The sequence below is a fragment of the Prionailurus viverrinus genome, chromosome A1 (assembly GCF_022837055.1).
Source record: "Prionailurus viverrinus isolate Anna chromosome A1, UM_Priviv_1.0, whole genome shotgun sequence".
Taxonomy (NCBI): domain Eukaryota; kingdom Metazoa; phylum Chordata; class Mammalia; order Carnivora; family Felidae; genus Prionailurus; species Prionailurus viverrinus.
The window spans coordinates 90,260,089-90,404,267 of record NC_062561.1 but is presented as its reverse complement, the minus strand read 5'-3'; the positions used below and the strand labels follow the sequence as shown (position 1 = coordinate 90,404,267).

General features: G+C 41.5%; 3 protein-coding genes across 7 annotated transcripts; 1 reads left to right on the top strand and 2 right to left on the bottom strand.

Moving 5' to 3' along the window:
• The first annotated feature begins 40,260 nt into the window (after positions 1-40,260).
• On the top strand, positions 40,261-114,337 carry CNOT6 (CCR4-NOT transcription complex subunit 6). 3 transcript variants are annotated; one of them, XM_047866532.1, is made up of 12 exons: positions 40,261-40,660; positions 63,256-63,369; positions 92,270-92,456; positions 94,622-94,707; positions 101,126-101,215; positions 101,311-101,379; positions 102,691-102,848; positions 103,636-103,790; positions 104,383-104,537; positions 105,462-105,692; positions 107,489-107,691; positions 110,306-114,337. In XM_047866532.1, exons 2-12 carry the CDS (start codon positions 63,258-63,260, stop codon positions 110,516-110,518), a joined length of 1,659 nt encoding a protein of 552 aa, XP_047722488.1. In that variant the 5' UTR covers positions 40,261-40,660; positions 63,256-63,257; the 3' UTR covers positions 110,519-114,337. The 3 variants fall into 3 exon arrangements, with proteins under 3 accessions (XP_047722488.1, XP_047722478.1, XP_047722497.1); XM_047866522.1 differs by having other exon boundaries at positions 40,262-40,660; positions 101,126-101,230; XM_047866541.1 differs by lacking the exons at positions 40,261-40,660; positions 63,256-63,369 and adding an exon at positions 82,316-82,412 and having other exon boundaries at positions 101,126-101,230.
• Positions 76,227-76,886, bottom strand: FIGLA (folliculogenesis specific bHLH transcription factor). Its single transcript, XM_053447888.1, is given in 4 exon segments — positions 76,227-76,391; positions 76,393-76,710; positions 76,712-76,766; positions 76,768-76,886. Coding segments are annotated over 4 exon segments (657 nt in total).
• An 11,178-nt stretch (positions 114,338-125,515) lies between the features above and the next one.
• SCGB3A1 (secretoglobin family 3A member 1) lies at positions 125,516-135,904 on the bottom strand. 3 transcript variants are annotated; one of them, XM_047870295.1, is made up of 5 exons: positions 135,093-135,111; positions 127,713-127,777; positions 126,881-126,960; positions 125,939-126,228; positions 125,516-125,614 (listed from the first exon to the last, which is right to left on the bottom strand). In XM_047870295.1, exons 3-5 carry the CDS (start codon positions 126,933-126,935, stop codon positions 125,591-125,593), a joined length of 369 nt encoding a protein of 122 aa, XP_047726251.1. In that variant the 5' UTR covers positions 126,936-126,960; positions 127,713-127,777; positions 135,093-135,111; the 3' UTR covers positions 125,516-125,590. The 3 variants fall into 3 exon arrangements, with proteins under 3 accessions (XP_047726251.1, XP_047726244.1, XP_047726259.1); XM_047870288.1 differs by lacking the exon at positions 126,881-126,960 and having other exon boundaries at positions 135,093-135,904; XM_047870303.1 differs by lacking the exons at positions 126,881-126,960; positions 127,713-127,777 and having other exon boundaries at positions 135,093-135,904.
• Between the last annotated feature and the right edge of the window lie 8,275 nt (positions 135,905-144,179).

Below are 144,179 nucleotides of genomic sequence, written 5' to 3'. Positions count from 1 at the left end.
TGAAGACTTTAAATATTAAAGAAATTTCACTCATAATTTAAGACCTTTCTACAAAACACTCTAGGCCAGAGGGTTTTGCTGGTGAATTGTCCCATTTAAGGAAGACATTGCAACCATCTCTCTCTTCCAGAGAATACAAAAAGAGGGAACACTTTCATGAGAAAAAATAACAGCAGGTGGCGCTGGAGTGGCTCAATCGGTTAAACCTACTACTCTTGATTTTGGCTCAGGTCATAATCTCAAGAGATTATGGGTCCAGCCATTGGGTTCTGTGCTAACAGTGCAGAGCCTGCTTGGGATTCTCTCTCTCCCTCTCTCTCTGCCACTCCCACAAATGCACGCATGCTCTCTCGCTCTCTCTCTCGAAATAAATAAACTTAAAAAAAAAAGATGGGGCACCTGGGTGGCTCAGTTGGTTAAGCATCCGACTTCTGCTCAGGTCATGATCTAGCTGTTCGTGAGTTCAAGCCCGGTGTCAGGTTCTGTGCTGACAGCTCAGAGCCTGAAGCCTGCTTCGAATTCTGTCTCCCTGTCTCTCTGCCCCTCCCCCACTCATGCTCCGACTCTCTCCCTCTCTCTCAAAAATAAGTAAATATTAAAATTTTTTCTTTTAAAAAAGAGAGAAAGAAAGAAAGAAAGAAAGAAAAGAAAGAAAGAAAAAGGTAACAGCAGGCCTGGACCCTTTCTTCACAGAAGTAAGCCTAACTGGAAAAACGTCCTGGAGTTTCCTTCCTTAGAGCAGTGTTTCCTTGGAAGATGTGGAGTCAAGACACAAGTGAAATGCCATTCATGAACAATTTTTGATGAACCCTGTTTACAGTGAACTCCGCCCCCCCCCCCCCCCCCCAGTCTGTGTGACTGTGCCTGGACCCAGAGAGCTGTGAATTGGCATGGGGGTGGGGGCAGGACCACAAGTGCCTGGAGGAAAACCAAGGTGGTGGCTTCTCTGTGTTGAAGCGTGGTGGATTTGCATCCCATCAAGTTAGCTGAGCTAGAATTGTTTCCCAGAATTCCCATCCCCGTGAAGTTCCAGGTCCGCGTGGGCTACAAAGACATTTCACCAGAGATCATGGAAGTGGAAGTGAAACAGCAACCATATTCTTTTTTATTTTTTAAGTTTTTAAGGTTTATTCATTTTTCAGAAACAGGGAGAGACAGAGCATGGGAGGGGCAGGGGAGAGCAGAGAGAGGAGATACAGAATCTGAAGCAGATTTCAGGTTCTGAGCTGTCAGCACAGAGCCCGATGAAGGGCTTGAACTCACAGACTATGAGACCATGACCTAAGCTGAAGTCAGATGCTTAACCAACTGAGCCATCCAGGCGTCCCAGCAACCATATTCTTTGATGCAATGCCCTGTTGTGGCCCTCACAGCATGCTTATCTGCTGGCTCACTTGGTTGGTATAGGCAGCTGTTCTGAGCACACAGCTCTTCTAGCTCCTGCCAGAATCTCCTTTGGCTTCTCAGGCTCTGGGCCAGGTACATGTATAGCTCCATGATGAAGGGTGCCAGGAGGTCACTTTCCTCATCTAAGCTGGAGGCTTCAAGACAGAGATAGATCGACATGGGTTCCAGTCCATTCTCACAGGCTCTGATCCATGCTTACAGGTCTTAGCTTGTCCTTATTTCCCCCTCTTCACATTCAAATCTCTTCTGATTGCCTGGTCTGCTGACTTCAGGTTCTAGCACCAGACACAGAAGCAAGAGTTGACCCATTGTTCAACCAGCTCCCATGCTGCGTGAGGTCCAACTCCTCTAACAAATCCCTATAATCACCTGCACGTTCTGCTTCTCTGATCAGATCCTGACAAATACACAGTCACCTTGATGTAGTCTGTGGCAATCATAAATACTTCCATGTGAGTGTGGGGTGGACAAGAAGCTGCATACACAATGGGCGCCTGAGTGGCTCAGCTGACTAAGCGTCCAACTTCGGCTCAGGTCATGTTCTCATTGTTCATGAGTTCAAGCCCTGCGTCGGGCTCTGTGCTGACAGCTCAGAGCCTGGAGCCTGCTTCAGATTCTGTGTATCCCTCTCTCTCTGCCCCTCTCCCGCTCATGCTCTGTCTCTCAAAAACAAATTAAAAAATGTTAAAAAGAAGAAGAAGCTGCATGCATGAATAGTTGCCGAGTCCTTCCCCCCAGTGCATCCTACCAGGAGGTACATGCTGTTGATGTGTCTCATCACTGCTAACATCAGCCTTGGTCACTTGCTTAAGGTAGTGAATGCCATTTTCCTCCACAATAAAGTTACTATTTTCACCTTTGTAATTAATAGGCATCCTGTTTGGGGAGACTTCTAGATTACTAATGTTTAGCTGCCGGCATGGTTCCTTGCTGGCAACAATTTTTACAGCGGTGCTTGCCAAGTAGTGATTTTCTATTTCCATCATTACTTCTACATTGATGAATTAGAATGCTGCTATAAGAAAGGGCTTCCCCTTCTCCCTTATTTAATTATATATTTAAATACTTGTTTATATCAGATTGATGGATATTGATTTTATCATGTGGGTTATAACCCATTATTTATTTTGTTCCTCAAATGTTCCCACATTTGGCCATTGGGACCCCTTCAAGCTGACTCCTCTGTCAAAAGACCATCTTCTGATTTGTGTATTTCCTCTATTGTTTATATATTTGCTGTTTTATTTGCTTCTAGGCAAGTGATGAGTTCCTTTTCCTTCTAATTTATTGCTCTTTTTCCCTAAATTTGCAGGCAGAAACTGAACAAAGTTGACTTTAAATTTTCACTCTTGTACAATATAAACATCTAAAGTATTGGGGAGCATATGTGGAATTTGAGAAACTTAACAGAAGACCATTGGGAAGGGAAGGGGGAAAATAGTTTCAAACATAGAGGGAAGCACACCATAAGAGACTCTTAAATACAGAGAACAAACTGAGGGTTGATGGGGGGGGGGGTGGGAGAGAGGGGGAAATAGGTGATGGGCATTGAGGAGGGCACTTGTTGGGATGAGCACTGGGTGTTGTGTGTAAGTGATGAATCATGGGAATCTACTCCCAAAGCCAAGAGCACACTATACACTGTATGTTAGCTAACTTGACAATAAATTATATTAAAAAAAAAAAAAGAACTGGATCTTGAAAAAAAATAAAGCACTGGGGACCAAGCATTCTTGTCCCCTCAAAGGTCCTTCTGGCTGGACTAAGAAACAAATTGTTACGAGATAGACTAACAGGAGAAAAACAAATTTAATAAGCATATGAATGGGGAATCCATATAGACATGGAAATTCCAAAACAGTCAGTCAAAATGAGGTGTATATATATATCATTCTGAACTAAGAAGAGAGTAGGGGTCTGGGACTTCAGAAGAAAGGAATACACTTCACAGGATGATAAGATCAGGGGTTTGATAATTAGATGTTTGCCCTGCCATACAGATGGGTCATTCAGATAAAACTTCTCTCTGTTAATAACCTTTATTCTGAGAAAGACCTCCAATTTAGATTCTTCTGTGTGATTAAGGAAGGATAAAAGTTTCTCTTAAGCCTGAAGGATCTCACGTGCCTTTAGTTCAAAATAATACACACGCCAAAGTGGCACATTTGGGAGGAAGGGGATCTGTCCTGAATCCCTATGAAAGCTATAAATGTCCCTCTAAGCTCTACATTAGCTGCATTTCACAAATATTGCTATTTTGGTTTTTATTTTTTCCCTAGCTTTCAGTTTAAATACGTTCTAATTTTCCACAGCATTCTCTCTTTGACCCATTCATTATTTTAAAGTGTTCTGATCAATTTAACATATTTAGGAATTATCCAGATTGTTTTTTGTCTTTGATTTCTAATTTAGTTCCACTGTGGTCAGAGAACATGTGCTGTACAATTTCAATCATTTTGCATTTAGTACGATTTGTTTTCTTGACCAAAAAGTGGTCTAGTTTGATGAATGTTACATGTACACTTGAAAAAAGTTTATATTCCAAGGTTGTTGAGTGTACTGTTTTACATATATCAGATTAAATTGGATGATAGTAATGTTAAAACTATTCATTTCTTACTGATTTTTTTTTTTTTTTGGTCTACTTTGGCTTATATCAATTACTGAGGGACAGTGTAAAAATTCCTACCTATAATTGATGATTTGTCTAATTCTCCATTAGATTAGTCAGTTTTTGCTTCCTGAATGTTAAAAGTTCTCCTGTTGAGTGTACACACTTATAAGTATTATATCTTCCTGATGAACTGAACCTTTTATCATCATGAAATGTCTCTATCTATGGTAATAGCCCTTATCCTGAAATTTACTTTGTCTAGACACTCCAGCTTCTTCCTAGTTTCTTTATTTTTTTATGACAACTGACAGTTTCAAGAAAATAAGGAAAACCATGAAATGTGGGGTTTACAACATATATTAACATAATAACAATAGTATAAAGTATATAAGAGAGTAAAAGGGACTATACTATTTTAAGTTTCTTAAATTATATATAAAAAGTATAATAATAGATCAAGGTGGCTTGTAAAAAATTGAAGTTGAATATTGTAATCCTCAGAAAGCAACAAAAAGTTTAAAATAAAGACACACAGCTAAAAATCCAATAGAAGAGATAAAATGGAAATTTAAATTGGCCTCTAGGAAGATAGGAAAGGAAGAAAAAAGAAACAAAGACTACATGGGACAAATGGAAAGCAAACAGAAAGATGCTTGACAATAAACTCATTATATCAATGATTAACAGAATGTAAATGAACTAAACACTTCAATGAAAGGCAGGGCTCAGGGGCGCCTGGGTGGCGCAGTCGGTTAAGCATCCGACTTCAGCCAGGTCACGATCTCGCGGTCCGTGAGTTCGAGCCCAGCGTCGGGCTCTGGGCTGATGGCTCAGAGCCTGGAGCCTGTTTCCGATTCTGTGTCTCCCTCTCTCTCTGCCCCTCCCCTGTTCATGCTCTGACTCTCTCTGTCCCAAAAATAAATAAACGTTGAAAAAGAAAAAAAAAAAATTAAAAAAAAAAAAAGGCAGGGCTGGTCAAACTGAATAATGCAAGATCCAACTATGTGTTTTAAATATATGGTCGTTGAATATACAGAAGGAAAAAATGTGAGTTTTTTTAAAAAACTGGTTTTTAAAAAACATGAAAGATTAAATGTATGATACCATTTACATTTGGAATATTAAAAAGCCCAAACTTACAGACACCAAGAACAGATTGGTAGTTGCCAGAACTGGAGGGTAGAGGGTAGGCAAAATGGGTGAAAATGGTCAAAAGATATGAACTTCCAGTTATAAGACAAATAAGTCCTGAGGATGTGATGTACAGCCTGGTGACTAACGTTAACAATACTATATTGTGTATTTGAAAGTTACTAAGAGAGTAAATCTTAAAAGTTCTCATAATGAGGAAAAAGTTGTAACTATGTAGGGTGATGGATATTAACTAAACTTCTGTGGTGACCATCAGATAGCACACCTGAAGCTAATATAATGTTATATGTATATTATAGCTCAATAAAACTGGGAAAAATTAGAAAAAAATTTGGCCATTATTCCTTCAAATACTTTTTCTGCCCAAATATCACTCTTTGAAAACTCTAATTACATATATCTTAAGAGTGCTTGATATTACCCCCTCCCCCCAGGTCACCAGAGCTCTATTCTTTTTGTTTTTCTCTGTGTACTTTAGTTGGGGTAGTTTTTATTGACCTACCTTCAAATTTACTAATCCTTTTTTCTGTAGTGTTCATTTTACTATTAAGCCCATTCTGTGAATTTTTAACTTCAAGTATTGCATTTTTTTAGTTCTAGAGTTTTAATTTTTCCCTTTTTTCATGTTTTCATTTCTGTGCTGGGCCCCCATCTTTTCCTTGAATTTCTTGTGATAGCTGATTTGAAACTCAGTCTACTAATTCCAGAATCTTTGTCACCTTTGAGTTGGTTTCTATTGACTTTTCCCCATCTTTTATGGGCTTCTTATGCTTAGTAAATTTTGATAGTATGTTGGACATCGTTATGCTACATTATTGTAGGACTAGATTATGTAGTTTTCCTTTAAAGAGCATTGTGTTTTATTTACCTTTGTGGTTTTCCATCTGATTGCCTGACATTCAGCAAATTCTTTTTCTTTTGGCTGTTTGAAATTTCAATTCTTTCCAATACTGTATGATCTTAGGAATCTCAATTCAGCTCAGTTTCCTAATCATTGTTCTCAGAGTGGCCTCACAAAGACTTACCCTCAGGATGCCAGCTCATTGTTTGGCTGAGGACTCAAAGGGACCACCATACAGATTTCTATGTGTCTTCTCTTCCCAGGTCCCTCCTCTCTGTTATTCTACCTCACAGATTCCAGCTACTGTAGCAGCTCTAAACTCAAATCCTCATTTCATCCACCTAATAAAACCAATGCCCCTATTTCAGCAACAATCTGTGGTGCTATCAGGAGGAAAGCTGGGATGGGTGTGGGACTTCCCATGCTTCCCTTTTTTTGAAGGTCACTTCATATTTCTTCCACAGTGTGATAGTTTTCCAGGAGAGGAAGATAAATGTAATACTTGTTTGTTGTGGCTGAAACTGAAAATCCTCCATTCTACTTTCCCCCATTTTAGATGTGAGTGGATAGTCAAGGATTACCATACATGTGAGTAAATTTTCCTATATCAAGTCAGGATACCAACACTAATAAGCAAACAAACAAATAACTTGAAGGAGGCAGAAACCACGCATGGAAAGAAAAACTTAAAAATATGATCCCACTCGGAATTCAAGCTGTGTTACAAAGCTGTAATAATCAAGACGGTATGGTACTGGCACAAGAAAAGACACTCAGATCAATGGAACAGAATAGAGAACCCAGAAATGGACCCACAAATGTATGGCCAACTAATCTTTGACAAAGTAGGAAAGAATATCCAATGGAATAAAGACAGTGTTTTCAGCAAGTGGTGCTGAGAAAACCGGACAGCGACATGCAGAAGAATGAACCTGGGCCACTTTCTTATACCATACACAAAAATAAAATGGATGAAAGACCTAAATGTAAAACAGGAAGCCATCAAAATCCTCAAGGAGAAAGCAGGCAAAACCTCTTTGACCTAGCCTGCAGCAACTTCTTACTCAATACATCTCCAGAGGCAAGGGAAACCAAAGCAAAAATTAACTATTGGGACCTCATCAAAATAAAAAGCTTTTGCTCAGCAAAGGAAACAATCAGCAAAACTAAAAGGCAACCAACAGAATGGGAGAATATATTTGCAAATGACATATCAGATAAAGGGTAAAGAACTTATCAAACTCAACACCCAAAAAACAAATAATCCAGTGAAGAAATGGGCAAAAGACATGAATAGACACTTCTCCAAGGAAGATATCCAGATGGCCAACTGACACATGAAAAAATGCTCAACATCACTCATCATCAGGGAAACACAAATCAAAACCACAATGAGATACCACCTCACACCTGTCAGAATGGCTCACATGACAACTCAGGCAACCACAGATGTTGGTGAGGATGCAGAGAGACAGGATTTCTTTTGCACTGTTGGTGGGAATGCAAGCTGGTGCAGCCACTCTGGAAAACAGTATGGAGGTGCCTCAAAAAACTAAAAATAGAACTACCCTATGACCCAGCAATTGCACTACTAGGTATTTATCCAAGGGATACAGGTATGCTGTTTCAAATGGGCACATGCACCCCAATGTTTCTAGCAGCACTATCCACAATAGCCAATGTATGGAAAGAGCCCAAATGTCCATCAATGGATGGATGGATAAAGAAGATGTGGTATATATACACAATGGAGTATTACTCGGCATCAAAAAGAATCAAATCTTGCCATTTGCAACTATGTGGATGGAACGAACTAGCAGGTATTATGCAAGCAAAATTAGTCAGACAGAGAAAGATAAATATCATATGACTTCATGCATATGAGTACTTTAAGATATAAAACAGATGAACATAAGGGAAGGGAAGCAAAAATAATATAAAAACAGGGAAGGGGACAAAACATAAGATACTCTTAAATATGGAGAACAGAGGGTTACTGGAAGGTTGTGGGAGGCAGGATGGGCTAAATGGGTATGGGGCATTAAGGAATCTACTCTGGAAATCATTGTTGCATTATATGCTAACGAACTTGGATATAAATTTTAAAAAATAAATTAAAAAAAACAATATTAAAAACTATGATCCCAGAAATATAAAGTTCAGAAGACAGATGGAAAATATAAGGAAAAAATTTTAGATACATAATCCAGCCCAAGAAGTCTAATGTTTGGATAACAGGAATTTCAGAAAGAAGAAACAGGAAACAGAGAGACCAAAGGAATAATTCAAGAAATTATTGACACAAGTCTCCCAAAAAAGAGCACACCTTCCTCAACAAGTTCTCTGCACAATTTATGAAAATACACCAAACCAAAATACATCACAATAGAATTCTAGCATACTGAATAAAAAGCACATATTTTATAAGATCCTAGACAAGAAGAAAAACAAAAAACCAGATTTCATTTTAAAAAAAGACAATCAATTAGAATGGCTTCAGATGTCTCGATAACTACTCTGGGAAAGCAGCACACACCATCACAATAATGGGAGAAAATATACCCCTGGTTAGATATCTATATCCAACAAGGCTGTCAGTTATGTATAAGAGTAAATTAAAGACATTTTCAGGCATGCAGGTCCTCAAAAGCATTACCTCCCATGCTTTTGGTTTCTAGAAGCTGTTAGAGAATGTGCTTATAACACAAGGAAAAAGAACAACACAGGATCTAAGACAGGAGATTCCAGGCCCTGTCCAGACTGAAGAGGACCAGGAGGCCCCGGGAAAGAGTTCCTCAAGAGGTTCAAGGTGCAAAGACATCTAATATGATTTTACACAGTCAAAAGGAGATTTGCCTAAGTAGAAAAAAAGTTTAGGGATGAAATTCGTGATGAGTACATAGAGAAATAGATGGCAGTCATTACCTCTAGTGCAAACAAAAGGCTGTTCTAGGAAAGGAGAAGTAATTATGGCACCACATGTTCAGCTGTGAATAGCATTTACATAAACATAATGATACAGTGCCTGAATAGCAATCTAGCTAAAATGACAATAAAACTGCACATATTGGGAGATGAGGGATTTAAAGTCGGGATGGGCGCGAGAAGGAAGGGACGTGAGCGAAATTTTCATCTTACACTGTAGAAATGCAATAAATAAAGCTTAAAATGAAACAATCCAGAAGTAGCAATATAAGCATGCTATTTAGAGGTATGAAAGTTAATGCCTAAAGAACCAACTAGAAAACCTGACCAGGACATGAAGGGGCTGCTGTTCTTGATATAATTTTTGCACAATTTCTTATGTCTTTACTTTGCGTGCATGCATAACTTCAATGACCAATAATAAATTTAAAACAAATAACAGTGTGATAAGCCATTCTAGACAGAAATTTATTTATTTGTTTGTTTGTTTATAATTAAGTAGGTTCCACATCCAACGTGGGCTTGAACTCACAACTCTGAGATCAAGCATGTCACATGCTCTACTGACTGAGCCAGCCAGGTGCCCCTCTTTATTTTTATTTAAATTTTATTTAGTTGGGGGTGCCTGGGTGGCTCAGTTGGTTAAGTGTCGGACTTCAGCTGAAGTCATGGTCTTGAGCCATGACCATGGGTTTGAGCCCCACGTGGGGCTCTGTGTTGACAGCTCAGAGCCTGGAACCTGCTTCGGATTCTGTCCCTCCCTCTCTCTCTCTGCCCCTCCCCTGCTCATGCTCTGTCTCTCTCACTCTCAAAAATGAACAAATGTTAAAAAATTTTTTTAATTTTATTTAGTTAATATACAGCGCAATATTGGTTTCAGGAGTAGAATTCAGTGACTCATCAGTTACATACAACACCCAGTGCTCATCACAAGTGCCCTCCTTAATACCCATCGCCCATCTTGCCCATCCCCCACTCACCTCCCTGAGTTTGCTATCATTAAGAGTCTCTTGTGATTTGCTTCCTTTTCTTCTCTCCCCCCCTTCCCCTGTGTTGATTTATTTTTATTTTTAAAGATTATTTGCAAAGAGCAGATTCCCAGAAGTATTAGGGCAATGGTGTACTAGTTTTGAAGTTCTTGCCACATTTTGCCAGATTCTTCTCTTTCAAAAGGCTGGACCAGCTCCATTCCAAGAGACATCTCCGCTGGTTTGGACTTGCTTGGCGCTTCCTGAATGTTGCACTGGGCTCTGGGTGACACCAAGTATTGGAGCATCTCTGCCCCAAATACCTGCCATTCGACAACTGAGCTGTGGGTGACAGGACTGCTGGGGAAGGAGAGGCTGTTGAGGTGGGTTTCTTAGAGAAGGTGACACTGAAACTGGATCTAAAAGAATAAAGAAGAGTTTCACATGTGAGAAAGTCAGGGAAGGACGGGAAGAGAAAGATGTTTCATGGTTTGCTTTTTTTTTTTTTTTTACACGATGGTCAGTCAGAGGTGACCCCAGAGGAGTCCCAAAAGAGGCTCAGGAAAATAAAGTTGATTATTCTCACTGGTTCTAGAGACAGGAGGCAGGGTACACTGTGCAGAACCACATGGGAAAGAGACCAGCGTGCTCAGGAGGCAGAAGACAAGAGTGAGGTGGGAAATCTTGGCCAGAGTCTTTCTTGGGGTTTCCTTGGGAAAGACAAGGCAGAGCAAGGTGGACAGTTTAGGATGGGCTGGTTTGGCTTTAAGCTACAGGGATGGTCCCCAGTAGTGGGTCACCAGGCCTGGGATGATTAAGGCAGAGGAACACTGTCTCCTGGGCTTTAGGGACCAGGTAGAGAAGCTCTGGCTCTGGAACAGTTGGTTTGGAGTTTGCATATCAAGGCATGCTCTCTGGGTTGGGCCCTTTGCCATTTCAGAGAATTGGCCTGCCCCAGGAGGAATAGTCTCCCTGGCCAGAAAGGTTTTTTGTTGTTGTTTTGTTTTTTAAAGATGCCAAAGCCTTGTAATAAACAGAAAATAAAAAATATAGGGGCGTCTGGGTGGCTCAGTTGGTTAAGCGTCTGACTTTAACTCAGGTCATGATTTCATGATTCATGGGTTCGAGCCCCGCATCGGGCTCTGTGTGTCACAGCTCATATATATCATATGTCTCATATATATCATATATGATATATATATCATATATATCATATGTATATAACAACACAGAAGCCAGATCAAATTAGGAAGGGCAGAGGAAAGGGGTCTTTAGGAAAATTGGAATCATGACAGGAATCAGCCATCCCCTTTCCCCCTTTCCTCCATCAGTTTCTGAGCATGTGTTGGCTTTGTTCATGCAGACAGCTTCTCCCCTGGGTGGAGACATGGCAGCCTCTGTTCTAGGACTGGAGGGAAAGCCATGTCTCTCTGCTCCACATGAAAGGAGCTCCCATTGACCTGGCTTAGGTGGAAAGTCCTGTCCCCCTCTCCCACCCCCAGCATGTACACAGGGATGGGTACCATGACTGAACCAGCAGGTGTCAAGGGCCTAATTCTGTGGCTGATGGTGGTGGTACGGGGCTTGCAGGTGACCCAAAGGCATAGTTAAGAACGGACCCAAAAAAAAAAAAAAAAATTAAAAAAAAAAAAATAAAATGGAAGAAGGGGCGCCTGGGTGGCGCAGTTGGTTGAGCGGCCGACTTCAGCCAGGTCACGATCTCGCGGTCCGTGAGTTCGAGCCCCGCATCGGGCTCTGGGCTGATGGCTCAGAGCCTGGAGCCTGTTTCCGATTCTGTGTCTCCCTCTCTCTCTGCCCCTCGCCCATTCATGCTCTGTCTCTCTCTGTCCCAAAAATAAATAAACATTGAAAAAAAAAAAAATTTAAAAAAAAAAAAAAAAGAACGGACCCACTTCTAGGCCTTGCTCTTGGCCTCCTTCTGCCTGGAAGGCTCTTCCCCAGATAGAATGGCTCCCTCTCTTGCTTTCCCTCTGTCTCTGCTCAAATGTCCCCTTCTCGATGGAAACTTTTCCTGTCTTCTCTCTTGCAACTGCTGCTCATGGTCCTGGCCTTTTGTTTCTCCACCATCTGGCTCCTGTGTCTGTCCCCATGTGCTTGTTTTTGTCCTGTCTCTCCCTTCCCACCCTAGAATATAAGCTCCCTGGAGCAGTGTCTTTGTCTGGGTCCTTCACTGCTATATATCTAGTGCCAAGAACAATGCCTGGTGTGTGGCAGCTGGTCAGCAGATCTGCCGATCATGTGCCAGAACGAAGCAGTGCGTATAGCAGAATTTCCTTAAAAGAAAGAGGAATAGCACAAACACGGTGTTGTGAAAGAATGGAGGTGCTCTGAGTGGTGTCTCTTGTGGCTGAGGTCCAGAAACACCACATCCCTGAGCTGGTAGAGTCTCCTCTGGCTTCATGGCCTGTGCACTATTGGGAAGTCTCCTTCCACTTACTGTCTCCCCTGCCCAGGACAGAAGCTAGCATGGGGAATGGGGAAGAGAGTGAGCAATAAAGGGAAGGGTGATGATGGTGCCCATGGAAACAATGGATACCCACTTGGTTGGCCCCTTGCAGGAGTCAGAGGTAAAGCCACATAAACTCCTGGACACCTGTCCTGTCTGAGACATTGCTCTCTCATGTACAGGAAGCTGATTTGTGACCAGTTGTGGATGAGGTCACGGTGAGGAGGGTGATATTGTGTTAGGACTCAAGAGTGCTGCTGACAAACCCCTGAGCACTTGGGAGCAGACTCCAGCCTGGAAAAGGGAGGGCAAGTAGAAATGGAAGTTAATGAGGGATAGCCCTCCAGGTCCTCTGCCCTGCTTGGTCCTGGTCGTGAGGTGGGCTTTCATCCCTGTTGCTCCAATGAAGACGCAGAGGAGCTCAGTCCTAAACACCCACTCCCAAGAGGCTAGCTCCAGGGGGCCACAGATCTGCCCCCTTTGTTTGCAGAGGTGTGTCCCACACATGTGGCATGGGGTGGACCCTTCACTGATATTCATGGGGCCATGGGGAGCATCTGGGCTTTGTAAGCAACCAAACTGAAGAGACAGTTGAGTATCCTTTGGGGTAGCACCCAGGCCAAAACGTGGCCAATGTGTTCTCTTTTCAGAAGACCACTTCCCAGCAACAGGGCTGCCCAGGATGGGAGAAGCCACCCTGACAGTGGTCAGACCCTGTCTCTGGGGGTATAGTGGAGATCTTTCCACCTCAATTGGCTTGTCTCTGATGAGGTCTGAGGGCTCTGTGCTTGGGGACACTTCTGTAAAAATGTGGACATTGATGCTCACCTGACACTGGGGAGGGTCTGTTAGACTTACCCTGTCCCCCAAAGCTCACAGGACCCCCCGTGTTCCTGGTTGGCAGAGGTGAGGGAGAAATCTCTAAACACAAGCAGCCCCCAAGACAATGGTCCTCAGGGGAGCCCTATGTTCATCAGTAGGGGTAGTCCTCTGACTTCACTAGCACCTCAGCCCCTGGGAGCTTGTGAAAGATCTGGATTCCTGGGCCTGGGAGTCTGCATCCCTAACAACCACTCCATGGCACTGGGAGAGTGAGGGTCACGTTCTTCAAGGCTCTACATCAAGTACTTTCAGCCACACACCAGGAAACTACTCAGCCTGGAATTGCTGCTGCCTGGTTTGCCACGCTGCAGGGTCTCTCAGGCAGCCTGTGGGGTGGAGGCCTTGGTCACCCCCAACTGGAGGGTGGGTGTGTCCCTGGGAGCTACCTCCTCCCAGAAGCCCATTCTATTTTTTTTAATTAAAAATTTTTTTTCAACGTTTATTTATTTTGGGGACAGAGAGAGACAGAGCATGAACGGGGGAGGGGCAGAGAGAGAGGGAGACACAGAATTGGAAACAGGCTCCAGGCTCTGAGCCATCAGCCCAGAGCCCGACGCGGGGCTCGAACTCACGGACCGCGAGATCGTGACCTGGCTGAAGTCGGACGCTTAACCGACTGCGCCACCCAGGCGCCCCTATTTTTTTAATTAAAAACAATTTTTTAACGTTTATTTATTTTTGAGAGAGAGAGACAGAGGGCAAGCGGGGAAGGGCAGAGAGAGAGGGAGACACAGAATCCAAAGCAGGCTCCAGGCTCTGAGCTGTCAACACAGAGCCCCATGTGGGGCTCAAACCCACGAACCTCAAGACCATGACCTGAGCCGAAGTTGGACATTTAACAACCTGAGCCACCCAGGTGCCCCTCAGGAACCCATTCTTTAATGCCCATTGTGCTGAGCAACCCTCCAGCTCCAGGACCAGGGGTCTCCACACAGAGGGGAGGGTGGTAGGCTGAGTAATAGCCCCCAAAGATACCCATATCCTCATCCCTAGAACCTATTAACATTTCCTTATGTGGAAAGAGTCTTGGCAGCTGTGATTCAATTAAGGGTCTTAAAATGGAGACATTATCTTGGATCATCTGGGCAGGCCCTAAATGCAACCACAAGTGACCTCATAAAGGGGAAGGGCAGAGGGAGATTAGACATAGAAGAGGAAAAGGTGATGTGACCACTGACCAGGGATCAGAGTGATGCAGTCACAAGCTAAGGGATGCCTGTAGCCACCAGAAGCTGGGACAGGCTAGGAACAGATTCTCCCTTGGCACACCCAGAGGGACCCAGGCCTGCTGACCCCTTGACTTCAACCCAGTGAAACTGATTTCAGACTTCTGGCCACCAAAACCATGAGAGACTAAACTGGCATTGTTTTAAGTCACCAGTTTGTGATAATTTGTCACAGCAGCGATGGGGCATCTCTTCCAGGAAGCTGTGACCTGGTGTCCTGGCTGTTCTGCTGGCTGGTGGAGAGGACCAGGAGGGGCCTAGGGAGGAGTCCTCTGGGGGTTGAACCCAAAGCCAGCAGCCCCTGAAGACCTCTGCTCCCCCTCAGGCTGTTGTTTTCGGTTATCTGACAAGCCAGGGGCCTCCTAGACCCGCCCCAGATCAGACGTCAGCATGTTGGCACAGCTGGTTACCAAGGCCATCTGCAGCCCAGTTCCTCATGTCCCTGGGCCAGGTGGGTGAGGCCCCCGGGCAACCTGGTCTGGCCTGAAGGATTGCCAGCTGGAGAGGGCGTGGGAGTCACAGCTTGTGCTCAGCTCCTCCCCAGATCCTGAGTGGGCCACGACCCCCAGCTCTGGAGCCCAGGGTCCCTCTGCTGTTCCCCTGGCTCCAGGCCCATCTGACCATTTCACATATCAGGGCCCACACATCTGCCTTTAGACTGGGCCTGCTTGAGATTAGAGACTGTCCCTTCTGCAGCAGAACGGTAGAAATTGGTGCTCATTGTGGGACTGCTGGCCCCTGCAGGGGCCTGGGCTAAGCAGGCCTTGCTGCCTGGGGACACAGGAGTGCTGGGCACCTGACATGAGGGCCAGACCCACCTCCTCTTCCCATTCTAGACCTGAAATGCAGGGTTAGGTCTGATCCGACTCCTGCATCCACTACCTTCCAGGGTTGGGGTGAGTTGGAGTCTTCGCTGAATGAGCAGTCCTGTAGACCCTGAGAAAGCTGATTTATTCAGGAAAGCATCGGGGCCATGTTCCCAGTCTCATTCTGCACCTTGCTGCCTCCCTCCTGCAGGCCCCTCTCCTGCCCACTCCTAGTGGCAGATCTGAGCATTGGCAGGAGAGGGAGACCCTGGTACCTAACTCTGTGAAGACTCCCTAGACTTCTCCAGCATCCTGCTTAGGACTTCTGGTTCCATCAGAAAATTCCTTCATTTCTTGGCTCAAGTCCCTGACTCTCCCTCCCCCTCTCCCTTGCGCATGTGCGCGCACACACGCACTTCAAGGCCACCTTTCTGTCCACTCAGCCTCCACCTAGAACTTCCCTTGTGAATTCCCATAACTATAGGACATCTAAGCTCTGGCTTCAGCCTACTGGGCTCTGAGCCTTGCTGGACTTTTCTGGGCAGGGGCACAGACTTGACCCAAGATAAAAGACATTGCCTGGTTAGTGGTTGATACCCTATCCCCAGGCTTGTGCCTCTGCTCCCCATCCCACCCTCTCCCAGCTCTGCCCTGGCTTCACACTCAAGCAGTCCCCAGTGCTTCATGTGCCCTCCTTAACAAATCCACAGGAAAAAGTCCCTACAAAAGTCCCTGAGTGGTGGGACTTTTCATCTGGGGTTGAATTTCTGCCCACCTCAGAAGCAATAACTTTGGCAGGGAATGGAATTCTCTGAGTCAGCCTTTGGGCCTGGGCCCTGTGCCCGCGGGTGCTGGAAAAGGCGATCTCAATAGAACCACATGTCCCGAGAGTAGGACAGGGGAGATCCCTAAGGGAAACATACCATAAGAGGGAGTGGATGCTGGGTGGGCAGAGAGAGCAAATTCTTCACCAAAAGATGCCCACGTTGGCTACAACCTCCTTTGGCACTGCCCACCCCCCCCACCCCCCACCGCATTCCCACTGCCAACAGATTGCCCAGATCTGTTTATGGGGCTGCACCTGGCCACCGGGTGGGCCATTTGGGTTACAGGGCCTCTCCAGCACCTGCCTCAGCCCCAGCCCAATGTCTTTGTTCCTTTGTAGGGATCAGACTGAGCCAACCAAGTCCTGCCACAGGACCTTCCTCACCTTCCCCAGCTGAAAGAGGCAATGGGGGGCAGCAGGACAGGGAGACATGCCTGTTACTCGAGACTGGAGAATTCGGTCTCAATCTCTCTGATCTCAAAACGAGGGGCCCTAATTCCTGTTTACTCGCCTGCACTAGGGTTAGGACAGCTATGAAAGGATGCTTTGCGGGCTAAATGCACTGTTGAAATGTGAGTTGGCCAACGGGTCTCCCAGACGGTTCCCCTAAAGTGACATGGAGTTTGGAGAAGGTGCCTGGGCTAGGGTGTGATCCCTAGATCTGCAGCTCCAGGCCCGATTGGTCCCTGCAAACCAAACTCCCACCGGTTCATTTTCAGTGCGATATACGCTGGTCCATGAGAGGCCGCCGGCAGAGGGCGCTTTGGAGCCTCTCTGTCCTGCCTCTTGCCCCTTGGCTTTGTGGCTGATCAACCTCTCTCTCAGGCTTCAAACTTCTATATTTTAGGCTTAATCCACTCCCAGGGGAGCAGGACTGGAGGGTCGAGAGTTCCCAAATGATTCCCTCAGCCCCGCGTAGGCCAACGTGGCTGCTCACTAGTGTCCCTGATCCTTTCCTGAGAGCAGGAGACCCTGGAGAGGTGTAGTGGGTGGGGAAGGGGCTCATGGCAGCCGCCAAGCACTGAGTACTTGGTAAGGTGTAAAGGCGAGACTCCACACCCCACAAAGCACCGAATCACTGAAAGAAATTCTGTGTAAGGCCCCATGTTATCCATTGCAGGTGCTGCTTTCAGTGGAGCACCATCCTCAGGAGGAGAGAGCCCTGGGGGTTGGGGTCATCAGGGACACTTTCCAGAGGACAGAACTGGGCCTGGGGGTGAGACAGTGGGGAGCAGCTGAGGGTGCTTGTGGGCAAGGCCAGGGTGGTGTAGGGAAGGCAGGGTGCACCGCGTGGGCTAGAGCCAATGATGATCTTGGAATTCCCCAGGGCTTTCCAGGGTGGAGTGGGTTGTCCCTCCTATCTTGCTCCTTCAGCACCAGCCACAGCTGGGAAGCTCTGGGCGGTGCCCACAGCCAACTGGCACATTCTGTCTTTCCTGGAGATTGGATGTGGCCTGAGACGAGTAAGAGAGGTGTCCTGGGGCCCCACACTCAAGATAAGAATGGACACAGCTAAGGGGAAAGGGTGACGAAGGTGGCCACACCCCACCAGCTGTTGTGCAAGAAGAAAGGTGTGTCTCTGGTGAAATTTCAGGGCCAGTGGAAACCATTTTCTGGTCACAGGTCAGCCCCAGCAGGTCTCCTCCCTACTGGCCTAGAAGATTTGAAGTGGGGAAGGTGGAGGAAGCATTTTGCACTGATTGCCTGAGAGGAGACGCCCTCACCCCAGTTTACAGACAAGAAAACTGGAGGATCCCTGGCAGGCGGGAGCTAGCTGGGAGTAGCCTAGGGTGGGTGGAGGAAGGGCCAGATGGGCCCCAGATGGGAAAGGGCAAACCTTGGGGGTAAGTGTAATTACTGATCTAGAAAATGGGAGGTCTGACAAAGTCTGACAGCAGTCAAGGCAGAGAAGCCGATGTGGGCTCAGATAGAGGCGCAGCAGGTCAGGAAGGGCAGAGTCTGGCTGTAGACTGGACCAGAGGGGAGGGTTGGTCAGGGGGCAAGGCCTCAGGGCCAGAGCAGGTGGTTTAGGAGTACTGCCTGGATCCTGCTCAGAGGCCTCTGGGGATTTCTGGGCCCGGCCCCATCACCCTTGCTTAGTGTTCACGTCCCAGACCCGCCTCCAGGCATTCTCTATGACTCCCATTTGGACCTGTCAGTCTCTCCCCTCTCCATAAGTACATTCCAGTTTCATCTCACAGTTGACTCTGCCTATGAGTCTCTACTTACAAACTACAGCTTACCCAAACCCAGAGCTTTGCCCCTCTTCCAGCTTTATCTCAGGAAGGCCATCTAGGAAGTGTCTCCTGAATTTCTCTGGATTTCCTGGAACTCAATACCAGCAGTAACACAAGTTCATGGTAGGCACCCACTGCCCTCACTATGTGGAACTGATAGTTGTGGGGGGAAAGACAGACAATAATCAGGGGGAAGGAGCAGACACACCATGGTGACTTTGAGATCTGGGATGAAGGAAAGGCTCTATGCATTAAATACAGAGCTAAGAGGCAAGGCATCTCTGAGCTGGGGACTCAGGAAGGAGCCTGTTGTGATCTGCAGTCCTCCCCCAGTAGACCTGGGATGTGAAGGAAGGCGTGAGTCTGTCAGAGGACACAGTGGGGAGGGCCCAGACAGAGTGTGACAGGTTACTGGGCCCTGCATCTCATACACTGAGAGCCTGGTGGCAGGTTTGGCTTTGTTCCTGGAGCCTCAGGATGCCACCAGTAGGTTCCTAGCAGAGGTGTGTGCTAACTGATTTGCTTTTGAGAAACTTGCTCTGGCTGTTATGGGCAGAGTGGATTGGAGAGGTCACCACGGCAGCCCAGGATACCACTTTGGGGTCATGGAAGTCATCTAGTTTACATATGTTCTTGGATCAGGGCAAGGAATGCTGGGAATAAAATGTGGATGGATTTGGGGAGCAGAATTCACAGGTCTTGGGGGGTGAGGATGGGGAATGTCCAGGTACAGCCTGCATCCACTGAGGGGAAGCTGAGACAGCAGCCTCAGGGAGCAGGGGGAAGAAGGTCCCGAGTTCTGTGGAAAAGATGGGGCAAAACAGGCGTGAGATGCCAGTCAAGGTATGGGTGGAGATGGCAAGTAGATAAGTTGTTACGAGGGCTTGGCTACTCAGAGGAGGGGCTCTGGACAGATGGCAGGAGCCCGAGAGTCCCTGTGGCACCAAGGACGCTGGTCTGAACCACAGGCAAGTCCTGGCTCTCATCAGAGTCAGAAGGGCTGAGTTCAAGTCCACTCCATCACATATTGGCTGGGCCACCCAGACACCCTCACTGCCACCCACCCTCCCTGAGGGATTTCATCTGTACTTGGGACTTGAGTCATCACAGGGGTGCTCCTGGCTCCTACACCTGCACCTCCCACCCCCAGGCTCAGGCACATGCCCAGCTCCTCGCAGATAGTGCACCTGGATGTCCTTAGGAAACCCCAAATCCCAGGGGCCCAAATGAAACACAGTCTCTCCCACCACCTGCCCCGCTCCTGTTCCTCCTGTGTCCTCTATCAGGGGTGTTGTCAAAACAGCCAGAAACCTAGTCAGCACTCTGGACCAGGGCTAGTACCTTCGGACTTTAAGGTACATACAAATCATCTGGAGGTCTTGTTAAAATGTGGTTTTGACTCAGCAGGGTTGGGAAGCCTGCGATTTTGCATTTCTGACAAGCCCCCAGGTGCTGGGGAAGAACGCAGTTGGAAGAGTGCAGCTTTTCTAGGCTTTTCTCTCCTCTCTTACTTCCCCCTCTGTATCCTGCATACTTCCTGAATCTGTCCCCAGTGTTCTCCTCCTACCAGGTCCCATCATCTCTAACCTAGATTGTTACAGCCACCTCCTCAACCAATGTTCCCTTGGTTCCTGTTGTTGATGGGCGTTCCCCGGAGAAACCAAATGTTCCATGATCAGTATGACTTATCCAGTCGTCTTGGCCAAAGTCGACAACAGGGGGAGGGTGGGTCCAGGCCTCCACCCACTGGCCAAGGGCAGGCTGCAGGGTCCAAGGCTCTCCTCACCATGGATCCTGTGCGTGGGGCCGGGGGATGCCCACAGAGCAGATTCTGGATGGACTGCCAAGATCCAAGCTGAGAAATGGACCCTAAAAGGGTCATCCCATCAGTCCCAGAGAGCATGTCCAAAGGTCCTGGGCCAAAGTAAGGGAGAGCCAAGGGTGAGGCTCCACTCCAGGGGGAGGGAGGGAGGGAGGCCTGGTCCCCCTTACCCAGTGCTCTAAATCAGTGGTCTTAGAGTTTCACAGTGTGGACTAAAATCCTAGCTTCCACCTCAGAGATTCAGATTCTGCTGGCCTGGGGAAGCCATTATTTTAAAATTAAAAACAACAAACAAAACCAGCTCAGGAGCTGCAGAGGCCCACCCAAGTTTTAATGCTGCTGTTCTGGGTCACTGATGCCAATTGCCCCACCTGGTGGCCTTCGGGTGAGTTACATGGTGTTCCTAAAGGAGGGCTCCCAATGTGTTCCCTCCTTAGCCCTAGGATCATCGGCTTGCTACACACAATATCTCTTTTGATATCTCCAACAACCCTTTGTGCGAGGGATCCAAATCCCCATGTCACTGATGGTGAAACAGAGACTCAGAGAGTGGAGGTGATGGCTCCCAAATCACACACCTGGAGGGTAGAGGAATCAGGGTTAGATTCCAGGTCTGTCTGAACCCCAGCGCTGTCATCCGTGCCAATGGCTTATAAATCTGCCTGGTAGGCAAAATCACCCAGCGAGCATTTTCTTTTCTTTTTTTTAAAATTTTTTTTTTTAACATTTATTTATTTTTGAGACAGAGAGAGACAGAGCATGAACGGGGGAGGGTCAGAGAGGGAGACACAGAATCTGAAACAGGCTCCAGGCTCTGAGCAGTCAGCACAGAGCCCGACAGGGGGCTCAAACTCACATACCCATTTCTAATTAGCGTTTTCCTTTCTGACCCCTTGCCCACTCCCAGAGTGGGCACATACCGAGAGATCGTGACCTGAGCTGAAGTCGGACACTTAACCGACTGAGCCCCCCAGGCGCCCCCCAGGGAGCATTTTCAAACCAGAGGTGAGGAATCAGCCATGTGCACGTGGTTACTCTCCCTTCTGTGACACACACAGAATGTCAAAGGCAAGACGACCATGGCCACCCAGGGTAGAGGCTGGCCTTGGAGCTAGAGTGGGCTCTGGAGACCCCTCCCTGCTAAACCAGGGCTTACCCCATCAGTTTCTGGATCATTAGGGGTGCCTGGGGGGTCTCAGGGAAGAGGTGAGGCCTGTGGGGAACACTTGGAGGCTCAAGGCACCAACCAGAGTTGGGGGGGTCAAATCAGCATTTTAACAACTGGTACACACACACACACACACGCACACACACACACAGGCATACACATACACACACACACATACACAAATGTACAAGCATGCGGAGAAGAGCAGTAATACCATTTCAAAAGCTGGAAGGCAGGCACTTGAGTGGTAACTGACCCAGCAGAGTGCATTGGCTGGGTATCTACTGTTTTCCCAAGACACTATTAACATGAGAGTAAAGGAATAAAGGCCCTATGAGCCCCCAATACAAAGAAAAGGGGGGGGGTTGTCAACAGCTAAAGATTTCTGCAGAATAGGGAGTAGGTGAATTGAGCTGCAGCAGCATTCTCTGAGGACCCCAAGGCCACCCAGCAGAGAGGGGGTTCGGGTGCTTAGGCCAGGTGCAGATGCTTTCTGCAACCCTGTGCTCCGGGGACAGAGCCAACGCCGTAGTGATGGCTGTCAGCCAGCAAGCTCTGCCCCCAATATCCTGGTTGTTTCTTCCCCTGTATGTGAATGGAAGAACGAGAGCTACTGGACACATGAGGAAAGCCAGCTTCCCGAAAGGGAGAGATGGAGAAACAGAGGCCTGCATGGACTCCCAGAGATGCAAGGATGATTCTGGAAGTGGGCAAGGGGTCAGAAAGGAAAACGCTAATTAGAATCCCCAGAGAGGGGACACCTGGGTGGCTCAGTCGGTTAAGTGTCTGATGTTGGCTCAGGTCATGATCTCACAGCTTGTAAGTTTGAGGCCCACCTGGGGCGGGGGGGGGGGGGGGGGGGCGGGGGGAGGCTGCTTTGTATCCTCTGTCTCCCACTGTGCCCCTCCCCTGCTGGCTCTCTCTCTCTCTGTCTCTCTCTGAATACTTAAAGAAAAAAAAATTAGAAGAATCCTCAGAGAGGTTACAGACAATAATGTATATTCTATTTTCCCCCCTGAAAGATTTCTGTGACTCGCTTTTTCCTCCTAGTGTTATTTTTGAGATTCATTCATCATATGTAAATAAACCAAGTAGTTAATTTTTTCAAAGTGCCTTTGTATGCCTATTCCACAATTTATTGAATGACATTTAGGTTGATTCTGTTTTGCCTTGTTTTGGTTTTTCAGTTACAAATGATGCTTAATTGCTCTGAAATTTTGGAGAGTTACTTTGAACCTCTCTAGGCTTCTGTTTACAGGCACTTTCTCAGTTTACAGATACTTCTCTGTAAAAAAAATTTTAATATTCATTTATTTTTGTGAGAAAGAGAGAGAGAGAGAGAGCATGAGCAGGGTTGGGGCAGAAAAAGAGGGAGACACAGAATCTGAAGCAGGTCCCAGGCTGTCAGCACAGAGCCCAACGCAGGGCTCAAACTCATGAACCGTGAGATCATGATCTGAGCTGAAGTTGGACGCTTAACTGACTGAGCCACCCAAGGCACCCTGATACTGCTCTGTAAAGAGAGGAACTGTAGAACTTACCACATAGGTTTGTAATGAGGATTAATTGCATTCATAAATGTAAACCAGCAGTGGGTCTCAATCAAGGGTAATTTTGCAATTTTGTACCCAGGGAACATTTGACAATGTCTGGAGACATTTTTGGTCTTCCTTGGGGAAGGAGACCACAGCTATTACTCGCAACTGGTGGGCAGAGCACAGGGATCTGCTAAACATATCCTACACTGCACAGGATAGCTTGCCACACAAAGAAATCACCCAGCTCAAAGTGTTAGTAGTGCCAAAGTTGAAAACCCCTGAAATAGTGCATGGCACAAAATAAGCAGTCAGTAAATATTAGTTATTTTCTTAAGAGTTGCAATGAAAATTCTTTTTCTAGGGGGCACTGGGTGGATCAGTCAGTTAAGTGTCCTACTTCGGTTCAGGTCCTGATCTCACAGTTCGTGAGTTCGAGCCCCAAACTGAGCTCTGTGCTGACAGCTCAGAGCCTACTTTGGATCCTGTCTCCCTCCCTCTTTCTGCTCCCTCCCCTGCTCAAGCGTCCACTTTCTCTCTCTCAAAAATAAACATTTTTTTAAAGTAAAAATTAAAAGTAAAATTGTATTTCAGAGTGGTGTCTGGGTGGCTCAGTCGGTTAAGCATCCGACTTCGGTTCAGGTCATGATCTCACAGGTCGTGAGTTCGAGCCCTGGGTCAGGCTCTGTGCTGACAGGCTGCAGCCTGCTTTGGATTCTGTGTCTCCATCTCTCTGCCCCTCCCCCACTTGTGCTCTGTCTCTGTCTCTGTCTCTCTCTCTCTCAAAAATAAATAAAACATTAAAAAACAGCAGAAAATTCTTTTTATCTTCCATATATAAGCATAGAATCTCTCACAGAAATGTTCAGGGCCTTCAAATACTTGTGGAACATTTACCAAACTTGTTTTATTCAGCCACAAAGAACACCTCAGTAAATTTTAAAATGTAGAAATTATACAGAGCATTTTCTTACCGTGAAGAAATAATTGAAAAATTAAAATTTTTTAACATTTATTTATTTTTGAGAGAAAGAGACAGAGTGTGAGCCAGAAAGTGGCAGAGAGAGAATCCGAAGCAAGCACAGAATCCAAAGCAGGCTCCAGGATCTGAGCTGTCAGCACAGAGCCCGATGCGGGGCTCGAACCCATGAGCCATGAGATCATGACCTGAGCTGATGTTGGGTGCTCAACCTACTGAACCACCCAGGTGCCCCTAACTGAGAAATTAACTACAAAAGGAGAGCTTCTTCCTGCTTCATCCCATCCTCCCACACCTACCAGAATTCCAGAGCCATCTAGAATTTTTTAAATTTCATAAGTAACTATTTTTAAGGAAGAAACATAGAATAAAATATTAATTTATAAAGTGATATCAATGATAATATCATATATTAAAAGCCATTGCATGTAGCCAAAGGAAAATTTACAGAAAAAAAAGCAGAGTGTTAGGAAACTTTATCAAATAAAAAAAAAGAAAAGAAAAACATGAAATAAGCAGTCATTTCTAGAAAGAAAATGAATAATAAATACCAACAGAGTAGGAGGAGGAAATTAGTGAATTTAAAGAAATTAATGAAATAAGAAACAAAAGTAGCCCTGATAAATATTTTCTAAATACCAATAAAATAGACAAAACTCTGACAAGTATGCCTTCAAGAGGGGGAAAAAGCTAGAAACAAGGGACCCCTGGGTGGCTCAGTCGAGTAAGCATAGGACCCTTGGTTTTGGCTCAGGTCATGATCTTGCTGTTTGTGGGTTTGAGCCCCACATTGGGCTCTGTACTGACAGTGTGGAGCCTGCTTGGGATTCTCTCTCTCTCTCCCTCTCTCTCTCTCTGCTCCTCCCTCTCTCTATCCTTGCATGCACTCTCTGTTTCTCAAAATAAATAAACAAACTTAAAAAAGACCTAGAAACAGAAATAGGTAAATTTAGGAATGACGAAAAAGATAAGACCATATGTATGTAGAAGATAAAACATTGTAAGAAAGACAGCTGTGCAGACAGCTCAGAGCCTAGAGCCTGCTTTGGATTCTGTGTCTCCCTCTGTCTCTACCCCTCCCCCACTCATGCTTTGTCTCTCTGTGTCCCAAAGATAAATAAACATCAAAAACAAAAACAAAAACCTCAGAATCTAGCCCTGGCACCACAATCCCGGCCAGTGGATCCATGGGCAGGAGCAGAGCTACAAAGTCCCCAGCCACCCCAGTCTCACTCTACAACCAGGGCACTGGGACGGTGCTCTATACCTGCAGCGGCAATGGCAGTGGTAAAGCCTTGGGGTGTTTTGGACCCCACTCCACAACCAGGGATTTGTGAGTCCCCTGAAATGGGACAGCAAAGCAGCTATGTCTCCCTGCCCTCTACCCAGTGGCATTAGGAGACCCAGGTCCAGTGGCTTCGGTTCACCCCCATCCCCTGCAAACAAGTCACCCAGGAACAGCAGTCAAACCCAGGAAGTGCCTCCTGACCCCAAAAGGGTAGCTGGCACTGAGCAGGGGCCCAGAAGCACCAGAAGAACAAAGCCAACGAGAACATGGGAAGGGTTCAGAAAACTAAAGCTGTCACCAGAACTAAAGACGTAAGTAGACACAACTTACATACTAAACTTTGTGACTTCCTGCGACATCGAAGATTCAAGGGGGATTAAGAGTCCTCTCACACACTAACCAAAATATGAAAGGCACTATAGAAAATCATTTGTCATTCCCAGAGGAAGGAAAATCACAATCCAATTGAGAGAAGACAATAGACCAAGGCCAACACTGAAATAAATCAGTTTCTGGGAATACCTGATAAAGATTTTAAAGTAGCCAGCATAAAAAACGATTCAACAATCAACTACAAGTCCTCCTGAAACAAATAAAAACTTGAAAGTCTCAGCAAAGAAAAAGAGGTTATCAAATAAAAAAGAAGAAGAAGAAGAAAAAGAAGAAGAAGAAGAAGAAGAAGAAGAAGAAGAATCAAATGAAAATTATGGAACTAAAAAATACTATACCCCAAATGAAAACTCACTGGATATACTTAGTAGAAGAGTGGAAATGAAAGAAGATAAAAGCAGTGAACTTGAACACTAACAGAGCTTACTCAATCTGAGCAACAAAGAAAAAAATAAACTGAAGAAATAATGAGCATAGCCTCAAGGACCTGTGAGTATGATAAAGGATTCATGTCGTAAAGCTCCCAGAAGATAAGAAGAGTGTGGAACTGAAAAGGTGTTCGTAGAAATAATGGCTGAAATTTTCCCAAATTTGAAGAAAGACATAAACCTACAGATTCAAGAACTGAAGAGAACCCCAAATATGAAAACCCAAAGAACTCCACACCAAGACACATCATAATTAAACTTTTGAAAACCAAAAACAGAGAAGAAAAATCTTAAAAACAGCTGAAGAGAAACAATGCACTACCCCACAAAGGAACAGTGATTCAATCGACAGTGGATTTCTCATCTGAAATTATGGGGGGCCAGAAGGAAGTGGCTCATTTTTCAAGTGCTGAAAGAAAATATCAACTCTGAAGGCTAAATCTAGTAAAAATTGTCCCTCAGAAATTTAGGGTGTATAAAGACATTCTCTGATGAGGTAACAACTAAGAGAATTTGCTAGCAGACCTACCCTTGTCCCTCAGAAATTTAGGGTGTATAAAGACATTCTCTGATGAGGTAACAACTAAGAGAATTCGCTAGCAGACCTACCCTTAAAGAATGGCTATGGTGCCTGGCTGGCTCAGTATTCAGAGCGTGTGATTCTTGATCTAAGGGTTGTGAGTTCAAGCCCCACGTTGGGTGTAGAGATTACTTAAAAAAAATGAAATCTTTAGGGGTGCCTGGGTGGCTCAGTCGGTTAAGCATCTGACTTTGGCTCAGGTCATGATCTCATGGTTCCTGAGTTTGAGACCTGCATAGGGCTCTCTGCTGTCAGCACAGAGCATGCTTCAGATCCTCTCCCCCTGCTCCCCCCACCCACCCTTTCCCTGCACACGTGTTCGTGCACATGCTCTCTCTCTCAAAAATAATAAATAAATAAAATATGAAAAAAGAAAAAAGAATGGCTAAAGGACACTCCCCAGAAATGAAAAAAAAAAATGACAGAGGAAACCAGAGCCCTCAGAAAAGAGTGAAAAACAATGGAATTGCTAAACAGAATAGATTATCCTTCACCTCATCAGTTTCCTTAACCATAGTTTATGACTGAAGCAACAGTTATAGTACAATCTGCTGTAGTGCTCAATGTATGTAGAGAAAATACTTAAGAAAATTATATTTTAGGGACGCTTGAGTGACACAGTTGGTTAAGTGTCTGACTCTTGGTTTCAGCTCAGGTCATAATCTCATGGTTCATGAGTTTGAGCCCCACGTTGGGCTCTGTGTTGACAGCATGGAGCCTGCTTGGGATTGTCTCTCTCTCTCTCTCTCTCTCTCTCTCTCTCTCCCCCCCACTTGCTCTGCCTGTCTCTCTCTGTCCCATGAACCATGAGATCGTGACCTGAGCCGAAACCACGAGTCGGATGCTTAACCGACTGAGCCACCCAGGTGCCCCCAAAATACATAAAATTAAAAAAAAGAAAAGGAAATTATATTTTATAAATTGGAAAGATAAATGAACCTAAGTGGAGGTAATTGTTCTATACTTTACACAAAATGGTAAAATGTTGATACCATCAGGCTATGATTAGCTTACATATGTGGACATATATGATAACACCTGGAGCAAATGACTAAAAAAATTATGCAGTGATACACTTAAAAGCTTTATCAATAAATCAAAGTGAAATTCTAAAAAAATGTTCAGGGCATTGAAACACAAAGCAAGGGGAAAAAACAGAGGAAGAAGGAGAAAGACAGAGAACGGACAGAAAAATAAAATGGCAGACTTAGCCCTAATGTATCAATAATTGCTTTCAATGTAAATAGTTGAAACACACCAATTAAAAGATTTGGAAGGGTGGCTTAAAAAATGATAACCCAACTATATATTGGGTATAAGAAATTCACCTCAAACATAATGACATAGATAGGTACAAAATAAAAGAATGGAAAAATAGTATCTCCAGGCCAAGATAGTTTCACTGGAGTATTTTACTGAACATTTAAACAATTAACACCAATTTTACACAGTCTATTTCAGAAAATAGGAGAGGAGGGACACTCATGAACTCATTTTTTGAGCTGGTATTATTCTGATACAAAAACCAGACAAACATAACACAAAAAAGAAAACTGCAGACCAATATCCCACATGAGTGTAGATGCAATCAGCCTCAAGAACATTTTAGTGAATTAAATCCAAGAACACGTGAAAAGGCTAATACGCCACAACCACGTGGGACTTATTTCAGGTATGTGAGGTTGCTTCAATATTTGAAAATCGTGAAGGAAAGATTGTATCAATTTACACTGGAAAAGCATTTTCTTGAACTCAACCACCAAACCATTCATGATAAAAAGTCTTAGTACACCGAATAAAGAAGGATTTCCTTAACTCCATTAAGAGCATCTACAAAGCCTATTATTGCCAACTTTCCCTACAGGATGGAGAATAAGGCAAGGATGTCTGCTCTTACCAGTCTCATTCAGCATAGTATTAGAAGTTCTAACCACTGTGACAAAGCAAGAAAAAACAAAACAAAAAGCACACAGATTGGAAAGGAAGAAATAAAAATGCCTCTACCTGCAGTAACATGATTGTCTACATAGAAAATGCCAAAGAATATACAAAAAAATCACCTGGAACTAATTTGTGAGTTCAGTGATGGTAGAATACAAAATTGCCATGCAAAACTCAATCATACTTCTATATACTGACAATAAATAAGTATAGATCAAAATTAAAAATACCATTTAAGATTGCTTCAAGGCAACGAAATACTTAGGTATAAATTTAACAAAACATGCACAAAATATTATCTGTAGGATGAAATTTACAAAATGATGATGAAAGAAATCAGTGAAGACCTAAATAATTAGAAAGACATACCATGTTCAGAAACATAGTAAAGATGCCAATTTTCCCAAATTCGTCTCAAAATTTCAGCAAGGTTTATTTTATAGATATAGAAATGCTTATTAAAAATATTTATTATTTAGGGGCACTTGGGTGGTTCAGTTGATTAAGTGACTCTTGGTAGCAGCTTAGGACACAATCTCAGGGGGTGATATTGATCCCCACATCAGCAATGAGCCCCTGCTTGTCATTCTCTGCTTTTCTCTCTGCCCCTTCCCCACACTCACTCTCTCTCTCTCATAACAAATAAACATTAAAACAAATACTTACAATTTATATGAAAAGGGGTCTACAATGGCCAAAACAATTTTTATTTTTATTTTTTTATTTAAATTTTTTTTAAGGTTTATTTATTTTTGAGAGAGAGAGACAGAGTATGAGCAGGAGAGGGGCAGAGACAGAGGGAGACACAGAATCTGAAGCAGGCCCCAGGCTCTGAGCTGTCAGCACAGAGCCTGATGCGGGGGCTCGACCTCATGAACCACAAGACCATGACCTGAGCCAAAGTAAGAGGCTTAACCAACTGAGCCACTGAGGTGCCCCATAGCCAAAACAATTTTTAAAAAGAAAAATAAAGTGAGAGTAGTCATTCTTCCAGATGTTAAGGCTTTCCTATCAGCTACAGTAATCAAAGCACTGTATGCAACAGATAGAGAATAAAAAAAAAGTAGACCCACACAAATAGTCTCAATTAATTTTTTTTTTTATTTTTTTATTTTTGGGACAGAGAGAGACAGAGCATGAACGGGGGAGGGGCAGAGAGAGAGGGAGACACAGAATCAGAAACAGGCTCCAGGCTCCGAGCCATCAGCCCAGAGCCTGACGCGCGGCTCGAACTCACGGACCGCGAGATCGTGACCTGGCTGAAGTCGGACGCTTAACCGACTGCGCCACCCAGGCGCCCCAGTCTCAATTAATTTTTGACAAAGGAACAAAAGCAATTCAACAAGAGAGGGCAGCCTCTTCAGTAAATAGTGGTGGAGCAGTTGGGCATCCATAACTAAAACAAACAAATAAAATCCTTGAACGAAGCCATCCGTTTTATACAAATTTTAACTCAAAATGGATCATGGACTTAAATGTAAGATGTAAAGCTATAAATCTTCCAGAAAAAAAAAATGAGAGAAGATATTCTGGATTCTGTATTTTGGCAAAATATAGTGGCAAAGAGTTCTTAAATTTGACACCAAGAGTGTGATCCGTAAAAGGAATAATTGATTAATTGGACCTCATCAAATATTAAAGCTTTTGCTCAGCAGTAGACCCTGTTGAGAGTATGAAAACACACTGGGGCACCTGGGTGGCTCATTAGTTTGAGTGTCTGACTTCGGGTCGGGTCATGATCTCACAGTTCCTGAGTCTGAGCCCTACGTCAGGCTTGCTGCTGTCAGTGCAGAGCCCGCTTTGGATCCTCTGTCTCCCTCTCTCTCTGCTCCTCTCACGTTCATGCTCTTTCTCTCAAAAATAAATAGAACATTTTTTAAAAAAGAGTATGAAAACACAAATTACAGACTAGAAGAAAATATTTGCAAATCACATATATGACAAGGTACTTGTACTTAGAATATATAATGAACTCTCAAAACCTGACATTAAAAAGACAAACAGTCCAATTAGAAAGTGGGCAAAAGACACACAGAGGCGTTTTATCAAAGAAGACATGTAGATGGCAAATAAGCAGACAGCAAATGGAAAAATGTTCAACATCATTAACTATTAGTAAAAGGCCAAATAAAATCACAATGACACATACCTATCAGAATGATCAAAATAAAAAATAGTGATAACACAAATGCTAGTGAAGATGGGGAGAAACTGGATCACTCATATGTTACTGGTGAGAATGTAAAATAATACAGTATAATATAATTTTTAAAAATTCTATCTTGGGGCACCTGGGTAGCTCAGTTGGTTAAGTGTCTGGCTCTTGATTTTGGCTTGGGTCATGATTTCAAGGTTGGTGAGATCGGGCCCTGAGTAGGACCCTGAGTTGGACTCCAGTTTCGGAGCTTAGGGTTCCATCTCACAAATCATGAGATTATGACCTGAGCCAAAATCAAGAGTCATTCGTTTACCTGACTGAGCCACCCAGGTGCCCCACCCCCACCAGTTCCTTTTAAAACAAAAAATGTAGTTATCATATGAACCAGCAATTACACTCTTGAGCCTTTATCACAGAATAGTGAAAACTAATTTCACACAGAAACTTGTACATGAATGTTCTAGTAACCATATGCATAATAGCCCCAAACTAGATATGATCTTAATGTCTTTCAACTGATGAATGGTTAAAGAGTGGTATGTCCATACCATGGAATACTACTCAGTGATAAAAATGACGGAACTATTGACACATGCAACAACTCAAATGAATGGCAAGGAAGCTATGCTAAGCCATCTCAAAGGGATACAAACTGCATAATTCCATCTATACAACATTTGTGAAAAAACATAATTAGAGAGATGAGGTTAGTGGGTGCCTCAGGCTAGGGATGGGTTGGGGAGGGGAGGATGTGGCTGAAAAAGGGCAGCATAAGAGAGTCTTGAGGTGATGGTACAGTTAAGCATCTTGATTGTGGTGGTTCCATGAAGCTACACGTGTGACAAAATTGCACAGCTACACACACATGCATGCACATGTAAGTGCATGTAAACTGATGAAATCTGAATAAACTCAACGGTTTGTGCCTGATGTCAACCTTCTGGGTTTGATATTGCACTGTTAATATCAGGGGAGGTTGGGTGAAAGTTGCATGGACCTCTCTGTGCATTTTCTTGCAATTTCATGTACATCTATAATTATCTCAAAATGAAAAAAAAATTTTAAGGAGGAAAGGAACTCCTATGAAGGAAAATAAACAATGAAAAACTTCAAAAATCCTCAAGTCTCAGAAATTGGCATCAGCTATATCTTCAACTGAAAATTATGGTTTTTTGGTTTTGCTTTGTTTTTGTTTTTGTTTTTTAATTGTAAAGGAGGCTAAAACCAAGAACAGGAGAAAGCACTCAGAAGAAATTAGACCCAGGTCCCCTCCCCTACTCTGCTCAGCCAGATGTCTGCCCCTCCCCCACCCTGTTTTTTTGGTTTTTGGTTTTTGTTCTCTCAAGAGAGTAAAGCAGAGGGTTTCTCTATATTTATTCATATTACTCAGCTGTAAGGATGCTGGCAAGTGAAAGGAGGTTGGAAAATTTAATCTTTATTCCGGAAGAAGAGTTACCCTATGGTCCCAGTACAACATACCTCTTAGGCCTCTTTAAAAAGCTTTAAAAAAAGGAAAGCAAGATGATGGTGGATATACAGCAGTCACTGGTTCTTGTCCATCTGGTTTTCTAGGAACACTGCAGTCTCCCTTCTCCAGAGTAGAGTAAGTTATTGGCCAGCCCAACTGGTAGTCCTTTGTCTGCTGCCCTCTACAGCTTTGTCCCCACCTACTGGAAGGTATATTTTCTTTTGTGATCACATTAGATTTGGAAAGTAGAGCACCTACTCCCAGCTGGTGCAGGCTTGAGAAATTGGGTGCTGCTTTCAGGGTTAAATAATTATGGAGTTATGGGCCATACTGGTGGTTCCTTTGGCAATACATTTCCCTCCAAAACCTACTAGGTTTCCAGTCTCTTCTCATTTTATTCATTCCATATAAAAGTACTCATAACCAAAGATCTTGCCTGGACATGGTTTTAAAATCTTGAGACTTGAGTCATTTCCTTATTTGCTTCTGTGGTCTGCTCATTACCAAATCCCACAACCTAATGAAATTGAGGCCATTGTTTAAATAATCAACTTAGTTTGGAAGGGCAACACTCAGCCAGCAAGCTGTTGGTTTCTGCATGACAGGGCATCAATCTTATCTCCTGCCAAATACATACCTTGATTCTGGAAGAATTCAGCCTAGAGCTGGGATGGTGTCGCTCCTCCGCAAAATGCTCAGAAACTAGGCTTCTTCCAGCTTCTATTCTTACTCTGACACTGTGGGCCTCTTTCTCATGGTCAAAGACAGCAGCTTCCAAGTTCCAGGAAGCAGGACAGAAGAAGGGCTAAGGGAAGGAGGCAGTGATAGATGGGGCCTTCCTTGGGGACAGGAAGAGGAGGTACCCTTTGTTGGAAGAAGTGTGCATGTGGATATCTCATATATAGAGGGGTGACTGTGCCTGAGATGGTCGTCTGCTTAACCAAATTCATGCTGTTCCTTCCATTTTATAGACTGGTTGCTGTGAAGCACAACAAGAATGAAGTAAGTTCTTTCGAAGCTTGTGAAATCTTTCCCGTCTTTTTTGCATTTGGTGGTGATATGATACTAGCTCTCAGCAGTGGAGTGTGGGAAGTTCTATGGGTAACTTCAAGCTGAGCTAGTGAAGAAACACACAAGCACAAGCTTTCTCTCCACCTCTTCCCTGTTGACCAGGTAGACCAAAGCCTAGGGCTGGGGTTCTTGGCATTTTTTTTTCTTTTTTAATTTAAATTTTAGTTAGTAAACATACAGTGCAATATTGGTTTCAGGAATAGAATTCAATGATTCATCACTTACATACAACACCCAGTGCTCATCACAAGTGCCATCTTAGTACCCATCACCCATGTAGTCCATCACCCACCCACATCCTTCACTCAACCCTCAGTTTGTTCTCTATCGTTAAGAGTCTCTTGTGGTTTGTTTCCTGCTTTCCTCTCCCCCCCACCCGCCGTCATATGTTCATCTGTTTTGTTTCCTAAATTCCACATATGAGTGAAATCATATGTTATTTGTCTTTCTCTGACTTATTTCATTTCTTGGCCTTTTTTACATCATGAACCTTCTTGGTAATCTGATAAACTCTACAGACCCCTGGTGCACCTGGGTGGCTCAATTGGTTAAGTGTCCAACTTTGGCTCAGGCCATGACCTCATGGTTCATGGGTTCAGTCTATGAGCTCAAGGTCTGCATCAGGCTCTGTGCTGACAGCTTGGAGCCTGGAACCTGCTTTAGATTCTGTGTTTTCCTCTCTCTCTGCCCCTCCCCCACCCAAAAAGTAAATAAACATTAAAAAAAAAAAGTCTATAGACCCCTGTGCAAAATAATGTTTTTTAAAAAGCATAAAATAGAGGTGCCTGGGTGGCTTAGTCAGTTAAGCATCTGACTCTTGATTTCAGCTCAGGTCATGATCTCATGGTTGTCAGATGGAGCCCCACATTAGACTCCATGCTGGGTGTGAAGCCTGCTTAAGATTCTCTCTCTCCCTTTCCCTCTGCCCACCCCCCAAATAAATAAAAAGCATAAAATACACTACATAGCATTACAAAGGAAATCAGTTATATTGAAATACAGTTATCAAAATATTCTAAGTGTTATGACATATTTATGCATTTAAATAGAGTATCAAATAGCAAGATCTACTTGTGGGTCTCATAGCTACCACATTCTCAAAGTATGAATGAGTGAAAATGATATTTCAAGATATCCCCAACGTTTTCTGTTAGGATGATGAAAATGTTTTCGATTGAGGGAGAGGGGATTGCTCAACATTGTGAATATACTAAATACCATTGAATTGTACACTTTATTTATTTATTTAAAAAATTTTTTAACATTTATTTACTTATGAGAGACAGAGAGAGACAGAGCATGAGCAGAGGAGGGGCATAGAGAGGGAGACACAGAATCCAAAGCAGGCTCCAGGCTCTGAGCTGTCAGCACAGAGCCCAATGAGGGGCCCGAACTCATGAACCATGAGATCATGACCTGAGCTGAAGTCGGACACTTAACTGACTGAGCCAACCAGGCACCCTTTGAATTGTACACTTTAAAATGGTTAATTTTAAGTTATGTGAATTTCACCCTAATAAAAAAGGAAAAAAAGATTAATTGGGAGTGGGGGAGATCTCCCCAATGACTATGACAGAATAATGAACTGTCAGGCTGGGGTTTCCACTGGGGATAGTCACAGGTTCTACTCATAATACTGGGATTGTTACCTAGATTCAAAATGGCAGCAAATGTGAAAATCTTCCAATCTGGGTTCATAGCATCCCACCTTGAGCTCTATGCACAGATCCCTTGGGAGTACTTGCCCCACATCTTTACCTCCCCTCCCTACACCCCCCTCCCCCATAAGAACTCTTGTCCTAGGGGATGACAGAGCCATAAGAGGAAGGGGCCCACGTCCCTGAATCACTGCATGGAAGAAAGTCATCTGCTGTAAGGGTTGTTACATGAGCAAGATATTTTGTATCTGTTTGTTAAAGCAGCCAGCATTACCCTGAGGCAGTAAATTACTATTTCTGCCTAAATTATGAGTCAGGTCTCTATCCTAGAAACTGAATAAATCCTAATAAATTCAGAAAGTGACCCACAGATCAAATTATACATAAAGACCCTTGAGACTCTGTCACCTCAGCCCCTCTGGATGAATCCCCATGGCCCCAACTATCTCTGGAGGGACCTGCATTTAGACTCCTGCTAATCACCCCATGTATCCCATAATAAGTAGCAAAGTAACAAAATATTTTTCAGCCGAGGTAGTATCGGTGATTAATCTCCCCTTAGGCTTTAAATCAAACACCTCTAATGGCTGCCCTACATTTGGATTTTCAGTCTTGGGAGTAAGTACTTCATCCAGTAAGCGTATTTGAAGGTGTTTGTGTATGCTTGTTTGTTTACTTTGTTATTTAAGGCCAAAGCATCATAATCAATTCAAATGTTTAGGGAGTGTGGCTGGGATTAGACAGAGAGGAGATATCCACTTTCTTCTTCATGCCTTTCTGCTGTTTGATTTCAACCATTTTTTAAACTATGACCACAAATTACTTTTACAAGGAAAAGGGTGGGTTGATCTTAGAAAAAAAAAAAAAATCACATGCACTTAAAACCAGAAATGGATTTGCAGCTTTTCCCTGTTCCCATTATATCTCTAAGGTGAGCCTTCAGGGAGAGCATCTGAGTTCTGAAATGGGAGAACCCCCTCTGCCTCCCACGTTCTGAGGCATCAAGGAACCTTCTAACTCTGTGCACTGGGAGTGAAATCAGGACTAGATGGATTCCTGGAGAAGCAGCTGACAGGGTGTATGAGTGTGCGCAGCTCAAGGCTTGATAGAGAGACCTTGGACCTCTGCTTCTTTCTGCCTTTCTACATCTAGTCCTCTTTCCTCCAGCAAAAAAAATCCTCAGTTTTGAGTGAGGTTGAAGACAATCCAGGTCCAAGAGTGGGTGTGTGGCTTCTTCTTGACCAGGGTAGGACATTGCCCTGAATGTGGCATTTGGTTCAGGGATGGAAATGAGAGTCAGGCCCAGGATGCCTGTTCATCTGTTGAGGAAAGCTCTCCCCACTGGCTTTGAACTTGGTAGGAGCTGGCACCCATGGCCTCTGATGATGAAATCAACATGGAGGTGAGCAGAGCTGAGAATGGAATTAGCCCCCAGATCAAGCCACACCTGAAGCTGGTGTATTATTTCCTCACCCTTTAAAGCTATTTGGGCCAGCTAATTCCTTTCTTATCTTAAACCGTTTAAGTTAGATTTTTCAATCTCAGGCTAAAACAATGGACAAAGGACACTATAGGGAGATATGACTGGGATCTGAAACTTCATGTATTGTATTATGTCCTATGTGAAGAAAACTGTGGTCTGGAGGCTTCGAGCCCAGAGAAGATGAGCAGGGTGTATCCATGTTTTTGGCACTGAGTGGGGATGAGGGATCTTGGTCATCAGTTCTGGTCCCTAGCTAGCAAGTCTCCACCCTGAGAGAAGGCATCAGACTATTGAAGCTGAGTGGCCAGGGTCCATATTTCAGGCTCATGCAGCAACCTGTCATATGACTTTGTGTTTATAGGCTGAAGGTGCATGGATTTTCCACTGCAAGCACTCTGGTCACACAGTGGTTGGGGCTTATCTTGCAAATAAACCTGGGAACCTGCTTCATTTGGAAGTCTCCTGTGGATTTTAGTTATTGGAGTCAGTCTGATCAACACTGCTCATTTCTGGGGACCCTGACAACTCCAGCTGCTGGACCCATCAAGTTATGGTCCACATCCAAAATTGACCCTGAGTTTGAATTCCAATGCTCCAGGCATGTGTGAGAAATAGACACCACACCAACATTGGTGATCATGGCCAGCACTCAGTTGTTCGTCTTCCTTATTCATCCACCCACCCATTATCCAATACATTTAGTGAGCATCACATTATAAGTATTTTGTTTGCAAGTGACAGAAGCCCAACTCTTTGAGCAGAAAATGCATTGATTGGACATGTACCTGAGATAGGTCACAGGCTAAAAGGAGAAACTACTGAAACTGGGACCTTGGCGCCCAGCACCAAGATTCTATGTCACCAAGACAATCTCTGTTCATCACTGTGTCATCTCTCCATATGGTGGGGAAGATGCACTGACTGACACCAATTCATACTGTCTTAGCTTAGCATCCCAATGGAGCCAGAATTCTGTTCCTGTGTCCACAAATCAATCCCAGATTGGTCCTGCGTTGGTCACATGCCTGGACCCGAGGGGCAAGGTTCTCCTAATAGAGGAAGAAAGTGGGAAAGCCTGCAGGTTGGAAAGACTCAAAAGCAACCCCAGTTGGTGGCATGGAGGCAGCATGAGTTAGACTCACCTGAGCAGCTCAGAGCCTGGCAGGGGAGATAACAGCATTATCTGTTAAGTGCCCTTATAGAGGCAAAGATGGAGGGGGGTCTGAGGAGAATGACTAGCTCTACCAAGAAGGCCTTCGCAGAGGGATGAGATAGAATCTGCTCCCATTCTCTGGCTGTCCCCAACTCTCCCTCTCAATACACTCTCAATACATCTAGTTCACATGGGGCTGACCAGGGTTAGAGATGGGGCTTAGGCTAGGTCAGTGAGAGCCTGCCCTGGGATTTTTGCTGGAATGATTAGGAAAGAGGTACTCTGTCCAAGTGGAGAAACTGGTAGAATCTGGTAGAAGCAGATGCTAGTGGCCATCTTCCCTACCTGGTCACAAATCCTGTGTGAGGACCCTGGTGTGGAGGTGCAGAGTGGAGGTGGGGGAGTGAGATCAATTCTTGGTGACATCTTATGATGCCCGATCTTTTCAGTTACATGACACCTGAATCCATAAATGACCTCTTTCTGCATAAAGAAAGTCTTTATGCAGAAGTCTTTCTACTTGGGTTGGGGTTTTACAACTTGCAGCAGGAGGTCCTGCCTAATACATGGGTCTCTTTGATCTGGAACTGGAAAGGTGAGGCATTTGGTGGGTTTCTCTTCAGAAAGAACAGGACGTGGGCACCTAGGTGGCTCAGTGAGATAAGCATCCAACTCTTGGTTTTGGCTCAGGTCATGATCTCATGGTTGGTGGGTTCAAGCCCCATATCGGGCTCTGCTCTGACATTGTGTTGCCTGCTTGGGATTCTTTCTCTCCCTCTCTCTGCCCCTCCCCTCTCAAAATAAATAAATAAACTTAAAAAAAAACCCCAGGAGGTTCTCAGGCAGGGGACCACCACTGGTACTCTCTCTGTGGTAGTCTCCTGAGATGGCATCAAATAAGCCCATCTTCCCTGTATGTACATGCAGCTCCTGCCTTGCTTACGTCTTCCCTTCTTGAATCTGGACTGGGCATGTGACTGCTTTAACCAATAGAATAGAGAGAGTGATATTCCTTAGAAGGCCTGCCAGCTTCCCCTTCCTCCCTCGTGGAGCCCTGGGTTGCCAAGTAGGACATCCAGGATAACCTGCTAGAGGGAGAGGCCACAGAAAAGCAGAAGGATGAGACATTACACAGAGATAAGAGGTCTCACTGGGGGTGGGGGGGGAGTGCTCTAAGGGGGCAGACAGCCAATCCCTAGCCACCATCCCAGGTGCAGGCATGAGAGACCCCCAGTGAGACCAGTAGAGCTGTCTAGCCAGGCACCGGAATCATGAGATTTCATAAATTAGTTGTTTCATGCACTAAGGTTTTTGTTATGAACTCCCCTCCTCCATCCCCACTGTGCCAATTGTAAAAAGTAGCTCCCTCTGGAAAGATCAATTACAAAAATGGCACCTCACTGTCCAGGCTAGAGCACAGGTTTCCAGGGCACAGCACTCAAGGTGGGGGCAGAGACCCAGATAGATGTCAGCTCCTCAGCCAGGCTGCACAATTCCAGTACTCTGTGGTCTGGGGCTGGGAGACGTGGAGGGATGGGCAAGTGTAGGTCTGCACTTGTTTTATCAATCCCTTACCCCTGCTGGGCTTTGCTGTTGCCCTGCCTTGCCTGTCCAGTGTCCTCTGGCACTTGAAGATGGGGCTGTCACTTGAATTCTTGGAAGAAGACAGGTAAGGACAATCCCACGGCGGTGCTGGAGAGGCAAGTATGGAACTCAAACAGCTTTTGCCCTTCCATCTTTTCCTGGCTCTTCCAGTTCTCCTCTGCCCCAGCAGCAAGCTGCCACCCATTTCCCATGTCCTGTAGCCCAAGACAGCCTTCAGTGTGGGGATGTCTCACTTTGTTGCTATTGTTAATTCCTGGAATCAATTTCACACGTTTCTTGGGGGTTGATTTTTCAAGAAGGAGCCAGTGGCCCATCTTAGTTTGCCATGTAGGTCTCTCACATCACGCCCCTGAGCATGCCTCTCTAATGGATTTGTTTGTTGGGTGTCTCTCTTTTCCCTAGACTTTGAGCTTACTCAGGGCAGGGTGGGGTGTTTCATCTCTACATCCTGGCTCCAACACAGGGGCTCCAACCGCCAGTTAACCGACGTGCACTGATGCAAGCATCATCAGTTAGCCCAGTCCTTTTCCTGCTCATCTTCAATCATCACCTGAACAGAATATCTTGATTTTTGAAGGCAGCCTCGGACAGTTACTCCGGCTGGGATCCTACCACCAGAACTGTTCCTTAACTTGCTGGACTGAACGACCATTAATGGGCCGAAACGGGCCGTTAATTTTTTTTTCTGCATATGTGAGGCAAGAGGAATCGTGAGACTGTTCACGATTTAATGTCTCGTCTTTAATCAGATCAAGGCACTGGCTAAAGTCAAAAGTCTGAGAGCCGGTCCATGTCTTCACGTGATTGACAGGAGAACGAAGGGGAAAGAGATCGAGGAAAACGAGGGAAGAGAGGAGACAAAAGTGAACAGCCTGAGACACACACAAAAAAAGGGGGCGTGGGGAGGGGAGATGGAAAAACGGAGGACCGTTAAGGAGAGGAGAGAGTAGGGACCGAGCAGGAAAGGAGCGGAACAGAGCGGGAAGAGGAGCGGGAGGGCTGGCCTAGGAGCGCGCCGGACAGGCGCACCGCTGTCCAGCGCGGGGGGTGAGAAGGCGGGGCTTGGGAAGCTACGAGAGGGGAGCGACCCACCCCGTCGGACACCGAATGGTCGCGCCCGGCGGCGGCGGCCAATGGGCGGCCGGGATGTTGGAGCGGCGGCGGCGGTCGGGGTGCTCGCTGGCTGGGGGACGGCGGCCGCCGCCATGATGCTTGTTTGCTTTCAATGAAAACGAGGGGGGCGCGAAGGAGGAGGCGGCGGCGTCGGTGGCGGCGGCGTCGGCGGCGCGGAGGCGAAGGCGGCAGTGGGCGCAGCGAGGAGGGCGAGGCCGGGGGCCGAGAGGGCGGGAGGGCATAGTGGCGGCCCGTCGGGGCGCCTGAGGCGGGCGGCTGACGCGGTGGCGCTCGGAGGGGGAACAAAGAGCGGCGGCTGAGGCGGCGGAGGAGCGGCGGCGGCGGCGGCGGCGGCGGCGCTGCAGCAGCGGGCGGGACTGGTATGGTGGTTCCACAGGTCAGACCCCGCTGCACTCACAGGGAGGAGGAGGCGGCGGCAGCGGCGGAGGAAGGCGGCGCACCCCGAGAGGTGAGGGAGACGGACCCGAGGCCCGGCCGGGCTCTGCTGCCCGCACTGGCCGCGCACGGCCCCCGCTCGGTCGTGCCCCCGAGACCGAAGCGCGCGGGGTCTTAGCGCGGGCAACTTGAGTTTTGTGGGTAGCGAGCCCGTAGCTTGGCCGAGCTGGCGGCTGTTTAGGGGGGAAAGCCTTTCTCCGATCGGGCTGGGTCCCAGGCCGCGCCCCCGCGCCCAGCCCGGGGGCGGGGGGCGTTGATTGACGGCGGGGACTGGGGGGCTCAGGGCGCGGGGGAGCGGCGCCCGGGCCCTGGGACCCCGACTCTGGTCATCCCGAGGAGGCGGGTGGGTGTTGGGGACTCTTGGCCAGGATGGGTGGCAACTTTGGCGGAGTGGCTGTGTGGGATTGTGCGCCGTGGAGTGTGGAACTTCGCAGTTACCGCAACGCGGGAAACCAACTGTTGACCCTCTACCCCAAAAGTATTTAAAATTCAGTTTAACGCAGATTTGGGGGGAGGGGGTAGGTGTGACAACGACCTGGTTGAAGAGGCACTTAGCACCAGATTTGAAGATTTATAGTATTGCTCAGAGCTCGGAGATAGCCCTAATTAATTACTTGAAGCCGTTTTCTCCAGTAACCCCGAACCTCATCCTCCTTTTTATGTTTAAGCACCAGTCGTTATTGTCTTTGTAAACTTTTTGACTCTTTTTCCTTTCTCATCTTCTCCGGAGAGTCTGCTAACACCTGTAACCTTTTCTTTAACTGTTACTGCAGATGACAACATTGTGAATAGTCATCTTGCTTGATCTTCTTGGAATTACTGTGTTAAGCTGACGTTGTTTAAATAATCTGCTTGAATTTGAGTTCCTGCACTTACCATTTTCTAGGTGGATTGTATTGATAGTGCGGAATTTCTTGCATTCTTGTGTCTGGAAATTTAATTTTGGAGAGGAAAAGAGGGAATATGAACAAGTGGCAAATAAAATGGCATCTAATAGCACTTTGTGTTTTTCACAATCACTGGGGTTTACCGTTTCAAAACAGTGTTGTTGGCTCTAAGAGTTGATATGGTCATTGATCAAGAGGTTTTGAAGACTTTTGTAATTGCTGTCAGAGCAGTTATGACAGTCTTCAGAATGGGATGACTTTTAGAGTTAAAATTGCTTAATATTTTTAGACCAGTGATCTGGCCCAGTCACCTTGCTTTAAACAAAATATTTGTAAAGCTACATGTGGAAACTGAGACCTAAAGAGGTTAAAGTGATTTGCCCAAGGTACTTTTAAAGGGAAAGGACCAGGTTTTGTGTGAGTGTGAAAGCACATCAAAGAGTGATGTAATTGGTGGGGAGGGCAGAAGGTGTTTTAATGGGTAGAAGTTATTTGGGATAGATGTGTCTGTTCAGTTCTCAGGTGAACAAGATACTTAATGAAGTAGTGAAAACAAGGATGGGCTAGAAGACAGACATTTTCAGGAAGATTCACTCTCTGAAAGTTGATTTTTGCATAGTTTCAGAAGTGTCTTGATCAGTGGGATGTAGATGAAGAAGCCCTTTTGAATGCCTGTTTTGGTTGTAGGTGTATTCAGGTTTCTTAAACCTTGGTAAATCAAAACTACAATTATTGGAAAATTTCAGACTATTTTCTCTTGACTAGAAATGAAGTTGGTTATAGAACTTGGTCCTGACTGCAAATAAAGGTATTGTAGGAATTTGCCTACTGTACTGGTTTATAAATATGAATTTTGGTCCATGCTTAGGCATGCCACTGTACTTGTGTTAACCTTCTTATATTCTTTGAAGCATAAACCTTTTTTTTTTTTTTTTTAAGTTTATTTATTTATTTATTTTGAGAAAGAATCCCAAGCACCGCTCCGCACTGCCAGTGCAGGACCTGATATGGGGCTCGAACTCACTAACCGTGAGATCATGACCTGAGCTGAAACCAAGAGTTGGATGCTTAACCAGCTGAACCACGCAGGTGCCCTGCAGCATAAACCTTTTTCATATCGTAGTGCACTGGAAAGGGATAATATATGTAAGGCATACTGGAATAAATGGTCAACATTACAGCCATAGCCTTTGGTCCATGAGGGGTGAGGGACCACTAACTTTCCTATATGCTTGCTCATTGGGAAGCTATGCTTTTAAAATGCTTATCATTTTGGAAAAGTCCAAATAGGTTCAGTAAGGATATATATTTTAATGCAGAAAAGACTTAGATTTGTGGGCCTGCAGCACTTATTTGCGTTTTTCTTGTTGTGAATGGAATTCAGTGCTATGTAGAAAAAGGTTCCGATTTCAGTTTTCAAATCCTCAGCTTCCACTTTTGGCTTATTTTTTTTTTTTGCTTTCACCTTGCCTGCTACTCACTTTCCAAAGGTAGCCAGTTTACAACAAGTGTGATTAAGGAAACACCATGTGAAATTAAGATATACTTGATAAATTAAACTGTAAACTTCCTGTACACAGAGCCTGGCGTGTTAAAGTACAATGGAATGCACCATATTTTGGTTTTTGAACAAGTAATGAAAAGGAGTAGGTTGTTTGTATCCAGAATGAGGACCCATGTGTAGGCTGCCTTAACCTTACCCTTCTCTGGCCTTACCTCTCCGTCATCAGTTTATATTTTCTGGATAACTTCAGTTGGATGTCAAGGAATAAAACATGCTGGACACGGTATTGGACCCTGAGAGTTCAAAAATGAATACTACCTAGTTTTTGTCATGGAGTCTCTAGTTATCATAGGCGCATGAAGTGCTATGAGAGAATAGAAGAAAGAATAAATTCGCAGAAGGCGTGGGGCCAGTTTACAGAAAATAACAGCAGAATAGGTGTTTGTCAGACTGGGGAGAGGGGTCATTTCAAACAGAAGGGAACGGTGGGTGCACTCAGGTGCCAAAAGTTGGGCTAAGACCCAATGGTGAGGTGTTAATGGAACAGGAAGAGTGGCCTGCAAAGGTGTGTCCAGCCTAGATTTTGAAGGACCATGCTTGCTCAACTAAAAATGAGGTTTATATCTTTATCCTGTAGCAAAGGAAGGAACCAAAATATTTTTAGTATGGGAGCAAGGTGATTTATAGACCACTTTGGCATCAGTGTGGAGGATTGAGTGGAGGCCCTATATATTAAAAAAGTCACATTTTAGGTACTGTGGAATTAATGACTCTGAATCTTTTTAACTTGGATATAGTGTCTGTTGTGTTCTGTAGTTCCTTTTATAGTGGACTTGAGGGTTTGCCCAATTGCTTTACAATGCTGGGTAATTTAAAATCAAAATGTCAGGATGTTTTGGAAGAAGTTAAAAGCAGTCAAAACAATGAAACCCATAAAATGGTACACTTGAAAATTCAGGCACTGAGAACTTGTTTTTTGAGTTCTGCTTAGGCAGACTGTAGAGCTTAAGCTGGAAAAAACAACTCTCTGCTCACCAGAAGTGGGAGGCACCAACTTTTAAAGATTGCAACTCTCCTAATAGTCTATTGGGACATAGGCCATATGTATGTGAAACTTGTAGGAGGGCAGAGTTTTCTCTCCAGTAATTTACTGCAATTGGAGCATTGAAATTAAAGTCTCTGAGCTCATGATACAGCTAGCTGTTAATTTACGTAGCCTATTCTGCTGTGTAGCAACATACAGGTTCCCAAAAGCTACCATGGTATGCAAGATTGTGCAGTAAAAACTACAGGCCTTGTGGGGGAAAATGAGATTGGAGTCCAACACTCAAAAACGTAGTGACTTATTTTGAAAAAGGAACCTGATGAAAATGGTAGCAAAGTTTTACACATGTGAAATGGCTAAGGAGTATCTAAATATTCCAGTAAATGTGGCACTTTACATTGAGAAAGACCTCATTTGCTTGTGGAAATGGGCATCAAAATGTTTGCTGTTTGTTACTTTGAAGTGGTAGCAGACAGGTTATCTGAAATCAAATGGAATGTTTAGTAACACCAGATGTGGGTGGGTGGGTGTGTCTTGTATCACACACATGGAGAACTGTCTGGAGGGTGGGTGTTTAAGATGTGTGTGTTTTGTGTATTTCTGCTCAGCTCAGTTTGGCTGGGTGCAGTTTTCTACCTTCCTTTAGTGCGGTAGATGCAGATGAGAAATGGCATGCAAATGAGAATTTTGCGTTACGCTTAAATTCCCTAATATATCAATCACACTGGAACAAACTCACATTTCAGAACAAGCAATAAAGCAGAACTAATTATACTTGAATACAGCATTTTAAAATAGTACTGAAACGCGGTTCAAAAAATACCCAAACACCCATATGTTAGGCACCATGTATAGACTTGCTATCCTTATGGGACTTATGGTCTTTTGTCCCAAGTGGGGTTTATAGTGGGGTGTAAAGACAAATGGACCAATAAAACTCTCACAGGTTATACAGTAATAAGGAGTATACAAAGCAAGTGCTAAGAAAGGAACAACTAATTCTGCTTGGGAAACTTGGTAGAGTCATCTCCGAGGTCTTTGAGCTGAGTTTTGAAGGGTGAATAGGCACTTGTCAGGCTGAGTAGGACTTTTCATGGAGAAGGAATGATATTTGCAAAGTCAAGTTACATACGACTTTGGCTGTGAAACATAGGACGCAAGGATGGGAGGGATAGGAGGAGTGACCAGAAACAGTTTGTGAATAGTCTAAGGCTTTTTCTTAAAGTGTTGGGACTTCTGTCTGTATATCCTGGGGATCCACTGAGAGGTTGAGTGGATAGTAGTGGGGCAATTGTGTGTGACACACTTTTTTCAGGAGACAGTAAAAATACGGACAGTGGATGAAAGGGGTCAGAGTTCATTTAAGTCCTTGTGAGAGGCTAAGGATATCAGCATAGGAGCTGGGCAAGAATAGGATAAATTTGAAAGATACCAGAATTAGAGACAGACAAGCAAGGAGTTATAAAAATAGGGAATTGAGTACCACTCAGAAGGTTTTTAGCTTGGGTAACTTGGTATGATTTAACTTGGGGGAAGTAGAGGAAGAAGAGCAGATTTGGGCAAAGGAAGTGGAATAGGTTGCTTTTGCATCTGACTTTCATATGCCCATTGGGTATTTAGGTGCACTATGTCTTAATTAAGGTATCTGGACCAGAGAATGGTTGGGAATTTTAAAGACTGGGTTAGTATATAGTTAGTATTGGAAGTTAGGAGATCACTCAGGAAGAGTGTATGAACAAATGCTTTTTACCTTTTTTTAGGGAGGTAGAGTCCCATTTGAGAATCGGTTGAGAATTATGGCTCCTGCTGAAGAGAATAAAAATATGCATATGCTTAAGTGTGAAACTTACTTAATGAAGCACAGGATAATATAGGACAGGAAGAAGAGGTGACCAAGGGAACCCTTAGGAACAGCCAAAATTACATTTTGGACACAACGGCAATAAAATGGTTAAAGAGGTAGGAGAATAAGAGAGTACAATTACAGATGCCAAGAAAGGTAGGAGTGCCGAGCAAGAGGGAGTTTTCAGTGATGAGTGATGGCCAGGTTTAGGGTAGGATGAGCTCTGAGAATAGTTTAATAGGATTTGGCGGTTAGGTGAATATAAGCAGAGCAAATTTTTCTGGGACCAGGGAGGTGGAAGTCAGACTGTAGGTTAGGCTGGGGACAAATGGGAGGTTAAGATGGAAAAATGTTATAGACTGCTGTTTGGAAAAGTTTAGAGTGGGAAAGAAGGAAAGGGGGTAATATAAAGAAGAGGACAGGGTTGACTGAAGGTAAACACCTATATTTGTTGCCTACCTTATGTTTTCCTTAAGCCCAAAACTTAGGAAATTTCTATATATATTTATATTTCAGACTTTTCCCTGATATATTAGCTGAAATGATGAACTTTTAATTGGATCACATAAAGCTTTTTCTTTGTGGAATTTTATGTGATTTAAAAAGCAAAGGAAAAATTTCCTCATTGGAGGTGGACCTGATGTGAAATCATAATATTAGAACTTTCAGTCTTCAGTTACTGAAAGCCTAAAATTTACTCTTCATATTCCCTTGCTAAATTTGTATTTGTCCTGTGCTCAGCAGTCTGCAGTTGAGTTAAATGTTTGATGTACTTTTAAATGTAGAATAGTAGCAAAGAAGGCATAGTCATTTTCTTTCAAAGTTATTTGCTACACATATATACCTTACAAAGTAAGCATATGGAGATCTAACAAAACAAAAATTAGACAGTGATCTTTGTATCTAAAAGGAGTATTACAGGTGATTCTCTGGATACATCTAGCTGTCCCATATAGATTTTTTTTTTAACAGGCAGATTTTGAGTGGGGGTGGTGTGGCAAGATAGATGAAAAAGGATATTAGAGGAGTCCTTGCTAATTAAGACCAAACAGAAACGAAGATTTATTCAAGTTAAGTCAAAAATATTTCTTGCATTCAGCTTTTTGGGGGGCAATTTTTTTTTCTTCCGTAAGATTGTGTATGGTTGTATGCAAACACCACAGCATCATAAAGCAGTATCTGATGAAGCTAACTGCCATGTTTTGTGGACTGAAAGCTTCTTTTGTATATTTTCATCTAAAATTGTTGAAAATGAAAACTGTACTTTATTTGGGACATCTAAAGAATTATCATTTGGTTTCTAATTTTAGGGAGACTAGAGATATTCAGACTTAGGGATTTGCAGTCAAAGAAAGAAGGAGCTTTGTTGAATGCTAATGATGTGGTATGCATTGTGCTTTACATGTGTTATTTTATTTAATCCTCATACCAAAATTGTGAGGTAGATATCATTTTATAAATGAGGAAGCTTTAGCCTTAAAGATGAATGTGAACATATCTTTCTTGATATCGGTCTGTTTGACTCTAGTTTGTGTGTTTTTGTTTTTGTTTTTGTTTTTTTTTGTTTGTTTGTTGTTTTTTTTTTTTTTTATTTTGGGACAGAGAGAGACAGAGCATGAACGGGGGAGGGGCAGAGAGAGAGGGAGACACAGAATCGGAAACAGGCTCCAGGCTCTGAGCCATCAGCCCAGAGCCCGACGCGGGGCTCGAACCCACGGACCGCGAGATCGTGACCTGGCTGAAGTCGGACGCCCAAACGACTGCGCCACCCAGGCGCCCCTTGTTTTTGTTTTTGAGAGTGCAAGTGAACAGGGGAGGGGCAGAGGGAGAGAAAGAGAGAGAATATCTTTTTTTTTTAATTTTCTTTTTAACATTTATTTTTGAGACAGAGAGAGACAGAGCATGAACGGGGGAGGGTCAGAGAGAGATGGAGACACAGAATCTGAGGCAGGCTCCAGCTTCTGAGCTGTCAGCACACAGCCTGATGCGGGGCTTGAACTCATGGACCGCGAGATCATGACCTGAGTCAAAGTTGGACGCCTAACTGACTGAACCACCCAGGCGCCCCCAAGAGAGAGAATATCTTAAGCAGGCCTGATGTGGGGCTGTGTCTCAGGACCATGACATTGGTCTCAACCTGAGTTGAGATCAAGAGTCAGATGCTCAACTGGCTGAGCCACCCAGGCGCCCCTCTAGTTTGTATTAATTTCACTGTACATCCCCCACTTCCGTCCTAACACACTCTCATGGTGCTGTGGCTTAGAATGGACCTTTGATATACATTTGATGATATAGGGAGACCCAATTGCTGCCCCAAATTTATAACCATTTACATTGGTGGCTGATCGTGTTGATAGAATGAAACTACCTGGCAGATTCTTTTTTTTTTTTTTTTTTTAAATTTTTTTTTTTTTCAACGTTTATTTATTTTTGGGACAGAGAGAGACAGAGCATGAACAGGGGAGGGGCAGAGAGAGAGGGAGACACAGAATCAGAAACAGGCTCCAGGCTCTGAGCCATCAGCCCAGAGCCCGACGCGGGGCTCGAACTCACGAACCGCAAGATCGTGACCTGGCTGAAGTCGGACGCTTAACCGACTGCGCCACCCAGGCGCCCCCGATTCTTAATTAATATTTGTGATCCTCTTAGGTTATGGATCAAAAACTTCATGAGAGTCCACATAAGAATACTATTCATGCTGGCCAAAAATCCAGTTTTAAAGCATTTCATTGTTTTAGGAAAAGGCAGTCACTTATGTGGTCAGAAAGCAGTGCATAATGGAACTCCATTTCAACAGAGTTGCTTAAGATTTCTTTCCAAATCTTCTGAAACATCACTAGGTAGCTTCAGAGCAATATTGTAGTGTTATTATTGATGATTTGTAAGGTCAGCATTTCATGAATAATTTTCTTGTAGGGGAAAAAAGGACTAGTGGGTTAAAACATGGCCAGGATATTAAAACCTCCTAAGTGATTGGATATATGAATTAGAATAAATGTTGAATGCCTCAAAGGCCAAAATCACCACTAGTTGGTGGTAGCTAGACTATCATGAGTTATTGTAAGAGAGCAGCAAATAGATTATGGAAAATCTGACAAAAGATAAGAAGGAAATGAAGAGATTTCTGTTGGCATCCATCATTTGGTGCTGAAGCTGTAAATGAGATGGTTGTTTACAGCTTATCTCATGCTAAGGAGCAGATTTAGGATTGGTGGCCCCCCTTACCTTGCTGTTTTGATGTTGGTGAGGTTTTGACTTACTTACCCTGCTTATTAGTGGGCACTTACTTAGCTTTTGCTGATTAGATGGCAAATCTTACTTGTCTTAGTATGTTGTACTTTAACTTCAAATATAGAAAATAAAAATCTAACCTAACCTGTATTTGCTGTATTTTCATAGTTGTGTTTTGAGTTAATTTATTGGATTGACTGAAATTGCTAGTATTTCAACCATTTTTAAAAATATATTTACTTATTTTTTTTAAGTAAGAGAGCGCAAGTGGGATAGGGGCAGAGAGGGGGGGACAGAGGATCTGATGTGGGCTCTGCGCCAACAGCAACAAGCCTGATCTGGGGCTCAAACTCATAAACAACTCACAAACCACAAGATCATGACCTGAGCTGAATTCGGATGCCCAACCAACTGAGCTGTGCCCCCTGAACCATTTTTGACCTTTCAAATTGGTAGTTTCCTATGGTTGTTGCACAGGAAACTTCTCTCTCTGCTTCTCTGACTATATTTTATACTCACTCGTGTGTGATTGGGCCCATGCACACAGTTAGAATTGCGTTGTGACAGGAGTCTGGTAACAGGCTGTTGCAGGCTGTCTGTTACGGGCTGGGCACTGCGGATGCAGATGGGTATGCCGATCTTTTCCTGTTAGAGCTTGGTGTTGACTGCTACATCTGCTGTTCAGCTCTATGTTTTGGAGGAATATTTTACCATAATTTAAAAATCGCTCCATTTTCACCAAGGTCTTTTACTGATTGGAAATTTTAAACCAATTTGGACTGGAACTTATTTTTGTACTACTTGAAAAAGGATTTAAGGAAATTGTGAGATTTTAGGAGGAGGGGGAGGTGGCTACAGAAACCTTAAGTTCTTAAAAAATATTACTAAGATGTTATTTGTCTTTTTCGTTCTTAATCTCTTAATGAGTGTACAGTGGAGTTTTCCAGAAGCTAAAAAAAATGATGTGTGGGATCTGATCAGATTGACTTCGGAGCAGATATGCGAATCCAGCTGTCTTCTAGTATGTCAGACATTAAAGAGACTTGCAAAAATGCAAGACAGTGTCATTCTTCTCACAAAATTTTACTTTGTTTTCAAAAATAGTTCCTTTTCATAAAAATGTTTTAACATGGGATGGTTGTATATTTAACAAGTTAATACATATTAAAATTTTCTTAGTTCTAATTTCTAGGATGACAAATGTTGATAGGTATAACCTACATAAATGAAAGCTCTTTGGGGGTATTTGTGAGTTTTTAAAAGTATGTAAGCATTCTGAGGTGATAGTGTTTGAGATCTGCTGTCTTAGAGTATTAGGCAGAGGTTGGGAGTAGAGAAGGCAGGTGGGGAGTAGCTTGGAAAGATGATACATCTGTGAAGGAAACTGGAGGGCTGATGGTCTCAACCACACAATATTTGAGGAATGAACATGAGATCTTGGCTTTATCAGTGACAGAATTCTAGAGTTGTGTGAAGAGCTAGATTGTCCTAGGTTCAATCCCTCCCCCTGCCCCCCAGCTCTACTACTTAACAAGCATGTATGACCTTGGCAAATGATTTAAACCCTTGTGTCTTCATCTAAAATACAATGTGGTATTATCTAACTCATGGGCTGCTTTGAGAATTGAATTGAGAGTAATAAAAGTAAATGACTGCATAGTGGTTAGATAGAGCACAGACTTGTGGATCAGACTTGGGTTAAAATCATAGTTGTGCCACTGGTATCTCTGTGACCTCGGGCAAGTTACTCATTCTCTGGACGTTCCCTTCTGTTTGTAAGGAGAATAGTAGTATTTGTTTGTAAGGAGAATAGTAGTATTTACTTACAGGAGTCCTGAAGGGTTAAATGAGACCATGTATGTGAAGGGCCTGATAGGCCTGTCACGAGGTGAGTGCTCAGATAACATTGGCTGTTACTGCCAAGTGCAGAGTGTGGCAGATGGGCAGTGCAACACAGTTTTGCCGTTACCCCATCTGTTTGAGGTTTGCTCTTAATCTGCTAGGGTATGTCACTAAGATTATGTTTATACAATTTAATCTTTAAGTTTGTCCCCTTGATTCTTGTCCTAGAACCAGTACTCTCGGTTTTTGGTCCTTTCTGTCTGGTTTTTCTAGATTTTGCTTTCAAGGTTAGAAGTATAGATGTTAGTTTTTCTTATTGCTGGTAAAATGGGCCCTGCTTCTGTTAGCACACTTGTCTCTTACAAATGTTTGCTCTCTTTTTTTTTTTTTTAAACTATCACAGCTTCTCTCCTTGAATTCTTATAATTATTCACCAAGCACTTACTATTTGCCAGGCTCTGAAGAGAAAAAATATTAAACATAGAAGTGCAAGGAGCTATATTAGAGTAGGTGAGTGAGACATAAAAGAAAAAGTCAGGTGTGGTTAAAGATACTCTTATAGAAAAACTCTTCAAGGTTCGGAAAAGCTCAAAGCAGGGAATGATAAGCTCTGTGTTTGGGAGGGATAGGGAAGGAAGGACCTGTTTGAAGTCGGATATCTGATTTGGCATTTGAAGATGACCAGAGTTCCTTAAGGTATCTGGAGGAGAGGGAGAGATGGCATTTCAGGCAGGAGCGATAGCATATGGTAAAGCACAGAGGTTTGTGAGAGGTAAGTGGGAATTGGATATGACTGGAGAGGCACACAGGGGCCTGTTTTGTAGATGAGCCTGGGTTTCCTCTGTTTAATTCAACTCATATTTGAGCCTCCTTTGTGTCAGGTGCACTGTCAGTCCGTGGGTGCAAAGATGGAGATGTGGTTTTAGGACCATGACTTAAGTACTTGTGTTTTTAGGAGGTCACTTTGGATAGTGTCTAAGGCTGCATTCAAGTTGGGGTGCAGCAGAAGAACGTGGGTCTGAGACTGTTGCATTAGCTCGTATCTCAGGGAAGAGCCTGGGAGGTTGAGACAGATTGGGTGAGACGAAGATTTAGGAGGTCAAGTGGACTAGAACTAGGGAACTGGATATGAAGGCTGGGATTGGATAGGAAGGAGTTAAGGATAATACTCCTATTTCTGGCTTGGAAAGCTAGTGTGGGGATCATAGAGGAAGGGCAGGTTGGAAGACCAAGATGACAATTTCACTTTTTAGTAAGACCTTTTTGGTGCCTTGTTTTTTTCTATTATCTCTCCTATGCAATTCAGAAACCTGTTTTGAGAGATAATCATGAAATGTAAGATACCTGCTGTATCTTTGGCTGTTTATAACAGTAGCCTTGAACTCAACAGATCTCACAGTTTGGATTTAAGTTTTGCGTTTTAGATAAGAGTAGTCTTCTTGCAAAGGTTTTTTTATGCTTGGCTTGCCACAGGGCACTAGTGATAGACAGGGTGATAGTTTTGCCACTAAGGACAGCTCCTGAATGAGGCTTATCATCTGTGTAAACTTTTAATTGGCCCATCAATCGTGCTGGAAATCTGGATAGAAAAAGAAGACAAATGTGATGACATTGAGAGTCAGGATGATTGGGGTTTAAAGTGAGATGGAGCTGTGCCTTGACTGACTTGAAGTTCTAAAAAAAGACTTAAGAATGTAGTCCGCGGGAAGTAGCTGATTTCAGTTACAGAGAGTCACATGTTTCTCATGTGTAGAATTCAACTAATACACCTGGAAGAAACAGAAGGTAAGGTACAGGGTGTGCTAGGCGTGCCATAATTACTATCGATTTAAAATTCCAGAGTGTTTTCATTTTTTTAAAAAAGCATCGAATTATTGTGTTTATGTGACATTTTACATGTCTTATTACATGTCTTGGTAGGAACGGAAAACAGGTTAAATTAGTATTTATTGTTATGCAGATTTTTAATGTACCTGTGAATAAATTGGATTGTATTCAAAGAGGGAGTAATTTTTTTCTTTTTCTTTCCTTTCTTTCTTTTTCTTTTTTTTTTTTTTTTTTTGGTGGCATTCTTACAGTGGCTTGGTGTTTTTGTAATGGTAATAGAAGATAGTGGAGCATATTTGAAGGATGGCAGTTACATCCAAAAAAAAAGTATTGGATAAAATCTGGAAAGGGAATATTTTGAATTCTAAACTAAGAAGTTTGAATTTGTTTTCTAAGGAGTAGAAAGTTTAGGTGGGGGGCAGTGATGGGAGAGAGGATGCCATAGAATCCCAGTTTTAAAGCTGATATAGGACCAGAAATCATTCCAGAAGACTTCCCAGTTTTTTACAAAGAATGGTTCTTTTTGCTGAATTCTGCAGTGTAATTAGGACTCAGCTTTAGAAGTTGAGAGTGTTATGTAGGTTAATAATAATTAATAATTTGAGAGTGTTATGTAGGTTAGTTGTAATCTATAAGGCATAAATACCAATTATGAGAGTTTATTATAATAGTTGAAAAAAGGCAAAGTCCTAAATTAGAGTGATGACTTGTAAAAATAAGAAAGGGTTGTAGTGTGATTATATGATTGTGAAATTGTTGCTCCCCAAGCAGATAAAGTGCCATGACCATGTATTTATTTATTGTTTATTCCTGGCACCTGACAGAGTACTTGACACAGAGAAGGTGATTAGTAAGCATTTGGTGAATGAGTGATTCTGTAAAGAAAGCTCCCTAAGGAAGCATGGTTCAGATGTACTGAGTTGCTTTGGGATTTTTCTTCTGTGAAAACCTGATTCTGGGTCATGAATGAAAGAATGTTTAGACCAGTTCATTAGTGGAATGTTCTAGTAGTGCTTCCACCAGACTCCGGGAGATGCAAACTGTTTGGGTGTTCGGTGTGACAGATGGTGGAGAAAGTGTTTGGTGCGCAGAGGAGGGAGTAGTGAACATGTGCTTTTATTGGAAGGGCTTACAGAGGCTCCAACATGTGACTTGGGTTTGCTTGGAGGGCGAGTAGAAGTCTAGCGTGAAGGTTGTCTTTGGTGAAGGGGTTAGCACATACTAAAATACTACCCCTTAGAAGTAGGTTTGCTGTAATCAATTTAGGACTTTATAGGGTGGCATGAGTGTAAGTGGATGAAGAGGAATGAGAAAATAGTTGGCTAAGTCTAGATAATAAAGGAATTTGAAATTTGAAATTTAGGTAGGTAGATCGGTGGAAAAGGCCATCTTTGGTTTTTAAGCAGGGGAGCAACATGAGCAGGCATCTATCTGGAAGGTAGATGTGGATAGAGGAGATTGTTAGTACTTGAAGGTGAGAAATGAGGAGGGTGTAAATTAGCTTCAGTAACAGTGAAAATGGAGAAGACAGGTTTAGAAATTATAAAGAGTTAAAAATCAGTCTGATTTAGTGAAAGATTGAATTAGAAGAAATAAATTGGCACCAAGGTTAGTGTCACTAGTTTTTCAAATACAGTTGTCTCTTAACACGGGTTTGAACTGCACAGGTCCATTTATGTGTCAATTTTTTATAGTACAGTTCTGTAACTACTTTCTCTGCCATATGATTTTCTTTTCTCTAGCTTTATTGTAAGAATACAGTGTATAATATATAACATACAAAATATGTATTAATCAGACGTTCATGTTATCAGTAAGGCTTGAGGTCGGCAGTGGGCTATTAGTAAAGATTTTGGGGAGTCGGAAGTTACACATGGGTTTTCAGCTGTGTTGTTCAGGTGTCAACTGTACACCCTAACTTGTAGCTCTGACAGGGGCATGATAAGTCAATCAAAAGGGTCTTTCTGCGCATGAGTTTCTTTCTGCTTCCCTGCCTCCCTTTCCTCTGCCCCAGTCCTTTTCTCCTTCATGTTTGAGAAAGAATACACAAAGAATGGATATGAAAATGTAAAAAGGAAAAAAGAGATGTTAAATTTAGCATTTTTTGTCAGTTGAGGATGGCTGTAATTCAACTTCATTTTCCTTGAAAAAGATCTGGCCAATATAATTAAAATAAATTCTTCAACTTCAAAGTGCCTCTTAACATTTTTGTACGTGGCCAAAATAACATGATTTCATAATTATTCATTAATATTAAAGTTTTTTCATGTTTATTTATTTAGCGAGAGAGAGCATGAGCAGAGGAGGGGCAGAGAGAGAGAGAGAGGGAGGGAGGGAGAGAGAATCAATCCCAAGAATCTGTCAGCACAGAGCCAGACACGGGACTCCATCTCACAAACTGCAAGATCATGACCTGAGCTGAAATCAAGAGCTCAACCAACTGAGCCACCCAGGCGTCCCTTATTCATTCATATTTTAAATATGAACTAGGTATTAAATGTTTCCCCAGCTGCCCACAAAATGTCCTTTATTGCTGATTTGTGGGTCTTATATAGGGACCATTTATTACCTCTGATTATGTATCCCTTAATTCTCTTCAAATCTAAAATAGTTCTGGCACCAGCTTGTTGAAGCAGACCAGTTATCCTGCAGAAGCTCCTGCATTCTCACTTTGTCTGATTGCTTCTTTGGTGTTATCTGGCCAGTTCCTCTAGTTCTTCATCAAGGTGAACATTGTTGATGTGCACTTGGGGTTCTGTCATATCAAGAGACTCAGTCAGTGTCTGGTTCTCCCCCCGCCCCCCCCCCCCCCCCCCGTTAGTGTCGTGAAGATTGAAGAAGGTAACCTTTTATTCCTCCCTTGAACATTTTCTACCTTGTGATCCAAAAACAATTTGGATGATGGTGTTACCTTAGCATTACACCAGTGCCAGTGATTCATCTAATGGTTTTAACACAACTTAGAATCCTTGCCTAAAAAAGGAGTTATAAAATGATATTGCCTTTTTTTTATTATTCGTTCATTTGTTAGCTGTCATTCTTTTGTAAAGTGGGGCTGTTCTTCAACTGGAACTGTTTGGTTAACTCAAATGCGGTACTTGCTGAAAAGTTAAACACCTAAATCTTTCTCTTTGGTGACCAATTTTCTTAGTTTGAAAGCTGCCTGCAATGGTGTCTGTCTAACTTGCACCTTTGGCACTCCCTTTCCTCCTCCTCCCCCTTGCTTTCTTCTTGCCTTGATTACTGCAGTAGTTTCCTCTGCTGCTAATCCACCTTTTACAGCACTGCCAGCTGTTTTCTGTAGCACAGGTACTTATATTATCTACACATCTTTGTTGATTCAGTGTATTTCATTCCTTTATACTTATGATTCTTTTTGCTCAAGTTGTCCACAGTTTTGGCCAATGAGGACCCCTTCTAACTGGCTCCTGTGTCCTGTTGACTTAGGTTTTTGGCACTAAAGGATGTCTCAGGCTTTATACATTTTATACATTTCCTGCCCCAGACTTGTAATCATCCATTTTACAAAGAACTTTGCTTTCTTGGTATTAGAGATCAAAACTGAGGATTAGAGGTGCTGTTATTCCAGACATAGCATAGCTTCTGAAGCACTCCAGTGCATTGTTAGAAACAAATTTAAAATCATTAGTTTATACTGGTATTCTCAAGTCAGTTTTGGTGTTGGTGTTTTCACTTGATTTATAAATGCTTTCTTACCCTGAAAATCTTGGTTCTTAACATCATTGACATAAGTCATTCTTTGCTTAATCCTAAAATACAAAGTAAATAATTCAATGTAATGCCAATACTTACCATCATTCTTCCCACAGCTGCATGATTTCCCCTAGTGTGGCTGTAGAGTGACTCATTTAATTGAACATTCTTGTTAATGGCCACTTAAGTTGTGTGCACTTTTTGTCATAATGCTATAATGAGTAATTTAGAAAAGTACATGGGTTGTATGTTTTGTTAGTAATTGCTTGAAAATGTCCTTTTGTTTGTCTTCACACCTGACCAAGTCTTTGAGTACAGAAGGTTTTTTAGTTAAGGTAAAATTTATATAAAGTAAAATGTATAGGCCTTAAATGTACAGTTTGAATTTTGATACATAATATATACCAATATAAACCACACCTCATTTAAGATATTGGGTATTTTCATCATTTCCCATTAGGGCAGCCATTGTTACCACTGCAAATTCATGTAAATGGAATCTCTTTTGGGTCTTTTTCATTCAGTGTAATGTTTGAGATTCATCTGTATAATTGTGTTATGTATCAATAGTTTATTCCTTTTTTATTGCTGAGTAGTATTTATCCTTTGATTATCCTTTCATTGTTGAGGACATTTCAGTTTTCAGGTTTTGGCACTTATGAATAAAAGTATTATGCAAGTTTATATAAATGTATTTTTTTGGAAATGCAGTTTTTTTTCTCTTTGGTAAATACCAAAGCGTAGGTTTATTGAGTTATGGCATTACTCAATTACTCTCTTAGATATTATGTTAATCATCTCTTTTCTTTTGTTTTTCCATAAAAACGTGTATTTAATTTTCACCTGTCTTTGCCTCTTGTTTTAGTAGGAATTATGTTTATGTAGTCTGTGACTTTCCTTTTTTGCCTTGATTTTGTTCTAGAGATTCTAATATTCAAATATTTTTTCCTCTACACTCTTAGATCTACACTCTTTTTATCTCACTTTTTGTTGTTGCACAGTTGACTTCTTTATTTGTAGTTTTTGTTTATGTAGTTTTTTAAGCACAAGAAACAATTTTTTTGTGGAATATTTTTCGATTTCTGTAGTATTTCTTTTTTCTTTTGTATGATTTTGTATAATCATTGTGCTACGTGTATTATGCTTAATTTGTGTTTGACATTGACCACTCTGTTGACTTGCATTTTATACAGATACGGTGTGGGTGGGTACTTAAGCACTTCTGTTGGCTTCCACTAGGACTGATTGTGAAGGTTAAGTACAGATGAGGGAGAGGCAGGCTGTGGCACACCTATTGGCTGTGGGTAGTTATGGTTAGTGGATTTCAGGCCCCAGTTGGTGGGGTTTTTTTTGTTGTTGTTGTTTTTAAAATTTTTTTTTTGCAACGTTTATTTATTTTTGGGACAGAGAGAGACAGAGCATGAACAGGGGAGGGGCAGAGAGAGAGGGAGACACAGAATCGGAAACAGGCTCCAGGCTCTGAGCCATCAGCCCAGAGCCCGACGCGGGGCTCGAACCCACGGACCGCGAGATCGTGACCTGGCTGAAGTCGGACGCTTAACCGACTGCGCCACCCAGGCGCCCCGTTGGTGGTTTTTTATAATTACATTTTCCTTCCATGGGAACATTCAGATACCTGATTGTCCCTGGTTTTGATTGGTAGAAGTTTGGTTCCTAACAGGAAAAAGACCAGAGGTTCCTACCCCTTTCTTTATGTTCCTGTTTCTAGCAGCTGTTTCTTTCCACTCCTAGCCAGAGGATGGTTAAAATAGATTTAATATAAGGCCTTTGATTAGGGAACTATGAATCTTTTTAGGGCTATGGGGGTGGGGTATAACTTTTTGCAAGTTATCTTTGTATCTTCATTCTAGTCTGTTTCCTATTTAGGTGTTCTTCTTTTATTTTAGATTCTGATAAATCCCTCGTAACCCCTCCCTGTGATTCCTGCCCCAGGCCCCTCACTGCAACATATTCATACACACACACACACACACACAGACCATTTCTGGAAATGTTAGGTAAAGAATCTGTAGGTTCCTAATTTTTTTTCCTCATTTAGATAGCTGTTTTTCTAAGTTTATGGTATGCAGTTAGGCCACTCTTAGTTTAAACACTCCAGGATAACCTTATTAGTTGTGTTATGGTTTGTAACTCTGCTTTGCAACGCTAACTTTCCCACTGTGATTATAGTTCTGTATTTTGAGGCCATTTCTTAAAATGTTTAATTATGAAAGCCTGTCTTTCTATGTTGGTAAATTATGTCCTGTGTTTCTTTAAGGCAAATAATTATTCTAAGATAATGAAAAACTGTTTCTCAGATCCAGAGTGGGCGTGGGTTTTATGTTGCCAGGGTCAGTAGTGATGTCTGGTATTGGGTTGGAGGGATAGGGGATTGACTAGTCAGGTGCTGCATAGCTGCTTACCCTGGCCTAGCTGTTTCTAATTCTTTTGTAATCCTTGACAGTTTTTAAGTCTGTTTTGGAAACCTTTTAGTCTTTTTAGATAAAAATAAGGTATGCCACTGCAGATTATTTAGAGGAGAGATCTGCTTGTTGATTTCAAAGTCTTGGGAAAGATCCTAAATTGTGTGCATTCTTATATCCTTTTCCCTACCAATGCTATGCTTTGCCAGAGTCAAAAAAAAAAAAAATGGGGAGGTGTTCAGTGGGCAGATGTGCTTGTCTTGCTGCTTCTGGAGTTTGTCCAATTTGCTTTTTTTTTTTTTTTTAAATTTGACTATAGTTGACACCTGATATTAGTTTCAGGTGTACAGTATAGTGGTTGGCCAACTTCTCTGCTGTCATACACCTCCCCCCACTCCCACTTCCGAATCCTCAGTCTCAGGGATTTGGAAATAAAGATGATCTCCTCACTGCTTTCACATTTAATGAGCTGTCTCTTAAATTTTAAGACAACCCATCCCACATTATGAAAAATCAAGAAAGGGAGTGGTTGGCTACCTATGCAGAAATTATGACCCTCTAATGGAATGACCCCAAGTGCAGGGCCTAGTTTTCAGATTTCTTATTAGTTCAGTGGCACTTCTGTCCATTCTCCGAAGTGGAATCAAACTCTGGACCTTGATTCAAACTAAGCTCACATGTAGTTGGCAAATCAGACTTCTGAACTTTCACTAAGGAGTCAAATGATTAATAATAGGACCAAGATACTAAACTCAGCTGGAGAGAGCCAATTTCTTACCATTGTTAAATTCTATTTGGAAAAGCCAATGAAGATCAGATGGTTGGTTTCCAAATTTTTTTAAATGTCTTATTTATTTTTGAGAGAGAGAGAGAGAGCATGAGCATGGGAAGGGCGGAGAGAGACACACATGCAGACACAGAGAGAGGGAGACACAGAATCTGAAGCAGGCTCCATCCAGGCTCTGAGCTGTCACACAGAGCCCAGTGTGGGGCTTGAACTCATGAACCTCGAGATCATGACCTGAGCTGAAGTTGGATGCTCAGTCAACTGAGCCACCCAGGTGCCCCCAGATGGTTGTTTTCTAAGTAAAGTCTGATCAAAATCATGGCATTTGGGTGATCTTAAGCACTGTTAACCATCAAGCTTTGGTAGCCTTACACAACGTTTTATATTTTCTAGGTTATTACTAGGATATTCATATCATTCAGAAAAGGCACTTGCTTTGCCAGATTGTCTTCTAGAATAGGAACAGTTTTCTGACTGTATAGCTCTCTGTTAGGTATTTTGTAACAGTCTAAAAACTTCAGACCTTGTATTTCTCTTTTCCAGAAGTTAACATGTAAGACAACAGTTTCATCAATAATATTTAAGAAAACAAAAAATAGATGTGCTGTTTCTTGTGCAGATGATTAGTCTCATCATTTATATTTTTTAAAGCAGCTTTTTAAGGATTATTTACTTCTATGTTTTGACTGCCCAAAGCTCATTTCTGTTTCAAAAATAGCTCTACTTCCCATCAGTTAGGAAGGCAGCGTAGTATAATGAAAGTTGTTTTGACTTTTTTCCAGTCTTTTTTTATTGTGGCAAATGTACATAAAATTTATCATCTTAAAACCATTTTTAAATGTAGCATTCAGTAGTATTAAATACATTCACAATGTTGTACAACAGTTACCCCCCATCCATCTCCGTAATTCTCGTAAACTGAAACTCTGCACCCATTCAGTAACTTCCCTTCCCCAGCCCCTGGCAGCTGCCATTCTACTTTCTGTCTCTGTGGGTTTGACTACTTTAGTACCTCATGTAAATGAAATAATGTTTGTCTTTTTGTGATTGTCTTATTTCACTTAGAAAGTAGCTTTAACTTTTTAATCAGATGCAATCAAAGCCTGACTCTGCTACTTCCCAGCCTTATAATGCTGGTTAAATTTCTTAAACGTTTTTGGGCTTCAGGTTTCTGCTGGTAAAATGGAGTTAATTCTGACTGTAGGAAGAACTAGCAAAAGACTAAATTTAGTAAGATGAGAGGAAAACCAAGAGAAAAGATATCCTGGAAGCCAACTGAGTGAGTCTGTCTAAGAGGGAGTGATCATCTACATCAAATACTGATCATAGGACAAGCAAAAGTAGGTCTAAGAAACGAGCATTGATTATAACAATGTTGGGCCACTGGTTTTCTTCCTGGCAGTTTTTGGTGGAATGTTAAAAGCACATACTGATTTGAATGATTTTAACTGGGAAAAAGGGAGGAGGAGACAGCATATGTAACTTCCAAGGATAATTTTTGTGTGTGTGTGTGTGTGTGTGTGTGTATGTGTGTGTGTGTGAAGAGAATGAGAAAAAAAGTGTAACTGGAGGGGGAAATGGGGTCAGGACTTTTAAATAAAGGAGATAATACCATATATATGTATACTGAAGATAAAGATCTAGTATAGAGGGAGAAAGTGATGTAGGAGAGAATTGCCAAGTAATGTCCTTGAACAGGCAAGATGATGGGGATGAGATTGAGTGTTCAGAGGGGCAATTTGTCCTACTAAATGAGAGTGTAGATGGGTGGGGGTGGGAGTTCATAGAAAGGCCTCGTTTGGTTGTTTTCTGTTTCAATGAGAAAATGGAAGTAAGAAAGGGAGGATGGAGGGTAAATGTTAGAAGTTTGAAGAGAAAGTCATGTAGAAGGGACTAGGAGAATTTAAAGTATAATTTCTTGGCGGCATAAATAGTCCATTTGAGGTAAGTGGTTGCTGAGTGATTTCCTTTAAGTTCACATGGTGTAGTAGGTTTTTCTCTGGCTGTATTTAGCTGGGTATGTATCCATAGTAGGTGGAGAGTTGGCTTAAGTGGCTTTGGGCTCATCCAAACAAATAAGGTGAAGTAAGACTCAGGCACGGAGTTTGGGGGATATGCAAGGGTGTGAGACTTCGTTTCACGTAAATATGTCAGAATGTATGGATAACAGATAAGGATTAAGGAAATAACCACAAATGAAATGAAGAGTAATCTTTCAGTATCAACTTACATTTAGTTTTTCAAATTCTCAAAAATTTTTATGCTTGGTTTGTTCAAATTGGACCCAAACAAGGTGTGGGTATTGCATTTCATTGCTGTGCCCTGTAAGTTGTATAATCCGTGTCATTTTGGTCTCCTCTTTTTCATGTCCTTTATTTTTGAAGAAATTGGATCTTTCTCATGTAGAATTTTCCATATTCTGTATCTGGTTGGCTGTATTTTTGTGGAGTTGTTTACAATTTTTTAAAAAATTTTAATTGTGGTTAAATATAACAATTTGCTGCCTTCACCATTTTTAAGTATACAGTTCAGAAGTGTTCAGTGTGTTCACGTTGTTATGTCTTGTGTTATTTTTTTTAATGTTTAGTTATTTTTGAGAGAGTGCATGCGCACAAGTGGGGAAGGGGAAGAGAGAGAGGGAGACCCAGAATCTGAAGCAGGCTCCAGGCTCTGAGCTGTCAGTGCAGAGCCCAACGTGGGGCTCGAACTCATGAACCACCAGATCATGACCTGAGCCACCCAGGCACCCCGAATGTATTATTTTTAACATATTCCTCTATCCTCTTCATTTTGTGTCAACTGGTTACCAGGAGTAGGAGGGCTTGATTTGATTCACGTTCAATTTTTTTATTTTTACTATGTTTAGATGAGGGGGCAAAATATGTCGTGTTGGCACATGAGTTTAGTCATCCTAATGATGAAATGGACCATTGTGTTGACATCTCATAGCCTGAATATCCATTTGTAATTTTTCCATTGTATTCTTTTTTCACCTAATGCTTTCATTAATCATTGGTGGTCATTGCCTCCGTCCTTTTTTTTTTTTTTTTTTTCATTTTGGGTTGTGAAATAGTGATTTTTCTAACTATTTAACTTTCTGCATTTATTAGATGGAATTCTATTAAGATTATTCCCTTATTTAGTTTTGGCCAGAAATGCAGGATAAATGCTTAATTCTTTCCCTTCTGCCACTTTTTAGGTGACTGAATTTAAAAAAAAAATTTTTTTTTTTTAATAATTATTCTTTTGATGTTCATGTTGTCTTACTTGTGGCCAATGGAAGCTTCTCCAAGCTGTCTGCTGTCACAGCATCTTTGTTAGCACCCAGCCTTGTTTTATATTTTTCTGATCCTGGACCTGCAATTCTCCATTTCTCCAAGAAGCTTCTTTTTAGTGGGAAGTGGTATTTAGAGATGATAATACGGGTACTTACTTTGAAAAGGATGTTGGTTATTTCCAGTTATTTGGTTCTTCAGAATACTGATTGCTTTTTTCAATTCAACAGGCATGCCCAAAGAAAAATACGAGCCTCCTGACCCTAGGAGGATGTACACAATTATGTCCTCTGAAGAAGCAGCAAATGGAAAGAAATCACATTGGGCAGAGCTTGAAATAAGTGGTAAGACATGCACGCATAAATTTAATGGTGTGGAAATCAAGATGGTAGAAATTAAGCTTTCTAATGCCAGTGCACTAAAGAGGCAGTGTTGTATTTTACCAGTGCTAATTATCTTAGAAGTGGGAAGGTTCAGTGGAAAGAATATGGTTTTGGTCAAAGTTCAAAACCCATTCATTGCTTATTTCAGTGTCAGTGTCCTTTTATAAAAATGGGAATGACAAGGATGAAATAAAAATGACACATGTGAACTGCCTAGTGCATAAAGGTTTGTTCTGATACTTAATTCTCTGATAAAGTAGGATTGAGCTTTTGTATTATCAAATTACAGATTTCCAGTGGGATGGGAAATGCCTGTTCTGGAATAGGTTATGTGATAGATTTGTTTCTCCTTATTTTTTTCGTTTGCTTTTCAGTCTGAGTCTCTAAGGATAGCCTTATTCAGAAACACAAAATCTTTAAAGAATTCAAAGCAGATCTCAAAGTTCCCTTCTACCTTAATGCAGTTTAGACCTAGTCAAAGAAATAGGAGAGCCCCTAGAACCAGAGCCGCAGAGATATCCCCATCATCCCTGCCGGGGGGCCTGCAGCCTCTTTTTTAATACTTCAGAGGTGGTGAAGGGATACACCTGGTTAATACCAGGTGCCTTATTCTTAAGGCAACCAGTGCTAAAGAGGTTTTGTGTTAATATTGGCCTAATATGCCTCCTCATACTTTTCTTCTATTCTGTCTTGAGTTTTGCAAGTTTTCTCCTCTTTTTCCTGACTGTCCTTTATTTTTTTTTTTTAATTTAATGCAGCAAACATACTGAACACATGCTATGTGTATAACATCTTGCCAGGTGCTGTACTAGGTATATGGAAGATACATAGGATGGAAAAAAACACAGTCCCTGCATTCTGAAGCTTATGGCATATTAGGGAGTGAGAAGAACAGAGTGCACCAATATAAGTAACTAATAGACAAAATATAATTGCCAAGACTAGGCAGGAAAATATTTACAGGAAGCAAAAAGAAAGTAATGATAGTAGTATTCTTTCCTTGTCAGCTCAAAATCTCTATGAACCTATTCAGTAAACCTAAACACTCTCCCTGGGTACCCACGCGAGTCTCTCTTGGTTTCCCTCTCTCTTTAGAGTGCTGGTGGTAAGTAAGGGGTGTTCAGTTTCATAGAGTAGGTGTGGTAGAGAGTAAAATTTCTCCCTCTTCTGTCAGATATGGCTTTCTGGATCAGGTAAGCCCAAAGGGAAACATGCTGTCTGATTTACCAGTTACCTTTAAAGCTCAGGCAGTCACCCTTTCTTGCTTTTCCTTTTTAATTTCCTCATGATTGGTATTTAACTGTATTTTTCTCTTTTTTTCAGCCTGTGTTAGTGGCTTTTGAATTATAGGTCCTTTGCATGTAGGGAAGTTTCCATTTTCTTACAATACCAGGGTAAACTAAAAAGTACTCACTTTGGTCAGTGAGATTATATCTCTGAGGTTAAGAGGATTCTCTTCCACTCTTTCCTCCTACTACCTCACTCTTCCCCCCCTTTTACCTTACGTTGAGAACTACTTGACAATTTTGAATCATTGTTTTCTGCTTACTCTGAGCTTTGGTAAGAAATCTGTATACAAGATAGGAAGGAAGAAAGGATTCCTGTGAAGTAACTTTCTTAACAAATAGTCGTATCTTTACCAAGTAACACGGAGGATAAACTGTTGGTTGAAATTGGTCTATGGAACAGGACCTTGTAATAAAGCCGCTATCAGAAAGGTCACTTTTTGTCTTAGCAGTCTTGAGTACATAAGCTCCTACATGTAGAAATTGTCAAGGCCTGAATTCAGTTCATGCAAAGACAGTTCATGTATATGCTTTAGCACCAGTTCCTTAAGATTCTGTGATGCAGAGTTCTAGGGACCTGAGGTCATTGAATCCTGGACCCACAGTTATCTCATATGCTCCTCTGGTTCCAGCGGGATGGGTGGTGAGTTCCTTTTGCCATTTGGTATTAACCAGATAAGCCAAACAGCTATTCATCATTTACTTCTTAAAGAAAACCTTTTTTATTGTAAAATGAAACACAGATAAAGAAAACCACACAGACAAATCTATTAATGAATTATTATAAGGTCAATAGCCTTGTAACCGCTATCCAGGTCAAGAATTAGAACTTTTTCACCTACCCCAGAGCCCCTTCCTTTGCCACAGCCAATTATAACCACCTCTGTGCTCTCAAAAGTAACCATTACTTTCTTTTAATCACTTCCTTTGTTTCCTTATAGTTTTAATAGTAAATTATGTATATCTAAGCAAAATAGTGATACTCTAATTCTGTCATCTTTTTTCATTAAGTGAGCTACATCTACAAACACATGCTTTCCCACACTTACTGATTAATTAGAAAAGAAAGCTTGTTTCCTTTTATTTACCAGTTTTCAGTATAAACTATCATTCTTTGATGGTGACTAATTAGGTTTTTTTAAAGTGTCATTATTAACTACGATATCTAAACATTTTAGTTTCAAACATATGTTGTGGATTGTGATTATTACTTTTATTTTGATGCTTAAATTGCCCTGTTGTCGGCCAGTGGGAGAGCTTCTTAAAGGATTTATGAGTTTTTGTCAACCCTGTCTTTGGTAGTTTCCTTGCTATCTGATATAATAAGATTTTCTTGACTCATCTTGTGTATTTACTGCCTCAAACCTGGAATTTATAATTTTTTCCAAGAAATCTTTTTTTTTTTTTTTAAGTTGGAAATGATATTTCAAGACCAAAATATCTGTTGCTACAGATGCTTGTTACTATTGGGTTGGTCACTGTTTCTAGGTCTTTTCACTGGACAGAGCTGTGAAATAAGACTATATGCATCATAGCTTTTCATCATATATGTATAGTCGTACACGTTTATGATTGAAAGATATATACTTATATGATATATACATACTTATTATAAAAATTTTTAAAAATATATGTGTACATTTACAATTAAAATATAAAAATATATTGAGACTTTTGATTCAGAATCAGAATAACAGGGATTTTAGTTAACCTTTTCTGTAATTACATGTGTATCTCCTTTAATACTGGGTGTCCTAGTTCTCAGGGACATGGAATGTTGGAATTTGAATATCCCGTAATTACTTATTTGGTTTATCCCATATTACATTGCAGTCTCAGAATAACAGTACTAAAAATACTACTACTAATATGAGTACTGAAAGCGGGTAAAACTGCTCGGAATATTATCCCCATTTCCCTCCTCACTCCCATTAAGTAGTTGTTTTCTGTCTATACTGTTAGAGTATGTAGTCATTATATACTATCAGCCTTCCCATTTAACCTGCATAATTCCCCATTTAGACTTTGTTTTGTAGGTAAGTATATATTCAGTGCCTCCCACCAGTTCGTTTATTCCTAATCATTTCGGTTTTCTGGAAGCTTGTTCTCTAGATGTTTCCTTTTAGAAAGGGCTCATGGGAGTAGTATTTTCTGTATTTCTTGCATGTTGATAACAGTTTGTGTCCTTTATATTTGAAAGTCAGTTTGGCTGAATGTAAAATTGGTGGCTCACATTTTTTCTTTAAATATTTTAAAATTTTATGGCCTTGATGCCAGTATAATTTTCTTTCTTTTATTAGTTAGTTGCTCTTTTTGCCTAGATACCCAAAGGATTTTTTTTTCTTTTTTCACCTGTAATTTTACTGGAATATATCTTGGTGTTGGTTGTTCTATCTTAATATTCTCAAGTACAGTATATAAAGAAAAAAAATTTCAAACTATACATTATTTTTAAAGAAAACTATTTCAGTATAGTTTGGATAATATTTTTTTATTATTCCAATTCCTTTGTGTTTTTTCAGAGATTTATTCTCTGAATTTGCATATTGGTCTCTTGAATCATTTTTAAAACTTAAAAAAAAATGGGGCGCCTGGGTGGCGCAGTCGGTTGGGCGTCCGGCTTCAGCCAGGTCACGATCTCGTGGTCCGGGAGTTCGAGCCCCGCGTCGGGCTCTGGGCTGATGGCTCGGAGCCTGGAGCCTGTTCCCGATTCTGTGTCTCCCTCTCTCTCTGCCCCTCCCCCGTTCATGCTCTGTCTCTCTCTGTCCCAAAAATAAATAAACGTTGAAAAAAAAAAAATTTTTTTTAAAAACTTAAAAAAAATTAAGGTATAATTTACAGTAAAATAAAAATACTGTAAAATTCACTTTACTGTTGTACAGCTTTTAAAATAAATACACAGTTGTATAACCATGACCACAGTTACAATATGAGCTTTATCATCCCCAAAAAACTTCCCCTTTTTTAAGCAGACCTCCTGACTTCCAGCCCCTGGCAGCCACTGATCTAGATTTTTGTTTTTTTAATGACTTTAATTTTTAGAGCAGTTTTAGGTTCACAGCAAATTTGACAAAGTATAGTGCATGACTCCCTCCACCTCCTGACTATCAACATCCTCTACCAGAATGATGCATTTATTACAGTTGATGAACTTGCAGTGACATGTGATCACCCAAAAGTCCATACTTTACATTAGGGTTCACTCTTGGTGTTGTACATTTTACGGGTCTAGACAAATATATAATGGAGTGTATCCACCATTATGAGTCATAGAGAATATTTTTACTGCTCTAAAAGACTTTGGTGCACTGCCAATTCATCCTCCTTTCCCTCTCCTTGAACCCTGGCAACCTGTGATCTTTTTACTGCCTCCATAGTTTTGCCTTTTCCAGAATGTCACATAGTTGGAATCATATAGTATGTATGTAGCCTTAAAGATTGGCTTCTTTCACTTAATAATATGCATTTAAGTTCCTCCATGTCTTTTCATGGCTTGATAGTTCATTTCTTTTTAGTGCTAAATAATATTCCATTGTCTGGGTTTACTACAGTTTATTTATCCGTTCATCTACAGAAGGACATCTTTGTTGTTCCAAGTTTTGGCAGTTATGAATAAAGCTGCTATAAACATCCATGTGCAGGTTTTTGTGTGGATGTAAGTTTTCAACTCCTTTGGGTAAATGCCAGGGAGTACAATTGCTGGATCATATGGTAAGAATATGTTTAGTTTTGTAAGAAAGTGCTAAACTCTTCCAAAATGTCTATATCATTTCGCATTCCCACTAGCAATGAATGAGACTTCCTATTGCTCCACATCCTTTCCAGCATTTGATGTTGCCAGTGTTCTGGATGTTGACCATTCTAAATGGTATGTGTAGTGGTATCTCATTGTTACTATTTTTAATTTTCATTTCCCTGATGACATATGATTAAGAGCATAACTTTTCTTATGCTTATATGCTAAAAAAAATCTTTTAATGTTTATTTTTGAGAGAGAGAGTGAGCACTAGTCGGAGAGAGGCCGAGAGAGAGGGAGACAGAGGATCCGAAGTGGGGTCTCCACTCTCAGAACAGAGCCCAATGTGGGGCTTGAATTAATGAACCATGAGATCATGACCTGAGGCAAAGTTGGATGTTTAACTTAACTGAGCCACCTAGGTGCCCTCTTTTGCCCGTTTTTTTTTTTTTTAATTTTTTTTTTCAATGTTTATTTATTTTTGGGACAGAGAGAGACAGAGCATGAACGGGGGAGGGGTAGAGAGAGAGGGAGACACAGAATCGGAAACAGGCTCCAGGCTCTGAGCCATCAGCCCAGAGCCTGACGCGGGGCTCGAACTCACGGACTGCGAGATCGTGACCTGGCTGAAGTCGGACGCTTAACCGACTGCGCCACCCACGCGCCCCTGCCCAGTTTTAAATTGGGTTGTTTCCTTATTGTTGAGTTTTAAGAGTTCTTTGTGTATTTGATTGACAGTCCTTTACCAAATAGGTCTTTGCAAATGCCTTCTCCCGGTCTATGACCTGTTTTTTCATTCTCTTGACAGTGGCTTTCACAGAACAGAAGTTATTAATTCTAATGAAGTCCAGCTTATTATTTCTTTCATGGATTGTGCTTTTGGTGTTATAGCTAAAAAGTCATTGCAAACCCAAATCACAATAGATTTTCTTCTGTACTATCTTCCAGGATTTTTATGGTTTTGTGTTTTACATTTAAGTCTGTGATCCATTTTGAATTCATTTTTATAAAGAGTGTGACGTATCTACTTTTTTTTTTTTTTTTGCTTGTGGATATCCAGTTACTCCTGCGCATCTGTTGGAAAAACTTTTCTCCATTGTATTGTCTTTGTTCTTTTGTCAGAGATCAGTTGACTGTATGAATGTATTGGGGTTCTGTTGATCTGTCTATTCTTTTGCCGGTACCACACTGTCTTGATGATTGTAGCTTTAGAGTAAGTCTTGAAGGCAGCTAGCATCAATCCTCCAGCTTCTTCTCCTTCAATTTTGTGTTGATTATTTTGTGATCTTTTGCCTCTGCATGTAAGGCTTTAAAATTAGTTTGTCAACATCTACAAAATAACTTGCTGTACTTTCAGTTGAGATTGCATTGAATCTATAGGTCAAGTTGAGAAGAGCTGACATCTTGATAATATTTGGTCTTCCTATTGCTGAACATGGAATATCTACCATTTATTTAATTCTTTGATTTCTTGCATCAAAGTTTTAGTTTTCCTCATACAGGTCATGTGTATATTTTATTAGATCTGTACATAAGTACAGTAAAACCTTTGTGAGTAACTTGTTCTGTGAGTGTTCTGCAAGATGAACAAACATTTCTAATAAATTTTAACTTGATAAATGAGCAGTGGCTTGCAATATGAGTCCTTCGTGATGCTGAATCTCACATGATCACAACTGAGACAAGGGTTCTTGAAATTCACTGATATACGAATGCTTTGGATTATAAGCATGTTTCTGGAACAAATTATGCTCACAAATCAAGATTTTACTGTATTTCATTTTTGGGGTGCTAATGGTATTGCTGTTTTTAATGTCAAATTCCAATTGTTCATTGCTGGTGTATAACAAAACAATTGATTCTGAACCCTTAGTTCTTCATTTATTTGTGATTTTTAAAAATTTCCTCTTTTTGTAAAAGCATACTCTTTTTGTGGTTATTCATCATTAAGTTCTTGATAGTTTAGTTTTCCTTTACTGAGTTTTTCTAATTCTTATTTATGTTTTTTTTTTTTTATCATTTCTTAATGTCAAATTTTTAGCTCCGTTTGAAATTATAAGTAGTTTTTTGAGCATGTTTGTGGTATGCTTTCCTTGTCCATAGGGAGTTTAGTTATTCTGGTAACTTTTAAAAAAACTTAATAGCTTCTATGAGATTTGACCATATAACTTTTCTGTTCATTTTTATTTAAACTTCATTTTTCTGAACTTTTAGAAGGTGTAATTCAGGATTGTTTTTCTAACTTTAGAGCTTCCTCTTCTGGTTTTTGCAGAGTGAAACTTCCTGATTCTGTTCCCTGCTCTCATTTTTAGAGAGTGTCCGTGTCCCCCCTGCCCCCCCCCCCCAGTGGGGGGCCTTGGCTGGCCAGTTTTTGGAATTCCTGGGGTCCAGACTGCTTTTTTGACTTATTGTGGACACTTTGCTCTCATAATTGAGTTGCACTAAACTCCTCCCAGCTGTGATGATGTTCTCAGCTAGATGCTTCCAGTGGATACTAGCTGGTTTCTCTCTTTTCAGTTCTTTTAGTTGGGCTTAAATCTGTTGTCATGTGATTTATTTTCCATTTTCATAATCTTTTTTTGTTGCCTTTTTCATTTTGAATTAACTCAGTATTTTTTGTAAAATTGCATTTTATCTCCTTGTTGACTAGTAAGCTATAATTCTTTGTTTAATAATGTCTAATTCTTTAGGGTTAATAATATAAAGTATATCAAGTTATATTCTATTACTTCATATTTAGTATGAGAGTTTTAACAGTCTACTTGTTTCTTTTCTCCTGGTGTTTGTGCTGTTGCTGTCATATATTTTCCTTATATGTGTTATAAATCTCACAATATATTGTTATTTTTGCTTTAAACACTGAAGTATTAGGAAAAGTTGTTTTTATTTACCCATGTACTTACTATTTCCAGTGTTCTTGATTCTTTGTGTATAGGCAAGTTTTTTTCTGTTCTCATTTTCTGTCTGATTGAAGGACTTCCCCTTAGTATTTCCTGTGGTGAAGGTATGCTTGCTGGTTTGTTCAGGTTTCATGTTTGAAAAGTCTTTTTATTTTGCCTTCTTTTTTGTAAGATAATTTTTCTGGGTATAGAATTCTGGGTTAACAGTTTTCATCTTGAAGTACTTCAAAGATCCTGTTCCATCTTTGTGCTTGCATTGTTTTTGATGAGCAGTCTGCTGTTGTTCTTACCCTTGCCTCTTTTATGTATGTCCCTTTTCTGTGGCTGCTTTAAGATTTTTTCTTTATTACTGGTTTTAAGCAATGTGATTATGATGTATTTTGGTGTCTTTTTTTTTTTCTTGTGCTTAGGTTTTGTTGAACCTCTTGGATCTGTAGGTTAATAGTTTTCAGAAAATTTGAAAGAGTTTAGGCTACTCTTTAAGTAATTTTTTATATTCTTCCCTCCACTCCCCACCTTTTTTGGAATACAGTTACAGTTAAACCTTGGTTTGTGAGTATAATTCGTTCCAGAAACATTCATGTAATCCAAAGAAAGCACTTGTCTATCAAAGCAAATTTCCACATAAGAAATAATGGAAACTCAGATGATTTGTTCCACAACCAAAAATATGCATATAAAAATGATTACAATACTGTAATATAATACAAAATAATAAAGAAAATACAAAATTATAAAGAAAAATAAACAAATTAACCTGCACTTACCTTTGAAAACCTTCATGACTGATGTGAGGTAGATGAGAGAGGAGGGTTATTGTGTAGGACGACTTCCAGTATCCCTAACGGAATCACTGTTACTCATTGGCTCAATGGAATCTTTTTCTTTTGGTGCAGCTTTAACAAGGAACCTATCCAATGACACTTGGCTTTTGTCATTGAGGATTTCTCAGAAATGGAATATTGTATTATTGTGAAACAGATTCATCACTTGCACTGCCACAGCCTTATTCAGGTGGTGCTTTTTTACAAAATTTTGGACTGTTTCCCACATTTTACACATCTCCCTAATCTCATTTGAAGTGAGGGATTCCTCCGCCTTTTCTCCTCCTTCTCTACAGATGAGATGTACATGTAGACTTCTTACAAAATCTTTCAATTTCGGCCACCCTCATACCTCATTCATGCTTCTGGATGATTTGCTTTTTTTTGTTTTAAATGTTTATTTCTGAGACAGAGACAGAGCATGAGTGGGGGAGGGGCAGAGAGAGAGGGAGACACAGAATCAGAAGCAGGCTCCAGGCTCTGAGCTGTCAGCACAGAACCTGATGTGGGGCTCGAACTCACAAACCGTGAGATCATGACCTGAGCTGAAGTTGGTCGCTCAACCAGCTGAGCCACCCAAGGCGTCCCTCCATGATGTTCTTCTTAACTTCCACTGAATCATTTCCTTCTTACAGCCTTTCTTTTCAACCTTTTTCTGCATGGGAGCCATTGTATGTGCTCTCATGGATGTTTACTACAGTGCAGTATTAATAAACTCTTGTTATATACTGTAGTTAATGTAACTGGCAGTAAGACAGAGGAAAGGGTCCCTGCAGGCAGCCTGACCTAGAATGAAGCAAAGAATTCCTAAGCTTACTCTTTTGTGGAAAAGGACTGTCCATAGGTGCTTTGAAGTGACAAAAAATACACTAGTGCCCTTCCAACATTCTAAAAGAAATCACTGATTTCTGCAAGCACCACAACCATGGGAGAGGATCACCCACAATCCTGCAATGAGAGAGAGAAAGAACCATTGGCTCAGTTGTGATCATGTGACGTTCAGCATCATATACTACTCTTATTGCAAGACATGGCTCGTTTTTCAAGTTAAAATGTGCTAGAAATGTTTGCTCATCGGTGCACCTGGGTGGCTCAGTCAGTTAAGTACCTGACTTCGGCTAGGTCATGAACTTGTGGTTCATGAGTTTGGGCCCCATGTCAGGCTCTGTGCTGATAGCTCAGATCCTGGAGCCCGCTTTGGATTCTGTCTCTCCCTCTTTCTCTCTCCCCTCTCCCACTCATGCTCTGTCTCTCTTCTCTCTCAAAAAATGAATAAACATTAAAAAAAATTTTTTTTAAAAGAAATGTTTACTTGTGGAACACTAAGAGAAGAAGTTACTCAGAATCCAAGGTTTTACTGTACTTGTATCTTGAAGTTGCCTTATAGCTCACTAATCCTGTTTATTAGTTTGTTCCTTTTTTTTCTTTTAGACAGTTTTTATTGCTGTCTTTGATTTCATTAATTTTTACAATATCTAATTTGCTGTTAATCTCATCCAGTAATAGTGTATTTTTCATAACTAGAAGTTAAAAGTGTGTTTTTTTTTTTTAATCTTCCATGCCTTTACTTAACATTTTGCCTCTACTTTTTTGAGGGTATGTAACACAGTTAAAATAACTTTTAATGTCCTTATTTGCTAATTCTGTCTTTTTAGATAGATTGGATTGGTTATGATTCCTTTTCACTTTCCCTCTACCCATTGCTCTTTTTCTTTCTCTCCTTTTGCATGTCTGGTAATTTTGTATTAGTCACATTGCATTGTGCATTTTACTTTTTTGGGTGCTTGATGGTTTTGTACTCCTATAAATACTCCTGAGCTTTGTTCTGGGATGCAGTTGAATTATTTGGAAACAGTTTGATTTTTCTCAAGATCTGCTTTAAGTACTACCTTTCTAAATTGTCTGAATTATGAAATTTTCCATCTGATGGGAACACAAACTATTCCTGGTCCTGTGTGATCTATCTAAGGTTTGTTTCCTCTGCCCTTTTCTGTTTGTCCTCCCCCATCTCTGGTCTCAGATTCTGTTCATATGCATTTGCCGATCATTACTCAGCTGAAGACTCAGGAGGATCTTCAGATCTTTAGAGCTTTCTATCTGTGTAGCTCTCTCTGGCACTTTGCCCTGTGAACTGTAGCCACCTTGATGTCCCTGGACTGACAGCTTCATCTCAATTCACATAGACCACCAGACTCCACTTGGGTTCCATCTCCCCACACCACTCTAAGGAAGCCGTCCAGGCACAACTGTCACAAAGGCTCACCTTGTCTATGTCCCATCTGTCAATGATTATTGTCCCATGCTACTTGATGTCTGATGTCTGAAACTCAATTTTTCATATATTTGTTTGGTTTTTAGTTGTTTTATTTAGGAGGGTAAATGTAGGTATGTGTCACTCTTTCTTGCCTAAAATGCAAGTCCATCATAGGTTTTTTTTTTTTTTTTCAATGTTTGTTTATTTTTGAGACAGTGCAAGTGGGACAGAGGCTCCAAAGTGGGCTCTGTGCTGACAGCAGGGAGTCTGATGTAGGGCTCAGAGCCATGAACTGCAAGGTTATGACCTGAGCTGAAGTTGATTGCTCAACCAGCCAAGCCCCCCGGTGCCCCCATCATAGTTTTTTTTTTTTTAAGATTGTGTCTGATAACTCCAATATCCAAATCTCCTGGGAGTTCTGTTTTGCTTTTTTTATTTTTCTTTTGGTTTTCAATACTTTGGTAATTTTCTTTTTTCTTTCTTTCTTCCTTTCCTTTCCTTTCCTTTCCTTTCCTTTCCTTTCCTTTCCTTCTCTCTCTCTTTCAGAAAGAGGGAGAGAGTGTGCCTATGCACATGAGCGGGGAAGGGGCAGAGAGCGAATCTTAAGGAGGCTCCACGTGAATCCTGCTGCAGAGCTTGATCTCATAGCTGTGAGATCATGACCTGAGCCAAAATGAAGAGTCAGACACTTACTTGAGCCACCCAGTCACCCCACTTTGGTGATTTTCATTGAGTTCTGGAAATTGTATGAAATGGTAGAATAATTTGATAGTCTGGATGGTGTTCTTTTTCCTTACGGGTGGATTTACTTTTGTCCTTGGGCAGGTAGTCACGGTAGGAGCAGCTGACCATAATCTAATCAAGGATTTATCTCCTTTTGTGTGGTGTTCATTGGGTTGGCTTATTGCAGGTCATACTTACTACATTTATAGATCTTCTTTTTTTTTTTTAAGTTTATTTATTTATTTTTGAGAGGAAGTATGAGCATGAGCAGGGGAGGGGCAGAAAGAGATAGCAGGAGAGAGAGAGTCCCAAGCAGGCTCTGCGCTGTCAGCATGGGAGCCCTATGCGGGGCTTGAACTCACAAATTGTGAGATCATGACCTGAGCTTAACCAACTGAGCCATCCAGGCACCCCCCTTCCCTCCCCCGCCCCCCACCACCACCATTTATAGATCCTAACTAGAATCTTGATGATTTAGCAGGGTCTTCTGTGATGGTTCCCGAATTCCTGTGTTGTTTCCCCAGCGGTGGAAGAGGGATTAAAGCTTTGCTTAGCACCTCAGCCTCTCTGCTTTCGCCTCATCTACTTGCCTTAGCTGCTTGTGATTCTGCATATTTTGCCAAAGGTAATGTGGGACCTCTCCTACCTGGTACTTCTCTTCTGAGCTCTTTGTCTCTCATCTCTTTGCTGCCTTGGTAGTTCTCTGGTGCTTTCAAATTCATTTTTGTGTTTTGTACCCAGTTTTCATCTAGTTTTTCTTTCCTTCAGTAGGGTGGTTGGTCAACAGCAAATTATTTTGTTGTTACAGGAAGCTGAAATTCAGATATATACAAATTTTTAAATTCTACGTAAAGAATCTGCAGATAACAAACAACTTTCATGTTCCTCTTGTTCTTCCATTGTGTTGTGGCAGCACTGTGACTGCCTGCTTTTGAGGTACATCTGTAGCCCAGAACAGGTACTTGTTCCAGGCCCTTGAGGCGGCAGTGCAGGTAGGGAGAGATATACTGACCAGAGTCACACTAAGGAACCTTCCAGGATATAGGAACTTAGGTCTGGACTCCTTGGGAGTCTTTTTTTTTTTTTTTTTTTTTTTTAAACTTTCAAGACTGCATGTGTCTCTAGGAGGTAGGCCTGGTCTGGCCTTTTCACTTCGCATACTTGGGGAAGCCTGTGACTCAGGACATCCACTTCTAAGAATCTGTCCAGACTCCCGGTTGGGGTGATCTCTCCAGTCCTAGACATCATGCTCTGGCGACTAAGTGTATGCTGACTCACCACTGCTACCATCTGCCCCGGGCCTTTCCTCCTCATTCTTCAAGCCCACAATACAGCTGGCATATTGGGTGTTGTTTCTCGATAGATTTCTAGCCAAGGATATATGTGGTTCAGAAGTATTGTTGCTATAGTTCTGGTGATCTGGATTTTCTTCTGAGTCTTTGGCTCTTTTGAAAATATCACTGGGAACTTACATGTATTCAGTTGCACCTTTAAGGATATCAGCTTTGCTGTGCTTCCTGCTCTGGGGAAGAAATAGCACAAGTGCCTTCAGTTTGGCAAAACCAAAGTTCAGATTTTTTTATCCACTCATACTCTTTGGTGTTGGCCACGTGCTCCTGCTCCAGCACCAGTTGGAGGTAACCACTTGAACTGGCAGATGGTGGCCAGCTAGGGCAGCGGCTCAGACTGCTCCCACAGCATGTCCTCCAGCACCTTTGCCTGCTGGGCACCCAGGAGAGTGGGTGCAGGGGCCATGGAGGGCGGGGGGTCCTCCTTGGTAGTTCTTAAATGATCTATAAATCAGGTGCCTTTAGCTGTAGGGTCACACATTAGCCTTTTCTAGTTTGTGACATTTTCTGACATTTTGAAGGCTTCCGTTGAGTTTGAGTCTAGTTTGAGTAAGCTTTCTTCATGTTTTTCCATGAAGAGTGGTAGACCATGTTGCTCAAATTCTGGATCAGGTTCTTCTGATTTTCTTTTTTACAAATTTTTTAAAATTAACATCCAAGTTAGCGTATAGTGCAACAGTGATTTCCAGAGTAGATTCCTTAATGCCCCATACCCATTTAGCCCACATCCCCCCTCCCACAAACCCTCTAGTAACCGTCTGTTCTCCATATTTAAGAGTCTTTTATGTTTTCTCCCCCTCCCTGTTTTTATATTACTTTTGCTTCCCTTCCCTTGTGTTCATCTGTTTTGTATCTTAAACTCCTCATGAGTGAAGTCCTATGATATTTGTCTTTCTCTGACTAATTTCATTTAGCATAGTACCCTATAGTTCCATCCACGTAGTTGCAAATACTGCTGTACTGTATTTGCAAATATATATATAAATATAGCAAGATTTCATTCTTTTTGATTGCTGAGTAATACTCCATTTGTGTGTGTGTGTGTGTGTGTGTGTGTGTGTGTGTGTGTGTGTACACATACATACCTACACACACAGACACATACATCTTCTTTATCCATTCATCCATCGATGAACATTTGGGCTCTTTCCATACTTTGGCTATTGTTGATCATGCTGCTAGAAACATTGGGGTGCATATGTCCCTTTGAAACAGCACACCTGTATCCCTTGGATAAATACCTAGTAGTGCAATTGCTGGATTGTAGGGTAGTTCTATTTTTAATTTTTTGAGGAACCTTCATATTGTTTTCCAGAGTGGCTGCACCAGTTTGCATTCCCACCAGCAGTACAAAAGAGATCCTCTTTCTCCACATCCTCGCTAACATCTGTTGTTGCCTGAGTTGTTAATGTGAGCCATTCTGACAGGTGTGAGGTGGGATCTCACTGTGGTTTTGATTTGTATTTCCCTAATGATGAGTGATGTTGAACATTTTTTCATGTGTCAGTTGGCCATCTGGATGTCTTCTTTGGAGAAGTGTCTCTTCATGTCTTTTGCCAATTTCTTCACTGGATTATTTGTTTTTTGGGTGTTGAGTGTGATAAGTTCTTTATAGATTTTGGATACTAACCCTTTATCTGATATGTCATTTGCAAATATCTTCTCCCATTCTGTCGGTTGCCTTTCCATTTTGCTGATTGTTTCCTTTGCTGTGCAGAAGCCTTTTATTTTGATGTGGTCCCAATAGTTCATTTTTGCTTCTGTTTCCCTTGCCTCCGGAGACGTGTTGAGTAAGAAATTGCTGCAGCAAAGATCAAAGAGACTTTTGCCTGCTTTCTCCTCGAGGATTTTGATGGCTTCCTGTCTTACATTGAGGTCTTTCATCCATTTTGAGTTTATTTTTGTGTATGGGGAAGAAAGTGGTCCAGGTTCATTTTTCTCCATGTCACTGGCCAGCTTTCCCACCACCACTTACTGAAGAGACTGTCTATCCATTGGATATTCTTTCCTGCTTTGTCAAAGATTAGTTGGCCATATGTTTGTGAGTCTATTTTTGGGTTCTGTATTCTGTTCCATTGGTCTGAGTGCCTGTTTTTGTGCCAGTATGATTTTTTTTTTAATGTTTATTTTTGAGAGAGAGAGAGAGAGAGAGAGAGAGAGAGAGAGAAAGCATGCATGAGTGAGGGTGGGGGGCAGAGAGAGAGGGAACAGAGGATCCAAAGCAGGCTCTGCACTGACAGCAGAGAGAGCCTGGCATGGGGCTCGAACTCATGAACTGTTAGATCATGACCTGAGCTGAAGTTGGACGCTTTATTGACAAAGCCACCTAGGCGTCCCAAGTTCTTCTGAATTTTTTAAAGATAGTACTACATTTAGCTCTTTTTGGTAATTGTGGTAAGTGTAACTCCAGAGTCAAGTAGCTTTCAGAATGTTAACAGCTTGTGCAGCTGTCCACCCTCTCGGTGACCCTGATGTCTACTCTAGGGAAGTCTAGAGTGGGGACAGGTAAACAAGAGAGGGGGGGAAACTCAAGTGGAGGCAGGACATGCACAATACTAGTTTTGAGGCCATCACTAACTTACTGGAAATCACTTACATGTTATTCATTTACTCTGAGACTTCTGATGTGGAAGGTGATGAGACATAAGGTTTCAGGAATCTTACAGGCTATAGAAGACTCCCACAAGAAGATAATTATAAAACCATGATAAATACAGGACAGAAAGCTTGACCTATTATATTATCTTTTCTTTAAGACGGTCTTAGCCAGCTTGGCAGGATCAGGGAAAACATCCTAGAATAGCTGACTACTGAGTTAATGATATTAGCCAGGAGAAAGTGGAGTTAAGGACATCACAGGAAAAGGGGACATGGAGAATATAAAGTATACGGTGGAAGTCTCCCTTTCATCCCCCTTTTCCCGTTATACCTCCCAGCATGCACACACGTATGCATTCATACACAGGGTTATTAGTTTCTTTTATACACCTCTGGAGTCCTTCCATACATATGTAAATACAAATATAGTTTCTTATTCCACACCGTATTTAAAAAACATTTTTTTTAATGTGTATTCATTAAATATCTCTCAGAGAGAGATAGAACATGAGCAGGGGAGGGGCATAGAGAGAGGGAGACACAGAATCTGAAGCAGGCTCCAGGCTCTGAGCTGTCAGCACAGAGCCCAACGCAGAGTTCGAACCTACAAACTGTTTAACTGACTGAGCCACCCAGGCGCCCCTCTAGAACCTACAAACTGTAAGATCATGACCTGAACTGAAGTCAGGACACTTAACCAACCGAGCCACCCAGGTGCCCCTACACCTTATTTTTAATTCAAAAGATAGTATATTATGTACAAATTTCTGCACTTTGCTTTTTTTCCCATGTAACATTGTACTGTGGAGAGATTCTAAATAATAGATAGTTCTCTTATCACTGTAATTTTTCCTCCCTCCTTCCCTCTCCCTCCTTCCCTCCTTCCCTCTCCCTCCTTCCCTCTCCCTCCTTCCCTCTCCCTCCTTCCCTCTCCCTTCCCATTTTCGAGAGAGAGAAAGAAAGAATCTCAAATAGGTTCCATGTGTGTAGCCCGATGAAGGGCTCAAGGCACCCCTGTAACTTATTTAAGTAGTACTATATTGATGTTCAGTGTATGACAAACCACTGCTACAGTGAATAACCTTGTAGATTGTTTTGCATCCTTTCTAATGTATATGTAGGTCAAAAGGGTGTATGTGTTTATAATTTTGACAGATGATAGTTGGCAACTTTTTTCAATAATGAAATTCAGAATCAACTTATCTGGTCCTGGCATTTTTATCATGATCATGTTGTTTTATAAATTAGGGTGATTTGTAGGATACTTTTTTTTTTTTTTTAATGTTTGCTTATTTTTGAGAGAGAAAGAGAGCACAAGCAGGGAGGGGCAGAAAGAGAGGGAGACACAGAATCCGAAGCAGGCTCCAGGCTCTGAGCTATCAGTGCAGTGCCCAATGTAGGTCTCAAACTCACAAACTGTAATATGACCTGAAGTCAGATGCTTAATCAACTTAGCCACCCAGGCTTCCCTATAGGATGTCTTTCCATTTGTTTTTTTGTAGAAGTCCTATATACTTCTTGGTAGATTTATTCATAGGTATTTTACCTTCTGGTTCTTCTTATGAATAGAATCTTCTGTTACTTTTTCATCTAATTATTGTATACATGCAAATTGTTTTGCATATGTTATTTTGTGCTTTGTTCTCTGTTATGCTATAAACTTTTTTATGTAACTGTTTTATTGAGATATAATTCACATATCCTATAATTCATTAAAGTGCACAGTCAGTGGGTTTTCGTTTATTCACAGGTGTGCAACCATTATCACATTCACTTTTAAAACATTTTTAGCACCCCAAAAGAAACCTTATACTCATTAGCAGTCACTTCCCATTTCCTTCTGGTCCCCTAGCCCTAGGTAGCCAGTAGTTTATTTTCTACATCTATAGATTTGCCTGTTCCAAACATTTTCTTGTGGTCTTTGTGACTGCCTTCTTAATACTTAGGATAATGTTTTCAAGATTCATCCATGTTGTAGCATGTGTTAGTACTTCATTCCTTTTAGTGGCTGAATAATGTTCCATGTGTGGATATCACACATGGAATTCTATTGTATTTATTTATCTGTGTAAAAACACACTCCTGTGTGTCTTGTCTACTCAGTACTCTACTACAATACTACTTTACTTCAACACTGGATGTGCCGGTTTTCTACACTTAAAGCAATTCTGTGACACCACCTCAGCTGGGTGTCCTATAATTGAACTCAATTCTGACACTAGTGTCGGGTACCACAAGTTAAGGGTTCAGTCCCATGGAACTGCTCCCCTCAACTTCAGACACTGGTCACAAGTCCAGGTTATCTTGTGCTTTCAGTTGAGGAGCTACAAATCCAGAGGTTCCCAGGATCATCCTCTCCTTGGGTTTAATTAATTTGCTATTATCAGCTCACAGAACCAGGAGAAGAGTTTACTTACTAGATTACTGGCTTATTATAAAACCTCAGGAACAGCCAATGGAAGAGATCCCATAGAGCAAGGTGTAGGGAACAGGTAAGAAACTTCCATGCTCTTTCCAGACCCCTCACCTTCCCCATACCTCCCTGTGTTCCCTACTCTTGAAAGCTCAGAACTCCATAGTTAACAGATTCCCTCAGAGGCTTCATTAGGCACGGTTGATTAAATCTGGTGATTGATACAACTTCTCCCCCCTCTCTTCTCCCTGGTGGTTGGGGGTGGGGGCTGGTGGGGACTGAAAATTTCAATTCTCTAATCCTGCTTGGTGTCCCTGGCAACAAGTCCCCATTTATGGGGGCATTAAAAAAGTCACCTCATTTAAGGTTAAACTCTGGTGTCCTTGAAAGGAGCACCTGTAATAAAAGACACCTTTACTGTTTTAATCACTTCAGAAATTCCAAGGATTTTAGGAGCTCCATTCTGGAAACAGAGATGAAGATCAAATGTATATTTTTTGTTATAAATCAAAGCATCACAGATTGTTTCTACTTTTTGGCTCTAAGAATAATACTGCTGTGAACATTTGTGTACAAGTTTCTTTGTAGGCATTTTCATTTCTGTCAGGTAGGTACTTAGGAGTGGAATTACTAGATCATATGGTAAATGTTTAACTTTTTGAGTAACTGCCAGACTGTTCTGAAAGTTTCTGCATCATTCTACATTCTAAACCACCTTGTACAAGGGTTACAATTTCTCCACTCCTTGGCAACAATTGTTACATATGTCTTTGGGATTTAGCCATCGTAGTGGGCATGAAAGAAGCATTGTGGCTTTGATTAGGGTTTCCTTGATGGTTCATGAAATCGAGCATCTTTGCCTGTATTTATTGACCATTTACTTATCTTCCTTGGAGATGATACAAGCTTTTGATAGAAAAAGTATGTAATGAGTGGATGGGGGAAATGTACAATGATGGTCTATTTCACTTTCATCGTAGGCAATCAAGTTTAAAAGCAAAACATGCAGTTAAAACTAAGATTTGTAACCTTTAATGTTTTTAGAATCTCTGTTAATCTTAGATCAGTTTTAGAAAATCTTTTATAGCAAACAAAAGTTCTATGGTTCCATCATTTTTTAATTTTTTTCTTTTTTTTTTTTTTAATCACATTAAGGAATCATGTATAGTTTAATTTTGTTTCCTGTTTTTTTTTTTTTTTAATATTAACACGAATGTGATATAATGGTAGTTACACCAGGTGATGGGATTTGGTATTTTTAAACAGTGTTGAATTATATAATAAGCATGTTCATTTAAAAATAAATTTATTAGGGGCGCCTGGGTGGCTCGGTTGAGCGACCAACTTCGGCTCAGGTCATGATCTCACGGTTTGTGAGTTTGAGCCCTGCATCGGGCTCTGTGCTGACAGCTCAGAACCTGGAGCTTGCTTCTGATTCTGTATCTCCCTCTCTCTCTGCCCCTCCCCCACTCATGCTCTGTCTCTCTCTGTCTCAGGAATAAATAAACGTTAAAAAAATTTTTTTAAATAATAATAAAAATAAATTTATTAACAGGGCACCTAGCTGCCTCAGTCATTTGACTCTTGATCTTGAAGTTGTGAGTTCAAGCCCCATGTTGGGTGTGGAGATTACTTAAAAATAAAATCTTTAAAAAATGAAGTTAGAAAAGTGCAAAAGGTGTAACCGGTTCGGATGTTACTGACTGAGCTTCGCAACAAACATTTCCTTTTATTAAGGTCAGTTAACCAGATGGTGGAGCTCCTTAGTGGTAGAGCACAGACTATTGTGAGTCCCCTTACCTGAGTTCAGCCCTTTCTTCATCTGCATCACACCACCTCCACTGTCATTCTGTTTTGAGCCTGATATTCTCACCTTTCTTCTTTTGCCTTTTTTCTAATACTCGCCTCAGTCTTTGCATTCTCAGGTTCTAGGCTTTTTACCTCCAGGCCTAATCTTCTTTTACTTAAACTAGATCTCTTTAATTTGAACAAGCGACATTCTTTCCTTGCATTTAAGACCTGAATTCTTTCCCAGCAAAGTTTGATGAGGGTACCTTTGCAGATGTGTTTTCCTTCACGGATTGAAACTTCCATTTGTTAACTCACATGCCCTGTTAAGGCCGTTTCCTTCCCCATCAACTTTGCTATTTTTAAATTAAGCACTATCAATGGATTTAATCTGCCAAATGTTCTCCTTAGTGCCCTTCATGTAATTTAATCGGGTCTCTCTTCTTCTTCTTAATCCAATTTGCCATTCTCACAGCACAGTCCTCTTCCTTTTGTGAAGTTTACCTTACCGTGACCCCGAAATCCTGGTCTTTAACTTCATCAGGAGTTGTGAGTGGGGAAAATTTCAAATGGCCACCATTTCCAGTTACAGTGGATTCTTGTTATTCACAGTAGTTATGTTCTATATATGGTCACCTTGAGCACGGAATTAGCAAGTACTGAAGCATTGCTCCGAAAGGAGATACATGGTTAGGTTCCTGTGAACCACTAGTCACAACACTTTTCATCAACTAGTCAATACATAAGCTTGTTTTATGTGTGTTTATGTTTAAAGACACCTTATTTAATGTATATTGTCAACTCATTAACCTTGAACTCTTGGACACTAACGAATGCCTGAGGGAAACTTAGCTCAAACACTAGACACCTCACAGCCTTGCAGCTGGCATTTCAGCCCCATGCTTTGGGGCCATTTAAAACCTCAAATTCACCCACAAAAAGCACAAATACGCAAAAAACAAATGTGCAAAAACAAATATAGCACTAAATTATGAAGAAGACACTTGTTCACATTGTGAAAAGTGGAGCAAGAAGCCAGAGTGTTACCTTGTTGGACCTCATCTGGGAACTGTTCTGGGTGACTACAGTTTTTTGCTTCTCTGTGCATGTTTGTGAATGAGTGTAACAGAAATACAAGAATTGCATTTGGAGTTACAAGTAAACTGGAGGGGATAGGGGAATTCACAGATACAGAATCTGGGAATAATGGAGATAAATATAATTCCCTTTTCTTCTAAAATGTCAGTTTTAAAGATTCAAGTCAAGATGTTTTCTTCCTTGCTTTCTCTAAATCTGCAAATGTAGAGGTAGCAATTTTGATTTCTTCATAGGGATGTTAATTATACCTGGTCCCTAGAGTTTGCTAATCGCCCCTCTGATTTGAGGGAACACTAGTTAGATTCCCCCTGTCTCTTAGTATGTAACAAATAAAGGATTCTGGATATGTTAGAATGAAATTACTTCTCAAAACACAGCTCTTAATTTAGGTCAGGATAATCTCAGCATTTCTCAAGTCACAAAGCTGCTTAAAATTGAATGCACATTTTTGGATGCAGAGGAATATGTACAATTTTATGGAGAAGTAAATAGATATCCTCAGAATTTCAAAAGGTGACTCTCTTTTATTCTCAAAAATTAGGAACCTTAATTTCTTAGGTTACATAGTTCTACCAGTAGAGTTTTAATCTAATTGAGGAATTGTGATGGGGCAAAGGATATTCACATTTAAAATTTTTAGTAGCTATTTCAGGATTGATTTCAAAATATAGTTGTGTTTTTCCCCATAATTAATGAAGGTGTCTCAACCCTCTTAGCCTTGTGAATATTGGATACTAATCTTATTTTGTTATTTGCATAAGTAGAAGTGAATACTTTGTTTAAATTTGCATATGTTTTATTATTGAAATAAACATTTTTTTTATAACTAACCCTTTTTTCTTGAGGACTTTATATTTACTGTTCTGTCCCCACACCAACTTACTAGTCACTGAAAGTTGACCGAATAAATGAATGTCATCTCTCTCTCTCTCTCTTTGTTTTTTTTTTTTTTTAAGAGAGAGAGCGGGCACTCATGCAGGGAGTGGCTGAGGGAGAGGGATAGAATCTGAAGCAGACTCCATGTCCAGCGTGGAGCCCTATGCAGATCTGTGCACGGAGCCTTATGTGGGGCTCAGTCTCACAACCACGAGATCATGACCTGGGCCGAAATCAAGAGTTAGATGCTTACCTGACTGAGCCACCTGGGTGTCCCTGAATATTATCTCTTTGGCTGCTGTACTTGTTGGCATCTCCACATTAGAGAGGTTTTAAATTTTAATGTACTCAAACCTGACAGTTTTTGGAATCTTGGGTTTGAGTTATTTTTAGAAATAATCTCTTCCATTACTTTTCTGGTTTTTTGGCATTTAGAAATTTATTTGTGTTACTTATCTGTGTATGGTAGAGATCTGATTCCTCCTTTCCCTCTCCCTTAAATCTTGTATGATTGATTTATTTAATACATGACTCCTTATACTTGATTAAAATTTTTTTTTAATGTTCATTTTTGAGAGAGAGACAGGAGTGGGGGCGGAGAGACAGGAATAGAGAGAGAATCCCAAGCAGGCCCTGCACTGTCAGTGCAGAGTCCAGTGCAGAGTCTGAACCCACAAACCATGAGATCATGACCTGAGCCAAAATGAAGAGTTGGATGCTTAACCAACTGAGCCACCCAGCCCCTCATCCTTTCTTCTTGGTTTTCTTTCTGCCTATTTTCTTGAGAATTAATTTTGTATCCTTCCTATTAAGTTGAGGTATAAAAATGTATTTCTCAAACCCTTCTACCTTTTTTTGTTGAGTGTTATCTTGAGGCTGAAACATATGTTAAGACATGTACCCAATAAGTAGTTTGTGATATTTTAAGTGCTTTATTTATTTATATTAACTATTAGCTGTGTGCTTTAGTTTTATGAACTGAAAAGTAAATAAATTTGTTTTACAAATAGGAAATGATGTGGTTTCTACTGTAATTATTACACAGTAAGGAAAAATACTTTCTTAGACCAAGATAGATTTTATTGCATAGCTGTATTGATTTAAGTTGACATGTAATAATCAGCATGTATGCAAAGTGAATAATGTGATATATTTGGACATCTATACATCCTTGAAACCATCACCACATTCAAGGGACATATCTATCATTCCCCTAAATTTGCAATTCCTTTCTCTACCTCCTTCATTTCTCTGTCCCTTCCCCCAATCCCAGGTAATCGCTGTTCTGTTTTCTTTAACCATAGGATTGGTTTACATTTTGTAGAATTTTTATTTAAAAGAGGTAATACAGTATGTACTTTTTGTTGTTGTTTAGTTTTGCTACTTATTTTGATATTCATCCATGCAGTTGGTTTTTAATAGTTCATACTTTTTATTACGGAGTAGTATCCTATTATTTGTATATGCCAGCATTTATTTATCCATTTCTTTGTTGATGAAAATATTTGATAATTTCTACAAATAAAGCTTTAGGTACACTTCTTTATAGAGGATATAACTTTCATTTTTCTTGGGCAAATACCTAAGAATGAAATTGATCATAAGGTAGGTAAGGTTTAACTTTTTAAAAACCTCAAACTATTTTGCAAAGAGGTTGTCTCATTTTACATTCTTACTAGATATCTTTGATCCATATCCTCACCAACACTTGTCAAGTCTTTTTAATTTTAGCCACTCTTTTGGGTTTGTAGTGGTATCTCATTGCAGTTTTAATTTTCATTTCCCTAATGATGCTGATGTTGAGCATTTTTTCATATGATTATTTACCAGCTGTATGTCTTCTTTGGTGAAGTGTCTATTTAGATGTTTTTCCTGTTTTGAAAATTGGATTGTTATTACTGAGTTTTGAGAGTTCTATATATAATTTCTAAAATCAGGTAGTTTTAGTCTTCCAGCTTCTTTTTCAAAGTTGTTTTGAATTTTATAAGGCCTTTGAATTTCCATGCAAATTTTAGAATCCATTTGCCATTTTCAGACATGCTGGCATTTTGATTGTGATTGTGTTGACTCTAAACCAATTTGGGGGAGATCTAATATCTTAACAACATTAAATCTTCTGATCTATGAACACTGTATATCTCTCTGCTTCTTTAGGACTTCTTTACTTGCTTTCAGGGTGTTTTGTAGTTTTTAATATATTGGTCCTACACATATTTTTGTCATATTTTCCTCTACTTTGTAATTTGGTACTAATGTAAATGTTATTGTAAATATGCTTCTGATTATGCATTGCTGTATATAAAGATAGAGTAGATATTTTGTATATTGATACTTTATCCTACAACCTTGCTAAACTCATTTATTGGTGGTATTTTTGTAGATTCTTAGGATTTTACATGATGATTGTGCCATTTGCAGATAACCATGACTTTACTTCTTTCGACTTTTTTTCTTATTGCACAGGCTAAAACTTCCAGCATAATTTTGATAGGGAGTGGTGATAGTGGACGTATCTTGCTTTGTTTCTGATCTCGGGAGGAAAGTGCTCATTCCCTTACCACTAACGTTCTTATACATACCCTTCTTCAAGATTTAGGAAGTTCTGTTCTTAGCTTACAAGCAAGCTTTTTTTTTAAAATCAGGATTTGATTTGATTAAATGCTGATTTTTAAATGTTGATTTTGTCATATGCTTTTTTACATCTGTGTATATGATTTTCTTTTCTAAAAAAGTTTTTTGAAAAATTATTTTGAATGTTTAACAAACCTTGAATTTCCTAGCGCAAGTCTTACTTGGTCATTATCTTTTTAATCTATTGTTGAATTTGATTTGTTAAAATTTTGTTAAAATTTGCATTTTTGTTCATGAAGGATTTGATTTGTAGTTTTTTTGGTACTAGTTTTATCTGGTTTTGGTATCAGAGTGATGTTGGCCACATAGAATGAGTTCGAAAGGATCTTCTTGCTTTCACATTTCTGGATCAGTTTGTGTAGAATTGTTATAGTTATTCCTTAAATATTTGGTTGTATTCACCAATGAGCCTTTCTGGTTCAAGAATTTTCTTTGTGGGAAGGTTTTTATCAAATATGTTCAGGAGTACCTGGGTGACTCAGTTAAGCGTCCTCCTTGGTTTCAGCTCAGGTCATGATCTCAAGGCTCATGAGTACAAGCCCTGCATCAGGTTCTACGCTGACAGTGTGGAGCCTTTTTGGGATATTCTGTCTCTCTCTCTCTCTCTCTCTCTCTCTCTCTCCCTCTCCCTCTCCCTCTCCCTCTCCCTCTCCCCCCCCCCCCCCCCCCGTCTCCCCCCTCTCTTTCTGCCCCTACCCTGCTTGTGCTCGTTCTCTCTTAAAATACACTTAATTAAAAAAAAAAAAACACTCATAATGTTGTGCAGCCGTCTCTACCATCCATCTCTGTAGCTCTTTTCATCTTCTAACTTGTCTTCTTTTTTGAAAGGTATTTTTACTGGGTTACTAGGTTCATAGTATTTTTTTTCTTTCAGTATATTAAAGATTTTGCTCTGCTTGTCATCTCTCTCGTACTGTTCACAAGTAAAAGTCTGCAGACATTTTATCTTTGTTTCTCTGTGTAATTATTTTTCCTTTTGCAGCTTTTAAGATTTTCTGTTTATTATTTGTTTTAAGCCATTTGATTAATGTGCCTTCCTGTAGTTTTCTTTTCTATTCTTCGTGGAGTTTTCATATACTTGGGGGTTCATTGAGCTTTTTGTGTCTAGGTTTATAGTTTTCATGAAAAATAGAAAATTTTTTGCATCTCTTCATTGTCTTCTTTTTTTTCTTTTTGGTGATAGCCCAAGATATAATTCACATAATTCATCCACTTAAATGCACATTCAGTGGTTTTGTATATTCACAGAGTTTTGCACCCATTACCACAATTAGTTTTGACAACATTTTCATTGCCTCCAAAAGAAACCCGATACATATTAGCTTTCATTTCACCTCAGCTAGCCAGACCTTGAAAGCGTTAATCTTTTTTCTGTCTGAATGGATTTGTTACTCTCCTGGACATTTCAAATAAATGGAATTATGTAATGTGTGGTCACTAGCTTTTTCCATTCAGCGAATTATTTTTAAGGTTCAATCGTGCTTTAACACGTATTAATATTTCATATGTTTGAATATACCACATTTTATTTATCTGTTGACAGACATTTGGATTGTTTCTGTTTCTTGACTCTTAAGAATAATTCTGCAGTGAGCATTTAAGTTTTTGTGTGGACATGTGTTTTTCTTTCTTTTGGGCATATTCATCGGAATGAATTGCTGGCTCATGTGGTAACTTGTATAACCTTTTTGAGGAACTGCCATACTATTTTCCAAAGTGGCTTCATTAGTTTACATTTCCACCAGCAGTATGTGAAGGTTCTAGTTTCTCTACTCCTTGCCAATACTCTTTTTTATTATAGTCATCTTAGTGGGTATGAAGTAGCGTATCATTGTTGTTTTTGATTTGCCTTTCTCTGATGGCTGGTGATAATGAGCATCTTTTCAAGTGCTTGTTGGCCACTTGTGTATCTTCTTTGGAGAAGTGCCTGTTCTTTGCCCACTTATAAATTGAATTATTTGTCTTTTCTTACTGAGTTGTATCAGTTCTTTATATATTCTAGATATAAATATCTTATTAAATTTATGACTTTCAGATAGTTTCTCCTGTGTGAACACACTTTTCACTTTGTTGATGGTGATCTTTGAGGCACAAAAGGTTTTAATTTTGAAGTACAGTTTAACATATTTTTTGTTGCTTATGCTGTTAGTGTCCTATCTAACAAACCATTGCATAATCTCAGGTCTTGAAGGTAAATGCCTCTGTTTTCTTCCAAAAGTTTTTGAGTCAGTTTTTGTATATGGTGTAAGGTAAAGGTTTAACTCTTAAAAGTTAAAACATGTGGATATCTGGTTATCTTTTGGGTTTATTTCCTAAGATATTTTTTTCTGTCCCCAACTCCCCTATTTTGGGGACTCCAATTACATATATATTAGGTTGTTTAAAGTTGTCCAAGAGTTCATGGACGTTGTGTTTTTTTTAATGTTTATTCATTTTGAGGGGTGGGGAGCACGAGTGGGGGCGGGACAGAGAGAGAATCCAAAGTAGGCTAGCACAGAACCTGAGGTGAGGCTTGGTCTCACAAACTGTGAGATCATGACCTGAGCCAAAATCGGGAGTTGGATGCTTAACCAACTGCGCCACACAGGTGCCCATGCATGTGTTTTTTTCTAGTATTTTTCTCTCTTTTCATTTTGAGTAGTTTTGTTGCTGTATTGTGAATTTTGCCCTGTTGGGCAATGCATATTTTTGTATTCCTATAACCAGTATTGAACTTTATTTTGGGATACAGTTAGGTTACTCAGAAACAGTTTAGTTCTTTTGAGGCTTGCTCTTAAACTTTCTTAGGTGAGACCAGAGCAATCTTTAGGGCTGATTTTTTTTTTTTTAATGTTTTTATTTATTTTTGAGAGAGAGAGAGACAGAGCATGAGCGGGTGAGGGGCAGAGAGAGAGGGAGACACAGAATCCGAAGCAGGCTCCGGGCCCTGAGCTGTCAGCACAGAGCCTGATGCGGGGCTCGAACTCATGGACCGTGAGATCATGACCTGAGCCAAAGTTGGACGTCTAACCAACTGAGCCACCCAGGTGCCCCTGATTTTATACCACTAATAAGTCCAGCACCTTGTGAGTTATAATACATTTCCTTCTGGTAGTTGGCAGCACTAGCTAGCTTCAGTTCTGTGTAAATGTAGGGATTGTTTTTACTTCTTTTGGGTGTTTTTCCTTCTGGCTCAGGCAATTTCTCACATGTTTATACTGATCAATACTTAGCTGAAAACTTGAGGGGGAACTTTTTCCCATCTCCAGACTTCTTTGTTTATCTCTTCCTCTCTGGTACTGTCTCTGCCTTTGTAAATTCTGGTCATCTTGGCTTCCCTGCTCCAGAACTTAGGGGAGATCACTGTGCTGCCCTTGGGATCTCCTACCTGTGCAGTCCAGGAAGCTGAGACAGTTGTAAGGCCTGCCTTGTTTGTGATCATTTGGGGATCACTCTTCTGCACTGGTTGAAGTCTAATCGCTGAAATTTGTTGATTCATATATATTGTCTGGTGTGGTAGTTGTTCAGGTAGGATAGTAAATTTGGCCTCTCTTACTCCACCTTGATTAGAAATCTTAAGATTGCTTTTTCAGCCAATAGAAAACCAGTTCTCAAAGACTAGTGTATTCCCATTACATCTGTTTGTTTCATTCTGTCTCAGACTAGATCTTAGACCATTAAAGAGATTGGAGGAAAGTTCTTAGATGGATTGTAGAAATGATTGTCATCTTACCAAGAAGTACCAAAGTACTGATTTAATGTTACATTGAAAGAGATTACTTTCTTAGTTACTGAACCCGGGGTCTACTACTGTTTGATTATGACTTCACATCTTTGATGTTTCTGGGCAAGTATTTTTGCTTGTAAATTATTCAGTACAGCTTTTGTTTAGTTATATGATTCTTGATGCAGTTATCACTTGAGTACACTGGTCTTAAAACTTTGTTAAGCTGAGAATATATGGTTTACCTTTTTTTTGCAGGCAGAATTCTTGTTTTCTAGAGTATAGATAGGAACAGCCTCCGAGAGAGGATTTGATTTTTTTTGCGTATCCAAATTGATTGTGGTGACATACTAGATTTATCATTACTATAAATCATTCATATCTTTCTTTCGTGTCATAGCTGAGGCAACCTTAAAGGATAAAGTCTTAGCTGTTGTGCTCTTAAAAAACAATGATGCATTTTAAACACTGAGATTTTTTTAGTTTGCTAAGTAGAGCTTATAACCTAATCATAGCAGTACGTTGTCCTAGAATAGGTAAGCTTTCTCCTGTTAAACCCTTCCTCACAATGTTTTGAAAGATAGATTATTATTCATTGAAACATCTAAATGTTATTTGATCCAGGGACCAAATTGTAGACAACACCATATAATCCTTTCCCCATTTTTTCCTTCTCTTACAGGAAAAGTAAGAAGCTTAAGCTCATCTTTGTGGTCACTAACTCACTTGACAGCTTTGCATCTGAGTGACAATTCCCTGTCCCGCATTCCTTCAGACATTGCCAAGCTTCACAATCTGGTGTATCTGGACCTGTCCTCTAATAAAATCCGGAGTTTACCGGCAGAACTCGGAAACATGGTATCACTCAGGTGTGCAGATTCGACTTCTTTTCTGACTTTAACCCCCTACAAACAAAATGAACACTTATTTTGCTAGGAAACTGCACTACCAATTAAATGGTATTTGAACAAGAGCAAACATAATTGTATCCCTTGTAAAGTTTTCTGGAAAAATTGAATGTCAATAAATAATAAATTAGGTAGATACATTGCCTAAAATTTGTTTTATTGCTATGTTATGTGTAATATACTTTATTCCTAAACCAAATTTTTGGATAAAGTGGGGGTAAATAAATAAAAGGCAGTTATGTTAATCCTACATATGGACTCTCCTGTTACAAACGATTGTGGTGCTTTCCTCTCTAAATTCTGGGGTACCATATTATGCTTAACACAGGGTCCAGGATACCACTGCCAAGGAATGACACCTTTTTGGCCATCCCAGGGCTTGTACGCATGATAGTAATAAAGCCTGGACTCAAAAAAAAAAGCTAGAATTAGTCACTGCATTTGGAAGACCACAGTGCAGAGTAGAGGAGTAGATAGGATATGGAGTCACACAGTTCAGTTTGGAATCCTGTGACTTTGCTATTTACAAGTTGTGTGATTTGGGGCAATCTCCTTAACTTTGCTGAGTGTTTTGTCCTCTGTAAAGTTACTGTAAAGCCTACCTAGCCAGGGCTGAGATTAGAGATACCTGAGATAATGAGTAAGAAACTACTAGCACCCTGCTGGACACATATTGTATTTAATAAATGGTAATTGCTATTTCTTTTATTATCCCTGTTTTTTTGTATGGTAGCTGGGATCCACCCAAGTTGAAAGTAAAGCTAATTTCTAGTTATTATGTTAATCCCAGTGGAAAAATCTTGCTCCATATCGTATTACTTGCCTTTTCTTTTATTCCCCTGGCTGTTTTGCTGCTTCCTACCATTTGCTGCATAGTAAAAAGGAATAAGGACCTCGTGAGAGTTTCTTTACCTTTGTTATTCCCACTCCAGCTTTTTGACATTGTTTTGGGCTTAATTACTGAGTATATACCATGACCATTTTTAATCTCCTTAAAAGACCTCCTTTCCCATGTGATATATGTGGAAATAAATGGGAACAAATTATTTAGACTTGTTTAGTTTATGGCCTCACCAGCCTCTGGTTCACTAAGTAGTAACCGAGGTTCATTTAAATTCTAAGAACCAGGGATTATACTGGTTCTTTTTTTTTTTAGAAGTAGTTCTCACCTTTAAAAATTGATAAATAAAACTTACCGCAGAAAATTGTAAGTATCTCGGTGTTGGGTCTTTGTTTCTTTTCACTACTGAAGATTCTTTTGATAGTTCCTAAAAAAATATTAATTGTTAATAAAGCTTCCATTATGTCTAATGTGAAACTTTAAAATTTGGAGAAATATTAATGGTAAACTTAATTTTGCAGCTGTCATAAGCTATTTTCAGTTGGTGCTACATGATCATTTTAAATCTCATTTAACAATTCACTTGTTAGGCTGTTTTATCATTTCCACTTTCTTAAAGTTGTGTAGTAGACTCCATATGGCTGGATCAGTGCTGCTCTTGGGCAGTCTGTGGACTGTGCCCATTTGTAAACTGTGTCATCAGCCTGCAGTGAAATAGACAACGTGTGAGAGCAGTTTTGTATCTATTGAATGTAATGCACTTTAAAAATATGACTTGTGCTTTGTTGGTCTTTTTTTTTTTTTTCTCCTCTCTTTTCTTGAATTAGAAATTTAAAAAAAAATTTTTTTAATTATTTAAAAATTAAAAATATTTTTAAAATTTTTCAGTATTTATTTTTAAGAGAGACAGTGTGAGCGGGGGAGAGGCAGAGAGAGAGACACACACAGAATCCAAAGCAGGCTCCAGGCTCTAAGCTGTCAGCAGAGAGCCTGACACAGGGCTCAAACTCATGAACTGTGAGATCATGACCTGAGCTAAAGTTGGATACTAACCCAGGTGCCCTGGTTTTCTGTTATTTTTAAAATGTTTGGTCTGTGGCAATCGGGGGTTTTTTTGTCGTGTTTTGTTTCTTTGCTACATCATTGTTTGAGAAGCACTGTATTAGACATTGGAATATAATATAAAATTTTTCATTCTGAGAAGAATATTAGAAATTATAGTGCTGATTTTAGCCATGGGTTAAAAGGTAATATATGTTCTGATGTGGAATTTTTACATCCACAGGGAACTCCATTTAAATAACAACCTGTTACGAGTTCTACCTTTTGAGCTGGGAAAACTGTTTCAGTTGCAGACTTTAGGCCTGAAAGGTATGATTTCTATATTTGTGCTTCTTGTGGTTTGTATGTTATGTCTTTGAGTCTAAAGAAGCTGTAAGAGGGGGATCTTGTTGCCAGGGATTTGCAGGCTCACTCTTCCCCAAACTTCATCAGTTTTTTAGGTACATCCCAGTGGTTTTCTCTCTTGTCCACCTGGAGACTGTCTGCTAATCTTTGTATTCCTTTTTACTCCTAGCCCGGCTTTTCTTTCTTCTATCCTTTGTTTCAGTCAGTTCAGTGTTCTGATGATACATTCCTCAGATCATACTTTATGTCATCATACTATAAATGGCTTTCTTTAAAAATTTTTTTTTATGTTTATTTATGTTTGACAGAGAGAGTGCAAGTGGGGGAGGGGAAGAGAGAGAGGGAGACACAGAATCTGAAGCAGGCTCCAGGCTCTGAGCTGTCAGCACAGAGCCAAACATGGGGCTCGAACTCATGAACTGTGAGATCATGACCTGAGCCGAAGTCAGATGCTCAACCAACTAAGCCACCCAGCCACCCTTTGGCTGAGACTCCTTAAAAGCCCTTTAAAGTTTTGTTTTAACTTTGAAAACAAAAATATAAAATGTAGCAACATCAGAATGAACAATTAATATTGTGTCACTTTTGTGTCTGTTTTCTAATACAAAGAAATAGAACATTACAGAATGTAAAAACCCTCTTTGTTCTTCTTTAGGTCCCTTTCTCATCCCAGAAGCAGCTACTGTTTTATGTCCTCTTAGTTTCAGGTTTTGTAATCTTAACAGTATTTATTTTACAAAAGTGTGTTCATTTCTCTAAGGATTCACAAACTTTATTTGACATTAGGGTCATTGGTCACACATGTCCACATTGTGTTAATGTGTATGAAAGCCTTGGAAGCGTTGGGGAGTGATAGGGCAGTCTTTGTGGCACCTTAGTTTTTGAGGATCCCTTGCTCTTTCATTTCAGAAAGATCCTCTAAAATGTTTGACCTCTAGGTTTTAGGTTTCTTTCTTCGAAATAGAGTTTCACCGATTTTTTGGACAAATCCATTACTTTTCTGAGCTTGCCCCACTCACTTGTTAACTTCTGACAACCGCTGATTTGTTCTCCATTTCTAAAACTTTGTTATTTCAGGAATATTGTGTTAGTAGAATCATGCTGTATGTAACTTGAGAATAGTTTTTTCCACTCAGGTTAATTCTTTGATGATTCTCACAGGCTGTTGCATGTTTGCTTCTTTACATTGATGAGCAGTGTTCCATGGTATGGATCAATCATGGTCTGTTTAACCAGTCACCTGTTGAAGGACATCTGGCTGGTTTCCAGTATTTGGCTATTGTGGATGAAGCAGCTATGAACAATTCTGTGTACAGATTATTATGGCACATAAGTCCTCATGTCTCTAGGATAGATACCCAGGAATGCAATTGCTTGGTCATATTTTAGTGTTGTTTAGTTTTTTAGGAATCTGCCAGACTTTTCCAGACTGGCTGTACTATTTAACATTTTCACCAGTAATGAATAAGTGATCCAGTTACTCTGAATCTTCCCCAGCTTTGGTGTTGTCACTATTGTTATTTTAGTTTTTCTGATAGATGTGCAGTGACATCTCATTGTGGTTTTAATTTGCATTTTCCTGTTAGGTAAAGATATTGCACATTTTTGCATGTCCCTACTTGTCATCTGTATGTCATCATCTGTGGAATATTCTTCATGCCTTTGCCCATGTCCTAATTGAATTGTTTTTTTACTGTTGAATTTTCAGAGTCCGTTATATTTTCTGGATACTAGGCCTTTGTCAAATATGTGATTTGCAGACATTTTTTCCCCAGTGTGTAGTCTTTTCACCCACTTAACACACCCAGTTCCAGCGCTGTGGGGCTTTCCCCCACACCAACAAGCAATTCTAGGATACCAGCTGGATGTCCTGTAATTCAACTAAATTCTGACACTACCTACCCAAAGATAGCCTCAGATTCCATGGATAAAAGGTTCAGTCCCACAGGACTGCTACTTGCCCATGCCTCCCTAACTTCAGATTCCAGTCACAAGGCCAGGTTGTCACCTGTGCTCCTGATCAAGGTTCCCGCGGCCCCCTTCTTGGGTTTGATCAGTTTGTGAGAGTGGCTCACAGTAATAAGGAAACCCGTTTACTCACAGATTCCCAATTTATTATAAAAGGATATAACTCTGGAGCAGCCAGATGGAAAAGATGAGTAGGGCAAGGTATGGGGAAAGGGCACAGAGCTTCCATGCCCTCTCCCTCTCTCCGAGAGCACCACTCTTCCCGAGTCTCTATTTGTTCACCAACCCAGAGGCTCCTTGAACCCCATGCTTTTGGGTTTCTGTGGAGGCTTCATAACATAGGCATGACTGATTAAATCATTGGCCTTGATGATTGAGCTGACTTCCAGCCCCTCCTCCTGGGGGACTGGAACTGGAAGTTCTAACCTTCCAGTCACATGGTTGGTTCCTGTCAGCCAGCCCCCATCCTCCTTTGGAGGCTGAAAGTTACTTTATTGACACAAGAGGCACCTCTACAACTTCACTTTGGAAGAAATCCTTGAATCACTTTCAGGATCTTAGGAGCTTTAGGAACAGTGGATGAAGATCAGATATGTATTTCTTATTATAAATCATGATGTTACACAGGGTCTTTTCTGTAACAAAAGGTTTTGGTTTTGATGAAGTTGTTTATCATATTTTCCTTTTATGGATCCTGTGTTTTGTGCTGAACGTTTCATGGCTTTATGTTTTACATTTAAGTCTGTGATCTGAGTTAAAATAGAGCTAAAAGAAGTAAAGGAGTAGTTCAAGTTTCATTCCTTTGTCTGTGAATGTCCAGTTGCCCTAGCACCATCTGTTGAAAAGTCTACCCGCCATTGAATTTCCTTTACACCTTTCTCTCGAATCAGTTGGACATATCTGTGTGGATCTATTTCTGGATTCTCTCGTCTTTTCCATTGATGTATTTGTCTGCCCCTTTGCCAATAGTTACTTGAAAGTTGAAATAAGGTAATTAAGTCTTGAAATAGGATAGACTGATTCCCCTACAATAGTCTTTTTCAAAATGTTTTTAGCTATTTTAGTTCCTTTGCCTTTCTATATATATTTAGAATAGTCCTGTCTATAGTTAAAAGAAATATTGCTGGGATTTTGATCAGAATAGTGTTAAACCTGTATATCAAATTAAGGGAGAATTAACATCTTTAATATGTTGAGTGTTCTGATCCGTGAATATGCCATGTCTCCTTATATTTAGAATTTTGATTTTTTTTTCATCAGTATTGTGTAGTTTTTGGTATATAAACCACATAAATGTTTTGTTAGATTTATTTCTAAGTCTTTTTGTTTGGGTTTCTTTTTTTTTTCAAGTGGTTGTAAATTATAATGTATTAAATTTTGCCTTCCATGTGTATGTTCCTGGACATAATACAATGGATTTTTTTTTTTTTTTTTAATTTCACCCATCCTCCCAACCCCCACCCCCTTCCCTCTGGCAACCACTAGTTTGTTTTCTGTACTTAAGAGTCTGGTTTTGTTTGTTTGTTCATTTGTTTTGCTTTTTAGATTCCACATATAAGTGGGATCATGTATTTGTCTTCCTCTGTCTGACTTATTTCACTTAGTATAATAACATTCCATTGTACGTACATACCACATCTTCTTTATCCATTCATCTATGGATGGATAATTGGGTTGCTTCCATATCTTCTTGGCCATAGTGAATAATGCTGCGTGGAATATTACTTAGCCATAAAAAGAGAGAAAGCGCAAGATCTTGCCATTTGTGACAACGTGGATGGATGTACAGGATATTTTATACTCAGTAAAATAAGTCAGACATGGTTCATATATCTTTTTGAATTGGATGGATTTTTATATTTTTATATTAGAGTCTTAGGAGTTGCTTTTTTTGGTATACTTAATGGTAAAATTTTGGGGAATTTTCTATGTAGAAAATTATGTCATCTGGAAATAGGGATAATTTTATTTCTTCCTTCCCAATATGTCTGCTTTTTCTTTCCTTTTCTTGACTTATCGTACTGACTAGAACTTCCAGCATCATGTTGAATAAGAGTTGTGAGAACAGACATCCCTCTTTTTCCTGATATATGGAAGTATTCTGTGTGCACTATTATGTATAACATTAGCAGTAGGTATTTTGTAGATTGTCTTTATCAATTTGAGGAAGTTTCCCTCTGCCCTTTTGCTGAGAGTTATTAATCATGAATAGGTGTTTAATTTTGTCAAATGCTTGTTTTGTATCAGTTGATGTGATTTCTTTGTTAGCCTTGTAATTGATTTTTAAATATTTTTTTTTTTAAATTTTTTTAACGTTTATTTATTTTTGAGACAGAGAGAGACAAAGCATGAACGGGGGAGGGTCAGAGAGAGGGACACACAGAATTTGAAACAGGCTCCAGGCTCTGAGCCGTCAGCCCAGAGCCCGACGCGGGGCTCGAACTCACGGACCGCGAGATCGTGACCTGGGCCGAAGTCGGCCGCTTAACCGACTGAGCCACCCAGGTGTCCCTGATTTTTAAATATTGAACCAGCCTTGCATTCCTGGAACAAATCCCACTTGGTCATGGTTATAAATCTTTTTATATATTGCTTACTTCTGTATGCTAATATTTTCTTAAGGATTTTTGACTCGATATTCATAAAGGTATTTGTCTTTAATTTTCATTTATGCTCAATTTGTCTGGTTTTGGTATCTAGGTAATGCTAGCTTTATGAAATGAATTTGAAAGTGTTCCCTCATCTTTTGTTTTCTGGAAGAGAGTCTATAGAATTAGAGTTAATTCTTAAAGTGTTTAGTAGAATTTTCCAGTGAAACATTTCGGGCCTGGAGATTTCTGGTAGTTTTTAAATTTTGAATTCATTTCCTTTAATAGGTATAGGGCTCTTTAAGTTTTGTACTGGGTGAGTGAGTACAGTTTGTGTATTTCAAGGAAATGGCCGCATTCATATATGTTGTTAAATTTATGTATCTAGAATTGTTCATGGTATTCCCTTATCCTTTTGATTTCTGTAGGGTTTATATTTTTTATATTGGTAATTTTTGTCTTCAGTTTCTTTGTGAGTCTTGGTAGAAGTTTGCCAATTTTATTGATCTTTTCAAAGAAACCGCTTTTTAAAAAAGTCCTCTTTTTCTGTTTTCAATTCATTGATTCCTATTTTTTAGTGTTTTTAATCCTTTTTGCTTTCAGTTTATTTTGCTCTTTCTAGGTTCTTCAGATGGGACTTAAATGTTTATTTTGAGAGAGGGAGCACTCAAGTGGGGTAGGGGCAGAGAGAAGAAGAGAGAGAATCCAAGCAGACTTAAGGCGGTCAGCGCAGAGTCTGATGTGGGGCTCAATCTCATGAACCATGAGATCATGACCTGCGCCGAAATAAAGAGTTGGATGCACAACTGACTAAGCCGCCCAGGCTCCCCTGAGACTTTTCCTTTTCTAATGTATACATTAGGTGCTATAAATGTCCCTCTTGGCTCTGCTTTAGCTGTGTCCAGCCACAAATTTTGTGTCCCTTGGACACTGGACAAGAATATGAATTGGGTAGAATCTTCTATAAATCTCAACTGGATCCTCTATATTAACACTAGGGTCTGTTAGATTGATGGTATTTAGAGGATTTTTTTGTCTAGTTCTTTTTGTTGTTTGTTTTTGTCTAGTTCTGTCAATTGTGAGATGAGTTCTGAAGTATCAGCATAATTGTAGATTTTTCTATTGTCCTTTCAGTTCTATCAGTTTTTGCTTAAAATATTTTTTAGTTCTTTCATTTTGTGGATGCATGTTTAGAATTGCTATGTCTTCTCCTTTATCATTACATAATGTCACTTTCTCTAGTAAATTTATTTTCTCTGAAATCAACTTTATCTGGTATTAGTCACCCTTGCTTTCCTTTTGTTAAGGTTTACATGACGTATATTTTCCCATCCTTTTCTTTTCAGCCTGCTTGTATTGTTATTGCTTTATTTAGTAGAGTTTTTAAAAATCTAAATGAAGACTACATCTGTCATGAGGATATCTTCGTGTTAGCTTTGTTGCATCTTAACTTTTGATTCTCTGATCCATTATAGTGGCTGTCCTCTTTCCCTTGTCCTCTTTCCCATTCTTCCCCGTCCAGTTTCACTTGCTTTTGATTGTCATAAAAGTGTTGATGACACAGGGCCAGATACAGAGCACTATTAGATATCTTCTAGATTGACATTAGTCCACAATAATTGTTTTCTGGATACTTCTGCAGAACGTGGTTTCAATCATTTTTATTCTTCATGTCAGAAACTGAAAAAATATTTCCTCTAGTTTGGTATCTTACTAATAACTACATATATTTTGATAGGTCTGATAATTTTGGTATGTTTTTTCACTTTTGCAATATTTTATTACCTTTCTTGGTTTCATTTTACCTTTTTAAAAAATATTTCCAGGAAATCCACTTACCCAGGATATATTGAACCTCTATCTGGAACCAGATGGAACAAGAAGGCTGCTGAACTATTTGCTTGATAATTTGGCAGGTACTGCAAAAAGAAGTAAGTGGTCATTTGCTTAAATGATTTTTTTAAGAAGATGTGTAAGAATATTACTTAATTTTGTGTTTATATTCAACTAGTTTCAACAGAACAGCCACCTCCAAGATCTTGGATTATGTTACAAGAACCGGACAGAACAAGGCCAACTGGTTGGTAGCCTTATATTTTTTTAACTTATTTTTACTTGATATTACATATCTAACAGTGTTGTTGGCATTCTTTAGATTATGGGCTGTGTTACATTTGTATGCTTGAGATTGATTTGGCTTGGGAGATCATAATAAAGACTTAATTATTGCTTACCTGACCTTTGTAATATGCTGTAGGTCTGCTGTAGAGCAATGCTTCTCAACCTCAGGCATTTTTATCCCTTGGGGGACAGTTAGCAATGTCTGGAGACATTTTTTGATTGTCACAAATAGGGGAAGTGCTACTGACGTCTCATGGTTAGAGATCAGAGATGCTGCTGAGCATGCTACAGTGCACAGCACAGCCCCCCACAGCAAAGAATTTACCCACCCGTAACGTTAGTGATGCCATTGTTAAGAAATTATGTTGAAAAGATGCCTTTGCACACTATTTTTTTTTAATTTTTTTAAATGTTTATTCATTTTTTGAGAGAGAGAGGAATGGGGGGAGGGGCAGAGAGAGAGGGAGACACAGAATCCAAAGCAGGCTCCAGGCTCTAAGCTGTCAGCACAGAGCCAAACATGGGGCTCGAACTCACGAACCGTGAGATCATGACCTGAGCTGTAGTCAGACAGCCACCCAGGCGCCCCAGCTTGCACACTATTTTTTAATTGGGCTGTAAAGAATTGATCAGACTCATTTGTTATAATAAATATACCAAAATCTTTATATTGGAAGTTTTCAAACCCTATTATGTTCCAAATGTATTTGATACTACAGAATTGTAAGACAGCTAAAGCACTTACTTGAGAGAGAAATTGAACTAATGACCCCTAATTTCCTTTTAACTTAAATTGTATGAAAATAGTTTGGGAATTACATGATGTGTATAATAGGATTTAGTCTATGATACCTTTTCCTTTTGTGTGAATTAATAATAGTTGTTCTTTAAAAGAAAATAAGCCATGCCTATTAAGAGGATTGTCAGTTTTCCACGTTGTACATTAGCAGTTAGCAAAGTGGTAGGGGGAGTATAGAAATGAGGAGCCCTGGTCTTACAGACCAAGGGACTCAAGATCTTAGTCTTTTAGCTTTGAGCCTTCTGTGGTATCTCTGTAGCATTAGATAACACATTGTGTTATAATTTGTTCACCTATCTGACCTTCCTTCCTTATCCAACTTATATCCGCTATGTCTGGCAGATAGTAGCTTTTCAATGAATATATATTGAATGAATAAAGTCAGCCTTAGCATTTAAGTGAAAACTATTGATATTAATTATGTTTTTTTTCTGCCACGTGTGTGAATAAGTAAAGTTATCTTTCCTACAGCCTTGTTTTCTGTCATGTGCTATAATGTTCTTTGTGATAAATATGCGACCCGGCAGTTATACGGCTACTGTCCATCTTGGGCACTAAATTGGGACTACAGGAAAAAGGCCATTATTCAAGAAATTTTGAACTGCAATGCTGATATCATAAGTCTTCAGGTAAGTCATCGGAACAGTGTTTAAATTGCACAGATGCCCCAGTGTTGATAAGCAAGGAGCAAAATGGGAATGCATTACCCTGACACATTTAAAGTTCCAGCTTTAGCACTTCTTAAAGTATTGGCTTTTTCTGTTTTTAGTGAATCCTGGAACATTCACTACCTGCTTCATTTAGCTGCGCTGTGCTGCCACATTAAGCAAATAGGTTATTTTGGGTTTTAGGCATTTGCTTTGACAGTTAAAATATTCATCTTTCCCTCTCAAATGCCCTTGCACACTATTTTTTAATTGGGTGGCAAATATTATTGAAACTGTGGCATTGTCAAGGTATGGTTTTGCTTTACCATCAGCAGTAATAGAGGAATTAGGACATGGTGGAAAGAGCGTTGAACCTGATGCACAGTAACTTTGTGGTCTCAGTCCTCTTCTGATAATTCATATGACCTTGGGCAAGTCACTTTCTCCCTGTGGTCTGAAAGTATGATCTGTGATGTTCCTTCTACCTCTGTTGATTCTTGTTCCCCATCTATTATAAAACATAAGAAAATATACACACATGGAGGTGTATGTCTTTCCATTATTTACTCCTAAGCAATAGGATACCAGCAGGTATCTATAAAATGACAAGTAGGGTTTCAGATAAAATATGTTGGAAAGATGTTATGTTCCTCATTGTGCATAGCAGTCCTTTGAAATTATTTGAGCCCCTCAAACTGTACACATAAAGTTAATGCGTAGGACTGATTTTTTGTCTTATGAAATAACTTTGCCATTTACAATTTTTCAGGAGGTTGAAACAGAACAGTATTACAGTTTTTTTCTGGTAGAACTGAAAGAACGTGGCTATAATGGATTCTTTAGTCCTAAATCTAGAGCTAGGACAATGTCAGAACAAGAAAGAAAACATGTCGATGGCTGTGCAATATTCTTCAAGACGGAAAAGTAAGTTCTCTTACATTTAAAAAAGAAAATTTTCTCAGTATTTGCAGGGAGTCAAGGGTGTGGAAATTAGTCGACAAATAAGAGAATGAAGCATTGTTGTTATCGCTCAGTAAAACAGTACTCTTCAATAGTTTTGTTTTAAATCATCAGAAATAATCTTGTTTTGGAGACTTGTTGAAAGTGCTGCTGTTTCTTCAGGTGTTTACTAGGGTTTAACTCCAATTGTTAATTGAAACTTCTTGTAATTAACATTCCCTCTAGGATGGTAGAGGGATTCTTAAACCCAGATTTTGGAAAAGATTTATTTAAAAATTACAAGATGGACTATTCCAACATGAAACTTACACAGAAGATGACTACCTTATCTTACATTGTAAAAGTATTTCAAGATGTTATTTGTATCAGTAACAGACGAAGAATAACTTGAAACAGATGTGGGAAGCTTGGTGTTAAGTGTGGACGATTTTCCATAATGTGATTTACTTGCCATTGTATTTGTTCAGGAAGTTCGGGAAAACTGCATTTCCCACAAAGCTAATACTTTGGTATTCCCAATTCTATGTTTGTGTGTGTGTTTTTGTTTGTGTTTTAGATTTACTTTGGTTCAGAAACACACTGTTGAATTTAATCAGCTAGCAATGGCAAATTCAGAAGGGTCTGAAGCCATGCTGAACAGAGTCATGACAAAAGATAACATTGGAGTTGCAGTACTGCTAGAACTTCGAAAGGAATTGATTGAAATGTCATGTGAGTGACCTTTTCACTTCCTGTAAAATTGACCTCCAAAATCTGATAGAAAGCAGAAAATTTGTTACATATTAATAGTCTTGTCTAACACCTGAAGAAACTCAGTGAGAATTTAAGTCCTTTCTAAAATATCCTATCCCTTTCTCTCTACCACAAAGCTTAAGATTGAGAAAGCAGTGCCCAGAAAAGTATTCCAAATTTTGAAAGGCATAAAACCAGAGGAGAAAATGGGTGTTTTTGCTCCCCACTATTTTTCACACAAAAACAATGTTGAAGTAAATATTAGTTAAAATAACTGCTCAGAGAGAAGAACTCCATACAGTCCCGTAATTTCTTAACAGCAAGGATACTCTGTAAGCTAACTTCTCTTCCTGACCTACTTGTAATCATTACTTTAAATGTCTTGCGTTTTGGATAAATGGACCACTTATTTCAAATTAAAAGTATATTTAGAGTGACCATCGTGCTGAGAACTGGAAGTTCTGTCACTTGAGGAACAGTTGGAACTAGAGATACTTAACCTGAAGAGTCAAAAATGAAGATGGAACTTGGTGACTGTATTAAACATATCTAGGAAAAAAGGCTGTAGATTTGATTTTGTGAGACTCACTTTAGGACATCTTGATGAAGCTAGAAGTTTCAAGGAGATAGCTGTTTTGGCGGAGATATAGAATGGGCTTTGTTCAAGTAGTGAATGCCCTCTACTCAAGAGTATTTACCCAGAGGCTATTCACCCAGAGGCATAGATGACTGCTTCTCAGGTTTGTGGTCCTGTTGATTGATTTAGTTGTCGGGAGATTGTTAGGTAAATTTTAGGGTCCTTTTTTGTTTGGAAACTGTAGAATCCTTTAAGAATCCTGTAAGAATATATGGGCTGATGGGCGGGTTTTGTCTATCTGTTTCTTTTCTTTTTATCTAATATAGCTGGAAAGCCCCATCTTGGAACAGAAAAACAACTTATTCTTGTGGCTAATGCTCATATGCATTGGGACCCTGAATACTCTGATGTGAAGTTGGTTCAAACTATGATGTTCCTCTCAGAAGTGAAGAACATTATTGATAAAGCCTCACGAAACCTCCAGTCCAGTGTATTGGGAGAATTTGGAACTATTCCACTGGTGTTATGTGCAGATCTTAATTCTTTGCCAGATTCTGGTAAGAAAAGTTCTTTTATATAGAATGCTTTTTTGACTTAAAATGTTTTTGTAAGGTATCATTTCTGATAATCCCAAATTTAGTCAAAATGAATATTCAGTTTGTAACGTCAACTATGAATCAGGTTTAACATATTTTGTGTGCAAATAGGGAGACTATTTTAAAAATGAGATGAAAACCTAAGAAGGAAGGACATTAATCATCTTCGATAAACACGTGGTTGATAACTTGAAAGTATGTGTGATTAGATTTCCATATCCCCAGGTGACATATAATCCAGACTCTGAGAAGGTTATTAAGACCACTTCTTTGGGATTCCAGCATGTAGTAATACAAACCAGTTTAAATTGGATATTTACAGGATTTCCGTTTTGGTGGGCTTGATTAGAAAAAATAATCCTTATGGGTGCTGGGTGGCTCAGCTGGTTAAGTGTCTGACTTTGACTCAGGTCCATGATCTCGCGGTTTGTGGGTTCAAGCCCCGTGTTGGTCTCTGTGCTGACAGCTCAGAGCTTGGAGCTTGCTTCGGATTCTGTGTCTCTTTCTCTCTCTGCCCTTCCCCCACTTGTGCTTTGTCTCTCTCTGTCTCTTAATAATAAATAAATGTTAAAAAAATTTTTTTTAATATAAAAAAAATAATAATAAACCTTAGGTGGAAATTGAGATCCTTTATTTACACAGATCGGGCAAGTGATTTGAACAACAACAACAAAAAAAAAACAAAACAAAAAACAGGGACTTGATTTTTATTACAAAGCAGAAGAATACAAAAAGGCTTATTTCTGAATACTTTTCCATTAGATAGTACAGTGAACAAGCCGTAGTTCTTATAATATCAAACTAAGTACTTATTCCTTTTTATATTTCAGCTCCTCCTTGATTATAGTCTCTCATTCACACAAAATACTTTCCCTGGCACTTGTGTATGTGTGTAAGCATGCATGCACACACATACGTCCACTTGGGTTGGTTCAGTTCACTAGTACATCACTGCCATCACGATACATGGGAGCTGTAACTATGTTAAAATTCATTTTCAGGGCAAGTAAAGGTAGCTGAGGTTCATAATTCTTTAGTCCATCTCATCAAGCTATCTGGGCATTACAGCTGCTAAAGCAGTTGACAACTATTCTCTAGTAGTTGCTGTATGTGTGTTCTGCATTCTGTTTAGCTACAAAGTATCTGAGGGGCAAAGGGAGACTCTAGTCAAATAATACATAGTAAGTCTCATTTCAGTGTTAAAAATAGTGGCAGATGCATGGGGAAGTGTCCAGCCTTGTTAACTAATGAAATGCAAAGTAAAAACTATTTGTAGAGCCCATCTAACCGGTGGCATTCTCTTATGTAGTGGGCAGTATGTATAATGGCACATTAATCCTAATCTTGGGATTTTATACCAAGTAAATAATTCAGCATAAGCAGAAACCTACATACTAAGATGTTGATTATGGTATTAATTCTTTTTAAAAAGTAGAAACAACCTGAAGTTTTTTAAGAAATAAGGAACTGGTTTAACAAATATGAAACACCAGGGCAGTTGTATTAAGCAGCCATTAAAAAAATGGTGATCGAAAAGACACGAGTTCATGTGCCACAGCAAAGTATAAAATATGCAGTATACTACGATCAAAACCATGTAAAAATGGATTTAGATAGGTTCTAGGAGACGTAAAACAACCAACCAAACATTTTAGAAAGGAGGAACGTGCTGTTTAAAGTATTTACTGTTACATTATAGTTTTGTACACTGCATATTCTACTTGACAGTGAGCAAAGGACCTGTATCTTCATTATAGGTGTTGTGGAATACTTGAGTACCGGTGGAGTAGAAACAAATCATAAAGATTTTAAGGAACTGAGATATAATGAGAGTCTTACAAACTTCAGCTGTAATGGGAAAAACGGGACAACCAATGGAAGGATCACTCATGGTTTCAAGTTGAAGAGTGCCTACGAGAGCGGTCTGATGCCTTACACAAATTACACGTTCGATTTCAAGGTGACTTTTGAGATTGAGAAACTTTTCAAACCTCCAGTTTTTTTGGAGAGTCTTGTAACTTTATTATGTCTTTAAAATGTGGATGTGTAGGGGTGCCTGGGTGGTTCAGTCGGTTGAGTGTCCGACTCTTGATTTTGACTCAGGTCATGATCCCAAGGTCGTGGGATCTAGCCCCACGTTGGTCTCCTTGCTGAGTGTGGAGCCTGCTTGGGATTCTGTCTCCCTTTCCTCTGTGCTACCGCCCTCCCCGCAACCACTCATGTGCACACATGCGTGCGCTTTCTCTTTGAACACAAGTGTGGGTGTGTGTTCAGACTGGAAGCAAGCCATCTTGAATCACTTCACAGCAGTGTTCTCTTATCACTCTTCTGTGGAATTTGATGTGATCTGTGTCCCATTCCTACTTGAGAGGTACTTGATAGAATCATTTCCAGGGTGAGAAGTCATATGAAATAATGATAGTAAATCCTGAGTTAACTGTTACTGTTTTGGGGCAGATACATTTCTTATATGCTCAGCTGTTCGGAAAGTGCTGTGTAGTATCTAATTTGGTGTCAGCTGGAGTGGCATATTTCATCTCTCATATTATAATTTAAGTGAAACTGTACTCCTCAAGTGCCAAAATGTGTTTTATATTAGCCATTTTAAAATACATCTTCTATTTATTTCATACACAGTTAACGGCTTACAATATGGAGCCTTGCCTTAGAGCTTCTCCTCATTTTTAATATCAGTGATTGTTGGGGCGCCTGGATGGCTCAGTTGGTTAAGTGTCCGACTTCGGCTCAGGTCATGATCTCGCGGTCTGTGAGTTCGAGCCCCACGTTGGGCTCTGTGCTGACCGCTCAAAGCCTGGAGCCTGTTTCAGATTCTGTGTCTTCCTCTCTCTCTGATCCTCCCCCGTTCATGCTCTCTCTCTGTCTCAAAAATAAATAAATGTTAAAAAAAATTTTTAAAAAATGATAATATTGGTGATTGTTTAGGACTTGCATTCATCTGTCCTTTTTAACCATCTTTTGAATTTCTGCTCTCCTAAATCTTAGTTTTCCATTTCTAACCTCCTGGAAAAATAATCATTCAGATTAGATTATGTGTTAGAGTGAAAATACTAGCGTTAGCTGGTTCTTAATTTTAGAGGGGGAACGCTGTTTAGACTTAGAGTTTGAAATCTTTTTAATTTGACTTTGGAGGAGCCACAGTACTGTAGATAATGATTTAACCCTGGGAACAAATGAGTGTGTCCGGTTGAAGAGAGGCTAGAGGAGACTCTGGGGAAAATGAACATGTGAACAACAGAAGAGTAATCAGAGAGAGGAAGAAAACCAGGGCAGTGTAGGAGCCTACCTGACAAGGAAAGAAGGCCTTTCTAGGGAAAGAGGAGTGTGCTTTGTGCTTCAGAAAGATGTTGGTGAAAGATGCTTCACTGGAGAGCTAGGCACAGAGACTGGAATGTGGTGAGTTGAAGAATGAGGTGATTGATAGTGAAAACCAATTTTTTAGATTTTTGTTTTAAAGAGGAGGTGAGGAGGGCACCTTCGTGGCTCAGTCAGTTAAGCATCAATTTAGACTCAGGTCATGATCTCACGGTTCATGAGTTCAAGCCCCATGTCGGGCTCTATGCTGACAGCTCAGAGCCTGGAGCCTGCTTTGGATTCTGTGTCTCCCCCCCCACCCACCCACCCACCCACTCATGCTCTGTCTCTCTCAAAAATGAATAAACATTTTTAAAAGATGTAAAGAGGAGGCGAGGCTGATAACCAAAAGGTGGGAGAGATAGGGATTTTTTCTCTCTTGTTCCTGTTGCTGATACAGAGATAGGAAGACACCTGAATGTGCTTAAATAGTTTTGGCTGAAACCATGTTGAGGAGAGGCTCAAGTTACAGGGAGGAGAGGGCAAATAGACGCCAGGTGCTGTGCTGGGTGCTGCTGAGGATGTGAAAGGCAGAGATGGCCCTGCCCTCATGGAGTTGCCAGTCTGATGGGAGAGGCAGGTCTCAACCAAGCAGATGAGTGTGTAGTTACACCTGGGGTACGCCTTAGCAAGAGAATAAACTTGGAGGTGGTAGCAGGTATTAAGTGGGTGAGGGCAGGATTCAGGAAGGTCTTTGGAAGGTGAACTCAACATGCGAAGGCTGAGAAGAAATGAACCAACTGACGTGTAGAAAGAAGAAAGTGTTCCAGGCAGAAGGAACAGTATATGTGGAGGCCCTGGGGCAAGAAAGAGCTTGGCATCTTCAAGGAATGTCTTCCCCACCCCCACCCGGAAAAAAGAAGGCTAGTGTGGTGATAGGGTAGTGAGCCTAGGAAAATATTACAAATCAAGTTAGGGCAGAGAAGCAGAGGCCATACCACGAAGGATCCTGTAGGTCTCATTAAAGATTCTAAAAAGTCCAGAAAGGAGGAAGAATGCATGATTATTATTCCTACCTAAACTGTCTTCATTCTGCTAGATTGGACATTTGGGGGACAATTTGGTTTATGTCTTCCTACCTCTCACACGCCAGCCACTTTCTTTGTTTACCAAACATGACTGTAAGGGTATGTCTTGAAAGCTCTCAGTGTTTCAGTATTCTCTTATATGAGGCTGTGTCTTTTTTTCCTTCTGTTTTTCAGGGTATAATTGACTACATCTTCTATTCTAAACCTCAACTGAACACTTTAGGCATCCTGGGACCTCTGGACCACCACTGGCTAGTTGAGAATAACATCAGCGGCTGCCCACATCCACTCATCCCCTCCGACCACTTCTCACTTTTTGCACAACTGGAGCTCTTACTGCCTTTCCTGCCCCAAGTCAACGGCATTCACCTCCCTGGCAGGAGGTAGTCAAGTACCTTCAGAGGACAACCTCAATTTCACTTGTAAACTCATAAAATCTGAATGTGGGGGAGTGAGGTATGGCCACCAGGGTTTTGTTTTGTTGTTTTCTTTTCCTTGAGGATTTGAATTTTCGATCTTGATTATTTGATAAGGATATCGTATGAAAGCCAGGTGCTAGCAACAGACAAATTCTGAGCCCAATATGCTTTATATACTGTTAGACAGGGATCGGTGTGTTTACACCTATCTTTAATTTGTTACAAGTAATTTTCCTGTTTCTTCTATCCAATGTAATATTTTCATGCCTTGAAATAGGAAAATGTTTGAACAGCATATTCTCTTTGCACAGAAATCTGTAGCACTACTTTTTTGAGGCCAGTAATAACATCCAGAGACCATTCTTCCATACTCTACTCCCTCCCTTTTCAGACTTGTTTGTAAAATAGAGACTTTGAATTTAGCCTTTATGATTGTATATGATCCACAGAAGACCTGATTTATGAAATTTTGTACTAAAAATTCAGATTTGGAAATGATTGTATTGTAAACTAAGGCTAAGTTTTTTTACTGTTTCATGTGTTATAAAGGCCAGCTTGTAAAAGAAGTTGCAACAGACTTTCTCTGCTGATGATTTGCACTGTTAGGGTTTTGTTAGCCCTTTTGTACTACTTTATTTTTAAACTGAGAACATTGCTCTTTAAATCTAAATCTGCTTAAAGCTTTGGACATTTTCTCAGACCAGAGGCAACTTATTCATGAATTCCTGGGTTTTTACAAAAACTATCTACCAGGACAGATAAGCTGAGCAGTGAATGATCTGTAGGCATTTATGGACTGAATGTAATGGTTGATATATGTACATTCTGATATTTTTTAATCTTTAACTTTTTTAAGTTAAAAAATTCCAGCTGCTTGGATACAGCTTCTTAACTCCTTTTTGAGACACTTCCTGTCCTATCTCCACTGTGCCTGCCTAAATTTGTTCTCACCAAGCACTGCCTGTGCATGCAGAGAAAATCTGTGCATCCTCTTTTATATTTTTTAAATACTGTTTTAACATTTGTGGGAATTTTATGAAAATGCTTTTGTATGAGCTGTGGCTTTTTTTCCATTGTGAAGCATTGAATATCCCATTTTGGAACATGTTCATAGGGTGGGTCCCTGGGTCTTTGCTCACCAGACCCAAGCACTGCTTCTTGGTGTCTGTCATTGCACAGTGCTGTTCGTCACCCAGAATACTACTATCATGTGAATTCTTTTTGTTTTCCATGTGTTTTTTTTTAATCATTCCTTTTTAAAAAAAAAAAAAAGAAAATAATTTTCCATTTATGAAACAGTATAAATGAGATGTATTTTCAAAACAGGTCCCTACGACAATTCTTCAGATCATTTATAAAGTGACTGAGTCATTTTAGTAGGTCAACCGAGATAAAGGTTCTGTTGTACCCTGTATTTTGCCCATAGTGCCAGTAGTAGATTAGAGATTAAAGCCAGCTTAACTTTGCAAAGGTAACTTGTATGTATTCTGTTCTCATTCATTCATTCTCTCAAAAGTCAAATGAATTCAGAGGGAACGTGGTCTAACTGCTTTTGTTTCAACTGCAGGCAGGGGAGCAAAAGGACACCATGTGAGCATTAAGAAAAAACGTTGAGATGTTCTTAATTTTTATACAGAGAATGAGTCATTTTGGATAATGACTTAAAATTTTATGAAAAATATTCAGCACTTAAATGTGCTTATTCTGTTTTTAAGAGAAAATAAAATTACATGCTGTTTAAATAAATGATTTTTTTTTCTTTTTTAAAGAATTTTCCAAAAGGTGTTGATCTTGAATCTTTGTCTGGGACCTGGTTTTTCCTTTGAGGGTTTTAAAGATTTTGTTGTGATGACTTTTTATTTTTTGCTTTTTGTTTTAAGTTGTGCTGACACCAAACACATCCAGTTTATAATCAGTACATTGGAAAGCTGGTATTACTGATGTAGAACCAATGCATAACTTTTTATGGGGTTTTTGTTTTGTTTTGTTTTATTTTTTTGTAAAGTGTGAATAAAAGGTGTGTTTACTCATTTTTCCTAAACACTGTGTTGGTAACGTGCATCATGACAATTTCCAGCGAGGGCGAGCTGGAGCTGGTTGGACTGATGAGGCAAGGGAACTGCTTTTCCTATGATCTGCATTACGTGAGAACAGGTCCAGAGAGCTTTATGGACAGGGGAGGGGAGAAGCACTTACTCATTTGTATTTGTTAACAGAGGATGTATTCTTTTTGTAGATGCTGGAACTAGAGTGCACTTGTTAGATGCTAAAGGTTTGAGCTTTACACAAAATGTTTTCATCTGTATTTGTTATTGTCTACAATATATTCGAATTTGGGGGCAGCATAGTAAGATATGAGGGCCTGTTGTGTCTCAACTATTTGTTCTTGCCTCTTCTGGGCACACTGCATTCTGTGGGCCAGTTTGAACAGCTTCTCCATCTAGTGATAAATTGAACTAAGGGTGTAGATTTACAAGTGTCACCTTCAAAAGAGAAAGAAATATTTTGGGTCCGTAGGGACTGAACAGTCACACCAAAATAGACTGATAACTTTTGTTAAGCAAAGTTTTGTGTTTTAAATCTTTTCTGTGTCCTGAGTAATTTCCAATAATCCATACTCCTTAAAATGCAATAAAAATTAGTATGTTTTCACAGTATAGACTTTTTTCAAAATTCTGTAACACATATATTTAACGTGGTGTTGCCATAATGTAATTTCAGTGTTCTTGCTGGATAAATCCATTTTATGAATGTTTTACAGAGAATTTTGGGATATGTTTTCTGTTTTTACTGATCAGAAATTTGGAGGCACTCAATTCCTTGTTGTAAATCTCTTGAAGTACATTTTACCGTATTACTGGTAATTATTTATGCTTTGAGAATTTAAATAATGTTCATCAAAATTAACTTATGGCATAATTTAAACTAAAGTTGTAGAAATTGTTGATTGAAACTTCAGTAGTTCTAGAAGACAGGCAAGGAACATCTCCAAGAAATGTGTTTTCATTCTTGATTTGGTGACAGCCAGGAAAACTTATTTTGAGTTAGCACTTTGAAACCTAAGGACATTATTAAATTGGGTGGAATGCACTTCTAAATGTTGAAATTAAAATTTCAAAGCTTTTCTAAGATTCAAGCTTTCAGTGACAAATTCCAGTTGTAGTATTCCATTTTTTACTATTTCAATTCATGGAATTCGTTTCCATAGTGACTTCTAAGGTCTTGGGGTCATGTCATCTGTAAGACAAAAGCCAACCTAGGCAAAGCAATTACAGCAGTTTGTTCTTTTAATGAACTTATCAGAGTATTCCATACAAATGCTGCAGATAATTCAAACAACACCTTTAGCAAGTGTCTCTCCCCTACTCAGAAACAGTATTTTAAGATGTTCACTTGGCTCTTCTTTTGGGTTACATAAAGTTTAATAACCGGTATGTTGAAGTAGCGTCTAAAATAGAAGATCTAGTCTTTATTCACAGTACATTATCTTGTGTAATATGCACTGGGCTAATTTGTGTTTACCGTTCATGTAACAGAACCCAGCACATTATCTGCACTAAGCTTGAAGAATGTCACATTTGCCTAGGCAGCTCTTTGATAAGGGTCATGGGAAACTGAATATGTACCTATGGACTGGTGGTAACAAGGGCTTTTACTGTTCTTTTCAGTGGAACCTTCTTGGTCAAATTGTAACTAGCTAGTATTATATTTATATACAGGGTCTCTTTTCTTTACTGATGTATTTTCCTACTCATAGCCAACCAATAAATTCAATATCTGTTTCAAATATCTTAAAAGTGTAATTTGTATAGCTGTAGTACTGAGGTTTGAGAAGAATAAGTGTTAGCAGACCATATGATTAAAATTCTGAGTCGTCTGGGACAGGGTTGTAAGTCATCCTCTGAAAGGGTGAGTGAATGGGCCGTGATATGGGAGACCATGTACTGACTGTGTTTTCTGTATAACACTCCTATCTTTGCCAAAGTTCAGTTTGATATTTGGGCAACTGATGGTCCATTTGCATTTAGGAATTTTGTTGTTGTTGTTACCAATATACCTCGTTCAATATAAGAATTAGGCTCATGTGTCTTCCGTCTTTTTTGGAAGGAGTTTGACGTATTTTAAATAAATGCTTTTAAACACGGTAACAAACATTGTGTTGGTGGGGTTATACTAATTCATTAGATGTTTTGCTTTTCATGTGCGTTATTTTATTGTATATATAAGCTTTAAAGATGGGATTTCCCAACTCTTCAGAAAAAGCCCATTTGCTTTTTGGAAACTACTTCGAACACTTGTGAGTTTTTATGTATGCTAGGAAAAGTCCTTTAAAATCAGATGACAATGAGCATTTGCCAAGACTGTCCGGTTTTTAAAGTAGGCATTTTCTACTTAATCCTTAATATGTAATTTTGTCTCTATAACAGAAAAGTCTTGTTCCTCGTAACTGTCAAGAAGTAAGTGTAAAAAAGTAAATGAAGTATTATGCCCGTGTTACTTTATAAATTCTAGTTTATGTTGTTATGCCCAGAATTCGTGATCCCCAAAGACCACTAGGGAGCCGAGTCCGATGCAAAAGCAAAGAGCCTTTATTCGAGCTAGCTCCAGCTCAATCCCCTACCTGCACCGACGCAGCGGTGAGATACCAGGGAAAGAGAGCGAGTTTCAAAAGCACAAAGGTTTTATAGGGGTCTAGGGGCAGCCGATTGGCTGGGGAAGTGGCGTGTTTTGATCAGGAAGCTTGAATGGGTGAGCGGGAGGTCACTCAAAGGGAGGAGGCGTGGTCTAGGTGAAGGACACAGAACAAGATGGAGTCGGTTGGCGTAGGCCCGCCCTTTCAATGTTCTTTAGAGGAACCAACTACCTAAGGGAACATGAAGTGAAATATATTTAGAATAAAGCTTTTTGGGTTCTAGGTAACATGTATATATGGAGAATTCCCAATTTGGGGTGTTATTTAGGTATTCACATTTTAATTGATTTTAGAATAAGCTTTCACGGGCACCTGGGTGGCTCAGTTGGTTATGTGTCCCTCTCTAGGTTTCGGTGAGTTCCAGCTGCACGTGGGGGCTATAGACTGACAGTGCAGAACTACTTGGGGAATTCTCTCTCCCTCTCTCTCTGCCCCTCCCCCCATATCTCTCAAAATATAAATAAACATAAAAAAATAAGCTTTCACAAGTACTGTAAAGACAACTTTAGTAAACATTATGTGTTAGAAGAATCATACAGAAGATAGTTTTTACTAGAATTTTACGAGAGGTTGAGAAACATTTCTCTAAGTTAATTTCTTCCAAATAAAAAACATAAAATGTTCAAAGTGGATTGCTCTCCAAATGACTCTAACTGACCAGTCTGTAGGAACTGGGAAAACTAGTGGATTACAAGGTGGATTGTGAACCAGTTTTCTGTGGTTTCTTTAGCAACATTAACATTTTTAATCAAGTAAGTAAGGAGATGTCAGTTTTTAAAAAAGCTGTTCAAATTCAAAAGCTGTTCAATTATATTGGGCCTGTCATAAGAAATTTTGCTCACTACACTAGTGTGACTCTGCAGAGGCGGGCAGGCTCAAAAGTTCTCAGGCCATCCTAGCACTCACTTTGAGTAAGCTGCAGGCCCCAAGGAGCCCATCAGCACAGCCGTGTCTTAGTTAATGTCGTATCCACCAGTCCTTCAGCCCTGTGAGTTCCGTGTCTACCCTGCATGGCAAACCCACTTGTAGTATCTATTTTGCAATTTTACGTAATTCTTGAAAACCTGGTCTGTTAAAGACTGAAAAGGAATGATGGCATGACCAAAGCTTTCCTTTTAATACTCCTGCTGATGCAGGTGGCTGGTTCTCAGGGCAGTGACATAGGTGTGAGGGGTATATGCTCAACACTGTGAGCTTTGTGAGTTAGCAGAACCTTCTCTCCTCGTTGATACGATGCTTGTTAGTGGTAACTTTGAACAGGCCTGATAGTGGGAGCCCTATGTCCATTTTGGTGAATCAGAGTTGTTCTTAATGTACTTTTCTTGGTCACCATACTCATCAATACTCATTTGAAATTTCTTCTTGTCAGACATTATGCTAAGATCGGAAATACAGATTTATCATCCCTGGTCTCTGACTTCAAGTTGCTCTTTGGTCATTATAATCCAATGTAACATGTGCTAAAGGTACACCAGGCATGGAGGGAGCAAATCTCTGTGTACATGAGCCTATGAAGTTTTCTAGAGGGGACCTTAGAGCTAGTTTTGAAGGATTAAGAACTTATTTCCCAGGTGAATAATAGCTACAATAAAACCCTTTGTGAAAGGTGCATAGTTATGAATAGAATGGATTTAGAACATGTGGGTCTTTCAGTGGGAAGTGCACTAGTGAGTGGCTGGGACACAGTAGATGCCTTTGGAACCTTGAGCCATAGGTGGTGAACTTAACTCTGTAGGTGGTGATAAAGAGCCACAGAAGGATTTTTAAGACCTTTGTTAATGTTTATTTTTGAGAGAGAGAGAGAGAGAGCAGAGGAGGGGCCGAGAGAGAGACACAGAACCTGAAGCAGGCGCAGGGCTCAAACTCACAAACCTTGGGATCATGACCCGAGCCGAAGTTGGACACTTAACTGACTGAGCCATCCAGGTGCCTCTAGAAGGGTTTTAAATAGGAGCAGCATTACCAGGCTTATGTTTTAGAAAGGCTGCTGTAGTAGTGCTATGGAGGGTGGATTAAAACAGTAAAACTAGGGGCGCCTGGGTGGCTCAGTCGGTTAAGCGTCCGACTTCAGCTCAGGTCATGATCTCACAGTTCGTGAATTCGAGCGCCGCTTTGGGCTCTGTGCTGACAGCCTGGAGCCTGCTTCAAATTCTATGTCTCCCTCCCTCTCTGCTCCTCCCCTGTTCATCCTCTGTTTCTCCTTCAAAAATAAATAAAAACATTAAAAATTTTTTAAAAAAACAGTAAAACTAGTTAACTGGCTTCTGTGGTCTGTAAGCTGAGGATGGCTTGCGGGGCAGTAAGAGAAGAGAAGAAAGAAAGGAGAATTTGAATTGTTCAGGAAATAGAATTAGGAAGAACCGTGATTTATCCCTCCTCATTTGTGGGTGAAAAGCAAGTTTTGTTCAGTCACTCCTTACTTTCATTAGACAAACCCTGACTCCATGTAAGAGACGTGTTTGCCTCAAAAGCAACCTGTTTTTTTTCCTCTACTGACCTCACCGAAACATTTACACAAAGAATTTTGTTTCTCAAGCTACGCTTTACTACATTTCGCATTATTTTTCATGCAGATTTTAGTCTGCAAAATAGATCCAGTGTGTCTCTCTGCTGAACAATTAAGTAATTAGTAGGCATTAAAAGATACTTTAAGGACCACCTGGGTGGCTCAGTCCATTGAGTGTCCTACTTCAGCTCGGGCCATGATCTCACGGTTCATGGGTTCATGGGTTCACGGGTCCTGCGTCGGTTGGGCTGACTGCTGACAGCTCAGAGCCTGGATCCTGCTTCAGATTCTGTGTCTCCTTCTCTCTCTGCCCTCCCCTGCTCGTGCTGTCTCTCTCTCTCTATTTCTCTCTCTCTCTAAAATAAACATTAAAATTTTTTTTAAGATACTTTAATACAGCAACACATAACAAATGGAAGGAATCCAAAAATTCCAAACCCAAGTAAGTATCCCCTCACACCGAGGATTAGACCTGTGTTCAGTCTGGTAGCCTCTGGCCACATGTGCCTTTTGAGTACTTGAAACATGGCTCATGTGACTGGAACTAAAATGTTTTTCTGTTAAATGAAACCCTATTGTGATAGGACCAAATTTCCCTGTATCTGATACATTGTGTAAGATATGAAACCACTGTATTGTGTTAGACATAAACACTTCACCAGTTGATGTCAAAGAACTGTTTCTGCCCTATTTTACTAACCAAAGTAACACTAAGATGTGTTTGAGTTCTTTATGCTGGCAACAGGAGTTACTGTGCCTGTGTAAATCATTAGTAATTGAGATCCCTTTGTTCATTTTAATATAAATTATTTTTCTGGTTTAAAAACTATGGTCAAATTACTAAATTTAAAGTCAGTAGTGATATAGATAGAAGTGAGCGAGTCCCAATAAAGACTAGACTAAAGTGTGTCATTGAATTTCATGATGAATGACAATTGCAATTTACTGCACCAGAGGAAAAGGAAAAACCTCTGTTAAAGAGAGAGGTAATAAAGTGAACATTAAGATACATTTTCTTCAAATACTTACTGAATTCAGTGTTCTGTTAACAGTCAAAAAAGAATAATAGATGAAATTAATCACCTGAAATGAAAGTCCCACAGAAAGGTGTTTTTCGTTTTTTTCTAACTATAATAGGATATGCGCTTGTAGATTTGGCCAGCTATAAAAGGGCTTGTATTCTTCCACAGGAAAAGAATTTTTTAATGGAGATATGGTATAAAAATATATTTGTTTGGAAATTTTGTTAGAAAATGAAGACAATATTTTACAAAAATGAAATACATTCAGTTATGCCAACAGTTACCTATAGAATACAAGATCTTCCTAATACTATTAAAGATAATTGGTTCAATATTTGAAAAGTTGAAAGTACTTACTAGCTTTAGAGGAGTTTTGTGATATAAAAGGCACTAACCAGTTAATACTTACTGTATGCTATTTCTTAACGGACTTCCAAATTTACCAAGAAATGGGAATTCTCGGCCTAAAATCAAACTTACAGCCTAGATATTTTTGCATCTTTTACATCTGCCAAAAATTTTCTTCTAGATACGAAGAAAAATTGTTTCTGTCACTACAGATGGTACTCTAGCTATGTTAGGTTAAAAATCAGGGTTTATCGGAATTTTTTTTTATGAGCCTTGATTTCCTTTATTGTGTTTCACCTTATGCTTATTGAAATTTCCGAAACAGACTGAAAAGTGTCATAGCTGATAAGTGTATATAATTTCAAATCAAAGAACCATCACCAGTTAAGACTATTCAGAGAGATAGAAGACAATTTAATGATCTTCTTTTACTAATAGTAGCTCATTGGTTGAATTATGAAGAAATTTTAACAATGGCTTACAGTTCTTTTAATACCAATTTAAGGTTATCTTGCAATGAAAGTAATGCTTGCCAAATATTCAGTAATCAAAAGCAAACCATATCAGTATGATACACATTTTTCTCACCAGTATCAAGCTGCATATGAGTGAACAAAAATTGAAACTCCAAGGAAAGAGTATTTGTGACCTTCACAGACGGATACAAAAAATTTATGTTGTATCATGATACAAGCCAAGAATGCTGATTATTGTACATTTTCTAACAAATTTTAATCGTAATCACATTTTGTAAGTTGGCCACTAAAACTACAAGAAAAATTTGGAACAATTTGTTGGTATCTTGGTAAGTTTAGGGTTGCTTTTCAAGAACAACTAGGCAGAAGATCAACAAGGAAATAGCATACATGAACAACACTATAAAACAAGTAGACCTAACAGACATGTATAGGACACTCTACCTAACTGTATCAGAATGCGCATTCTCCTCAAGTCCACACATGGAACATTCTCCAGTAGACCATAGGTGATGCCATAAGACAAGTCAATAAGCTTAATTGAAATTGTACAAAGTATGTCCCCTGATCATAATGAAGTGAAACTAGAAAGTTGGGAAAGTTGAAAATATGTGGAAGTTTAAAGTACACTCCTAAATACCAATGGGCCAAAGGAAAAAATCAGAAGAAAGGTCATAATAAGGACTGGAACAGAAAATAATGAAATAGAGAATAGAAAATAGATCAACAAACACAAAAGTTGATTGGAAAGATCAGGAAAATTGATGACCAAATGGGATTTATCTAAAAAATGCAAGGTTGGCTTAATATCCACACTTAATGTAATATACTTCATCAAGTAGTATAAAGGGCAATACGACAGGATCATTTCATTAGGCACAGAAAAATTCTATAACTTTTAATTTAAAAACAACAACAGAATATCAAAGAGGAATGGAAGAGAACTTCCTCAGCTGGATAAAGCGCTTTTACAAAGAACTCAAAATGGACAACCTACTTAATGGTGAGAGAGTGAAGGCTCTCCCCCTAAGATCAGAAAAAAGACAAGATGTTTACTCTTGCCACTTCTATTCAACATTATGCCAGATGCTCTAGCCAGGGAAATTAGGCAAAAAAAAGAAAGTAATAAAATCTGAGAGGAAGAAGTAAAACTATATCTGTAGATGATATGTTCTTGTATATAGAAAACTCCAGGTAATCCACATACCAAAAACCTATTAGAACTAATAAATGAATTCAGCAAGGTTAATGGAAACAAGATCAATATACAAAAATCATTGTATTTCAATTCACTAGCAATGAACAAACCAAAAATAAAATTAAGAAAGCAATTGCATTACAATAACAATAAACAATTAAATGCTTGAGAAGAAATTTAGTGAAAGAAGTGGAAGACTGGTACATTGGAAATTATAAAACATTGAAAGAAGACCTAATTAAGTGTTAAGACTTTTCATGTTCATGGACTGAAACACTACTATTGAAATGGTGATGCTCCCCAAACTGATCTACAGATTCAGTGTAGTCCCTATCAAAATTACAGCTGGCTTTTTGTTTGTTGCAGAAATTGTCAAGCTGATCTTAAAATTCATGGAAATCCAAGGAACTCCAAATAGCCAAACAATATTGAAAAAGAACAAAGTTGGAAGACTCAAACTTCCTGAGTTCAAATGTATTACAAAGCTACAATAATCAAGTGTGGTATTGGCCTAAGGATAGCATATAGATCAATGGAATTGAATTGAGAGGCCAGAAATAAACTCTTACATCTATGGTCAATTGATCTGTGACAAAAGTGCCAAGACACCTAAGTAGGGAAAGGATTAGTGTCCATAAGCAGAAGAATGAAGCTGGACCTCATTCTCACACCACGTACAAAAAGTAAAAGGAATAAAAAAAAAAATCTAAATGTAAGAGCTAAAACTATAAAATCCCCTAGGAAAAAACATGGTATAAATCTTATGACCTTGGGTTGAGCAATAGTTTCTTAGGTAAGACATCTTAAAGTGCAAGCAACCAAAGGGAGGAAAACAGATAATTAGACTTCATCAGAATGAAAAACTTCTGTGCATCAAAGGAAAAGAATGTGGAACAACAGCCCACAGAATGGGAGAAAATATTTATAAACCATGTATCTGATGAGTCTGGTCTCCAGAATATATAAAGAACACTTACAACTCAACGATGGAAAAACAACCCAATTTAAAAATGGGTAAAGGAGGGGTGCCTTGGTGGCTCAGTCGGTTAAGCGTCTGGCTTCAGCTCAGGTCATGATCTCACAGTTTGTGGGTTCAAGCCCCATGTCGGGCTCTGTAATGACAGCTCGGAGCCTGGAGCCTGCTTTGGATTCTGTGTCTCCCTCTCTGCACCTCCCCCAATCACACACACTCTCTGTCTCTCTCATAAATAAAATAAAAACATTAAAAAAGTTTTTTTTTTTTTAAATGAGTAAAGGATTTGAATAGACATTCTCCAAGAAGACTGAGTTTCTTTTTGGAGTGATAAAAATATTCTGAAATTAGATAGTAGTGATGGTTTCACAATACTGTGAATAGTCTAAAAAGCCTTTGAATTATATACTTCAAAAGGGTGAGTTTTATGGGATTTCAATTATTTGAGATTCACTCATGTTAATGCATGTAGTTGTAATAGCTGCAGTGTGATATTGCCATTGTATGAATATTCCAAATTCTACCCTTCTCTGCAGGTATCTTTGCGTTGTTTCTAGTTTTCTTTCTCCTTCCCCCAACCCTTAAAAACATTCTGGTCTGAACATTCTGGTAGGTGCCACTGTGTGCTAGCTTCTCTAGAAGGTTGGAATTGCTAGGTGTTGGGGGCATGCAACGTGATTTTTACTAGATATGCTCATTCCTGTCCAAAGTGTTTCTGCTTACTCTCCAATCAGAAGTTTATGAGATTTTTCCCATTGTTCCACAACTTTACCAATGCTTGTTTTTCTCCGACTTCGTTTTTGGCAATCTGGTGGGTATAATGGTATTTCATTGTGTTTCTGTTTATCTTTCCTTTATTAATAACAGACATATTTTTGCTATTTCAGGTTCCTCTTATGATTTTATGCCTATTGAGGACTTTGTCCTTTTCTGGTTAATTCACAGTTCTTTATGTACACAGGATGCTTACCCTTCATCAGTTAATGTGTCTTGCATAATTTCTCGGTTGTCTTTTAAATTTTTCTTAACTTTCTTAACTTTGTATTTTGAAATATTTTTCGGTTTTCAGAATGATGAACTGATTTTCTTGTGTCCTCAAAATGTTACCAAACAGGCTATTTTTTTTTTCTCTCTGTTTCAAAAACACACAGTTTAAACATATTTGATTAATGCCATCCGTTGCACTTATTACCATTACTGACGTTCAGATTACCCCATTTTTGGCCAGTGAGAGATTTATTCAGACTTTTCCCTGTGTCTTTTTGGCACCATCCTGGTCGTCTTCAGTAGCTTACTTCTATTCTGGTATGAAAAGATGTTCTAGGTTCTGGAAGAAGCCATTTCTCCAAAGACTCCTGGCTCCTTCAGTGAGAAATGGTGTCTAGAGGCCACAATCCAGGTGTGAGGATTCTCATTGCTACTTTATTTGTGAGTTTCTAGAAATTTTCAGGGGACAGAGATAAGAGATTTTTTTTCCTCTGAAGATAAAACACACCAGGTAATTATAATTACACTTTCTGTTCAAATGTTGAGCCCTAAAGTTTTTACTGAACCTTAATAATCTTATATCAGCACCTTCTTTCCACTTTGCCAGAAATCTCAAGTTTCTTCAATAACACTCAAGTAATTAATCATTCGTTATATCACAGAATATGCAGATAATAGCCTCAATATAGCAACACCACCAAGAAAAACTTGATTGTTTTTACTGTTCTCATTCTTGGGGTGTTACTCCCCCCCCCACCCTGAATGTAGAGTTAAATTACTGTATTTTCATGTTACTTGGAATAGTTTATTTATTTATTTATTTTTTACTAATCTATATGCCCAACGTGAGGCTCAAAATCATGAACCTGAGATCAAGAGTCATATGCTCTACAGACTGAGACACCCAGGTGCCCTGGAATACTCTTTGGGGATTATACCACCATGGGAAATAAAGTTAGGTTTGTTCCTCTTTTTTTATAATTTCAATTTTTAGAGTGCTTTAAAATTTTTTATTTGGTCTTTTAGAATCATGTAAAATATTTATATAGTTACCAAGTCAAATGGGCAAAAGATTTTTTAAAAATTTTTTAGTGTTTATTTTTGAGAGAGAGAGACACACACACACAGAGAATGCCAGTGGGGGAAGGGCAGAGAGAGAGAGAGACACAGAATCCAAAGCAGGCTCTAGGCTCTGAGCTGTCAGCACCAAGCCTGATGCGGGGCTCAAACTCATGAACACTGAGATCATGACCTGAGCCAAAGTCAGACACTTAACCGACTGAGTCACCCAGGTGCCCCACAAAATAGGATATTTAAGGAAATCTAGCCTTCTGCCATATTCCTTCTTTCCTTGGGATTATGGTTGGTATCTTCCCAGGAATCTGCAGGGTGGAGGAAGCTAGCTATTGCTGTTAGGCTTGGGGTTTCAAGTGTAATTCATGAACTCCCTCTTCCAGGGAGTTTTGTGATTTCCCCTCCAGTGTTTGCCTGGGAAGGCTCCAGAGATGGAAGGTAGCAGGGTCATCTCAGGACAGGGTCCTTTCCTGAACCCCCAAGCCCCCTGTCAGTTCCAAAAAGCTCCTGTAGTAGAATGGTGTTTTCCAGTAATCCCCTTGAATAATTTAATCTAGCGCATTAATTGAGGAACATATGTAATGTCCCCAGAAATTGGCTTGTGGTCATTTCAGGTCAGGTCATGTCCCCACTGCTTTCTTCACCAGAGATTCATAATGATTCATCTAATTATCGGTTCATTTTTGTCCAGACCAGAGCCTTACACAAAGACTCAGAACCCTTGAGAATCTTGGGGGCAATGGTGTTGATTAGAGATTTAAATTTAATCTGGATCCCAGTGGCTGCCTCCCCTCTTCTAGGTTGATGTGTAAACTTGTCAAAATACAGCCGCTCCCCGCCCCCCCCCCCCATTTAAAGCCCTGAATGTCCTTGTCAAAATAGGAACAGAAAAAAAGCCAGATCCATGTTTTCATATAAAATACGTACAAGTGGATTCGATTGTCCACAGTGGGTTGATAGTCAAACCAGGGAGAACCCTTCCCAGAAAGCATGAAGCAGAATTATATTTTTCCTGGAGTTATAATTTATCAATCAAAAAGGAGTTTTCTGGGAAGTTTCCCTCAAGACAGACATCAATATTCAGGCTCTGGGCACCTTCCCACAACACTGGGGATCAGTCCAGGAATGGTGGGTCTTCTGGTAGAATGGAAGGACCCAAAGTCACTAAATTATTTCAGTAATAAATTACCAGAAACCTAGAGAAAAACCAAACATGACATAGTCTTCCCTTAGTCCTGCTCCATTCCAGGAAAGAAAGCTGTCAGAGGGAAGATAACAAAACTTTCAAATATTAGCAACAAATGGCTAGATTTGGAGGGTTCTCACTGATTTCCAAGGATTAGATAATTCCCATGCTTCATTAACAATTGTGGAGTGTAACAGGTGGGGGAAAAATCCATTTTAACTAACTCTAATACTTGCCCAATCCCCATCACCTTTAATTGGTGGCTCTGAGTCACCTGCCAAATGTCAGTAGTGTCTTTCACACACATGCACGCACCCTCACATAATCTGGGGCATGGTGTACCTCCTGAGGCATAGGGACCATCCCACCTGCAGGCCCCTTTAGCACCATCACTTACAGCAGGGGGAGGAACAGGCTTTGGTATCAAGGCAAGAAGAAATCAGCCTCAAAGCTGCTCTTATCCATGTTTATTGAGAGAGTAGGGGAAGGAAGGCTGGATGTTCAGGGCTGGGCAGCAGGTCCCCAGCCTACAGATGGCAGCATCATTGTCCCCAGGCAGAGATACTCCAGCCTCCACTCAGCCAAGGTACATCAGGGACCCCTGGAAAGGAGAAGCCAAGTTTGAGTGTGCTCTCCTCCATCCCACTGCCACTGGGCACTTGAGGGCACAGATGTGACTCTGGACAGAGTCCCCAACAGGGTTATACCTTACCCCCAAGGGCCCTCAGCAGCCCCCTTGCCATTCGTATGTGGTCAACTTGGTTCCCACCCAAGGACATCCTGTTTCTGGGGGCCAGCAACGAGGATTCCCTGACATGGGGCTGGGATGCCTTTGTGGCATTTTGAGGAGCAGATCGTTCCACTCTGGGAGGATGGCTGGGGAGGACTGCCTTCACAGGGAGGGTGCACAGGGTGCCCACATTACCAGCAGAGACTTCACAGCTCCCACGGCCTCAGGGCCCAGCTCAGCCACACACTTCCTGGAACCCTCAATGAGATGTTCCACTGGGATCCCCAGGATGGTCAGGATGAACTTCAGGGGGCTGAAGCCTTTGAGAAGGGGGTTGGCCATGGCCCCTGCCCCAGCCAGAGCTGCTGTCTCAGTTATGTCTTCTGCCCCAGCCAGGGCCTCGGCCCCAGCCTCCACAGCAGGGTTGAGGTCGGTCAGAGCTGAGGCCACAGGCTTGACCATTGTGTCCATGAAGAAAGTGGCAGCTGCAAACACAAGTAGAGAAGAGCCCTCTGTCTGGACTGGGCCTCTATGGAGACCTGCCAAGGGCCTGTCTCCTCCAGGTTGTGCATGCTCCCCTAACCACCCACTGACAGCTACCCTGTCTGAGTTGGGGGAGGCCCAGCCCTGAGGAGTCCTCTGCTGGTTGGGAGAGGCAGTCATGTAAGCAGATCGCTGTGGCCCAGCAAGCAAGCAGCTGGACAGAGGGACATACAAGGTGGCTCGAGGGTGGAGGGAGGTGAAGAAAGCTCTGAGTAGGATCCAAGACAGGCTTCCCAGATGAGGGGACACCTGGGCTGTGCCTTGAAGGAAGAAGCAGAGAGCAGATGGGTAGTCCTCGACCAGGGCCAGCACTGGCATTGGCCAAAGCTTGGACAGCCTGGTGTTGGGTGAAGAGAAGAAAATAGGAATGGTGGGAATAGGAAAGGAAGTCTGAGGGCTGGAGCAGGCAGACCCCAGAGGACCTTGAAGTCCCAGGAAGGAGCAGGACATCCTTCCCAGAAGGACGAAGAGCCCAGGAGGTGGTAAGCAGAGGAGTGGCCTGGTGCCCAAGGCAGGGGCAACAGGGGACCCGAACAGAGCCTCTGCCAAGGCCCCATAGAGAAGAGCTGGGAACTAAGTCCTGCAGGCACTCACCAGGATGACTGAACAGAGCCACACAGAGCACCAGGAAGGTGGCCGTGAGCTCCATGGTGGACTGGGCTCAGTGGCTGCTCCTGGGAACAGAGACAGGCCTCGCTGTGATTCATATACCCTGTCCTCACCCCTCTCCCAGGCTGGGGCCTCACCCACCTCATCCTCCTGAGAAATGTGTTGTTTGCTCAGCTAGTAGAGCCCCAGCCAACTTCCTCCTCAGCCTGGTGGGCCCTGGGAGACCCATGCCCTGCTACACACCCAGGGCCCAAGGACTTCCTGTTGGCAGGGCCCCTGGACCAGAGGGCTGGGCTCTTCATTGAGAGCAGGAATGTAGGTTATGCTTTGTGCGCACAAGGCCCACCCAGGATGTTGCCTTTGCAGAGAGCTCTCTGTTCTGACCCCATCTGGTCCTCCAGCACTGCTGTGGGCCCTGTTGAGGAAGGGGCAAGTCCTTCCTCCTGCTGCCAGACCATGGAAATAGCATGCAGTGGGGGTCCTCTTAGCTCTTCTGGTCCTGGAGAGGCAGAGAGGAAACTCCAAGCCCACCCAGGTCAGACCTCATTCCTGGCCACCTCCCTGGTGAGGCCACAGCCAGCTACCAGTGAGAACACAAGGACCTGGGACAGTTTTCCAACTCTGCCATCAGTCTCCATACTAAGAGTTTCTTTAAAAGTCCTTACACATCTGTCACTACAGAATATGACAATGGAGGATTAGCAGAACATATTTAGCCCCATGACACAGGCTCATTGGTGGGGAGATCTGAGTTTTCACGGAGTGTCATAGAATACCGCCCCCCCACCCCCCACTTTGGTTACAAGACGGTTTTGACCTTTGCAGCATGGCGGGTCTCCAGCCACTCCTGAGCTCCCACGGCAGGCACTTTGCACCCTCTGCCTGCAGACAGCACAGGATTTATTAAGTAGCTGTGACCAGTGCGTGAACATTCGTGTGGTCTTCACACAATTCTTACACTTTGTCTTGATTGTCTGGGGGTGCTTTGCATTATCATTCTCAGTGTGGAACTAATTGCAATAGAATATACATTTCCAACTTGTAAAATTCACCTTCGGGGGATTTTTCCAAAGGGTTCCTGCTCTTGAGGCAAGGACAAGACCCAACAAGAGAGTGGGATCCAGCAGGGTAGGGGTAGGGGTAGGATCCAGCAGGGTAGGGGCTCCTGGGTGGCTCAGTCGGTTAAGCGTCCAACTTCGGCTCAGGTCATGATCTCACAGGTTGTGGTTCAAGCCCCATGTTGGGTTCTGGGCTGACAGCTCAGAGCCTGGAGCCTGCTTCGGATTCTGTGTCTTCCTCTCTCTGTGCCCCTCCCCGACTCACACTCTGTCTCTCTCTCAAAAATAAATAAACATTAAAAAAATCGAAGAAAGAAATAAACAGGAGATGTGGTTCATCCCTGCTTGGGACTGGAAGGAAGCCTTAGCAGTCACAGGGCCACCTAACTTGTCAGATTCAGGCAGCGAAAGGACCCCAGACCCACTGGGGTCTTGGGGGTGGGTGGGGGCAATGTGGAGAGAGGGAGAAGGGCAAGGTCAGGCTCTGTTCCTTGTGAACTTGAGCCATGACTTCCAAGTGGCATCTGGTTGTGGGGAATGCAGATGGGGCTGCCCTCTTGTCAAGCCCTGCATGTGGTGCATGGCTGGCTTCACCCAGACTCCATGGCTTGTGGTCACAGTGCACCCCTTGTCCACAGAGTTTGGACAGCACAACCAAACACAATTCCAAATAAGAAACAGAACAGGGCAGGATTCTGAGTTAGTGGGTCCTCAGGGCTGACTTAATTCACAGTTCTGGGACCGCACCCCGACAGCAGTCCTGACCTCATGAAGCAAAGGATGCAAAGTGACCCTGTCATTGATGGCAGGGGTCGGGAGGTGGCGATGGTCTCCACTCCTGGTCACCTACACCTTTAGCTGTCAGGGTGGGTTTACAGAAGAAAGAAAAGGATGGACCAGGTTTCCTGCAGGGGTGAGATCCCAAGCCAAGCACCACAGCCCCAGTGACCACAGCTCCTGCCAGCTGGTCCACGGCCCCTCCCAGCTGATGGTCCTGCTCATTTGGTGGGTCCACTGTTCTTCCTCTTTTGTCCAGGTGGCTGTGCTTCAGCCAGTGCTGGTCCTCTCTGCCCCGTGGCTCTTCTCTCTCAGGTACGGGCCATGGAAGCGGCCCCTCAGCCCTGCAGTCTAGGCTCTGGGCTCTGACCCAGCTTCAGGCCTCTGTGGTTTGGGGCCAAAAGGACTCCGGGGTTTTATTCTTCTCCACCATTGCTCCCTTGGGGGTTCCAAAGGGATGGCCAGAGCAAGGCAAAATTCCCTGAGTTCTTGGCCAAAACCCGTCTAATGGAACTGCAATCCCAACATTGGCCTCACCAGGGACAGATGGCTCTTCATTGAGCTTTATCTGACTTTTTTAAATGCACTAAATGACCAGGGCCCAACAAGAGAAAACCGACTGTAAGAGTTGACCCAGAATTACGGAACCAGGGATCTGAACTTTTGTGACCTTAATCCCCAGAGCCAAGCCACAGTCACTCTGTTCCCAGCTGGGCTTCCATCTTTGCATCTGGTGCCCAGGGCAAGTGCCCCCACAAATATTCATTGCATCTGAGATAAGACGTAGCAATGAAAGTATTGCATGAAGTCACATTTAACATTTTTGTATATATTTTTTCTGATATCAAACACAAGTGCCTTTTATTTTTGTGTAATGTTTATTTTTTTTTTTTGAGAGAGAGCACGCACACTAGTGGGGGAGGGGCAGAGAGAGATGGGGACAGAGCATCTAACATAGTCTCTATGCTGACAGCATTCAAACTCATGAACTGTGAGATCATGACCTGAACCAAAGTCAGATGCTTAACTGTGCCACCCAGGAGCCCTGAGTGCCTTGTATTTTTACTTGCTAAGTTTTGTCTACTAGTCTTGCTGATTCTTCCCATGGATGTCTTCACTGGGGTCATCTATAGGATGGGGACATTTATAGAGACACACCCATGTCAAGAACTGTGTCTTCCTGCTCCATTCGGGTGAGGGGGTCCCAGTGGCTGCCCCATGCTGGGAATTCCATCCAGGGAATCACCTCCTCCTGGGTTGTGTGTGTCCCTTTGTTTCCTTCAATTTCCCCAGAGGATCAAGGTCAACTTCAGGCTCCAGCCAGGATGGGGCTTGGGTAGTCATCAGCTGTGTGTGTGTGTGGAGGGGTATGTGCGGGGGTAGGGGACTTGGGGCTTCAGCTGCTCTGCTCATAGGATTATCCCTGTTTCCATCCATTGCCCAGACTCCCTATTCTGAGCCCTTTGTGGGGTGGTGTCTGCACAGACGGTGGGGTTTCCCTTCCTTGGCACTGCCAATCCCTCTACCTACCACCCCCTCACCCTGGAAATGATTGTTCTATTGTTTGTCTAATAAGGTTTAAATAATTATTATTGAGGGGCACCTGGGTGGCTTAGTCGGTTAAGCGTACACTTTGGCTCAGGTTATGACCTTACGGTCTGTGGGTTCGAGCCCATGTTGGGCTTTATGCTGACGGCTCAGGGCCTAGAGCCTGCTTTGGATTCTGTGTCTCCCTCTCTCTCTCTGCCCCTCCCCTGCTCACGCTCTCTCTCTCAAAAATGAATAAATATATTTAAAAATTTAAAAAAAATTATTATTGAGATGAGACTCATATAACATAAAATTAACCATTTCAAAGTGAACAATGTTGTGCTACCGTAACCTCTATCTAGTTCCAAGACATTTTTATCCCCTTGAAAGGAAACCCCATACCCACTAAGTAGCCCTTTCCCATTCCTGCTCCCTCTCTGGCTCTGGCCAAACCCTCAGTCCATGGCCTGTCTCTATGAATTTGCTTATTCTGGGTATGTCATATCTATGTAATCATACAACGTATGACATAGCATAATATTTTTAGGTTCATCCATGTTGTAGCCTGTGTGGTGCTTCGTTCCTTTTTATGGCCAGTTATTCTATTGTATGGACATACCACAATTTGCTTGCCCACTTATCCACTGATGAGAGCTGTTTCCACTTTTTGGTTATTGTGAATAGTGCTGCTGTGAGCATGTGTATGCAAGTATTTATTTCAGTACCTGTTTTCACTTCTTCTGGTAGATACCCAGGAATGGAAACCTGATTCCTATGGTTATTCTATGTTTAACCTATTGAGAAACCTCCAAAACTGTTTTCTATAGGAGCTGTACTGTTTTATGTGAGGTTTCCAATGTTTCCATTCTCACCAACGCTTGTTTTCTGGTCTTGGTCTTTGTTTCTGGTCTTTGTTTTCTGGTCTTTGTTTCACATCCTAGTGTGTGTGAAATTATACCTTAATTATGTTTTTATTTGCATTTCCCTAATGACTGATGGACATTTGCATATCTTCCTTGGAGAAGTTTCTACTCAAGTCCTTTGCCTGTTTTTAAACTGGGCTCTTTGTCTTTTTGTTGTGAGCTGTAAGAGTTCTTTATATATTCTGCATACTGGACCCTTATCAGATAAACAGTTTGCAAACATTTTCTCTAATTCTGTAAGTTGTTTTTTCACTTTCTTTTTTTGTTTGTGGGTGCTTTTTTTTACTTTCTTGATAGTGTTCTTTGGTGCACAGAAGTTTTCAATTTGATATCAAATTTACCTATTTTTTTTCTTTTCTTGCTTGTGCTTTTGTTGTCATATCTAAATATTCATTGCCAAAGCCAAGATTTGGTCATGAAGATTTATCCTTATATTTTCTTCTAAGAGTTTTGTGTTTTTTGCTATTACATTTAGGTTATTGGTCAATTCAATTTTGAGTTACATTAAAAAAATTTTAATGTTTATTTATTTTTGAGAGTGAGAGAAACAGAATGTGAGCAGGGGAGGGGCAGAAAGAGAGACACAGAATCTGAAGCAGGCTCCAGGCTCTGAGCTGTCAGCACAGAGCCCGATGTGGGGCTTGAACCCATGAACTGTGAGATCATGACTTGAGTTGAAGTCAGACGCTTAATTGACTGAGCCACTCAGGTGCCCCTGAGTTACATTTTGTATATGGTGTGAGGTAGGGATTCATCTGCATTCTTTTGCATGTGGGTATCCTGTTCATCCATTTTTTATCATTCAGAAATTTCTTGGCTTGTTTGTCATTTTATGACCATTTTTTTTGTCTTTGTGGGTTTACAACTTGAAACAATTATTATTAGTCTATTTTTAGTAGAAATTTGGGAGAGAGTAAAGTAAATGCATGTGCTTAATGGAAATCATAAGATTTAAATTTGCAAATGTCTCTGATGTCTTCCTACCTGCTTCATTCTCCTGGTGTCTCACTAATGGGAGCAAAACCTCATTTTTTCTGACCACTGTCAAGTCAAGCACAGAGAAAGCAAGCCCCAAGTTTTCTCAAACAAATAATGACTAAAATTGTTTTGAAATTTTCAACGATTTATTGATAAAAGACAATTCACCCTTTGGGGGAAAAATTACCAGTGTTTACAAAGTTCTATAGATGACAGAAATCCCTTGTGGGGTTTGAGAGGCCTCAGGGGTCAAGCCCCTTTCTTGTTAATCTCCCTCTGTGCAAATCTAATTCTAGAAATTAATCCTACAGACATAAACAGATATGCCAACAAAAATGCCTTGTGACAACGTCCGTGACAATTACTTGTAAAAGGAAGCAGGCCTGCAGTGTGCCTTTTGTGTTTTCCCCAGGACTTTTGCCTTGGTGTGTGGGTGTCTTCTTCCATAAATTAAAAAAAAACATGTATATATTTCATGACTACATTGATGAATCCAGGCTGGATCCATTATACATATAATTATTATTATATTATTTTTTTATTCAAAGAGAAACTAAAATGAAAACCTTCTTGTGGTCTTAAGTACATCACTGGCACTTGGCTTTGGGCCTCCTGTACGTACATGGTGGAGAAACCATCTGCCATTAGTGGAAGTAACTGGAGACAATGCATTGTCACAGAAACTGTGGGCTGTCTTCATAATGTCACTGCCAAAAATAATGAAGGAAAATATTCTTATCTGGACTGAGGTGGAGTGCTTGGGGGGGGGTCACCTGCCCCTCTGCACCACCCCCAGCAGTGATGCTGCTCGTGTGCCCTGGTGTTGATTGAGCACATGTGGCCTGGTCCATGGTCACTGCGCTGTAAAGGCAGGCACCAGGGCCCAGCTCAGGGTCCAGCTCTGCTCCTGACAATCAAGGTTTCAGGGTTCTTATCAAGTCCAATTCACGGTTACTGCCAGGTTGGGGTGCAGAGGGGTAGATGATTCTCCACACACCAGGCCCAGTCCAGATGAGGGACATTTTCCTGTGTCATTTTTTAAAAAGATTTTTAAAAATGTTTATTTTTGAGGGAGAGAGACAGAGAATGAGTGGAGGAGGGGCAGACAGAGAGGGAGACACAGAATCTGAAGCAGGTTCTAGGCTCTGAGCTGTCAGCACAGAGCCCAATGTGGGGCTCAAACTCATGAACCACGAGATCATGACCTGAGCCAAAGCCAGACACTTAACCAACTGAACCACGCAAGCGCCCCTCCTGTGTCATTTTGTTTAAAGTTTATTTATTTATTTTGAGAGAGACAGAGACAGTGTGAGCAGGGGAGGGGCAAAGAGACAGGGAGAGACAGAATCCCAAACAGGCTCTATGCTGTCAGCAGGGAGCCCGACACAGGGCAAGATCCCACAAACCATGAGATCCTAACCTGAGTGGAAAGCAAGAGTCTGACGCTTAACCAACTGAGCCACCTGGACACCCCTCCTGAGTCATTTTTGAGAGGAGCACTTTTTGTGGCATTATGGAGAGGGCCACCCTGGTCCTATTCTTTATGCTAGGAGAGCTTAGAATGGACACCTAGTTGTGTTTGCTTTGTTGGCCTCATCTGCCTCCAAGTACGCCTCATTACAGAGGCAGCTACCTGTTTCTCCGAAGTGGCTGACCAAGCACAGCCCCATGTGACTGGAGGGAATTGGCACTGGCCCAGGGCTGAGACCCCCCGCAAGCCAGGACCCCATCCAGAATTCTGCACTGGAGACCCCAGAAGTGCTGGGGGTGATCAGTGTGGGACCTTGGGACTTGACCTGTGGACACCTTCCCCTGTGCTAACAGGACTAGAAAAAGTTGACTACAGGGAAAGAACAGAGAAAAACCAGAGGCTGGAGGAGGTGGGGGCATGCAATCTGTGGGCTTCCAGCAGCCTGGCTTTTCGGCGGCATTCCAGTGGTCTCCCTACATCCCCTTCCTGGAGTTCTTTATCTTTAAAGTACCCACCCCTCCTTCCTGCATAGTGGTCAGAGTACACCTGTTCCTGGTTTCCCATGAGCCTGAACAGTGATGGTAGGTCTCCTTCCAAGGAGATTTCCAACTCCAAAGATTTCCAACTCCAAAAATACATCCCCATAGCTACCCAGCAATGTGTGTGTCATTGTGTCCCCATTTCACCACTGAGGCCAAGAGACTGGTCTCAGGCCCCTAAATCATAGTGGTCAAGGCCAGGACTTTATTGAAGCCAGACTGACCCTTCACCTCACATAGGCTTTCAGAGCCCCCTGACTACCCCCAATCCCTAGGGAACCTTTGGCAGAAGGCAGTGGTGGGGGCAGCTGAGGGTGTGTCCAGAGCCTAGGTGGCCTGCATCGTGGGGGGGTGCCTTTGCATTTGGCTCCTGATCCTGCTGCAACAATTCACCACATACTTAGTGGCTGAAACAACACACATTTATTTGCTCCCAGTCTGGAGGCTGGACTGAGCCAAAGTGTGGGCGCTGTCAGGGCCAGGCTCCCTCCAGAGGCTCTGTGGGCCTCTTCCAGCTTCTGGTGGCTGCCCAGATTCCTTGGTTTATAGTCGCACCACTCCAGTCTCTGTCTCTGTGGTCATGGAACCTCTTCCTCTTGTGTGTGTGTGTGTGTGTGTGTGTGTGTGTGTTTGTGTGTGTGTGTGTGAAACTTCTCTGCCTCCCTCCCTCTTTCTTTCTTTCTTTCTTAAGTTTATTTATTTATTTTGAGAGAGACAGAGACAGTGTGAGCAGGGGAGGGGTAGAGACAGAGGAAGAGAGAGAATCCCAAACAGGCTCAGCACTGTCAGCGCAGAGTCCGATGTGGGGCTTGAACTCACGAAACTGCGAGATCATGACCTAAGCTGAAACCAAGAATCCGACACTTAACCGCCTGAGCCACCCAGGTGCCCCTCTCTGCCTCCCTCTTTAAGATTACATACCATTGCTTGCATTCAGGGCTCACCAGATAATCCAGTCTCCTCATCTTCATTTCAAGCTAACTTTGTAACATCTGCCAATACTCTTTTTCCCCATAACATTCAAAGGCTCAGGAGATAGGACCTGGATAGTGCTGGGGTGCATGTCCACCTCCTGCCCCTGCCAGGAGCCTTCTGCCCCTGCCAGGCCAGTGGAGGGCGTCCAGAGGGTGTCACAGCCTAGCTGGCATGAGGAGAATGTGCAGGGTGGGCGGCGGCCATCAGCATCCACCTGGGCCTCCCTGAGCCCGCTCTGGCACACACACCTGCCTCCTGCTGGCAGAAGGCTGAGTAGACACTGAGGTGTGCCTCCTGCGGATGACATGGTCAGGCTGTCCTGGGCAATGTTTGCAGGACATCCTTTGAGCCAAAACAAACATCAGCTGGTTTGCTCCTCCTGGAATGAAGTGCTGAAGGTAGACAAGAGCTTGAGCAGCCCCGGGGGTGTGGGTCAGTTACTGAGTTCAGGGCTACAGAAGGACCAAGAAATCCACCAGACCTCAGAGCCAGGGATTGGGCAGTGAGCTGGCTGCTTCTGCCTGGGCCATGGCTCTAACTTCAGCAAACAACAGGCTGGGGCCACTGAGTGCTGTGCCCTCCATCCCTGAGCGTCCCCATATTCTCTTTCCATCCCCTTTTTGCCAGATCAGCATCTGGTCATGTTTGCTTTGCTGGCCTTGTCTGCCTCCAAGTCCAGAAACAGGTTTCCGAGTCCTGCCTGGTAGCTTGGCTAAGTAAATTAAGCAACTTGGAGTGGATCATGATACCAATTCCACCTGTTGGGAGGTTGGCCACTCTGAGCAGGGGGCCCAGCCCTGCCCCCCCACACTTGTGGGTGGCTGGAGCCCCCCGTTCTGGCTGGTGTCTTGATTACCATGCATCACCAGAGCTCACCAGGTTTCCAAGCCCACCTTTTGCTTTCTCTATGACAACTCACTGTGACGTGGTCCCCTTGTCGGCCACTCACATTTGGGGGCTGCTGAGGCCAGCACTGTGCAGTGTGACAGTTTGGGCTTCGGGGTGTGACTGTGAGGCTGCTCAAGCCTGAACTGCCTCTGTTTCCATCTCTGTGGCCTGTGCACACACTGCCTGGAAGCAGTGCCCTTGGTGTCCTTCCTCAATCCTCATGAGCTCCTTTCCCACGGAAGAATGGGCAAGTTCCTGAGAGGTTCCTGGATCCTGGGACCGCCCCCCGTCCCAGCTGTAGCCTGCTCTCAGAGACCCCCCAGAGGGCATGGCCTCCCTGTTTCCTTGCAGGGAGTCCTCCTGGGCCTGGGCCACCACACCAGACAACAGATGATCCCCCACTCTCCTGTCCTGAGTCATCACCATGAGGGGACAGGCAGGGACGGCCAGGGCTTTTCGGGGGACCAAGAGGCGGCCAACCCAGTGGGGCCTCAGAGTGGCTTTACCAGAAGCAGACTGGGGGCAGGGGCAGAACAGGAGGGCTGCTGGCCTCACCTGCAGGGGAGAAGGGCTGCAGTGTCCCACCCAGGAATCACACCACAAATCTATGCCATTACCCCACTTCGGGCTCCTTCCTCTTCTTCACAGCTTGGTCATCTGGGGCCCTGGGGCCCTGAGGCTCTGGGCAGTGTTCCTGCTTCCATGGGGCCTTTGCTTGGGTCAATATTGATCTGGCTTCTTCAAGTACTTCCTTCTGCCTCTTCCCAGAGCCCTGCTGCAGGGAGGGTGGGCAGGTTCGGCAGCCGGCCACAGGGTTTTTGCTGTGTGGGCTTGAGGCATGAGCAAAAGTGACAGAGAAGCTGGCCTGCATGGCTTAAGCAAAGACTGAAATTCCAGTTTCTAAGTAGCTGTCTTCTCCAGGCCTGCAGCCACCAGCCCCGTGAGGTTCCCTGGGATCTGCTGCTCTGAGTGGCTATGCTGACCACAGCAGCTGTGGCTGAGCCATGCCCTGGATACCTAGGCCCCATTTTCCTGTTTCAGCCCGGGCCAGAGTGAGCCTCAGCAATCAGGGAAGCATCCACCGGAGGGGCTGCTGGTGGTGGCTCCCTAAATGGAACGGTATGGGGTGAGGGCGCAGATAGTACCACACTCATGAGTCAGAAGAAATGTAGCCCTGAGAACATCAGCCATCTGTCTGAGGTCCTGGGCCAGTTGGTGTGTCTTCACGGTCTCCTGGACCCCTTCCCACAGCAGGTGCCCCTCGGAGCAGCCACCCACCAGGTGAGGGGTGAGAGTTGGATCAGACACCAAGGGGTGTCCCAGCCCAAACTCTGGACCAGGACCCCACCAACATGGAGAGGTACTCACTGCCATCCCAAAGTAAGGCTGGCTCGAAGCTGATTCAACAAGCTTGAGACCCAAGGGTTTAATAGCAATCCCCTCTGCTACTCCCACTCCTCAGAGGCCGTGGAGGGACCAGGATACCTGGCTGTGCCCATGGGAAGGGCAGCTGGGAAAAGGAGCTGCCTCCTTCCAGGGGGGCATGCCCAGCTGCCCCACTGCACTAGCTCTGATGGACTTGTGGCAGGGTCCAGAGCAGTGCAGAGATGTCACCCCTGGAGCCATAGCCACTTGGCTAACTGGAGCCCGTGTCCCACAGAGGGCAGTTGAGGCCTTCAGAGATCCTGCCTCACTTTCCAAATCCCTCCATTCTCTCTCTGCAGCCATCCGTCTTCAGGATTACCCCCACCCCAACATCTGGTTTATGGCAAACTTTGCTACCTCCAGTCCAGGGTCTAATCATGGGGTTTCCATCTCTCCCTGCAAATGTTGGCTCCATAAGGGCCACTGTGCACTCCCCTGTGGCCTAGCCCAGCACAGGACAGACTTGATTGCTGGGTCAGTTTCTCCTGAGCTTGGGAAAAGCAGATACACAGGGGGTGTCTGCTGACTTCCAGATCTCCCCAATTCCGTTTCGTGCAAGAGACGCATCTTCCCCTATTACCATCACTTTGACCCCAATTCTTCTCAGAACAGACTTCCCACCTCCCCTGCCTGTTCTTTTCACCGAAGGCCCACCCCACCTGCAAGTCTGCTTGCTTCTAGTGCTGGCTCTCCTCGCCCTGTTGAACTTTTCCTTCTCCCTCTGGGCCTTGGCACTTTCGAGGCCTGAGGAAGCCAGGAAGACCCCCGGGGTGTGGGTCAGGGTCTGTGTCCCATCCCGCCCTTGTCCTCCAGGCCTGCCCCGGCCCTTTGGCTCCAGGACTGAGAATGCCTTGGGTCTCAGGTGATGGGGGTACAGCAGATCTGGGAACCCACTTTTGTAGAAGATCATGTAGGAAAAGGGTTTTTTTCCCCCTGCATATCCAATGTGGATAAAGACCCAGCTCACAGCTGAGCTCCTCTTCTGCTCCTGTGTCTCTCAGAGCTATTCTCTCTTCCTTCTCAGAGCCTAGCCTCTGGTGAAGCCTGGTGCCAGCCTCCCCCACCAAGCCCTTGCCCTGCTCCCAGAAGGCACCACTCTGCTCCTTTAGGAGAATAGGGGCACCTGGGTGGCTCAGCCAGTTAAACATGTGACTCTTGATTTCGGCTCAGGTCATGATCTCATGGTTCGTGTGTTTGAGTCCTGTGTCCAGCATGGAGCCTGCTTGGAATTCTCTCTCTCTTCCTCTCCCTCTGCCCCGCCTCTGCTCACACTCTGTCCCCCTCAAAATAAATAAATACACTTAAAAAAAAAGAGACTAAGGGTAAGTCAGAGCACATCACCCCTTTATCAAAACTTTCCTCTGGCCTTAAAATAAGAAACCACATCCTAATTTTGGGCTCCCAGGCCCACTGGGATGGGCCCTGCTGGCCTCTCCTCCTCCCATCCCCTCGACCCTTCTTTCTTCTGACCTAAGCCTTCACTGCCAATCTTCCTCCCGTGAACAGCTCTGCCCACATGTCACTCCTTACAGCAGGGAGTATGGCCTGTGAATTCTGTGGGGACTGGGACTCTGCTATGTCCTGTTGCCCATGATGATGTGTGGCACCCTGGGTGTGGGTCCCTTGGCCTGCAGTGGCCATGTCAGAATGGAATCATTAGCATCAAGGGACACTCCAGTGTGCCCTTGGCCTGATGCCCCCTAAAGAAGAGGAGTCGAGGCTGATAGCAGTGTGAGGCAGGGACGGAGGGGGAGGTGGGGTGAGGGACCCAAAGGCGGAACACACTGACGGGACACCCCCAACAGTTCCCTTGTGGCTGAGTTCTCATTCACACCTGGAGACCTGTTGTGGGGAGTGGGGCTGGGCTGGGACTTTGGGACACTGAGTGCAGCCTGAGCATCCAACCCAGGTAGGAGCAGAGGATCCCAGGAGAATGAGCACAATCCTGTGGGGAACTGGGAGTGTGGTGGTTTTTAGCACATGTAGGTGTGCTTGGGGCTGGGCAACCAGGTAGGCATCCTGATGGCTGACAGCTGGGTTGAGGCATCTCTCCAGGGAACAGTGGCTAAATCCACCTGTTGGGAAAATGAATAAAGTTTTATGCCATAAGATGGCCAATGGGACTAAAACAAGCTTTGGTCTCTAGCTTAGAGACCCCTCCTCTGGTTCTTCTTCCTTTGTTTGCTGTGCGTGTGAAAATCCCCACAGATATGGAAGCTGAAAACTATAAATTACCTTCCCGCTCACATTTGGGGCTCAGATCTTTGGAGAAACGTCTCCTCTGAGCCCGCTGGTGTTAAATAAATCTCTGATCCACCAAGATCTCTAAGTGTCGCTTGGTTTTTCCTCCAGCATTCCAGCTTGGTTCCATAACATATTTGGTTCCCTGATCGGGAAACCCAACTGCGCTGGCCTGTTGTTGCCACCAGTTTGGGAGAATGGCTAGGTGGTGATGGAACAGGGGATCGCAAGGGAGAAGGTGTGCCCTGCCTGAATTTTGGCAGTCTCCCGCTCAGTCGCCTTAGGCCGGCCCCGCTCTGCTGTTCCCGCCGGACTGGAGGAGAATTGGCAGGTGAGGACCTGGACCCGACATCAGAACCGGTAAGGCTGGGGCCCAATCTAGTCAGGCCCACTTGCAAGAGTGGAAGAGGGACCTGATCACTCCCTGGAGACCTCAGAGGTCTCACAGGTAGGAATTGTATGGGAGGGAATGTAATAACCTCTGGTGTGTATGTGAATGTGGATGTGCGACTTGGTCTAGCTTGCCTATCGAGTTCGATTCTGTGGCTCCATGGGCAGGCACCCTTAAGGTCCCCAAAAGCCCATGGAGTCTGAGTGGGCCCATCTGAGATTCCATGGTGAATGGCACACAGTCTATGGCGGCATCAGAACAGTTTCCGATCGTAAGTCCCAAAGCTGAGACTGCTATGGCTGTCACCTAAGTTCCTTTGGGACATGGCCAGATGGGCATCTGACTGGTCTCCTCATTAGAGGGGGCACCCCCTATCCCTCTGTCTGTCTTTGCGACTCCACCTCATGGGAACATTATGGGGTTGGGACAGAGCAAAAAAGGGGTTGCTTGGAGGCTATGGAATTAAGATAACCCCCAGCACGTTAAGGACCCTATGTGAGTTAGAATGGCCCACTTTTGGTGTAGGAGGGCCCTCTGAGGGAATCTTGGATATCTCAATGGTCCGCTGCATCTGGCCTGTTGTCTCCGGAGACCCAGGTCACCCTGATCAATTTCCATACATCCTCCTGGCTTGAAATTGCCTGAAATCCTCTGCCTTGGGTGTGATTCATCCATAACAAGCAGAGTCAGACAAAGGTTTTAGTGGCCTTATCTGGAAACTCAAAGAAGCAACCCACCGCTCCCCTAGTGTTTGCAGGAGACCCAGGGGGAAGATCCTGTCTTTCTGCCACCTTATGACTCACCGGGCTCCCTACCCCCTGCCCCTAAGCTTGAAACTCCTCCCCTGTCTCTCCTCCTCCTCCACCGCTGCCACCACCACCGTGGCCCATCTCTCCTCCCCTCCTGACCCAGAAAACCCTCCCCAACAAGGACCAGTGGCCAGATTGTGCCCTTGGCCAGGTTCAGACACTCTCCAGATGCTGGTCCACATCCACCGGTACCAAGAGGCTCTCCTCTGCGGGGATCAGAGCAGGGGCTGAGAAGCCCATGAATATGCCCAGCAGCAAGGGGATTCCCCCAGGGATTATTATGAAATGCTATGTGAAGCTTATACCATTTGCTCCAGAGGCACAAGAGAGCCACGGCAAAAGGACGGGGAAGGTCTAGCTGCCAAAAGTGGGGAGGCCCAGAACCTCCTTAGCAGTGGGTCAGTGAGCCTACTGCAAGGAGAAAGGACATTAAAAGAATAAATGTCATAACCAGGGAAAGTCCCAGAAACCTAACTAATATCAGGAGGAACCTCAAGAAGGGGACCTTACTGGTCTGGCTGAAATAGAATCAGACTGAAGGGGACACTCTTCCTCTGCCTAATAGATGTGAGGGATTCTCCCTCATTTCCCAGGTTAACAGCTATAATTGGAGCCAACTGTGGTTAGTCTATCTCGGGATGGGGACTTTAAGGAATGTTCCCAAGCAGTTGCTTAAACTCCATTTGTTTTGGGGAAATTTCCGGTCTCCTCTGGCCTGATATGGACTCCATATTTCCACTTTGGTGGAAAAAACATGGCGTCTGCTCCTCTGAGATAAGGTTTTGAATTAGGTTTTCCTTCTCTGCCTTCTACTGGCACCTTGCCTCTTCTGCCTTCCCCTCCCCCTGCTGTTTCTGCACCAACTTGGTTGTGGTGTCCATAACTGATTCCTATACCCTCCTCAGTGCCTCACCACCATTGGCTCTTCCTCCCATCCTCAAGGTCAAGGAGTAAATTGCACTCCCTTGGACATCTAGGTCTTTTTCAAATAGAATGAATTGCTAAAGCTTTGATTACTGAACATAGCTTTGTGTTTTTAACTTCTTATTGCAGAGAAATTAAGGCTATTTGGACCTATTGGAAAACATCCTTTGTACTTAATTGGTTTGTGAATTTAACATCTAAAAAAAATTCTGGTGTAAACACCTCTCAGTTGGTTACTAAGTCCTCAACTGAAGACTAGGGTTTCCTAAGAGTTAAAGTTAAGCTTTAGAGTTAAAATTCTGCTAAGTGTATTTAAGACTGATGGAAATAAAGAAAGCAACCCTGTATGTAGGAAAGTAAGAGGTGTGTAAGAAAGATATAAGGTATGGAAATAACATTTCTGTTGAGGGTAGAAGAAAGTAATTTTGTCCTAAATGAGACTGGTTATTTGGGGAGAAATGGCTTTGGGACAAAGTTTGGAGGCAAAGGAAAGTTGTATAAGATTCATGAAGGGAAATCTTTGGAAAAGAATTTTATGTGTGCTCAGAGGGACTAAGGTTGAGATGAATGGAATTTTAAAAGTACACTGGTATAAGGTTGAATTCTGCTTTTCTCTCTGCTCAAAGACAAAGTTTTCTTGGACTGTTGATCTGCTCTTGATAAAACCATTTAAACAAGGTTTGTCTTCTGGGAAAATCAAAGTTTTAGGTTTCATCTATCAGCTCTTTGATTACTTGGTTAAAACTTCTCAATGTTAAAGGAGCTGGGTTTTGGTAACAACTATATAATGCTATATATTCACCTTTAGGATCTTTTATTGCCACCTTGGTTGAATAAATAAAGTTTTAAGATTTGTAATGATCTGTAATCCTATTTAGGATGTACTTACAACTTCCTAAGGTTTTAACAAACTTCCCAGGATTTAAATGGTAAATGAAGTCTTTTTGACCAATTAGGCCCTTTTATTTGGGATGCTAAGTTACTTGGAAAAGCACTGTCGTACAATGGTAAACCTTAGGTTGTATTGCACAGGTAAATTCTGTAACTGCCCAAATATATATGCAATTCCTAAAGTTGTAATGTTTTGATATAAGGTCATCACTTAATATTCTGATTACTTGAAGTGTTATGTGTCACAGAAATAACCGATTTTCGTTGTCAATTTCATCATAATGAACTCTCATCAGATCTTTAACAATGTCTATTTCTGAGATTTTTGTCATTTATAATTGTTTTTATTCTCTCACAAAACATGTTTCTTCTTCAAGGAGATTTATAAAAATGACTTTGGGGACAAATACAGGTATTTGACATCTTTAAGATTAATACTAAAATGGGTAAGAATTTCCAGAACTAAAAAGTTGCATTCAAATTGAACAAGAATTAGGAACATGGGATTAAATGAACTGAGGAAGATTATAGTTTGTGATTCTGGTTGAAAATATTGCTGGTTCTCTAATGTTTGCTCTTCCAGATTAAGGAAACTTTCTCTTAAGATATCTATGATATACAGAAATGTCATGAAGTATTCACGTGTAAACTGAAGCATTTACCTTTTCTCTCTACGTAACTTCCCTGAAATTCAAAAACCCTCAGTGAGTATTCTTTCTTTCATGGCAATTACAATTGTTTGTATAAGTTCAATAAGAATCTGTTCATCTTGTAACAGGTCACCATTGGAAATACTGGTTATTTTACCAAGGCTTTGAGTGGAATGTCATATTTGAGAGTGACATTCATAGACTCAGATATGACCAGACAGCTTTAAGGAACTAAGGTGGGCTTTGTAAAACATGGAGCCATAAAGCCCCTTGGAAATGTTGGCCTGATAACTTGCTTACAGAGTTCCCAGCAGCCTTACCAGGTGAGTAAAGAAGGTCACTTCCTGGCAGGTGCAGGAACCTCAGGATATCTTGGGGACCTCATGAAGAGGAATTCGCCCAATTCTGCAGGTATTGCAGGCCTGTCTGATGGCAAGTATTTAGCTTGGCTTCTGGCCTGGAGAGGCTACTAAAAGTTCAACCCAGAGATTCCTTATAAAAGGTTCCAGCAAAGCAAACTTTAAAAGATCCTCATGATTAATCGCTATTCTTGCTGAGCTTATGTAAATAATTAGGCCAGATTTGTTAAGACTGGATTTGTTCTACAAATGCATTGGTCTCAATGTGGCTATCTCTGGAAAGGGGGGTTTTAGAGAGAAAAACTATATTTCAACAGTGCACCGTTATGGATGTTAAATTCTATTCTGATTGTCTTTAAATGTTTGTTGTTTGCCTAAACTAGATAACTTGAGGTAAACTCCAGAAAAATTGTCACAGTATTTCATGTATAGACAATCTTTGTGCTTGTTATTCT

Bases quoted from the DNA above. Each gene is read 5' to 3' on its own strand.
- CNOT6 (XM_047866522.1), top strand. From the start codon at position 63,258: ATGCCCAAAGAAAAATACGAGCCTCCTGACCCTAGGAGGATGTACACA. The intron at 101,231-101,310 runs GTAAGTGGTCAT...ATATTCAACTAG, and splicing joins GGCAGGTACTGCAAAAAGAA to TTTCAACAGAACAGCCACCT. The intron at 105,693-107,488 runs GTAAGAAAAGTT...TCTTCATTATAG, and splicing joins TAATTCTTTGCCAGATTCTG to GTGTTGTGGAATACTTGAGT.
- SCGB3A1 (XM_047870288.1), bottom strand. From the start codon at position 135,142: ATGAAGATGAGGAGACTGGATTATCTGGTGAGCCCTGAATGCAAGCAA. The intron at 126,229-127,712 runs GTCAAAACCGTC...TTGTGTTTGCAG, and splicing joins AGACCCGCCATGCTGCAAAG to CTGCCACTTTCTTCATGGAC. The intron at 125,615-125,938 runs GTAATGTGGGCA...TCTCCTTTCCAG, and splicing joins GAGCTGTGAAGTCTCTGCTG to GGGTCCCTGATGTACCTTGG.